Source organism: Pongo pygmaeus, chromosome 6 (assembly GCF_028885625.2).
Source record: "Pongo pygmaeus isolate AG05252 chromosome 6, NHGRI_mPonPyg2-v2.0_pri, whole genome shotgun sequence".
Taxonomy (NCBI): Eukaryota; Metazoa; Chordata; class Mammalia; order Primates; family Hominidae; genus Pongo; species Pongo pygmaeus.
In genome coordinates this window covers 4868688-4977658 of record NC_072379.2, presented here as the reverse complement: position 1 = coordinate 4977658, position 108971 = coordinate 4868688, and the positions used below count along the sequence as shown (strand labels likewise).

The 108971-nt window shown below is 51.5% G+C and overlaps 2 protein-coding genes and 1 pseudogene across 3 annotated transcripts; all 3 read left to right on the top strand.

Annotated features, from left to right (window-relative positions):
• The first annotated feature begins 21129 nt into the window (after positions 1 to 21129).
• On the top strand, positions 21130 to 106764 carry RADIL (Rap associating with DIL domain). Of its 2 annotated transcripts, none has more exons than XM_054496050.2 (15): positions 21130 to 21250; positions 26577 to 27175; positions 68432 to 68679; positions 69982 to 70614; positions 74173 to 74210; positions 84687 to 84847; positions 89892 to 90004; positions 90791 to 91028; positions 91805 to 91977; positions 101175 to 101325; positions 103143 to 103342; positions 103887 to 104229; positions 105558 to 105697; positions 106102 to 106241; positions 106388 to 106764. In XM_054496050.2, the coding sequence occupies exons 2-15, from the start codon at positions 26641 to 26643 to the stop codon at positions 106491 to 106493; spliced, it is 3219 nt and encodes a 1072-aa protein (XP_054352025.1). In that variant the 5' UTR covers positions 21130 to 21250; positions 26577 to 26640; the 3' UTR covers positions 106494 to 106764. The 2 variants fall into 2 exon arrangements, with proteins under 2 accessions (XP_054352025.1, XP_054352026.1); XM_054496051.2 differs by lacking the exon at positions 21130 to 21250 and adding an exon at positions 22304 to 22719.
• On the top strand, positions 38954 to 39327 carry LOC129041008 (large ribosomal subunit protein eL22-like; annotated as a pseudogene).
• On the top strand, positions 42719 to 47025 carry PAPOLB (poly(A) polymerase beta). The gene has a single exon (XM_054496056.1). The coding sequence runs from the start codon at positions 42940 to 42942 to the stop codon at positions 44851 to 44853; it is 1914 nt and encodes a 637-aa protein (XP_054352031.1). The 5' UTR covers positions 42719 to 42939; the 3' UTR covers positions 44854 to 47025.
• Positions 106765 to 108971: the final 2207 nt, after the last annotated feature.

Genomic DNA, 108971 nt, shown 5'->3' with positions numbered 1-108971 from the left:
ATGCCTGAGCCCCTGTTACCGGGCTCAGGAAGTGGGAGGTGGGAGCAGCTTGGGGTACTAAGGGTGCCCATGCTGGCTTCATGCACCACGGGTGCTGAGAGGGGCAGGTAGAGGTCAAAGGGTTGCGAGATGGGCACCTGTCAAATCTGCCACCAGGTACAGTGTAACCAGATGCCGAAATGCAGCCTCTGGGGACAGCATCTGTGGGATTCAGAAAGAGCCAGTGACAGTTCCGGCACCCACTTCCAATGAGCATGCTGATGTCACAGGCGTGGGATTCGGCAGGTGTGATGAGAAAGAGCTGGAAGCTGGGGCAGGCAGAGTCTCACCTGTCTGGGTCTCCTCCGGGGTGCCAGTCTCCCTTGGTGGTTTTATAGATGCTCTCTTCACCGATTCACACAGACTCCCGCCGTGGGGTAAGGATAATTTGCTGATATTACAAAGCAGGAAGCCAAAGCCCAGACAGGTTTGGTGATTTTCCCGAGGGCACCCAGCTTCTAACCAGCAGAGCAAAGCGTTGAAGCCAGGACTATCTAACACCCAAGCCTCCTGCCCTTGGCCAGACCTGGCTGCTTGCAAGGAAATGCACTGCCTCCAAATCTTTTGCCCAGGGAGGAAAGCTGACCTTAAAAAAAATTAAAGAATATTTTTTTTGGTGGGGTGCGGTGGCTCTCGCCTGTAATCCCAGCACTTTGGGAGGCCAAGGCGGGCGGATCACTTGAGGCCAGGAGTTCGAGACCAGACTGGCCAACATGGTGAAACCCCGTCTCTACCAAAAATATAAAAAATTAGCCCGGTGTGGTGGCACACGCCTGTAATCCCAGCTACTCGAGAGGCTGAGGCAGGAGAATGCTTGAACCTGGGAGGCAGAGGTTGCAATGAGCCGAGATTGCACCACTGCACTCCAGCCTGGGTGGCAGAGCGAGACTCCATGTCAAAAAAAGAAAAAAAAGAATAATTGTTTTAAAACCTCTGATGTGTAGCATTGTCAATTTCCATAGTGTAAATACTCATGCCAGGGCCAATTTTGTGCTGCCAAAGTGGCATTGCCAAGGATGAAAAACAATATATGTAATTGGTCGTCGCAAATGCTACAAGCCAGGTGCAGGCTCCTCCCGCTCCGCCACTTCCCAGCTGTAACTCTCGTGAAGCCTGGCCAGGGAAGCTAGGGATGTGAAGTTGGTGACAACAAACCCAGCCCCAAAGGGTCCCTGTGCAGGGCCAGTTGTGTCATGGAGACGCTCAGAAACGGTATTGTAGGAGTCCAGAATCTGGTGCCAGTCAGACCTGACCCAAATCCAGCTCTCCACAAACCAGTGTGCAAGACCCTTGGGCCTGTCCCTTATCCTCTCTGTGCCTCAGTTTCCTGATTTATCAAATGGAGATTATGATCCACAAGTGCTATACACACATCAGGGTTTGAGTTTTTTCTGTTTGGTTTTTAAATTTTATTTATTTATGTATTTTTTGAGATCAGTTCTCTGTCACCCAGGCTGGAGTACAGTGGCATGATCTCGGCTCACTGGAAACTCTGCCTCCTGGGTTCAAGAGATTCTCTTACCTCAGCCTCCCAAGTAGCTGGGATTACAGGCGCATACCACTACACTTGGTTAATTTTTGTGTTTTTAGTAGAGACATGATTTCATCGAGTTGGTCAGGCTGGTCTCAAACTCCTGACCTCAAGTGATCTGCCCACCTTGGCCTCCCAAGGTGCTGGGATTACAGGTGTGAGCCACCACACCCGGCCTATATCCCACTTCTTTTTTTTTTTTTTTTAGATGGTGTTTTACTCTTGTTGCCCAGGCTGGAGTGCAGTGGTGCAATCTTGGCTCACTGCAACCTCTGCCTTTTGGTTTCAAGCGATTCTCGTGCCTCAGCCTCCCAAGTAGCTGGGATTACAGGCGCCCGCCACCACACCAGGCTAATTTTTGTATTTTTAGTAGAGATGAGGTTTCACCATGTTGGCCAGGCTGGTCTCGAACTCCTGACCTCAGGTGATCCACCCACCTCGGCCTCCCAAAGTGCTGGGATTACAGGTGTGAGCCACTGTGCCCGGCCCGGAGAGCTGGTTTATATGGAAGATATAGAACAGTCAACCCTAGCAGGAAGAGCAAGGTGTGGAGAGGAGGAAGCAGGAGGAGTCTCACACTTGTTCTGCTGCTGATCTGGTGGGTGGCAGAAGAGGGGATAAGGATTGTGGGGGGGAAGCTGCTGGAGGGAGAGCCATGAGCATTTTACATTAGGAGGGTATACCATCCCGTCTCATGTTGCTCCACTGCTGGGGCGGGAGGTGAGGAGTCATTGAAGGTATCAGTGTTCTTACATCCTTAGGGCACCCTGGAGACCGACTGTTACATATTCAGGCTTTTGCAAGTTATTAGAAGACTGGTAGGGTGAAATTAACCAAGGTGTGAGTGTTTACACCATGGTGACGGGCGAATGCTACAGATCAGAGCTTCCTGTTTTTGGAGAGCTAATTTACAGGCACACCACGACCTGCACCCCATGTACACATCTCTGCACACCATCCCCCTTCTTACCAGTATAACAGATAATATGCGCACTTATGAACATGCGCACATTCACATCCCTCTTTTTGTATTTTGCTCTTCCAAAACCTCGCAAGATGAAATTACTGTTTTCTTTTTCTTTTCTTTTTTTTTTTTTTTTTGAGACATGGTCTCGCTCTGTCACCCAGGCTGGAGTGTGGTGGTGCAATCTCGGCTCACTGCAACGTCTGCCTCCCAGGGTCAAGCGATTCTCCTGCCTCAGCCTCCTGAGTAGCTGGGATTACAGGTGCCTGCCACCATGCCTGGCTAATTTTTGTATTTTTAGTAGAGACAGGGTTTCACCACGTTGGCCAGGCTGGTCTCGAACTCCTGACCTCAAGTGATCCGCCCACCTCGGCCTCCCAAAGTGCGAAGATTACAGGCGTGAGCCACATGAGGACACTGAGGTTGCTCAGACAGTTTAAGTGACGTGTCCAGGGTCATCTAGCTGGTGCAGGCAGGGCCTGGAATTCAGCTCAAGGTCCTTGGAGGTCACATGCTTCTTTCCACAACACCTGGCTGTTTTGCTCCCTGAGAGTCCAGGCAGGTAAAGGCCATTTCCCTAAGTCCTCCTAGTGACCCCGTGTCCTAGCTGCTGGATCCCTGATTTTGTCAGTTCTTCCTGAGCTTTGAGAGGTCTGAAGATACAAACACTGATGTTCTCTGCCTCTGCCTCCCATCAGGCCACCGCAGGGAACTGGCAAAGGCTGGAAGTCTCTCTGGTGGGCAAGGACACTTTGTGGTCAAAGCCTCCTGTGTGGCCTGGCAGCCTTTGCAACCTCAGCTCTGGGCAAACCCTTTGTTTTGGGGGCTTGATTGGGCAGAAAGGAGCTGCGAGCTGTGGGCCTATCTCCTATAGCGTCCATCTCTGTGCAGAGCTTTCTCCACCAGCACCCACATGATAAACAGGCATTTAGATACCTTAACTAGGCAATATTTTGTTTAAAGCATTATGAGTGTGTACATAGGTGACTGTTTTTATCCATCTGGCATTTTGGGATGAGGATTTGGGATCTACTGGACTCGGCGCAGCCATGACTGGTTATCACAGGTCTGAGCAGAGATATGTCTGCTCACATACCTTCAGTTTGTCCTGACAACTTTCTCTTTGCACATCTGGCTTCCTGATGGACTTTCAAAAGGATTTTTGCCCCTGTTGCACTGTTAAAAGGGGAGGGTGCTACATCCTGGCTGGGGCCGGCAGCCCTTACGCGTTAGGTGTTGGGTTTACCTGTGTATCATGTGACCCGCCCATTTCATCACCTGGGGTCCAGGTGGCAGAGGTCAGCCGTCTTCTGTTTACTCCTGTAGGGCAGTGTTTTCAAGCCTTTTTGTTGAAGACCCATACTAAAAAAATACATTTTCCAGGCTGGGCGAGGTGGCTCATGCCTGTAATCCCAGCACTTTGGGAGACAGAGGTGGGTGGATCATCTGAGGTCAGGCGTTCGAGACCAGCCTGGCCAACAGAGTGAAACTCCCTCCCACCATCTCTACTAAAAATACAAAAATTAGCTGGGCACAGCGGCTTATGCCTGTAATCCCAGCTACTCGGGAGGCTGAGGCAGGAGAATTGCTTAACCCAGGAAGCGGAGGCTGCAGTGAGCTGAGATCATGCTACTGCACTCCAGCCTGGGCGACAAAGCAAGACTTCGTTTCAAAAAAAAAAAAAAGAAAAATACATTTTCCACAGTGATTCCAGTTTACTGAAATGGGACTGACTTTGGTGATATGCTCTGATATTTGCTATCCTATTGTATCCTGTCCTAGCCTTTGTCTATTTTGGCTGCTATAACAAAATACCATAGACTGGGTGGATTATAAACAACAGGAATTTATTTCTCATGGTTCTGGAGGCTGAGAAGTCCAAGAACAAGGAACTGGCAAGTTCAGCGTCTGGTGAGGGCTGTTTCCTGGTTGGTAGGTGGTGTTTTCTCATTGTGTCCTCCCATGACTGATACATGGGCAAAGCAGCTCTCTCAGGCCTCCTGTGTAAGGGTACTAATCCCATTCATGAAGGTACAGCCTCCCTGACCTAATCACCTTCCAAACCCTCCCTTCCTTCCTTCCTTCCTAGCTTCCTTCTTTCCCAGCTTCCTTCCTAGCTTGCTTCCTTCCTTCCTAGCTTCCTTCCTTCCTAGCTTGCTTGCTTGCTTCCTTCCTTCCTTCCTTCCTGCCTTCCTTCCTTCCTCTGTCTCTCTTTCTTTCTTTCTTTTTTCTGAGACAGAGTCTCACTCTGTTGCCCAGGCTGGAGTGCGATGGTGTGATCTTGGCTCTGCAACCTCTGCCTCCTAGGTTCAAGTGAGTCTCCTGTCTCAGCCTCCCAAGTAGCTGGGATTACAGATGTGTACCATGGCGCCCAGCTAATTTTTGTATTTTTAATAGAGACGGGGTTTCGCCATGTTGGCCAGCTGGTCTTGAACTCCTGACCTCAAGTGATCTGCCCACCTTGGCCACCTCCTGAAGTGCTGCAATTACAGGCGGGAGCCACTGCGCCCTGCCCAAATGCCTCATTTCTTAATACCATCACCTTGGAGTTAGGTTTTCAACGTAGAATTTGGAGGGACACAAATCCCAGCACCATCCAATCTTATCCTATTCTATCCTTCCCTATCCTATCCTATCCCATCCCATCTTATGTCATTTTTTCAAATTGCTGGTCGCAACCCACCAAATTGATGTTATGACCCATGAGTGGGTCTAAATCCTAAGTTCTGAAAGCTGTTCTTAGTGGTACATTCCCAGAAAGCCATAGTTGTTGGTAATCGGTGCTTAGTGTCTATTTGCTGCAATTGGCAGGGCTCAGCATGGTGTCATACCTTGGGAGCCAGAGTGCCCCCAGGCCATGTGGGGACAGGTAAGGAGAAAGAAATTAGGAGCTTCCAAGAATCTGGTTACCCAGAACCCTGACCCCACTGGGAGGAATACAGGATCACATTTTATGGCCTCTTGTCTTCGTGTTGGCCCATGTTCGTGGGGGACCTTGAGGCTACGTGGTCCTAGAGACCCAGTGGGCAGCGTGGCCCTGAACTTAAGCCAGCATTATGTCAGGAGGGTTTAGAAGGCAAGGGAAAGAGATTAAATAGGCCGGGTGTGGTGGCTCACGCCTGTAATCCCAGCACTTTGGGAGACCAAGGCGGGTGGATCACTTGAGGCCAGGAGTTTGAGACCAGCCTTGGCCAACATGGTGAAACCCCGTCTCTACTAAAAATACAAAAATTAGCTGGGTGTGGTGGTGGGCACCTGTAATCCCAGCTACTCAGGAGGCTGAGGCAGGAGAATCACTTGAACCCGGGAGGCAGAGGTTTCAGTGAGCCGAGATCACACCACTGTACTCCAGCCTGGGTGATAGAGTGAGACTCTGTCTCAAAAAAAAGGAAAGAAAGAAAGGGATTAAATACACTGGAGAAAGGAAGGAGGGCACCCAATGTTGGAAGGGCTACTCTGCCTCCATCAGCATTTTCAAATTTCAGGCTCTGGACTTTCACCGAATGCACTGCCCACCAGTCCTGTTTACACTGCCAGGTTCCGCTAGGAGCTTTCCCACCTCTGCAGGTGCAGGCCTTGCTGCTTCTTAAGGCCTTTCTCTGGGGTGGGGGGAAACAGAAACTGTGTGATTCTTTCATATTCACTTTTATAGACCTATAACGTCTACAGTGTCTGAGAGTGGTGTCTGCGGCATGACTTTTAAAAAAAATGTCCTGCTGGTATTGGACCCTTTCTGTGTTTGTGAAATTGCTATTTTGTATTAACACAGTATTTGATAAACATTTATATTAAGAAGAATAATCCCTCTGCTGAATATTATTGTTTCCAATGGAGTAGAAAGAACTTAAATTAAAAAAAAAAAAATCAAGATGTCTCACTCTGGCCTAATTGTCTTTTTTTTTTTTTTAATGTAACACTTGCCAATTATTTTTATAAAAGTGATCTCTGTTCACTGTAGAATATGGGATAATTAAGGCCAGGTGTGGTGGCTCATGCCTGTAATCCCAGCAGTTTGGGGGTGCTGAGGAGGGGGATCACTTGAGGTATGGAGTTCCAAACCAGCCCGGTCAACATGGCGAAACCCCGTCTCTACTAAAAATACAAAAATTAGCCGGCTGTGGTGGTGGGTGCCTGTAATCCCAGCTATTCCAGAGGCTGAAGCAGAGGCTGAACCCGGGAGGCGGAGGTTGCTGTTAGCTGAGATTGGGCCACTACACTCCAGCCTGGGCGACAGAGCGAGACTCTGTCTCAAAAAAAAACAAAAAAAGAAAAGAAAAAATAAAAAGAAGGAAAGAAAATGGGATAATTATTGCTGATATAAATGGGGGTGGAGTAACACTAAAGAAAAAAACAAAATGGGGTATTTAGAAAAGACAAAGAAAATGAAAACTCCTGTATTAGCTCTCTATTACTGCATATCACAAATTATCCTAAAATAATGGCTTCAAACAGTAGTCATCTATGTCTTTTGTGGTTTTCACAGGCCAGGAATTAGAGTCTGGGGCTCAGCTAGAGGAGGTGGAAGTGGAGGCTGGAATGAGTTGAAGGCGTGTTCATGCACACATCTGTTGGTTGATGCTGGTGGCTTGCTAGGGACCCAGCTGGGAAAGTTGGCCAAACACCTGTTTTATTTTATTTATTTTTTTTGAGACAGAGTCTCGCTCTGTCACCCAAGCTGGAGTGCAGTGGCCCAATCTGGGCTCACTGCAACTTCTGCCTCCTGGGTTCAAGCAATTCTCCTGTCTCAGCCTCCCAAGTAACTGGGACTACAGGCATACACTGCCATACCCAGCTAATTTTTTGTATTTTAGTAGAGATGGAGTTTCACCGTGTTGCCCAGGCTGGTCTCGAACGCCTGAGCTCAGGCAGTCCACCCGCCTCGGCCTCCCAAAATGCTAGGATTATAGGTGTGAGCCACCACTTGGCCTATTATTTATTTTTGAGACAGGAGAGCAAGACCCTGTCTCAAAAATCAATAATAAAAATGTAGGTTTTACCATTATTCAGGTATGGTGAGACCAACAGATCACAGGTGACAATTGCCGCCAAAAACATCGTTTGTTACTCACAGATCCCAAAAGGAGGGGGCACATCACACCATGCAGGGCCATGTGGGGAAGCACAAGGCTTGGTCAGGGAGGAGTGATGGGAAAACGTGGGCAGGAGTCTTTGTCATGATTTCCCAGGACAGAGTGGGCAGGGCATGCTAAACAGGCTTAGGATTTGATAGTTGAGTAATTGAAGCAGCTTCTGGGGTGCAGAGGTTGTCCTGATGCTACAGAATGCCTGGGCTCAGTGGAGTGCGGTGGTTCACGCCTGTAATCCCAGCACTTTAGGAGACCAAGATGGGCAGATCACGAGGTCAGGAGTTTGAGACCATCCTGACCAACATGATGAACCCTGTCTCTACTAAAAATACAAACATTATCCGGACATGGTGGTGCGCACCTATTATCCCAGCTACTCTGGAGGCTGAGTCAGGAGAATTGTTTGAACCCGGGAGACAGAGGTTGCAGTGAGCTGAGATCTTGCCACTGCACTCCAGCCCGGTCGACAGAGCAAGACTGTCTCAAAAAGAAAAAAAAAAAAAAAAAAGAATGGCTGGGCTCCTGGCTAAACTCCACCCTCAAGCCTGGAACCTCAGCCCTAAGTCAAAACAGCTGACCCCGTTTCTCCATACCCCCCAACCCCCCACCAAATAATTGCCATTTTGGCCCGTCCCACCCCTATCCTGTGTCCATAAAAAGACTTCAGCTGGCTGGGCTCAGTGGCTCACGCCTGTAATCCCAGTACTTTGGGAGGCTGAGGTGGGCAGATCACCTGAGGTCAGGAGTTCGAGACTAGCATCTCCAACATGGCGAGACCTATCTTTACTAAAAATACAAAAATTAGCCAGGCATGGTGGCAGGAGCCTGTAATCCCAGCTACTCCAGAGGCTGAGGCAGGAGAATCGCTTGAACCCAGGAGCAGAGGTTGCAGTGAGCCAAGATTGGGCCACTGCACTCCAGCCTGGTGACAGAGTGAGACTCTGTCTCAAAAAAAAAAAAAAAAAAAAAAAAAAAAAAAGGCTTCAGCTGGCTGATGCAAGCGGTTGAGCGTTGGGGATACAAGTGGCAGACAGTCAGAGAGTACGTTTAAATGAGGCTAACTTCAGACAGTGCAGCTTCTGGGAAAGATCATTTTCTTCCCACACGATCCCCTTTCCAATTCCCCATTCCGCTGCGAGCCACAACCATCACCCAATAAAATCCTCCGCATACACTACCTACCCTTCAACTCGTTTAGGTGACCTGATTCTTCCTGGACGCGGAACAAGAACCTGGGTGCCGAGAGGGCAGGGGCGTAGACGCTGCTGCAGGGTCCGCACAGAGCCTGCTCCCACCAGAGACAAATGACTGGCCGGTTCCAGTGTGCGTTCCCTCTGGTTCCTGCACTTGCTAGCTTGCACGCTGCCTCTCGAGAGGAGTGGCCAGGGGCGGGCTGAGTGAAACAATCTGTTCCAGTTCCCGCCCACGAAGGGAGTCAAGGTCAGGGGAACTATCCCATCTCACTGAGATGTCCGGTACCTGGCCCTGGGGTGATTAGGATGGGGGAATATTGGCCTGGAATCTGATAGCCCAATAGAGGAGGTGGAGGGGGTGAGCTGTGATTGCTTTGTTTGCATATGAAAAGCATGCTTAAAAAGCCACTCTGTTACTATCTCTAGGAATTGGCTACTCCTGGGAGGGATAGTCCCTCCAGGATCAGAAAGGCCCCAGGTGTCCAAACAGACTTTTTATTCTATCAGAAATAATTAAAAAGGCATGCTTAATATGCTTTCACATGTGACTTCTGCTTGTGGCCTGGACTTCCCCATGTGGCCTGGACTTCCTTACAACATGGCGGCTAGGTCCTAAGGCAAGTGTCTCAAGAGAAAGAAAGAGCCAGCTGGGAGACCCTTGCCTTTTATGATCTGGCCTTGGAGGTCATGCATCATCATTCCTGCCATATTCTTTGGTCAGAGGTGTTTGAACCAGAGTGACTCCATCTTGAATACGGGCTGAGTAAATAAGGCTGAGATCTACTGGGCTGCATTCCTAGGAGGTTCAGGCATTCTAAGTCCCAGGATGAGATAGGAGGTCAGCACAAGATACGGGTCGCAAAGACCTTGCTGATAAAACAGCATGTGGTAAAGAAGCCGACCAAAACCTACCAAAACCAAGATGGCGAGGAAAGTGACCTCTGGTTGTCCTCACTGCTTACACTAATTATAATATATTAGCATGCTAAAAGACACTCCCACTGGCATCATGACAGTTTACAAATGTCATGGCAATGTCAAGACCGTATATAGTCTATAAAGGGGAGGAGCCCTTAGTTCTGGGAATTGCCCATCCCTTTCCTGGAAAACTCATGAATAATCCACCCCTTGTTCAGTATATAATCAAGAAATAACTGGGCCGGGTGCGGTGGCTCACGGGTAATCCCAGTGCTTTGGGAGGCCGAGGCAGGCACGTCACCTGAGGTCAGGAGTTCGAGGCGGGTGCATCACCTGAGGTCAGGAGTTCAAGAGCAGCCTGACCAACGTGGCGAAACCATGTCTGTACTAAAAATGCAAAAATTGGCCGGGTGTGGTGGTGCATGTCTGTAATCCCAGCTACTTGGGATGCTGAGGCATGAAAATTGCTTGAACCTGAGAGGTGGAGGTTGCAGTGAGCTGAGATTGCGCCACTGCACTCCAGCCTGAGTGACAGTGCTACACTCTGTCTCAAAAATAAATAAATAAATAAATAAAAGAAATAACCATAAAAATAGCCAACCAGCAGCCCTTGGTGATGCTCTGCCTATGGAGTAGCCATTCTTTTATTTCTTGAGTTTCTTAATAAACTTTCACTTTACTCTTTGGGCTCTCCCTGAATTCTTTCTTGCACGGGGTCCAAGAACCTTCTCTGGTGTCTGGATTGGGCCTTTCCAGTAACACTTTTGCTCAAGGCAGCTAAAAATGTCCTCCCAGGTTCAAGGGGAGGGCACGTAGACTCCATTCCCCCACACTTGATAGAGGTACATCCACTCCTCTTACAGCAAGACGAGTGCATAGGAAGGGATCTATGTATTGAGGTGGCTATCTTAGAAACCGCAATTAGTCAGCCGGGTGCGGTGGCTCACGCCTGTAATCCCAGCACTTTGGGAGGCAGAGGCGTGAGGATCATGATGTCAGGAGTTCGAGACCAGCCTGGTCAACATGGTGAAACCTCATCTCTACTAAAAATACAAAAAATTGGCCAGGCACAGTGGCTCACGCCTGTAATCCCAGCACTTTGGGAGGCCGAGGCGGGTGGATCACGAGGTCAGGAGATCGAGACCATCTTGGCTAACATGATGAAACCCCGTCTCTACTAAAAATACAGAAAATAAGCCGGGAGTGGTGGCAGGCACCTGTAGTCCCAGCTACTCGGGAGGCTGAGGCAGGAGAATGGCATGAACCCAGAAGGCGGAGCTTTCAGTGAGCCGAGATCATGCCACTGCACTCCAGCCTGGGCAGCAGAGCGAGACTCCGTCTCAAAAAAAACAAAAAAAACAAAAAAAACAAAAAATTAGCTGGATATGGTGGCACGCCCCTGTAGTTTCAGCTACTCAGGAGGCTGAGGCAGAAGAATCGCTTGAACCCAGGAGGCAGAGGTTGTAGTGAGCCAAGATCACACCACTGCACTCCAGCCTGGACAACAGAGCTAGACTTCGTCTCAAAAAAAAAAAAAGAGAAATTGCAATTAGTCATAAACTCTATCACCTAGAAATCAACACTGTTAGTATGTTCTACCTGTCCTGCTTGCACAACTTTTAATTAATTAATTTTTTCAGATTTATTTATTTATTTATTTAGAGCAGAGTCTTGCTTTATCACCCAGGCTGGAGTACAGCGATGCGATCTCGGCTCACTGCAACCTCTGTCTCCCAGGTTCAAGAGATTCTCCTGCCTCAGCCTCCCGAGTAGCTGGGACTACAGGCACCCACCACCATGCCCAGCTAATTTTTGTATTTTTAGTAGAGACGGGGTTCCACCATGTAGGCGAGGCTGGTCTTGTACTCCTGACCTCAGGTGATCTGCCCACCTTAGCCTCCCAAAGTGCTGGGATCACAGGCGTGAGCCACTGCACCCGGTCTTGATTTATTTTTTATTTTGTTCTTTTAGTTCACAAATAAAAATTGTTTGTATTTATTGCGTACAGCATGATGTTTTGAAATGTATATACACATGGTTGAATGGTCCAATAGAGCTAATGAACATTTGCATTATCTCACTTAATTATCATTTTTCATGGTGTGAACCAAAAGTGTCTGAGACAGGTCTCAATAAATTTAGAAAGCTTATTTTGCCAAGGTTAAGGATGTGCCTGTGACACAGCCTCAGGAGGTCCTGACGACATGCGCCCAAGGTGGTTGGGGTACAGCTTGGATTTATATGTTTTAGGGAGACATGAGATATCAATCAGTATGTGTAAGATGGACAGGGGTTCAATCAAGAAAGGTGGGACAACTTGAAGCAGGGGGCGCTTCCAGAACATAGCTAGATAGAGATAGATAGATAGATAGATAGATAGGTAGGTAGATAGATAGATAGATAGATGATAGATAGATAGATAGATAAATAGGTAGGTAGATAGGTAGATAGATAGATAGATGATAGGTAGGTAGGTAGGTAGATAGATAGATAGATAGATAGATAGATAGATAGATAGATAGATTGGAGACAAACAGTTGCATTCTTTTTTTTTTTTTTTGAGATGGAGTTTCGCTCTTGTTGCCCAGGCTGGAGTGCAGTGGAGCAATCTTCACTCATTGCAACCTCCGCCTCCCGGTTCAAGAGATTCTCCTGCCTCAGCCTCTCGAGTAGCTGGGATTTCAGGCATGCGCCACCACACCCAGCTAATTTTTTCTATTTTTAGTAGAGATGGGGTTTCACCATATTGGCCAGGCTGGTCTCGAACTCCAGTCCTCAAGCGATCCACCCGCCTTGGCCTCCCAAAGTGCTGGGATTACAGGCACGAGCCACCGCGCCCAGCCTCAAACAGTTATATTCTTTTGAGTCTTTGATCAGTTTTTCACTGAATACGCAATTTACATGTGAGAGTTGGGTAGAGGAATAGTCATTTATGCCTTCGATGGGCTTAGTGAATCTGCTTTTTTTTTTTTTTTTTTTTCGAGACAGAGTCTCGCTCTGTCACCCAGGCTGGAGTGCAGTGGCGCGATCTTGGCTCACTGCAGGCTCCACCTCCCGGGTTCACACCATTCTCCTGCCTCAGCCTCTAAAGTACCTGGGACTACAGGTACCCGCTGCCACGCCCAGCTAATTTTTTGTCTTTTTAGTAGAGATGGGATTTTACCGTGTTAGCCAGGTTGGTCTCGATCTCCTGACCTCGTGATCCGCCTGCCTTGGCCTCCCAAAGTGCTGGGATTACAGGAGTGAGTCACCGCGCACGGCAAGAATCTGCATTTTTATTAATACACACTAGGGTAGAGGAAGCAATCAGATATGCATTTGTCTTCAGTGGGCAGAGAGATGACTTCGAGTTCTGTCCTTTGTCCCACACCTGTGAAGACCAGCTGTCAATGTATGTTGCCGGGGGAAATTCAACAGAATTGTTTTAGGATAAAGATCTTGAGGCCCACAAGGAATTTCCTTGTGGATAAATTGTGAGGGAGGTATGTAGCTTTTTTTTTTTTTTTTTTAAATCTTTGTAGCTATCATTTAGGAATAAAATGGGAAGCAGGTTTACCTGAAACAGTTCCCAGCATGACTTTTCCCTTTGGTTTAGTGATTTTGGGGTCCAAGATTTATTTCCCTTTCACAGTGGTGAGATTGCACATCTTTTAAAAAACATCTTGGCCAGGTGCAGTGGCTTACACCTGTCATTCCAGCACTTTGAGAGGCCGAGGCAGGAGGTTCATCTGAACCCAGCAGTTCGAGTCCAGTCTGGGCAACATAGCTAGACCCCATCCCTACAAACAACAAAAAATGTTAGCTGGGTGTGGTGGTGCATGTCTGTGGTCCCAGCTACTCAGGAGCTGAGGCAGGAGGATTGCTTGAGCCTGGTGAGCTACGATTGCACCATTGCACTCCAGCCTGGGTGACAGAGTGAGATCCTAACTCTGAAAAAACAGAGTGGGCAGACATAATGATGTCCACCATACAGAGTGGAGGTGGAGTGTTTAGTTCTCTCTGGCAGATTCGATGATTTGTTCACACATCTTTCTTCCTCCTCATCCCAGACATGGCCACTTACCAGCTTGGGAAGAGCATGCTATCCTGACCCCTGGACGTTGAGTAGCCATGTGATTTGTTGCTTTTTTGTTTTGTTTTGTTTTTTGAGACAAGGTCTTGCTCTGTCGCCTGGGCTGGAGTAGAGTGATGCAATCACAGCTCACTGCAGCCTCCACCTCCCAGGCTCAACTGATCCTCCTACCTCAGCATCCTGAGTAGCTGGGACTACAGGTATGCACCACTACATCCGGCTAATTTTTGTATTTTTTGTAGAGACGGGGTTTCACCATGTGGCCTAGGTTGGTCTTGAACTCCTGAACTCAAGTAATCCATCTTCCTTGGCCTCCCAAATTGCTGGGATTACAGGCATGAACCACTGCACCCGGCCATGTGATTTGTTTTGGTTGATGAAATGTCGGTGGATCTAACATTAGCAGATGCTTTAGATAAACTCATGTGGTTTGGCTTGGCCTCTTGCATCTCTGCCATCTATCATGAGAAGACCATGCCCCTGGTAAGTGCTGCTCCCAGAATATGGAAGCACGTGGAGCAGATCTGAGCCCAAACTTTGCTAATTCAAACCCAGCTTTCTAGAGCCACAGGCAACCTGCAGGGCTTACCTGCTCTCAATGTTTTGAAATAAACTTTGAAATTTTAGAATAGTTTCAGATTTAGACCAAAGAAGATGAACCTCAAAAACTATGCCAAGGGAAAGAATCCAGACACAAAAGGTCAAATATTGTATGACTCCACTTATATGAAATATCCACAAGAGGTGTGGCCTCAGAGGCAGAAAGTGGATTGGTGGTTGCTGAGACCCAGGGGCAGGAGAGAATGGGGCGTGCCTGCCTAGCTGGTGTGGTCTCTCCTTTGAAGGTGATAACAATTTTTTTTTTTTTTTGAGACTGAGTCTTGCTCTGTTACCCAGGCTGGGGTGCAGTGGCATGATCTTGGCTCACTGCAACCTCTGCCATCTGGGTTCAAGCGATTCTCATGCCTCAGCCTCCCGAGTAGCTGGGACTACAGGTGCGTGCCATCACATCTGGCTAATTTTAAAATTTTTAGTAGAGACGGGGTTTCACTGTGTTAGCCAGGCTGGTCTCGAACTCCTGATCTCAAGTGGTCCTCCTGCCTTGGCCTCCCAAAGTGCTGGAATTACAGGCATGAGCCACAAGCACTGCTATTTATAGGTGTGGAGGGCCTGAAGAATGGAATCCAAGGATTAAATCACTTGTTCTGCCACACCCCTCTAGGGATACCAGATGTAACAATCTGGGAAGGAAAGGTTGGGATCTAATGCTCCCCGTGCACCTCCTAAAGCCTGCCTCCTCTCTCCTCTGGGCCCCGAAAAAGCCCAGTCTCTGCCCCTGGACGGCCATCCCTTGGGCACCGGAACGTTGGACCTTAACCAGATCCCTTTCCCCTGGGCTCAGGTCCTTTCCTGGAGTCAGTTCCCGGATTCTGTCACTCTCTGGTGGCCAAGCAGGACAGCTCAACACTCTATTTTTGCCCAGTGGATTTCCAAAGATACTTAACCTGACAGTTCAAAAACTGCCCAGGAGCCAGATGCCGGGATACGGAGATGAATACAGCTTTGGACTTTCCCTGGAGGGAGGGGATGAGAGTGGATGGAAATCTATTCCTTCATCTACTTATTTAACAAGTATTTATTGAGCACCTGCTAGTTGCCAAGTATAACAGTAAACAAGACACATGAAGCCCTTGCTTTCCAAAAACACAAATTCTAGTGTGTGTTAAATACATAAGCAAATACATTGACATGGTGATAAAGTCTATGAATTAAATAAAACAGGTGGTCGGGTGTGGTGGCTCACACCTGTAATCCCAGTACTTCAGGAGCCGAGATGGGAGGATCGCTTGAGGCCAGGAGTTTGAGACCAGTCTGGGCAACATAGGGAGACCCCATCTCTATGAAAAATAAAAACCAAAAAATTAGCCAGGCATGTAGTCCCAGCTACTCAGGAGGCTGAGGTGGGAGGATCACTTGAGCCTGGAAAGTCAAGGCTTCAGTGAGCTATGATCGCACTATTGCACTACAGCCTGGGCAACAGAGCAAGACCCTATCTCTCTCTCTCATGCTCGCTCTGTCTCTCTCTCTCTATATATATAAATTAAACTTAATATCTATAAATTATACATTTATAAATATACATGTCTATAAATTATACATTTATAAATATACATGTCTATAAATTATACATTTATAAATATACATGTCTATAAATTATACATTTATATATACATGTCTATAAATTATACATTTATATATACATGTCTATAAATTATACATTTATATATACATGTCTATAAATTATACATTTATAAATATACATGTCTATAAATTATACATTTATAAATATACATGTCTATAAATTATGTATTTATAAATATACATGTCTATAAATTATGTATTTATAAATATACATGTCTATAAATTATGTATTTATAAATATAAATGTCTATAAATTATGTATTTATAAATATAAATGTCTATAAATTATGTATTTATAAATATAAATGTCTATAAATTATGTATTTATAAATATAAATGTCTATAAATTATGTATTTATAAATATAAATGTCTATAAATTATGTATTTATAAATATAAATGTCTATAAATTATGTATTTATAAATATAAATGTCTATAAATTATGTATTTATAAATATGAATGTCTATAAATTATGTATTTATAAATATGAATGTCTATAAAAATTATGTATTTATAAATATGAATATATAAAAATTATGTATTTATAAATATGAATATATAAAAATTATGTATTTATAAATATGAATATATAAAAATTATGTATTTATAAATATGAATATATAAAAATTATGTATTTATAAATATGAATATATAAAAATTATGTATTTATAAATATGAATATATAAAAATTATGTATTTATAAATATGAATATATAAAAATTATGTATTTATAAATATGAATATATATAAATTATGTATTTATAAATATGAATATATATAAATTATGTATTTATAAATATGAATATATATAAATTATGTATTTATAAATATGAATATATATAAATTATGTATTTATAAATATGAATATATATAAATTATGTATTTATAAATATGAATATATATAAATTATGTATTTATAAATATAAATATATATAAATTAAATCTCTCTAGTTTATATATATATGTATAAATTAAATAGATAATAAAATCGAGAATGACTCGGGGGTGATGGTCAAGAGGTGCTCAGAAGACAGGAAGGGAGATGAGTTTCTGCTCTGGGAAGGGGCCCAGCATGAAAACACAGAGGGAAGGCTGTGGGGTCAAGGAGACCGAAAGAGGAAAGATCTTGGAGAAGGGAGATGACCTCAGAGTGCGTGAGGAAAGAAGTTCTGATGGCTGGAGATCCAAGGCCAAGGAGGAGAGCAGTTGGAGCCAGGTTTTGCAAACCTACTTTATTCTAAGTGCAAAAGGAAAAGTTATGAGAGGGTTATAGGTGGAGGAGTAATAACATCTGGTTTAGGTTTAAGGAACATAGTGTGATTGATGTGGACTTGCTTAATAAAAAGGTAACAAAAATAAAAGACTGTGGGCGCACACAAGAGGACGTGTAACCAGGTCTAGGAGACAGGAAGATCTTCCTGGATAAGAGGTATTAGTTATCCATTGCTGCATAACAAACTGCTGCCAAAACTTAGTAGCTGAGGTCAATAATAAACATTTATCAGCCAGATGTGGTGGCTCATGCCTGTAATCCCAGCACTTTGGGAGGCTGAGGTGGGTGGGTCACTTGAGGTCAGGAGTTCGAGACCAGCTCAGCCAACATGGCGAAACCCCATCTCTACTAAAAATACAAAATTAGGTGGAGGTGGTGGCAGGTGCCTGTAATCCCAGCTACTCGGGAGGCTGAGGCAGGAGAATCACTTGAACCCGGGAGGTGGATGTTACAGTGAGCTGAAATTGAACCACTGCACTCCAGCCTAGGCGACAGAGCGAGCCTCCATCTAAAAAAAAAAAAAAAATTATCATCTCATAGTCTTTGAGGGTTGGGAATTTGGGAGTAGCTTTGCTGCAGGGTGGAGGGAGCTTTTTTGGCTCAGGGTCCTTCAATGGACTCCAGCTGGGATGTCGGTCACCTAAAGTCTCCTGGGGCTGGAGGACTCACATCCACCATGGCTCACTGACATGGGTGGCGAGTTGGCCTGGCTGTTGGTGGATGCCTTAGTTTCTCACCATATGGACCCCTGTAGAGCTGCTTGAGTGCCCTCCCAACATGGCAGCTGGTTGACCTCAGAACTACTGATCTAAGAGAGAGCAAGGGCAGAAGTCACGTCTTTTATTATTGTGTTTCAGAAGTCACAATGTCATTTTGGCAATATCTTACTGGTTACACAAGTCAGCCTATTCAACATGGGCCTATACAGGAGCATGAAAACCAAGAGGTGGGAATCACCGGGGCCATCTTGGAGGTTGGCTACTACCAAAGAAACGCCTTGTCTGAGTCTCAAAGGATGAGTAGAAATTAGCGGATGGGTGCAGTGGCTCATGCCTGTAATCCTAGCACTTTGGGAGGCTAAGGTGGGCGGATCACAAGGTCAGGAGTTCGAGACCAGCCTGGTCAACATGGTGAAACCCTGTCTTTACTAAAAATAGAAAAATTAGCCAGGTGTGGTGGCAGGCGCCTATAATCCCAGCTACTCAGGAGGCTGAAGCAGGAGAATCACCTGAATCTGGGAGGTGGAGGTTGCAGTGAGTCGAGATTGTCCCACAGCACTCCAGCCTGGGTGACAGAGCAAGGTTCCGTCTCTCTCTCTATATATATATAAATAAAAAGAAGTTAGCCAGGTAATGAAGTTTGCTGTTATGATCTGAATTTTGTCCCCCTAAAATTCACGTGTTTGTTGAAGCCCCGACCCCTCATACCTCAGAATGTGACTATATTTGGAGACAGGGCCTTTAAAGAGGTGACTAAGATAAATGATTAGTGTCCTTATAAAAAGAGGAGATTGAACACACAAAGAGACAGCCGAGAGGTGCACACCCAGAAGAAAGGCCATGTTGGGGCACAGCCAGAAGGTGGCCATCTGCAAACCAAGGATAGAGGCCCTCAAAGAAGACAAACCTGCTGACAACTTCACCTTGGACTTCCAGCCTCCAGAGCTGCCAGATAAAACATTTCCGTTTTTCGAGCCACCCGATCTGGCATTTTTTAACAGCAGCTCAGGTAATCTAATACAGTTGGGAAAGGTGTTTCAAGGTCAAGGGACCAGCCTCAGGGAAGATCTCGAGGCATGAAACAGCATATTCATACCAAAAAATCAGCATTACTAGATCAAGAAGCAATCTGAAAAATTTCTCTATAAAGGGCCAGATAATATTTTAGATATTTGGGGCTGTAAAATCCTGGTTGCAGGAAAGCAGTCATAGATAATATCTAAACAAATGAGGGTAGCTGTGTTTGAATAAAACTTTATTTACAAAAACAGAAGGCAGCCCAGATCTGGCCCATGGGTTGTAGTTATCTGACCGCCTGTGGAAGAAGGATGTGGGGAGTGTGGGAGATGGGCCAGAAGCAGGGTGAGGAATATCTCAGGAGGATAACCCAGGCCTGAACCCAGGCTCTCCTTCAGCTCTGACCATTGTCTCTTCATGAGCACCTGAATGAAATATTCAAACACGTCATTCCTTTCAAGCATCCCTTCCTGGGGTAGGCGAGGAGGTTGGTGTGTATACGGAGGGTCCTGTATTCCTGGCTCAGTTCTTGTCTCTACCTCCAGCAGCCTGACCTCTCTGCGTCTCTATTTTCTCATCTGAAAAATCGGAGTATTACTGAACAAAAGGGTTCCATGCTTGCTCTGCTAGAAGCCAATCTTGGTCAGGTGCAGTGATTCATGCCTGTAATTCCAGCACTTTGGGAGACTGAGGTGGGTGGATCACCTGATGTCAGGAGTTCAAAACCAGCCTGGTCAACATGGCAAAACCCCATCTCTACTAAAAATACAAAAATTAGGTGGGCGTGGTAGTAGGCGCCTGTAACCTTAGCTACTTGGGAGGCTGAGGCAGGAGAACCGCTTGAACCTGGGAGGTGGAGGTTGCAGTGAGCCAAGATCACACCACTGCACTCCAGCTAGGGCAATAGAATGAGACTCTGTCTCCAAAAAAAAAAAAAAGCCAATATTACTGAATTAAGTTTTTGAGACAAAAGCTTTTTTTGTCCGTATTGTGAGTTGATCAATAAGGAGACAGGAGCCTGGCTCAAATCTGTCTCTCTGTGTTGACTTTGAGGCAGTATTTTTTATTAGAAAAGGTTTAGGAGGTGGACTTTAGGATTAGCAGGTGATAGGTGGAGGAAAGGGGAGGCCTGGAATGTCTCAGACATCTCTGTCTCACAAGAGTTGATGTGAGCATTAAGTGAGGTGACCTAGGTAAAGTTGCCTAGGGCCTGGCACACAGGTGGTCAATAAATGTCTGTTCCCACACTCATCAATGTCTGCTCCGACCTCCATCGCGAATATGGGGTCATGACTACGGAAATCATAACACGATAGCTGTCCACAAAAAGGTTCACTCCTGAGGCCCAGATTCTGCATATTGATATTCCGAGCCACCTGAATCTCCCAGGTCTAGCACACATTCCTCAAAGGGAAACCCCAGCCAAAGTGCCGAGGACACGAGCTGCTTTTTAAACAAGTCCCCAGGGAGGGCAGTTGGGGCCGGAGCCCCAGAGCTGACCTGGTCTTTTTTTTGCATAATTGTAAGCAGGAATGGCATGACCTGATTTGTCTTTTAAAACTCTGGGTAGGAGACAGATGGTAGGGGAGAGGAAATTCCTCCCTTGTTCCTTTTTGATGTCTTAGAAGATGTTCATTAATTGGGTGCACAGCTCTAATTGGGGGCACAGCTCTACCCTCCCCTACACCCACTCACTGGGCTACTAGAAGGTGCTGTCTCGAAATAGCCCACCCAACCGCAGGAGCCCAGAGCCCACAATCAGCTCAGGGACTTAGAACTGGCCCCACCTTTCCTCCGGGGACCCCCTCCTTAAGCTGCAGGCTGTGGGGTGGGCTGCAAGCCCCGCCTCTCCACAACCAGCCCCACCCCTTTCTTCAAAACCCCGCCTCTCCGGTGAGGCCCCGCCCCCTCGAGGCAGCATCCCCGTCCATTGGGCGGCCGGCAGGAGGCGCCAGAGCACAGCCCGCCTTTTCTAGCAGGTTGGCCCCGCCCCTCTCCTGGAGACCCCGCCTCCTCGAGGCTTTCTATCTGCCTACTGGGCTCCGAGGCCCAGCTCCAGCCCACCTCTTACCCCCCCGCCCCACCCTTTGTGGCCGCGTCCCCTTGAGGCCCCGCCCCGCCCGTTGCGCTGCCGGCAGGAGGCGCCGCGGCACGCGCGGGTCTGGGCGCCGGCCCCAGCCAACGGCGGGTGGGAGCAGCGCGGGAACGTGGCGGCGCGGCGGGTTGTGCCGGAGGTGAGTGTGGGGTGCGCGAGGAGTGACTGCGGAACCGGGGGTGGCTCGTAAGGGGCGCTGCTCGGCCGCTGCCGGGGGCCCGGGGCGCGGAGGCCGCGGGGCGCGCTCGGGGACACTCCCGGCCGCGGGTCGGGGCGCGGAGGGCAGGCTTGCCCAGTTGCCATGGGAACCGACTGGCTCTCGGGTCCCGGCCTGGACCGGGGGGCGGTACCCGGAGGCCGGCGAGCGCGGGCAAGGGCGGCCCAGCCTGCGGGGATCCGGGGGTCCGCGCTGCCGACCCCCGCGAGCGCCTAAGCCTGGCTGTCCGCGTGGGCCCCGGACCCCCAACTCCAGGGGACTCTCGGCCCTCAGTTTCCCCGGCTGTGCCCTGGAGGGGGACGTTCGTCCGGGGAGCGCAGCGGGGGAGCGGGGCGCAGGGTTCCGCGCGCTCTCCCACCTGGGCCGGCGAGACGTCCCCTGCACATACCCCGTCCCGGTTGCAGCCCGATCCCCACTCGTGCGCCAGCTCAAAGCATTGTTTCCCGGCTATTTATGTACCATTTCCAGCCCCTCGACAAATACTGCATCCAAGATAACAGATGCTGAGCCGAGCTCCTGGGGCCCCGCAGGAGGAGCCTGTTGGTGGGGTTGGCAGGGCCCTGGCGGGGCTGCGGACCAGCCTGCCTTGCCCTGTCGCCTGTCAAGTGTTTGGCTAATCTGAATTGCACAGAAGAATCTGATTGCTCGTGTCCCGCGGTTAACATGGGCCACCTCTTGTGCATTGCAGACCGGAACCAGTCTTGAAAGTCCCTTTTGCTGGGGGGCAAGTCAGTCCCCTCTCCAGCAGCTAGCAGGTCAGAATTAAATCTGATTGAATTATGTTTGCATTTGAAAGGGTGGCTCGGGCTGGGGCTGTAAAGATAGGATTCATGGAAGGAGGGGAGAGAGCTGAGTGTGTAAAGTCTGCGCTTCGTTCTCCCTCCTGCTGGAAATGATAATGGGTTCCACACTGTCCTGTTGGAGCAGAGAGGTCGCTCCACCCATGTCGTCAGCGCGGCACTGACCTCACTCCCTGTACTCGCCGCTGGGACTTGAGCTTGTTTTTCATCAGAAACTGGACCCTTCCTTGAGAACAAGAGAAAACATTCTCTAAGAGCAGCACCAGCCAGCGCCCCACACCCTCGTTGTCCGAGCCCTGCGCTTTCCCCAAGTATTTGTGTCACGGAGGAGCGAATGGTGCAGAAGAGGCCGGTCGCACTTCCAGAAAAACAGATCTGGTTACCCAGGGCGTGCTCCGCCCGGTCGGATTTTCCTGCACTCCCCTTGGCCTTTTAAAAAACGAGTCCATCCCATTCTCACAAACAGGCCAGGCTCCGCCTTCTGGGATTCGGAAGCAAGCAGCGTGTGAACAAGTGGGCACCCTCTGGTCTGGCCCAGGGAGGATGACCAAACGGAGAGAAATGCTTTCTGAAAATCCCAAAACAGATAAGGTTTGTGTGAACAGGGACTTCTGGGGGCTTAAGAAGGAGTTATTGGAAAGGAGTCAATCACATTCTCTCTGCTTACATTTTCTCCCGTTTCCTGATGCTGCTAACTCTGCCTCTGCCTTCGAATCCAGCTCCAGAAACTGTGGGAAAAGCAGGGGTGGGGGGAATGGGGGGAACAACACTTCTGAAGTTCAAGCTTCCAAGGCCCTGGGAGGGGACCTAGCAGTTATGTGTTTGTAATTTTCTATTTGTTTTTTATTAAAGAAGAATTACGTAAATGTCAGACCTTACAAAACGTATATCCACCCCTGGGCCCCAAATATCAACTCACTTTTCCATTGTATTTGGGGGCCTTTTTATAATTTTTGTCTTTTTTTTTTTGAGGCAGAGTCTCACTCTGTTGCTCAGGCTGGAGTGCGGTGGCGCGATCTCGGCTCACTGCAACCTCCGCCTCTGGGGTTCAAGCGATTCTCCTGCTTCAGCCTGCCAAGTAGCTGGGGTTACAGGCACCCGCCACCATGCCCAGCTAATTTTTGTATTTTTAGTGGAGACAGGGTTTCACCATGTTGGCCAGGCTGGTCTTGAACTCCTGACCTCAAGTGATCTGCCCGCCTCAGCCTCCCAAAGAGCTGGGATTACAGGCATGAACCACCACGCCCAGCCAATTTTTGTCTTTTTTTTTTTTTTTTTTTGAGAGAGAGTCTCGCTCTGTCACCCAGGCTGGAGTGCAGTGGCATGATCTCAGCTCACTGCAAGCGCCGCCTCCCGGGTTCATGCCATTCTCCTGCCTCAGCCTCTCAAGTAGCTGGGACTACAGGTGCCCGCTACCACGCCTGGCTAATTTTTTGTATTTTTAGTACAAACAGGGTTTCATAGTGTTAGCCAGGATGGTCTCGATCTGCTGACCTCGTGATCTGACCACCTCAGCCTCCCAAAGTGCTGGGATTACAAGCGTGAGCCGCTGTGCCCAGCCATCTTTTTTTTTTTTTAACAGAGAGGGTCTCACTCCGTTGCCCGGGCTGGAGTGCAGTGGTGCAATTATAGCTCACTGTAGCCTGGAACTCCTGCCTCAGCCTCCCGAGTAGCTGGGACTACAGGTGCACACCATGCCCAGCTAATTTTTTATTTTTATTTTCTATAGAGATTGGGATCTTGTTATGTTGCCCAGGCTAGTCTCGAACTCCTGGCCTTAAACCATTCTCCCGCCTTGGCCTTTTAAATACTTGCTTCTGCTTCATGGCTTTTCTGTGATGTGGGCTTCCTCCTGCCTGGAGGGGGCTTCCCCAGTTTTTGGTATAATATTTATATGGGCATTCAGACTTCTTCAGAGGCAGAGGTTTCCTGAGCCACAGCTGCCTGGTGGCAGAGGCTGTACCATCTACCACCTGCAGTTTGGCTTGGCACCCTGGGGAACCCGTTGGAAATGACCACTATGAAAAGGTGGTGGCTGACCCTCTGCCAGTGTGTGCTGCCTGGAGGCTTCTAAGCCAGGGTCGTCTGCAGAGGTGCTTGAGAGCGGGGTTGTGCAGCTCTCATGGATGGTTAATAAGTGCTGGCTGGAGAGGCTCTTTGAGGGGTTTTGTTCTGTGATTCCAAGTACGCACTTTGAAAACTGACCACAGGAGGCTGAGGTCAGACTCGAGGGCGATTTGAAGCCGCTGGTGTGGTGTGCACAGGCCAGGCCGCACGTTTGTGATGTGAGCACTGTCTGAAAATGCTTTTGTTGTAAATGAAACCGAGGCCTTTGATGAGTCCATGGGGGAAGCTGCGGCCGGCTCTGAGCTTCTTAGGATTTGACAAGGACACTCGTTGCACCTTCCTCAGAGGAAGAGAAACAAAGGCTTTGCTCCTTTACTCCTTTATGGCCTGGCTCGATGGAACCTCAAGGCTCCATCTGCTTATGACCTGTACTGGGATCTCCGTGACACCTGTTACAGCAAATTCACCTCTTCAGAAAGCCAGGCACAGTGAAAGTGTTTGCCGTGGTGAACTGTCAGCTGTGGGCTATAGGAACAGGAGAAGGGCCAGCCACCCACCCCACAGGGCAGACATCCGCGTTCGGAACCCAGTCTTTGGTGTGCGAAGCTGTTGGAAGTATTTCTGAAGAGTTCAAGGTCCTTGGAGAAAGCACAGCTGCTGGCTGACCTGGGCTGGTTCTGGAGGAAGCGAGTGGTGGTCTGATTTCAGGATTCATCCATGACAGCTCTGGCTGGCAGTGAGAGGCTCCAGAGACGATGACCGACGCCCCGGTGATATTAGAAAGAGGCCAGTGTCAGCTTTGGAGGCCGGGACGGTTCCACTGTTTACTTTCCTAAGGGATAGTGTGGCTCCTTTTCTTTGGAGGGCTTCCCTGGTTGCTTTCTCTGGCCCTAGGCAGCCACCGTCCTTTCCAGAAGCCTTCTGCAGTGCCCGCAGTGCGACGAGTGAGTCAAGCCTGGACAGTGTCAGTGGACTGCTGCAGAGTTTAGTACTGACCCCGGTCACGGTGGCAGGCGACCCGTGCTGTGTTCACTGGGACCCGGACCACTCTTTCCAGAGCTTTCCAGAAAATAGGCTTTCCTCCTGGCTCACTCGTCTGCCGCCTTTGTCTTTGGTGAGAACATGAGCATGGAAGTGGGGTACAGTAATGGGGAGATGTGTGTGCAGTTTTCCAGTATTTTTGTGCCTTCTGGTCCAGCCTCACCTTTTACAAATCGGAGACCTGCCTTCCTTTTTCTCTGCCCTCCTGCCCCCACAGAGGTTCTGGAGGGAGACTGAGAAACCATCTGGAACTCCTGGCCCTGGGCACACTAAGGACATTAGAAGTGTGATTTCATGACACACCAACGCGTCCCAGGCTGTTTTCCAGTTTCTCCAGGAGACTGCATCTCTGTGGCCTGGACCGCCAGGCACCCGCGGCCTGTGGTGGGCGGGACGCACGCATTCCGGCCATGCCTGCACCGGCTCGAGAGGGGCCCTTTGTGCCTGCTGTGCTTGCGAGGCCACTCAATGCTGCCATCCCGGGGAGCATCTCCTTCAAGCCAGGACGGGTCTCTTGCCCGGAGGGGTAGATTCTGAGGGTTTGCATCTGGAATGTCTGATGGTCGATTCTGTTAACGTAGCTGCGATTTGCCTGTTTTCCTGGTTCCACTGTGTTTGTGACCCATTTCCCACGTCGCAGCCTGTGGGGTAGGAGACACGGGGTTTACGGAGAGGCGAAGCTTTGCCCTCGGGCTGCCCGCTGCTCTTCTGTGGCTGTGACGGTGCTGGGGGCGGCTCCGGGTGGGGCGCGCCTTGACGCTCACTGTACACGGGCGCTACGCCCAGCACTTTCCAGAAATCCAAGCCCTGCAGCGGAGCGTGTCTTACCTAGGCGACCTCATTGTGTTTCCCAGTAATGGCTTTCCTTGAAGGGCGCTCCAGCCCGTTTAGTCCTCTCTGCCTCTGGTGGCCTTGCAGGCTCCAGCCACTTCCTCTGCTCAGGTGCTCTGGTGGCAGGTCTGCGGGGCCAGGATGCCCACGGCCTGTTATGTCCATTAGATTTTGAGATGGGGTCTTGCTCTGCTGCCCGGGCTGGAGGGCCGTGGCACGATCATAGCTCACTGCAATCTTCAACTCCTGGGCTCAAGCCATCCTCCAGCCTCAGCCTTCAGAGCAGTGGGTACAGTGCACACCACCATGCCTGGCTAATTTTTAAATTTTTGGTAGAGTTGGGGGCTTACTATGTTTCCCAGGCTGGTCTGGAACTCCCGGGCTCAAGCCGTCCTCCCACCTTGGCCTTCTAAAGAGCTGGCATGACGGGCAGGAGCCACCGCCTGTGGCCTCATTTGCTCTTGGTGCTCACGATGGTTGACACTAACCTCTCTCACTTTTTCTCCCAGGTCACGGCCTCCCCACATCCTTCGGCTGAGGCCCCCTGTCCTCATCCATGAAGCCTCGCCCACCATGTTTTATGGGACACACTTCATCATGTCCCCGCCCACCAAGAGCAAACTGAAGCAGCAGAGCCAGCTGTTGTCCAGCATGCTATCCCGGACGCTGAGCTACAAGTACCGGGACCTGGACTCCACCTTCTCCAGCCTGGGCGCCAGCGATGACCCCGCCGAGCTTTCCACCCAGCTCTCAGCCCCTGGTGTCCTGAAGGTGTTTGGGGACAGTGTCTGCACAGGAACCCACTACAAGAGCGTCCTGGCCACCGGCACCTCCAGCGCCCGTGAGCTGGTGAAGGAGGCGCTGGAGCGGTACGCCCTGGACCCCAGGCAGGCCGGCCAGTACGTGCTGTGTGACGTGGTGGGCCGAGCCGGCGATGCCGGGCAGCGGTGGCAGGCCCAGTGCTTTCGGGTGTTTGGGGACAGTGAGAAGCCCCTCTTGATCCAGGAATTATGGAAACCCCGAGAAGGTTTATCCCGGAGGTTTGAGCTGAGGAAGAGGTCGGACGTGGAGGAGCTGGCAGCCAAGGAGGTGGACACCATCACGGCAGGTGAGGAGGGCCACAGGTTCAGGAAGAGCCGTGGGCCTGAGAGCTGAGAAGGCCAGCTGGGGAAGTGGGAGAAGGAGTGGTGCAGGGGACACGTGTGGGGCGGGCTCACTCGGCGGGAGGCAGTCGGAGCCCGTGTCCTGGATGTTTGAAGGCTTCCTTTTTTGTTTTCTGAGACAGGGTCTTGCTCTGTCACCCAGGCTGGAGTGCAGCGGCGCAGCCACAGCTCTGCAGCCTCCTGGGCTCAAGTGATCCTCCCACCTCAGCCTCCTGAGTAGCTAGGACTATAGGTGCACCACCACACCCAGCTAATTTTTTACTTTTTGTAGAGACAGGAGTCTCGCTGTGATACCCAGTCTAGTCTTGACCTCCTGCCCTCAAGCGATCCTCCTACTTTGGCCTCCCAAAGAAGGTTTCCTCTTGAACTCACTGTTTTCACCTCAGCTGTCTGGGAAGTCGTAGTTTGTCTACGCGGCAGGAGGCTGGCTGATATTCCTCAGAGGCTCCTGGTATATTCTTGCAATATTTGAGGCCACATCTGTTCTTTTGTCTGATCAGATTATTGTCCAGCAGTCATCTCATTGACCACAGCAACCACGCACGCCTTGTTAAATACAGGGTCCCAGCAAGTCCCTTAGCACCTGCAACCTTGTCGGGGAGTTTTTGGGGCAATGCAGTGAAAAGACAATCAAGGAATCCGTCCCAGGCCAAAACCTACATGGCATTGCCAGATTGCAAGGTCTGCAGAGGTGACCATGGTGCTCTCGGTGTACCGCGGGTCTGTGGGTGCCGGGGTGGTGGGAGGCCTTCCTGAGGAGGGCCCGGCCACGGGCAACCGATCATTGTCCGTCCGAGGAGTGCCGAGAGCGGGGGTGGTGTTGAGCTCCTGCCGCAGGGCTTGAGAGCCCCGGGGCCTGGGGCCCACTGTGTCTGGTGATTTATTCAATTGGTGGAAAGAAGTTGATTATCTTAATAGGTATGTGTCATAAAAAAAAATTTTGGCTGGGCGCAGTGGCTCACACCTGTAATCCCAGCACTTTGGGAGGCCAACGCAGGTGGATCACCTGAGGTCAGGAGTTCGAGACCAGCCTGGCCAACATGGTGAAACCCCGTCTCTACTAAAAATACAAAAATTAGCCGGGCATGGTGGCAGGCGCCTGTAATCCCAGCTACTTGGGAGGGTCAGGCAGGAGAATCGCTTGAACCTGGGAGGCGGAGGTTGCAGTGAGCCGAGATCGTGACACTGCACTCCAGCCTGGGCAACAAGAATGAAACTCAGTCTAGAAGTAAATAAATAAAATAAAATAAATGTGGTCGGGTGTGGTGGCTCACACCCGTAATCTCAACACTTTGAGAGGCCGAGGTAGGCGGATCGCTTGAGCCTAGGAGTTTGAGAGCAGCCTGGGTAACGTAGTGAGAGACCCCATCTCTACAAAAAATACAAAAATTAGCCAGGCATGGTGGTGCATACCTGTAGTCCCAGCTCCTCAGGAGGCTGAGGTGGGAAGATGGCTTGAGCCGCAGATGCTGCAGCTAGGATTGTACCACTGCACTCCAGCCCAGGCAACAGAGTGAGACCCTGTCTCAAAAAAATAACAATAAAAAGAGTAACTTGTGGTTTCTTTAATTATGGCCCTTAAAGTCTGCTCAGACAAGCACCCCCAATTGCCTGCACCCGGGGATCCTTCCTCCTCCCAAAGGTCACTGCTTCTGGGATTTGGTTTTCATCCTGACCCTGCTGTGTCATGATCCAGTGGTCTCTTGGAAGGACCGATGATCCAATGGCAGAGATGGGGTCCCTCCCTCCTGATTCAAAAAGACCTCCCTGTGAGGCCAGGAAACCCGAAAGGGAGGAGGCGCGTGGTGGGATGTTTTCTGCACAGGAACAAAGGGTCTTCAATGTCAGACACAGAATTTTGGTCATTCTTCCACCATGCGTTGCCTCTGCCAAGCGGAGGGCAAAAAGCGAGTGGGACAGGGCCACCTTGGGGCTGCAGAGCACGGGCCAGCGTTGCTGCTGTGTGGCTGGGGATCAGCCTGGCCTGTCCTGAGGCCATTGCGTTCTGTGTCACCGGGCGAGGAGGACCCCTGGGAAGGCCCGCCTTCTTCACAGGTGATAGGTGACTGCCAGTGTAGGACTGTGGGGCCAGAGTGCATGTTGCAGGAGACAGGAGCTTGTCTGAGGCTCACATGCTTCTTTTTTTTTTTTGAGATGGAGTCTCTCTCTGTCGCCCAGGCTAGAGTGCAATGGCATGATCTCAGCTCACTGCAACCTCTGCCTCCCAGGTTCAAACGATTCTCCTGCCTCAGCCTCCTGAATAGCTGGGATTATGGCATGCACCACCATGCCTGGCTAATTTGTTGTTGTTGTTGTTGTTGTTGTTTTTTGAGACGGAGTCTCACTCTGTCGCCCAGGCTGGAGTGCAGTGACACAATCTTGGCTCACTGCAAGCTCCGCCTCCCAGGTTCACACCATTCTCCTGCCTCAGCCTCCCGAGAGTAGCTGGGACTACAGGCGCCCACCACCACGCCTGGCTAATTTTTTGTATTTTTAGTAGAGACGAGGTTTCACCGTGTTAGCCAGGATGGTCTCCATCTCCTGACCTCATGATCCGCCCGCCTCGGCCTCCCAAAGTGCTGGGATTACAGGCGTGAGCCACCGCGCCCGGCCAATTTTTGTATTTTTAGTAGAGATGGGGTTTCACCATGTTGGCCAGACCGGTCTGGAACTCCGGACCTCAGGTGATCTGCCCGCCTTGGCCTTCTAAAGTGCTGGGATTACAGATGTGAGCCACCGCACCCGGCCAAGCTCACTCACTTCTTTTGGAATCATTCCTGTTAAATTATTCATGGCAAGCAAAAGCGCCTCTGCTCACAGCGTGTCTAAGCTGGTGGCGGTTTTCGAAACCCGCCAAAGAGAGTCCATCAGGCTGCCCAGCTGTACTGACACACTCATCTGGGCTGCAGCGGGTTGTGTTACCTACCCAGAGCCGGCCCCCTGGGCCTCGGGGACTCATCCTTCCTTGCTGACCTTCTCTGGCTGTGGCCCAGGGACTCCTGTGACCCTCGGCCATGCCAAGAAGGTTCACTGAGGCGGCCGGGTGGTTTGAGATGGAGCGGCTGGTAGAGGCATGCACACATGCTTCTGTTCATTACAGAACGGTTATTGAGCCTCTGCATGGAGCCGGGGGAAGGCTAGACCCGGGGGGTCCCCATGTGGATAAGCCAGGCTCCACTGGGGATGACCCCGCACAGACCCCACTGTCGCCGGACAGCCCTGCCTCAAACGGGCCCGCGCCCAGAAGCTTTGCGCTAGAGCATGTTCGGTTGTTGTAGTGACACGTGGGTACCTGGACACAGAAATGTCCACACAGGTGCGCACGCACGCAAAGTCTCCCACTTGGGACTGTTCCCTGCATGAGACACCTGCACGGCCTTTCCGTGGGTTGCAGGTGGCCTCTGTGCGCATCCCTGGAACCCGCCTCTGATAGGTCTCTCCTGCTGGCTTGGAGGCATGGAACGGGGAGGGCGCTGAGCCTTTGTTGTGTCCTGTGTCCCCCTGAGTGAGTTTGCAGCCGGCACTAGGCGATTCCTCCCTCGCCCCTCCAAGGGGAACGACTGAGAGAGAAGGGGAGGAGGTGGGAAGCCGAGGGGTTATTCACTGTAGCAGCTTCTCCAGCAGCCGTGGGCGCCAGCGTGCCTCAGGCTGGAGTGACGTGGAAGAATCGTGGTGGGGAGGCTTTCCTAACACCCACCGTGTCCTCTCCATTACATACCTCCAGTGATGGTGAGCTCTGCGCCTTCCGGCAGCCTGCCTGTCCTGCGCCTCCCTGGGCACCGATGGGGCTGCTGTGGTGCCTGTTTGTCCTGAGAGCGGCCCTCAGTGTGGGGCATGTGTCACCGTGTCCCTTTGGGGGAAGGTGGGGGGCTGCAGTGAAACAAATCCTACTGAAGTGGGTGGTGTAGTTTCAGAAGGACGGCGGGATGGCAGGATCGCGTCTGCCCCTGCAGGGCAGGCCCAGTGAGGTCCAGCGCACACCAGGGCCCCTTCAGCTCCTGCATTCTCTCCCCAGAGGACCCAGCGTGGGGCTGTGCCTGCTCCCTGGTGAGAGAACAGTCCGATCTCACCTGGAAAAAGTGGCGAGAAAGGGAAGGGACCCCTGGCCTGTGCATGTGGTGATGTGGTGTGCACGTGTGTCCATGTGTGTGTGTCCATGTAGTGTGCATGTGTGTGCATGCTTGTGTGCCCGTGTACGTGTGTGTTAACGAGTCCAGCCCCAGGTTGCTCAACTCTGTAACACTGTTTTTCAATAATTTCCAGTTATTGCTCCTACGGTAGGTGCAGTGGCTCACGCGTGTAATCCCAGCACTTTGGGAGGCCGAGGCAGGCAGATCATTTGAAGTCAGGAGTTCGAGACCAGTCTGACCAACATGGTGAAACCCCGTCTCTACTGAAAATTCGAAAGAATTAGCCAGGCATGATGGTGCATGCCTGTAATCCCAGCTACTTGGGAGGCGGAGAATTGCTTGAATCCGGGAGGCAGAGGTTGTAGTGAGCTGAGATCGCATCACTGCACTCCAGCCTGGGTGACAGAGCGAGACTCTGACTCAAAAGAAAAACAGAGTCACGTTGGTTCTGGGTTGGGCTAACGGGTTGCGCCACTTCAGGGGAAGCATTTCGCCAGAGCCTCTCAGGCCTCTCTCCTGCCCCTCATTTCGGACTCCCCTGCGGAGTCAGGTGGGGAAGGCGTCAGCCAGGCGCATCCTGCCGGTTCACTCATCACTTAGTTCACTGCTACCCATCTGTAGGAATGCACGCAGGCACTGTGGGTTTTTGTTTTCCATAAACATAGCCTTCTCATAGCCTCCAGGTTCCCCCTGATTTCCAGAGTCACAAAACCTAGAGGGTCTCTTCCAGGAGGAGGCTGGTGCTGGAGGTGTGGCCGGGCTGGAAGTGGCTCTCACTCCCCTTTCCCAGAAGGCTGGTATTTAGGGCTGGTGCCCCGCGGAGAGGGCCTGGGTCCTGTCACGGAGATAAGACAGCAGTCACTTAGGCGCACTGGGGAGGGGCGATGGCAGGGCCATGTGGTTTTTGTCAGGGGCTGGGGAACGGTGAGGGGAGGGTTGGTTTGCCTTTGCAGGAGGGGTGAGTGTTAAACCCGCGCAGAGCCCCGGGAGGGCTGGCCTTCCTTGCTTTCTCCCTTCCTCCCGTTATATTTTAGGTTGGGGCATCTTTGCTGAGGGAGGCGTCCGTGGGTGCAGGGCGATGAGCAGTGTCCCTGGCTCTTGTGCCCCCACCCCCAAGTTGTAACAACCAAAGATGTCTGCAGACATGGCCAGCTGTTCCCTGGAGGCAGACCTGTCCTCGATTGAGAGCTGCAGTATTGGACCTGGCTGCCTGGACTCGGCCACACCAGCCCCTGCCCCCTGGGACCATGTGGCTGAGTGCCCGCCCCAGGCCCTCAGGCCCAATCCGCAGTGGCGATATTCGTTTCTCCTGGGCCACTCTTGGAGGGGCTGGGGTGCTTGGCAAGTCCAGGGTCTTAGGGATGGTGACGTGCAGAGTCTTGGCATTCATGCGTTCCTGGAGACAGGGACATCACCGTGGCTTTGGATACCCCCTTTGTAAAGAGGCACCCTAGAGAGTTTGTAAAGCCGCCGAGGTTTAGCCAGGAAGGTTCAGGCTAAACAAAGCTGGGGACACCACCCCAGCACTCACTGGGCTTTTGACTGAAAAACAGCCCATCCAATGTCTGGTATACAGTAGGTGCTTATTAAATACCTGTGGAAGGGTTGGTGCCCTGAGGAGAGGAGGCCCCTCTGTGGGTCTCAGCGCCTATGCGTCTGCAAGACTCCAGAGTGGGGTCCGTTTTCTTTGTGTGTGTGTGGGACGGTGGTGTGGGGACGGTGTGGCCGTCCAGGCGTGTGGATGTGGCTTGAGCAATGGAGGAACCTGCAGCCCTGGCCACCCAGCGGCGTGGTGGGCTGCCCTTCTGCCCCCAGCGCTGCGATGGAGCTGGCAGGCGGGTGGCAGTTCTGTGTTGTCACTGAGTGCCAGCTCTGAGTTTGCATTTGTCGTCCCACCTTGTCACTCAGGACAGGCAGCAGGACTTGGCCTCCCTGATGACAGCCAGGGGTGTTCGGGCCGCAGGGACTGTTGTGTGCACGTGGGAAGCGCTGCTGCCTTCCTCTGCCGATGGGGTGCCGTGAGTTCTGTCCTCCCTTTTCCGCAAACCTCTTTGTGGTTGTTTTCATTTGAAATATTTTTCTTCCGCTATGACTCTGACTTGAAAATAACTCTTATCTTAGCACAGTGGAGGTGAAAGGATTGCTTTTCCTCTTTTTACATGGGAATAACTCACTGCCACTTAACTGGGACTTCCCTTCCAGTGGATTCCCAATGACAGAGTCACCGTGGGAAACGTTCATTGTATGTGGTCTGGCTAAAAACAAAACAACCCTAAACCTTTTTTCACCAGCGTAAAACTAGAAAAGTTATTGAACTTTAAAGACATGTTTGAGCATTTCTAATTCAAAGAGAAAATAAAGTCAAATGGTTAGTTGCTCACAGCTGGTTTCATCCTTCAGTTTACTGCGTAGACTTTTAAAAAATCAGTAACCTTCAGTTTGATCATAGAGGCACCGTTAACAGCCCTGTTGTCCCCTGAGCTAAGTGAGTCCCGGAGGGGCAGCACCCCCTTCTGCCCTGGGGACTCGGGTGACGTTCAGCTATGTTCCATAAGGGGCCACTGACAGAGTTTAGCATTAACACCAAAAACACAGAGGGATGTTGTCACTGGTGTGAAATGTTTGAAAGACATAAAATAGTCGGGCACGGTGGCTCACGCCTGTAATCCCAGCACTTTGGGAGGCCGAGGCGGGTGGATAACCTGAGGTCAGGAGTTCCAGACCAGCCTGGCTAACATGGTGAAACCCCGTCTCTACTAAAAATACAAAAAAATTAGCCAGGCGTGGTGGTGGGCACCTGTAATCCCAGCTACTTGGGAGGCTGAGGCAGGACAATTGCTTGAACCTGGGAGGTGGAGCTTGCATGAGCTGAGATTGTGCCACTGCACTCCAGCCTGGGCAACAAAGCGAGACTCCATCTCAAAAAAACAAAACAAAACAAAACAAAAAAAATGTTAATATCTGTTGGTTCCCAACAGTGACCTATAATGTTGGTTGAAAGATGTTTGGGGATCTGTTTAAATCATATTGAATAGTGTCTCTCATGGTTTTAGAGAATATACTGACATAGAGAATGTATCTTTCTTTTGTTTTGAGGGTTTCAGTGGCAGAATTGTTTTCAGAGGTTTCAGATATATACAGACTGAGAGGTCAGTTCGCCCTGCGCCCCCTTCCCTGCCGTGCTACCCTTGCAAGACTTGGTGTCTGTCTTTGTTTTTGTTGTTATTTTTGTTGTTTGAGACAGGGACTTACTCTGTTGCCCAGGCTGGAGTGCAGTGGTGCATTCATGGCTCACTGCAGCGTCGATCTCCTGGGCCCAAGCGATCCTCCCACCTCAGCACCTCTGAGTAGCTGAGAACACAGGCACATGCCATCACACTCGACTTATTTCTTTATTTTATTTTTTTGGTAGAGATGAGGTCTCCCTGTGTTGCCCAGGATGGTCTTGAACTCCTGAGTTCAGGTGGTCCTCCTGCCTTGGCCTCCCAAAGTGCCGGGATTTCAGGTGTGAGCCACTGCACCTGGCCTGAGTGTCCATCTTTGCGAAAGAGTCAGATTCTTGAATGCCTATGATAGGTTTGAACAAGACAAGCAAGGATGGGAGGGATTGACCTTATTAGTCTTGAGACATACCTTAAAGCCATGGTGATTGAAACTATGTGGTTTTAGGGGCAGGAACAGACAAATAAAGCAATGGAACAGAAGAAAGAGTGCAGACGCAGACCAAATACCCTGTGGGAATTGGGTGGGCTATAGCATGTATCATAAATCCTGGGGAAAGAATTTTGTAAATTATGTTGGGATAACTGGCTTCAGCTATATGGGAAAAAAAAAAAAAGGAAATTGGGTCCTTCCTCTAAATGCATCAGAGACCTACATGTCAAAGGTAAAATTATATAGCCAAATGAAAGATTTCATAAAGAAGGCTTAAAAAGTGCAAACTGGTTGGGCATGGTGGCTCACGCCTGTAATCCTAGCACTTTGGGAGGCTGAAGTGAGACGATCAGTTGGGCCAGGAGTTGGAGCCCAGCCCGTGAAACATAATGAGACTCTGTCTCTACAAAAAAATATGAAAATTAGCTGTGTGTGGTGCCATAGGCCTGTAGTCCCAGCTACTCAGGGGGCTAAGGTGGGAGGATCACATGAGCCCAGAAGGTCAAGGCTGCAGTGAGCTTCGATCATGCCACTGCACTCCAGCCTGGGCAATAGGGCAAGACCTCATCTGTTTTTGTTTGTTTGTTTGTCTTTTGACATGGAGTCTTGCTCTGTCACCCAGGCTGGAGTGCAGTGGTGCAATCTCAGCTCACTGCAATCTCCACTTCCAGGGTTCAGCCCATTCTCCTGCGCCAGCCTCCTGAATAGCTGGGATCACAGACAGCCGCCATGAGGCCCGGCCAATTTTTGTATTTTTAGTAAAGACAGGGTTTCACCATGTTAGTCAGGCTGGTCTCGAACTCCTGACCTCAATTGATCTGCCTGCCTCGGCCTCCCAAAGTGCTGGGATTACAGGCATAAGCCACTGTGCCCAGCCTGTTTTTTGTTTTGTTTTGTTTTTAAAGTGCAATCTGTAAGGAAAAAAAGTAGATAGATTTGACTATATCAAAATTCAAAATTTCTGTTTGACCAAGGACACTGTATAGATAAAAGATAGGTGATATACTAGAAGAAAATGTTTGCAATATCTAAAACTGATGTGATGAATAACTAGAATAAAGTAATGCATGTCTAAAGATCAGCAAGAAAATGGCAAAACATTCACTAGAAAACATGAAGCGGTACAAGTTTGCAGCTGGAAGAAGGTGAAGCAAGTGTGGCTAACACACACGATAGGGGAGTCTAGCTTCACTAATGCCATTGCCACCCACCGCTGGCTCTGGCTGCAGCGGAAGCTGGACAAAGATTTTGGCTCTGCATCCTCTAGTACAAGGCAAAGAAGTTGTGAGGGTTGCTGATAGCTAATCCACAGGCTGCCACACATATACATATATGTTATTTAAAAAACAACGGTTCATGGCCGGGCGTGGTGGTTCACACCTGTAATCCTAGCACTTTGGGAGGCCGAGAGGGGCAGATCAGGAGGTCAGGAGATGGAGACCATCCTGGCTAACACGGTGAAACCACGTCTCTACTAAAAATATAGAAAATTAGCCGGGCATGGTGGCAGGCTCCTGTAGTCCCAGCTATTCGGGAGGCTGAGGCAGGAGAATGGCATGAACCCGGGAGGCAGAGCTTGCAGTGAGCCAAGATTGCGCCACTGCACTCCAGCCTGGGTGACAGAGCAAGACTCCATCTCAAAAAAAAAAAAAAAAAAAAAAAACTTCATTTCCCCAGGATAAGAAACCAATGATGTCAAAGTCAAGGTTATGAAAGTTAGTTTACTCTGGCCTGCAGCCATGACTGAATGCCTAATGGAAGACAACCATCTCACCAATATGGGGAACAAGTAAGTGCGGAGAAAGGGCCAAGCTTCTCTCTGCTTTGTGTGGCCGTGGGTTTCCAATCTTTTGGCAGATGCTCTGGTGGATGGATAGGATCATTTTCTTTTTTCATTGTCATTCAGTCATTGGGAACCCACTCTGGTGTATTAATGAATACCATTCCAACTTACCTTTCATATATTTGGATTCATATGTATCCTTAAGACATAAATAATATTTTGTATATGTTTAATTTACCTAAGTGAGATTGAGCTATAAAGCTCATTGTTCCTTTTGTAACTCACATTTCTTTCTTTCTTTTTCTTTCTTTCTTTCATTTAATTAATTAAATTAATTTATTTTAAACATAGAGACAGGGCCTCACTATGTTGCCAGACTGGTCTCAAACTCCTGGGCTCAAGTGATCCTCCCAACTCAGCCTCCCAAAGTGCTGGGATTACAGCCATTAGCCACCACACCTGGCCTCACATTATGTTTTTGACACCTACCCATGGTGCTCTAGTCAGCTCTTTGCTTTTGACTGATGCATAGTTTTCCATTATATACCTGTACTACATATTCATTTCCTTAAGCACAGACACTCAAATTGGGTACAGCTTCTTCCTACTAAAACGGTGACACAATGAACCTGTTGAGGGCTTGTGCAGCGTTCTCAGAGGCATTCTTCCGGGAATGGAGCTGCTGGATTACAGAGCATATGTGCATGTCATTTCCCGGTGAGCACGGCTGGACAGCGGCTTCCTCAGAAGCCTCATGTGCCTGTGTACCCCTCCACACCTTTGGGTGCTGCTTTAGTCCATTTCTTGTTGCCACAACAGAATACCTGTGGCTGGTAATATATAAGGAAAAGAGGTTTATTTATCTCACGGTTCCACAGGCTGTGAAGTTCCAGGGCATGGCCCTGGCTTCTGGTGAGGGCTTCTGTGCTGCATCATCACAGGGCAGAAAAGGTCAACGGGGAAGCAGACAGGTGCAAAGAGGGAAACCTGAGGGGTGCCTTGGCTTTATAGCAGGCTACTGTTCTTGGAAACCAATCCATTCTCGATCTGGTCTTGCCAGAACGAGAACTCATTTACTACGGTGAGCACAGTACCAGCCATTCATGCGGGATCTGTCCCCATGACCCAAACACCTCCTACTAGGCCTACCTCCAGCACTGCCCCTTTGGGATCAAATTCCAACATGAGTTTTAGTGGGGACAAACAAACTCTATCCAAACCATAGCACTGACTGTGCTGCTCTCCTCACCCCTCACTGACCCAGGATAAGTCTCCCCTGGAGACACTTTCAAATCAAAAGGCATTGCAGTGGAGTGGAGTGTTATAGGAATGCAGCCATAGAAACTCTGTAGCTGTCTTTTGTGAGCAGCTGTGAAATGAATAATTAAATGATTTCCCCAAGGTCACAATGTATAGATTTGAAATTGCCCCTCTATCTAATCAAAACTCAAGAAACAGGTTTTCTAGATATTGATTTGCCAGAGACTTGGATGAGAAATAATTTTTTGTTCTCATTTATTCATAAGTAAAATTTGGCTACTCTGTGTTAGGCATTTGACTAGGTGCTGGATATGTTGCAATAGACAAAACAAATCCATTTCATGGATTTATAAATAAATGATTTCATGGAGTCAAGAGTCTAGCGGGCAATCAAAACAAAGATGTGGCTGGGTGCAGTGGTTCATGCCTGTAATCCAAGCACTTTGGGAGGGCAAGACAGGCCAGAAGTTGAAGGCTGTAGTGAGCTATGATCACACTACTGCACTCCAGCCTGGGTAACAGAAGAGACCTTGTCTCTTAAAACACACATGCACACACACATGCACACGCACACACACAGATATAATCACTCAAAAAACATGTACAGTCATGCACTGCTTAATGATGGTGATATGTTTTGAGAAATCCATCATTAGGCAATTTGTTATTGTTGGAACATCCTAGAGTGACTTACAAAAACCTAGATGGTATAGTTTACTACACACCTAGGTTATATGGCATAGCCTATTGCTCCTAGGTTACATACCTGTACAGTATATTTCTGTATACTGAATGCTAAAGGTAATTAGAACATAACAGTGAGTATTTGTGTGTCTAAACATATCTCAACACAGAAAAGGAGTTCACTCACCTCCCTTTTTGCCTCTGCTGCTGCCATGGCTCCTGTGAAAAACCTTGTGGTGAAGGGGGGCAAAAAAAAGAAGCAGGTTCTGAAGCTCACTCTTGATTGCACTCACCTCGTAGAAGATGGAATCACAGATGCTGCCAATTTTGAGCAGTTTTTGCAAGAAAGGATCAAAGTGAATGGAAAAGCTGGGAACCTTGGTGGAGGGGTGGTGACCATCGAAAGGTGCAAGAGCAAGATCACCGTGACATCCGAGGTCCCTTTCTTAAAAAGGTATTTGAAATATCTCAACAAAAAATATTTGAAGAATATTGGCTACGCATAGTTGCTAACAGCAAAGAGAGTTACAAATTACATTACTTCCAGATTAACCAGGACGAAGAGGAGGAGGAAGACAAGGATTAAATTTCATTTATCTGAAATATTTTGTATGAGTTTTTGAATAAAACTTGGGAACCAAAAAAAAAAAAAACCACATAGAAAAGAAACAGTAAAAATACAATATTGTATTCTTGCAGGGCCATCATTGTATATATGGTCTGTTGTCCAAAATGTCATAATGTACATGACTGGAACTACAAGTTGTTTTATGTGCTATGAAAAAGAAGCACAGGTGCTCATTTAGAATGGGGGTGAGGGAAATTCACTCTGAAGAGGTGAAATGTAAGCCAGTCTCAAAGATGACAACACACCAACCAGGTAGAGAGCAGTGGGCAGTCGGTGGGGCAGGAAGAGCATTCAGAGAGAACAGCATTGTGTGAAGATCCAGGGATGAGAGAGAATGAAGCAAAGGCAGGCACTGCAAGAAGGCCATTGCAGCTGGTGCAAAGGGGAAAGTTGCAGAAGGTGCGGCTAGACAGATAGTTGGGGGAAAGATCAACCTGGCTTGTTATGTATTTTGGATTTTACACTGCATATAATGGGAAGTCATTGGAGGGATTAAAAGATGACTCTGGCTCCTAGGTAGAGAATACTTTGAAAAGGTCAGTAATAGGAGATTAATTCAGTTGTTGTAGAAGTTGAAATGAGAGTTGATGGTGGCTTGGACTAGAGTTATAAGGGAACAGGTAGAAAGCAGTAGAGGGATTTTAAGTATATTCTGGAGGTGAAATCAACAGAACTTGTAAATGAATTGAATGTTGAGGATGCAAAACAGGGAGGTGTCCAGAATGACTCCCAGGTTTCTCATATCAAGAGTTGGGTAGAAAGAGATGCCATTTCCTAAAATGGAGACTACTGAGAGAGAAGCAAACTATGGGAGGATGAGTTAGAGTTCTCTTTAAACTATGTTAAGTTAAAGACATCCAAATATAGGTGACAACCACAGGCAGTCAGATAATATGGATCTGGAGTTCAGAAGAGAGTCTGATTAAAATATGAATTAATCTGTAAGTAAGTGGTATTTAAAGCTGTGGAACTCAGCAGATTAACCAGGCAGTGAAAGTACATGCAGTGAGGAGAAATGAGGGCTTAGAATGGAAACTGGAGGAACTCCCAACATTTAGAGGTCAAGTAAAGGAGGAGGAATCAGCAAATTTGACTGAGGAGTGGCCAGACATGTGGTCAGACAACATAAAGAGTATGGTGCCGCAGAGGCCAAGATGAAGCTACCATAGGTCAAAGAAGATGGAAATCATTGGGGTCATGGATTGGGCAACATGGAGGTCACCAAAGACCTTTCTGATGGCTGTTTTTGAGCATGTAAGCCAATGTTGAAATGGATTAAAAAGAAGGTTTTTATATTTCTGGCAATATATGGGATTAATTATCCTGGAAAATCTTTCTATGTAAAGTGCCTGGAAATGTTGGATAAATATAAGAAATCAGTTTTTTGAATGCATAGCTGAGTACCCAGGAAAATAAAGGAAATCTCTAGGGGTGGAAAAAAAAGAGATACCTTGAAACCTCAGAATTTTAGCTGATTCTGAAACTAGAACCGCCCTAGAAGCATTTGCCAGTCTTGGAAACTGAGAAACTTAAGTTTAGCAGCTGTCCAAGAAGAGACAGAAAGCTCTTGGGACCTTAAAAGGTAGGGAGTTAGAATTGAGACCCCTCCAAATACAACTGGAATCCTCAAAGGGTGATGCATTGAGTGAAAAAATGGAGTAAGAAGAATCTGCTAGCTGGTGAAAGGAGATGGCAAAGGAAGTTCTCTCTCTCGACCTGGGTGGGAGAAACTAAAGACTATTCCTTAAAATTGAAAACCACATGTCCTCTCACATGTATTTGGGGTTCAAAGTTGCACCACCTAGATGTTGTGGATAATCCCTGGATAAGAAATTACACTGTATGCAATTCTATAGTGTACAAGAACATCTACTGGAAACAAAGCAAATCCTCTTTGGAAGGACACAGCCTCTACACAGGCATTCCAAGCCTCACCGGAAATGAGCTCACAATCCAAAATTACAAGACACAAGAGGTAACACCACTCTGAGTTCTTGGACAACGACAAACTATACAGTTTCTCAAGAGCATTTGGAATTAGAATAATTATAGAGTACTAAATAAGTATGTTTAACACGTTTAAAGAAATAAAAGGTAGAGTGAAAAACATGAAAGAACAGAATGCCATCTAAAAGGCAGAGAAGCTTGGAAAAGAACAAAATAGTGAAATATTAAGTATTTAAGTGGATATTTCAATGATGCTTAAACAGCAGACTAAATACAACTGAAGAGAGGACTTGGAGGTAATCTGGCATCACCCAGAAAGACACATGGCTTAAGAGACATGGAGGACAGAGTGAGAAGGTTGACAACGTGTCTAGATGAAGAGAATCAGGAGACAGGTTGGAGAACATATTCCGAGGAAGTGCCCAAGAAGCTTCTAGAGATCATAAAAAGCATGACTTCTGATTCGGGAATCAGTGTATCCTGGGTAATATTATATTTTTTATTTTTATTTTTTATTTTATTTATTTTTTTTTGAGATGGAGTTTCACTCTTGTTGCCCAGGCTGGAGTGCAATGGTGTGATCTTGGCTCACCGCAACCTCTGCCTCTCAGGTTCAAGCAATTCTCCTGCCTCAGCCTCCCGAGTAGCTGGGACTACAGGCATGCACCACCACGTCTGGCTAATTTTGTATTTTTAGTAGGGACGGGGTTTCTCCATGTTGAGGCTGGTCTCCAACTCCTGACCTCAGGTGATCTGCCCGCCTCGGCCTCCCAAAGTGCTGGGATTACAGGCGTGAGCCACCGCGCCCAGCCTGGGTAAGATTTATTAAAGAGAAATCTATGCCTGGACACACAGTGGTGGGATCACAGGGCACTAGGGACAGAGACTTTTATAGCTGCCATAAGAAAAGACAGACGAGCAGCAGTTCACCCAGCTGCAGAATTCTCAACGGGAACCAGAGGACAGTAGAATCGCGCCTTTAAAGCATGGCCAGAACACAAATGTTGACCTCGAAATGCTGCCCTAGCTAAACCAACGTCCAGCAACGGCCCAAGAAACAAGACAGAAGCTGCTTTCCACCGCGGGTTCCCACCACGAAGGGGTCTTTGGACTTCCAAAGGGTGCATGTTAGGGTGAAGAGTGCTGAGGGTGCCCCCAATAAGGATGCACATCTGAGATGTCAAGGGGCTTGGAGAGCAAAGAATTAGATGGGTAAAGTTGGGCAAATATGTAAAATAGTGGCAATAAAGGGTTGAGTTTGGCCGGTTATCAACAACGTGAACCCTCCCCACCCCCATCTAGAGCCCCCCCGCGCAGCGGTAAGAGCCCCAGCCCAGAACGCCGTGGCTCCCGTGAGCCCTCGCGCTGGCGGCGGGTGCGCAGGCGCCCGCGCGTGTACGGTAGGTTCTGGAACGCGGCCGCTGAGGGGTCTGGCGCCATGTTGGGGCTGAGGGGAAGGAGGAGAAGCTCCTGAAGCGGCGGGCGCGCAGCGGGAGCGGGAGTGGGGTCGGACCAGGGCAGCTAGAAGCCCTGCCCTTCCCGCCTCAGCGGATCATGACCCGGGCGGCGGCCGCGAAGGTCGCGGTGGTGGGGGACGTGCCCTGGCGGGGCGGGCGCTGAAAGATGATGCCGTTTCCGGTGACAACCCAAGGACCACCGCAGCCGGCGCCGCCGCCGAAGCGCTACGGCATCTCCTCGCCTATCAGCCTAGCGGTCCCCAAGGAGACGGACTGCCTTCTCACCCAGAGGCTAATAGAAACCCTCAGGCCCTTCGGGGTCTTCGAAGAGGAAGGGGAACTGCAGCGCAGGATTTTAGTTTTGGAAAAATTAAATAATCTGGTAAAGGAATGGATACGCGAAATCAGTGAAAGCAAGAGTCTTCCCCAGTCTGTAATTGAAAACGTTGGAGGAAAGATTTTTACGTTTGGCTCTTACAGATTAGGAGTACATACGAAAGGCGCAGATATTGACGCCTTGTGCGTTGCACCAAGTCATGTGGATCGAAGCGACTTTTTCACCTCATTCTATGCTAAACTGAAACTACAGGAGGAAGTAAAAGATTTAAGGGCTGTTGAGGAGGCATTTGTGCCAGTTATCAAACTGTGTTTTGATGGGATAGAGATTGATATTTTATTTGCAAGATTAGCACTACAGACTATTCCAGAAGATTTGGACCTAAGAGATGACAGTCTACTTAAAAATTTAGATATTAGATGCATAAGAAGCCTTAATGGTTGCCGGGTAACCGATGAAATTTTACATCTAGTGCCAAACATTGACAACTTCAGGTTGACTCTGAGAGCCATCAAACTGTGGGCCAAGTGCCACAATATCTATTCCAATATATTAGGTTTCCTCGGAGGTGTTTCCTGGGCCATGCTAGTAGCAAGAACTTGTCAGCTTTATCCAAATGCAGTAGCGTCAACTCTTGTACGGAAATTCTTCTTGGTATTTTCAGAATGGGAATGGCCAAACCCAGTATTACTGAAGGAGCCTGAAGAACGGAATCTTAATTTGCCTGTATGGGACCCAAGAGTAAATCCCAGTGATAGGTACCATCTTATGCCTATCATCACACCAGCATACCCACAGCAGAACTCCACGTACAACGTGTCTATTTCAACCAGGATGGTCATGATTGAGGAGTTTAAACAGGGGCTTGCTATCACACATGAGATTTTGCTAAGTAAGGCGGAGTGGTCCAAACTCTTTGAAGCTCCAAGCTTCTTTCAAAAGTACAAGCATTATATTATACTTCTGGCAAGTGCATCAACAGAAAAACAACATTTAGAATGGGTGGGCTTGGTGGAATCAAAGATCCGAATCCTGGTTGGGAGCTTGGAGAAGAATGAATTTATTACACTGGCACATGTGAATCCACAGTCATTTCCAGCACCCAAAGAAAATCCTGATAAGGAAGAATTTCGTACAATGTGGGTGATTGGGTTAGGGCTAAAAAAGCCAGAAAACTCTGAAATTCTCAGCATTGATCTCACCTATGATATCCAGTCTTTCACAGATACTGTTTATAGGCAAGCAATGAATAGTAAGATGTTTGAGATGGGTATGAAAATTACTGCAATGCATTTAAGAAGAAAGGAACTTCACCAGCTGCTGCCTCATCATGTGCTTCAGGACAAGAAAGCACACTCAACAGAAGGTAGAAGATTGACAGATTTGAACGACAGCAGCTTTGGCTTGTCTGCAGGCTGTGAAAACAGCATGTCTGTGCCTTCATCTACTAGCACTATGAAGACAGGCCCATTGATTAGCAGTTCTCAGGGTAGAAACAGTCCTGCTCTGGCTATAATGACAGCATCTGTGGCTAACATACAGGCTACTGAAATTTCCTTGCAACAGGTGAATACCAGTGAAAGTTCAGGGGTTGCATTAAACGAAAGTATTCCTCACGCTGTCTCTCAACCTGCCATTTCTCCATCACCAAAGGCCATGGTCGCCAGAGTTGTTTCTTCAACATGTCTCATAAGCCATCCAGACCTTCAGGAAACTCAGCAACAAACATATCTAATCCTATAGTTGGAGTCTAGAGGATATTCTTGCCTCATAAAGAAGAAAGGACCAAGAAAACCAAAACAGAAGAGGAGAAAATACAAAGACAAGTACAACTCCATTAGAAAAATTCAGACAGCATCTTCTCTGTTGGCCTCTCAGGGAACATCAGTATAGATCTTTCCAGTATCCCCGTTCTCCCTGCAAATCCAATTCCTGTTATCAAGAATTCAGTAAAACAGGTTGAATGGTTAAAAACAACCTCAAGGGTCCATGAACAATATCTGCCAACTCAACCTGTAGTCTTCAAATACTAAAGAAGGAGAATGAGGGGTATGGGACTAGATATGACTTGAAATAGATTGAGGCTCATTTGGTAACTTCCTTTACTGGGCCAGTCTTGATCAGAAGTCCACATTAGTATGTGACAGCTAGAGGTACTGTTATTAATGTGTCAGCAACAGTTACATTAACTATTTCAAAGGACTACTGCCCTTAAAATGAAAAAACCTTTCAGCTATATTTGTACCTGTGACTGACATCTGGACTGGATTTATGCTTGATGCATTGTTGGGAAAATTTGCAATACAAACTGGTATCAGAATTCCTTATACTGATGAGGCACTTTATATTTTTTATTAGAAAGTAGAACTAATTTTAGATTTTTCAAATTAGTGAATTTTATTTTTCCCTGAAGAGGTTTCTTCACTATTAATCTTAAAATTGGATAGCATTGTGCAGTGGTGTACTATACTTCAGAGAAGGCATAAAAGTACATCTAGCTCAGTCCCTATGAGGTAGCTGTAATCCTTTAAAATGAAATGTCAACTTTAGGGTATGTTTTTGACATCAAAACAACCGTTAGTAGGTCTTTGGTTTTGATGGCACACTGTGGAGAAAGGACACACTGGTTTTAATCTGTAGAACTGTTTTAGAGAGTAATCAGCAATCAAACATTTTCTTTGAGCTATCAAAGCTCCATATTCTCTTGTCCTCAATCATTAGTCCTAAAACAAAAAGGCTTTTTACCTCCCTCTCTTCTCTTTGCTTGTATGCACACAGTATGCTTATGTGCCATTTCACAAGAAAAAAAGAATAATATTCTCTAAACGGTGATGTGAAACTGACAATCCTGTGGCCACATGGCACAAAACCCCAAATATTGGTTACAACGAAACAGCACATTTTAGCAGAACTTTACTAAATGTAATGTCTATGAGATGTGTTTCTGATCTTGGATGACCATTTGATCGCTGCATATGAGAAGTTTTGTACATTCCACAGAATACCTCCTTATAGGAAAGTTAATTTCCAATTGCACACATAAGCAAAAAGGCATTTTCTTCCAGAATTTTAAACACATTTTTATTTTTAAACAATTTATCAAAATTCATCCTAAATTTTACATGTAGAAACATAAAAAAGTAATTTCTAGCAGGCACTTGACATCTTACTGGCTTTCTGCTCTTTTAGTCTACAAAAGATCAGCAATACTTTAAGTTAAAAAAAAAAAAGATCCCTCATAATTAAGCAGTAGAGCATCTATGATTAGGAAATGTGAGGGGCAACAGATGTGAATGAATGAAAGTTGAGTCTTTCTTAATCTAGACAGCAAACTTAACAGGCTTTCCAATTAGCCTTGCTTTAACCCCTCCTGTCCCTCCTCTAACTGCACTTTTCATGTTAAACTGCAATTACTTAAACTCCTTTCCTGTCCTTTTGCATTAATTTTCCAAAGTTGGAATATAGTCATGTCCTTTTAGGCTGTAGAGACTTTTCTTTCACCATTACCTTCTGATGTGTAGTATACAGTATTTCTTTTTCTCACATCTTTGCCCTTTCACGACAATAATAAATCGGGTGAAGTGTGCACAATATCTATATTTTGAATGGCTACGGCGTTAGGTTGAAATGGCCAGGCACAAATTTAGTCTGGTCATTTTGTTTACACATTGGGAAAAAAATTAGTTTATTAAACATTACCTGTAACTGTGTCTGTTTTACCAAGCTGGAACCTTGGGAGTTTTTATTTCCAATTTTTATTACCTGAATGTCAGACTGTTTTTTCATGTGATGTACCTAGTGAGTGGAGTTTGCTTTGTTTTATGGTATCTATACTCCTGGTATATTCAAGCACTGTTTCGAAAACAGATGACTTATTTCTCCATTAAAAATGCAATAAAAATAAATGGCAAACAAGCAAAGTGAAACTAAAATACGGGATAATAGTACGATTTAAATCTAAGATATGAATTCAGATGTACTTACACTGTTCTGAAGGAGGGTAGAGACACTGATGAACTTTTCGACCTTACTAAGTCTAGAATGTAATAATGTTTAGGGAAACATGAAAAGGTTAAAATTTCAAATAAGTAAAGGTAAAAAATGAAGTTACGCTGAATCCAGAAGAAGGCAAGAAAGAAAGGGGGAAAGCATGCAAAAAAATAGAGTAAAAAGAAAACACAATCTATGGTCATGGAAATGAAACCAAATATATCTGTCACTACAATAAATGGACCAAACTTCCTGATTAAAAAAGGCAGAGATGGTCAGATTCCATGGGAAAACCAAGTCCAACTGTATGCTGTTTTACTTAAAAGAGACACAACCAAAATAAAAGAATGGAAAAAAGGCATGCTAATGAAAAGAAGCTGGTATAATAACAACGTCATTCAAGTAGGTGTCAGAGCAAAAATAATTATTAAGGGCAAGAGGACCATGCATTAATGATAGAAGACCTACCGCATCAGGAACATTTAATGATTTAAAACTTGTCTGCACCTAATAACTCAGCCTCAACATAAAATAACAAAGATGAACAGAAATTGCTAAATGTGTCATTATCATAGAAGATTTCAAAACAGCCTTTCATTAATTGATATCAAGCAGATAAAAATAGAAGGGAAACAGTTTTTGAACACAGTCCAGTATAGTGGCTGGTGGACTTTTCGTATTAAGGACCACATAGTAAATATTTTCAGCTTTGTGAAGCCATCCGGTCTCTGTCACAGCTACTTAACTCTGCCTTTGTAGAGGGCAATCAGTCATAGACAATATGTAAACAGATGGCCAGGGCTGGATTTGTCACCCATCCCCCTCAGCCATTGTTTGCCATCAATGATCTGGTGAATGTTTATTATAGAACCTTCTACCCCACAGTTGGAAAATGCATATTCTCAAGTAAGCATTGGGCGTGCACAAAAATTAACCTTTTGCTATATCAAAAGTAATATTTAACATACTTCAAAGTATCTGATTTATAGGACATGTTCTCTGACCACAGAACAGTAAGTTAGAAATTAAGTAACAAATAGCATAAAGAAGACACAGAAAAGCTCAAGTCATGAAAGAAGAGATTGGTACAATTAAGAGATTTTGTTCATCAGATAATGAATGAACAGTGAAAAGTGAGAAACTGAAAAACAGGCCCTAAGCTGGGAGAAGATTTTGTGATAAGATAAAACTGACAAATGATTACTATCCAGAATATATTAAGGATGACAAAGGAAAAAGTCTATTTTAAAGATCAACAGGCCAGGTGCAGTAGCTCATGCCTGTAATCCCAGCACTTTGGGAGGTCGAGGCAGGTGGATTGCTTGAGGCCAGGAGTTCAAGACCAGCCTGGGCAACATGGCAAAAACCCATCACTACTAAAAATACAAAAATTAGCTGGGCGTGGTGGCACGTACCTGTAGTCCCAGTATGTACCTGTCAGTCCCAGGAGGCTGATGCAGGAGAATCTCTTGAATCCAGGAGGTGAAGGTTGCAGTGAGCTGAGATCACGCCACTGCACTCCAGCCTGGGTGATGGTGAGAGTCTGTCTAAAAAAAGAAAAAAAAGCTGGATTCAGTGGTTCATGCTTGTAAGCCCAGCATTTTGGGAGGCCGAGGTGAGCGGATCACTTGAGGCCAGGAGTTTGATTCCAGCCTGGCCAATGTGGTGAAACTCCACCTTTTGTATTTTTCTATGCTAGAAATACAAAAATTCGCTGGGCATGATCATGCACACCTCTAATCCTAGCTGCTTGGGAAGCTGAGGCATGAGAATCGCTTGAACCCAGGAGGCGGAGGTGTCAGTGAGCTGAGATCATGCCACTGCACTCCAGCCTGAGTGACAGAGCAAGACTCTTGTCTCAAAAAATGAAAACAATAAAATCCCCAACAACCCAGTTTTAAAAATGGGCCAAAGAAGCGCATAAGCATTTCACGGAAGAGGAGCTAGGAACGGCCAATAAATATGAAAAGAAGCCCAATCTCAGTAGTAACAACGAAAATGCAATATAAGACCAGAGAGGTATTTCTTTCTTTTTTTTTTTTTTTACAAAAATAAAAAAGTCTAACAGTGTGTAGGTATGGTGAGGATGAGGAGCAATGGAAACTCGAACATGGTGCCAATGAGAACATGGTACAAATTGTTTTGGCCCCTTTGGGAAGCAGCTTGGTCTTATCTAGCACAGTTGATGGGCCCACACTCTGCGTTCCAATTAGCCTCCTTGTAGGTCTTCACCCTTGTGCTGTGGGACACTGATGTACTTCATCTTACTGATCCCCTTAGTCTTTGGGGTGACCAGAGTCTGTGGGACCACAGCCATGTCCAGAATTCTACACACGTTCTGGTTTACCTCCAGTGTGCCATTTAACTACCATATTTTCTCTGGTATTTCTCGTGGTGGTAGAAAAGTCAGGAAGCATTTGAAAATGAGTATGAGAGTGTTTATGTCAACGTTTTGTAGTAGCCTAAAGTTCCAAACAATCCGCATATCCATCAATGAGGGAATGGCTGGATGGTGGCATATTCGTGCAATAAATACCATAAAGTTATGAAATTAAACCATAGCTGCCTGCGTCAGTGTTAGCTGTGTGTCATCACGTTGAGGGGGAAAGCACATTGCAGAAAAATGCACAGAGTGTGACACCATTTATATAAGGTTTCAAAATAAGCAAAGTACAGCGGTATAATTTAGGGTTCCAAAAATGTGTGGTGTAACTATAAATGAAAAAAGGCCATGTTAAACATGGAATCCAGGAAAGTGATTCCCTTTGGTAGGGTGAGAGGTGGCGACAGGCAGGAAGATGTGCTTGGGAGGGTTGATGTGATTCTGGAACTAGTCCATTCTTTTTAGGTTGGGTGGTGGATGAAATGGTGTTCGTTTTGTTATTAGTCTAAGTTACAAATGCTTTCATATGTGTGAAATATAATTAAACGACCAATACCAAAGTGGTATCTTTTTGTTTTTGTTTGTTTGTTTGTTTGTTTTGAGACGGAGTCTTGCTCTGTCGCCCAGGGTGGAGTGCAGTGGTGCCATCTGGGCTCACTCTAACCTCCGCCTCCCGGGTTCAAGTAATTCTCCTGGCTCAGCCTTCCGAGTAGCTGGGATTACAGGCGCCCGCCACCATGCCCAGCCAATTTTTGTATTTTTAGTAGAGACAGGATTTCACCATATTGGCCAGGCTGGTCTCGAACTCCTGACCTCAGGTGATCTGCCCGCCTCGGCCTCCCAAAGTGCTGGGATTACAGGCGTGAGCCACCGCGCCTGGCCCAAAGTGATAACCTCTTTATCAACAATAACAAAAACCAAACACCACCCTCCCCAGAAACAAAAGCAAACAAACAGAAAACCCCACCTAATGCCTCCTCATCAGTTTGGAATTGCATTTGGCCAGGTTAGAGTAGCTTGGGTACAATACAGGTTTATTTCACCTAACAGTTAAGTTCAGGGCTGGTAACGTGGCTTTCCTGTCACCAGGGACCAGGCTTTTGCTACTTTCCGCCCCATCATTCTAGTGCATGCCTTGTATCTTCAGGGTTACCTCAAGATGCAGGATGGTCATAGGGCCCCTGCCATCACATCTTCATTGAAGGCAGGAAGAAAGAAGGAAGACGGGGAAGGGCAAAGGTGTACCTGCAAACTGCCCACTTATGGAGCTTTCAGAGAAGTCCCAATGGCGGCATCCCCTCATCTTTCACGGACTGCACCATAGTCACGTGGCTGTGCCTACCTGCAAGGGAGACAGGAAAATGTCGCTTTTCTTAGCTGGGTACATCCCCTCACCAATAGCTTAGGGCTTATGCTATTAAGAGGAAGGAGAGAATGTCTAGTAAATGGCAATGATAGTCTTCTCTTTCACAACACACATATATTTAGAAGTTCAAAATCACTTCCAAATAACTTTCCATGTACACCTAGTGTCTTTTTTTTTTTTTTTTTTTTTGAGACAGAGTTTCGCTGCTATTGCCCAGGCTAGAGTGCAGTGGCGTGATCTCGGCTCACTGCAACCTCCGCCTCCCAGGTTCAAACGATTCTCCTGCCTCAGCCTCCCAAGTAGCTGGGATTACAGGCACCTGCCACTATGCCTGGGTAATTTTGTATTTTTAGTACAGGCGGGGTTTCTCCATGTTGGTCAGACTGGTCTTAAACTCCTGACCTCAGGTGATCTGCCCGCCTCAGCCTCCCAAAGTGCTGGGATTACAGGTGTGAGCCAACATGCCCGGCCTACCCCCAGCATCTTAAAGTCAACAGTGGCACATGGAATCTCCATCATTCTTTGAGTATTTGACTTCCTTTCTGCTTTTTAAAAGGCTCATGTGTTTAGGTGAGGCCCACCTGGATAATCTCCCTTTTGATGAACCCAAAGTGAACTGATGAGTAAACTTATTTACATATCTGCAAAAATCTCTTTTGCCATACAACGAAACATAATCATGAAATGACACCAACAGTTCCCACTCACACTCAAGGTTGGAGGGCAGGTTATGCAAAGCAAGGGTCACTGGGGGTCATCTTAGAATTCTGGCTACCACAGTCTGCCCTCTGGCCTCCAGTGATCCATAGTTACACCCACATGCAAAACGCACTCACCCCATCTCAAGGTCCCCCAGTCTCATCCTATTATAGTATCAGTTCAAGTCTAAAAATCTCATCATCTTAATCTAAATCAGGTGTGAATGGAGCTTCTGGGTATAATCCATTAAGTACCACTCTTGGGGCACTATTTCTTTCCATCTGTGGACTTGTAACACTAAAGACACAAGTATCTGCCCCAACCCTCCCAACTTACAAGGGTGGGACAGGCATAGGGTAACCGTCACTCTGGTTCAAAAGTGAGGGAAATGAGCCAGGTGCGGTGGCTCACACGTGTAATCCCAGCACTTTGGGAGGCCGAGGCGGGTGGATCACGTGAGGTCAGGAGTTCGAGACCAGCCTGGCCACCATGGTGAAACCCCATCTCTACCAAAACTACAAAAATTAGCAGGGTGTGGTGGCACATGCCTGTAATCCCAGCTACTCGGGAGGCTAAGGCAAAAGAACCACTTGAAAGACGGAGGTTACAGTGAGCCAAGATTGTGCCAGTGTACCCCAGCCTGGGCTACAAAGTGAGGCTCTGTCTTAAAAAAAAAAAAAAAAAAAAAAAGCAGCAGCAGCAGCAGAGGAGAGGGGAAATGATCACTCTTGTAATTCCAGCATTTTGGGATGCTATGGTGGGAGGATGGCTTGAGACCAGGAGTTCGAGACCAGGAGTTCAAGACCAGTCTGGGCAACATAGCAAGACCCCGTCTCTACAAAAAATAAAAAATTAGTCAGGCATGGTGGCACACACGTGTGTTCCCAGCTACTCAGGAGGCTTAGATGGGAGGATTGCTTGAACCTAGGAGTCTGAGGTTGCAGTGAGCTTTGAACATGCCACTGCACTCCATCCTGGGCAACAGAGCTAGACCCTGTTTCAATAAATACATAAATAAATAATAGGAGAAAATGGAAGGTAAAAAGGTGCCACTGGCCTGGCCCAAAGCATTTTTGAACTCTAGTGAGGCAAATTCCAGTGGAAGTTCTTTTGTTTCGTTCCAAGGCCTGGGGTTAGTCTCTCAGCTCTGCCCTCTGTCCTCTTGGTGCCACGTTCTGGGATCTTGGCTTCATCCTCTGAGTCATCTTTCCCTCTGCATGGACGGTAGCATGTTTATCAGCCACTTCCTGTCTGTAGCCACCCCCTTCATTTTTCAGTGTCTCTGTTCCCTTCAGTCTAGGCCAGCCAGTGTTTCTGCTGGTATAATTTTCTGAAGAGCCTGTGGGCCGGATGAGGATTTCATGAGAATTCACTCCATCAGACAGAAGCCACATCCATAAATGTCTCTGAGATAATCCCTTCTCTACTTTCAGCTTCTGGTGAGATGGTGGAGGGACAGTGCTCTTGAACTTCCTTGAGGTCCTCTGTTTTGACTAAGAAAAATATATGAGGAACACCCTTACTCTACTGAGTCATTTATGTGGCCAGATACCCTGACCTTTTGGTCTTCCTGGGTTTCAGCAAAGGGTTGTCCAGGCCCACACTTGGTTTTTCCTCTGTGCGTCCCATCAGAAGCCATTTCTGACGTTTGGCATCTCTTGTCATCTGGAAAGGCTGCGCATTTTCAAACTTGCCCAGTCCTGGTTCTTTTTTTGCTGAACACTTCTTTAATTTCTCTCTCTCCTGTTGCCTCTCACCATAAGCAGCAAGAAGAAACCAGGTGGCACCTTCTACCCTCTGCTTGGAAACCTCCTTGGCCATCTCTTCAGGTTCAGCATTTGCAAATTCTGCTTTCCAGCAACTGCAGGATGACATATTCAGTGAACTCCCTGCCCTCACATAACAAGAACCCGCCTTCCTCCAGTTTCCAGTAACATGCCCCTCACTTCCTTCTCAGCCTTCACTGGCAGCCTTGTGAGCATTTAGGTTTCTGCTGTTTGCAGCAATTTTGCCTTTCTCTGAGGTGATTTAGGAAAGTTCTCACTGTATTCTGAGAAAGAAGCAGTGTCTTTACTGTGCACATTTCCTAGTAGCCTGTTCAAGGGAATGTAGACTTTTCCCATCCTGCTTCTCAGAGTCCTTCTAGCCTCCACCTATTGCCTGATTACCAAAGCACCTTCATGTTTTAGGTATTTGTTACAGTAGCACCCCATTTCCTGGCTCTAAAATCTGAACTTTTCTTTTTTTTTTTTTTGAGATGGAGTTTTGCTCTTGTCACCCAGGCAATGGCATGAGCTTGGCTAACTGCAACTTCCACCTCCCACATTCAAGCGATTCTCCTGCCTCAGCCTCCTAAGTAGCTGGGATTATGGGTGTGCACCACCATGCCCGGCTACTTTTTTTTTGTATTTTTAGTAGAGATGGGGTTTCACCATGTTGGCAAGGCTGGTCTTGAACTCCTGACCTCAGATGATCCCCCCTCCTTGGCCTCCCAAAGTGCTGGGATTCCAGGTGTGAGCCACCACGCTCGGCCCTGAACTTGCTTTCTATTACTTGCAACTACAAGTGCAGCTTAAAATTATACTATTTAACTTACATTTTCCACAAGTCAGGAGTCCAGGCACGGGAGAGCTGGACCCTCTGCCCAGGTCTCACACGGCTGCACTCAAGGTATCGGCTGGGCTGCGTTCCTCTCTGGAGCTCAGGGGCCTCTTTCAGACTCACAAGGTTGTTGGCAGAGTTCAATTCCTTGTGGTTTTAGGACTGAAGTCTCTGCATCTCTCCCCTCCTCTCTCACTGGCTCACAGCCGTGGACCACTCTCAGCTCCCAGTGACTGTCAGGTTGCCCTGTGATGCCCTGGAGAACTGCCCTGGCATCACACACATCTCACACCTCAAACCTCTCTGATTTCTCTTCCGTGACCAGCTGGAGAGAACTCTGGGCTTTGAAGGAGAACACGTAATTAGGTTCGGCCCAGCAAATAATCTCCATATCTCAAAGTCAGCTGATAGACAACCTTAATTACATCTACAGAATCTCTTCTGCCATGCAGCATAATCACAGAGTGAGCCCAGGGGGCAGAGACTATGGAGCCCTCTTAGAATTCTGCCCACCATAGTGACTTTCCATGCTTTCTCTGTGCTTATATTATTCTGCAGGGGACTTCTTACACATGTATATACGTACATACAGGGTTCTTTCTGTCAAAGGTTTTTTTTTTTTTTTTTTTTTTTTTTTTTTTTTTTTTTAAAGGGATCATCTGTGTAGTGTGGGTAAAAGGAATGAAGAAAAAAATAAAAAGAAAATAATGAGGGAATCATATACTTAGTTTTCTGTATTTTTCATACCAGATCCTCTCTGGAAATTACATCGTGTGTTATACCTCCAATTCATTCATCTTAATGGTTATGGAATATTCCTTGGTGTAGACGAAACACTCTGTGTATTTGGGGACTGTTAGGAACAATTTTGCAACATACATTCCTACATATACTATATTTCACCAAAGAAGTTATCAGTAGTAAGATCACCAGTGTTAACCACCATAAAAAATACAATTAAACTAGGACATAATACTTTCTTATTACCTAGGTTTTTTATTTTTGTACTTAAGCTATGTTGTATCTAAAGATTTATTTCAACACAGATTTTGATCTGTATTCGTTTTGTGTGTAGGCAGAAAGGTATGCAGGAGTGAAATGAATTTAGAGTCTAAGTCTTTTCAAATGAGAGCCGTCCCTGTCCACACTCCCCACACAGTATCATTTTCTTTGTCCTCAAGAGGATTGGTGATGTGGCATCCCCTGCTGTCTCTAGTACGTTCTTCCACGCCACTTGCATATTCAGTCTGCAAGTTTGTTGCAGATAACAGCTGGAAGGTATGTTCATTCTTTGGATGGTCCTGAATTAACTGAAATGTTGCAGAATCTCGCCCCAGGCAACAACAACCAAGTTCTAGCCTCACCGCTGCAGCCTGGCTGACATTCCACAGAATACAGGATGCCTTCTAGTTCCAGAGATGTTAGAAGATAAACACGTGTTGTTTAGGAGTTGATGGAATTGATCCTATCAACGTTCATTCATTCATTCATTCATTCTTGCAGTAGAATGAAAACTGTGTACACTTAAAAATTTTTACTTATTTTCACCAAAGTTATATATATATGTGCACAGTTAAAGCAATACTTTCTCATTACTAATTAAAAGCAAAACAGCAGTTATCTGCCATAGCCGTTCCTTCTTCCCAGTTTTGAACTCCCCACAACCACTTTCAACTGTGAACTGTTTCGTTCTGGCTTTTAATTCCCTTTTTTTTTTTTTTTGAGACAGAGTTTCCCTCTGGTTGCCCAGGCTGGAGTGCAATGGCACGATCTTGGCTCACCACAACCTCTGCCTCCCAGGTTCAAACGATTCTCCTGCTTCAGTCGCCTAAGTGGCTGGGATTACAGGCATGTGCCACCACACCCGGCTAATTTTGTATTTTCAGTAGAAATGAGGTTTCTCCATGTTGGTCAGGCTAGTCTCAAACTCCTGACCTCAGGTGATCTGCCCGCCTTGGCCTCCCAAAGTGCTGGGATTACAGGCGTGAGCCACCACGCCCGGCCTAATTCCGTCTTTAACAAACGTGTCCTACTATGTCTTGATTTTTAAAAATTTCAGACATTTTCTAATGACTTCCTTCAATGGAAAATGAGAACTTAGGTCTTTTCACCACCCCCCCTCCAAATTTCCAATTCCTATTGCCCAATCATCTCAATATAGCCATTTTTTTTTTAGATTAATAATCAGGGTTTACATTTTTATGATGTATAGCTTTTCACAACTAAAGATGGGTCTATACAAATATTGTTTTTCCTTCCTGTCCAAGTTTTATTTTTCTTTGTAGATAATTATTGTCCTTCTTGCTTGTCTGTTCTTTTCCTTGGTACTTTTCATTATTTCCGCGTTCCCGTAACACTCTGTTAATTGTCTTCCCTCTTTTAAGATGTTCAGATATATTCGATATCTTATCAGTTTCAGCTTCTTGGAGCTATCTTCCTTGTCTCTGTTGGACTGGGGGCTTATGACATAAAGAAATGTAGTTGTTGGTTTTTTTTTTTTTAAACTTTTATTATAAGAGGTATTTTTATACCTCTTATAATATGGTAATTTTATACCATAAAATTACCTGTTTTTAGTATACAATTGAATGAATTTTTAGTAAATTTTTAGTAAATTTAGTAAATTTACAAAGTTTAGTAAATTTACACAGTCCAGTCTTAGCAATTTTTTTTTTTTGAGACGGGGTCTCACTCAGTCACCCAGTCTGGACAGTCACCCAGGCTGGAGTGCAGTGGTGTGATCTCAGCTCACTGCACCCTCCACCATCTCCCAGGTTCAAGCCGTCCTCCTGATTCAGCCTCCCGAGTTAGCTAGGACTACAGATGTGTGCCACCATGCCTGACTTATTTTTGTATTTTTGGTAGAGACAGGGTTCCACCATGTTACCCAGGCTAGTCTCGAACTCCTGAGCTCAAGCGATCCGCCTGCCTCGGCCTCCCTAAGTGCTGGGATTACAGGCGAGAGCCACCGCACCCAGCTGGCACGTTTTCATCACCAAAAGATCCTTTGTGTCTATTAGCAGTCTGCTGGTCCCACCCCCAGACCCAGGCAGCCCCTGATCAGTTTTCTGGCTCTATACATTTGCTTTTTCCAGATATTTCATATACATAGAGTCATACCTGTGTGTTTTTTGTTTTTTGATTTTTTTTTGTATGTAGCTTTTTTCACGTAGCATAATATTTTTGAGGCTCATCCATGTTGTAAGGGGTATCATCAGTATTTTGTTCCTTTTCATTGCTAAACAGTAGCCTATCGTATGGATAGATTTTGTTCATCTGTTCACCTGTTGATGGACATTTGGATTATTTCTCCCTTGTTGACTATTCTGGATAATGCTGCCGTGAACATTTGTGCATAAGCATTAGCGTGGACATGTATTTTTTACTTCTCTTGGGCATATACCTAGGAGTTGAACTTATGAGTCACAGGTAAATTCATGTGTAACATTTTAACACACCGACAAGCTGTTCTCCACAATGGCTGCACCATCTTACTTTCCAGCAATCGTGTATGAGGGGTCCAGTCTTTCTGCACTCTTGATATTGTTTACCTTTTTTGTTATTGTTGTTTGGTGAGACGGAGTCTTGCTCTATTGCCCAGTTGCAGTGCATTGGCATGATCTTGGCTCACTGTAACCTCTGCCTCCTGGGTTCAGGCAATTCTTCTGCCTCAGCCTCATGAGCAGCTGGGATTACAGGCACTTGCTACCACACCCGGGTAATTTTTGTATCTTTAGTAGAGACTGGGTTTTACCATCTTGGACAGGCTGGTCTTGAACTCCTGACCTCAAGTGATCCGCCCACCGTGGCCTCCCAAAGTGCTGGGATTACAGGTGTAAGCCACCGCGCCTGGCCTGTTTAGCTTTTTTATTATAACCATGGTAGTGGATGTGAAGTGGTGTCTTATTGTGGTTTTCCTCTGCATTTCCCAAATGACTAATGATGTTGAGCATTTTTTATTGTATTTTAATGTACTTATTGGCCATGTATATTTATTCTTTGAAGAAATGTTTATTCAAATCCTTGCCCATTAAAAAAATGTGGTTGGGGCTGGGCACGGTGGCTCATGCCTATAATCCCAGCACTTTGGGAAGCCGAGGCGGGTGGATCACCTGAGGTCAGGAGTTTTGAGGCCAGCCTGGCCAACATGGTGAAACCCCATCTCTACTAAAAATATGAAAATTAGCCAGGCATGGTGGCACACACCTGTAATCCCAGCTACTTGGGAGGCTGAGGCAGGAGAATCGCTTGAACCTGGAAGGCGGAGGTTGCAGTGAGCTGAGATGGCACCACTGCACTCCAGCCTGGGCAACAAGAGCAAGACTTTGTCTCAAAAAAATAAAAAAAGAAAAGAAAAAAAAAATGACAGATGCAGGGGAGGGAAGGGAGTTGGAATCATTTTCTAGATGGCAAGGGAAGACTCCCCCACCAAAGTTAAAACTCAAGATACTTAAAAAACAATAGGGTCGGATGCGGTGGCTCACGCCTGTAATCCCAACACTTTGGGAGGCTGAGGCGGGCGGATCACGAGGTCAGGAGATCGAGACCACACTGGACAACATGGTGAAACCCCGTCTCTCCTAAAAATATAAAAATTAGCTGGGCATGGTGGCAGGCGCCCGTAATTCCAGCTACTCAGCAGGCTGAGGCAGGAGAATCACTTGAACCAGGGAGTCAGAGGTTGCAGTAAGCCAAGATCGCACCACTGCACTCCAGCCTGGCGACAGAGCGAGACTCCGTCTCTTTAAAAAAAAAAAAAAAGAAGAAGATTGTAGCTCTGGGACAAAAGAGACAAATACGCAGTGGTGCCTGAGATGAAACAGCGCCCTCCATAGGGCTGTCACTGTTGGTGGCGTGCCCAGCGCCATGCTGGACGTGGTGAGCAGCACTGTGCTTTGCTGGTCACCGTGACCCTCTCTAAGAAAGGGCTCACAGGCTTCCCAGGGTAACTGGCTACGGCCCCTGGTTTCGGCTGGAGAAAGTTCTCGGTTACGCCACGCTACTCTCTCCTCGGCACAGCCCCAGAGAGCTCTGTCTCCATCTGTGTCTGCCTAACAAATGGCTTAAGCATTTTATCTCCTCAGTTACCCATTATCTTAATTAGGTTTTCAGTTGCGCAATTGTTGTTCCCTGAGTTAGACTCTAATTAGTGTGAGGCGGTCCAAGTTTCATCATGGAAATAATACCCTAGAGTATGTAAAAAAATAATTTCTTCCCCCTCTAAAAAAATGGAACCTCTCAATTTGCCGAAAATTTGGAAAGTAAGTGAAAGTATCAAGGAGGAGAAATCACCTGTCAGGTCACCTCCCGGAGAGAATCATTTTCAACGTTTTGGTGCTTTTCATTCTGGTGTTTTCTTACTGTATGCATTCATTTACTTCATTTATTGATCGATTAGAGATGGGGTTCTGGCGTTTTCTCAGAATATGCCTTCATTTTCTGACTTCATTTATTAGAGATGAGGTCTTGCTCTGTTACCCAGGCTGGAGCGCAGTGACACAATCATAGCTCACGGCAGCCTCCATCTCCTGGGTTCAAGTGGTACTCCTGCTTCTACCTCCTGAGTAGCTGGGACTAAGGTATGTCCCACTACATCTGGTTCATCCTTTTATTTTTGTGGGTTTGGGGTCTTGCTGTGTTGCCTAGTCTGCTCCCAAACTCCTGGCTTCAAGTGATCCTCCGGCCTCAGCCTCCCAAAGTGCTGGGATTACAGGCATGAACCACCATGCCCAGCCTACATTAGCTTTCTTTAGGTTAGGTTTCTAAAGTATTCTGTAAATATAATTTTCATATACAGGACACCTCTCGCTTCTTTCTTCCTTTTTTTTTTTTTCTACGTAGGTCAAATTCTAACACCCCTTGTTTCTTAATTTGGTCCCTTTCCTCAATCCTAGCACTCAGGGGCCATATGTGGTTAACTCCTGGGTCATGAATCCGACATGATTTGCTTCTGATCTTTAAATATATTACTGGCCAGGTGCAGTGGCTCATACCTGTAATCCCAGCACTTTGGGAGACTGAGGCGGGAGGATTGCCTGAGCACAGGAGTTTGTGGCCAGCCTGGGCAGAATAATGAGACCCAGTCTCTACAAAAAATACAAAATTAGCTGGGCGTGGTGGTGTGCACATGTAGTCCCAGCTGCTTGGGAGGCTGAGGCAGGATTGCTTGAGCCCAGTTAGGTGGAGGCTGCAGTGAGCTGTGATCGTGCCATTGCACTCCAGCCTGGGTGACAGAGCAAGACCCTGTCTGAAAAACAAAACAAAACAGCCTGAACTTTGCTTATTCACCATGTCTAGTCACCTTGCTAAATTCACTTGTTAATTGTAATAATTTTTCCATAGATTCTTTAGCATTTCCTACATACACAATCACATTGTCTGCAAAATAATGATAATTGAACTTCTTTCTTTTCTTTTCTTGTTTTTTTTAGACAGAGTCTCACTCTGTTGCCAGGCTGGAGTACAGTGGTGCGATCTCGGCTCACTGCAACCTCCGCCTCTCGGGTTCAAGCAATTCTCCTGCCTCAGCCTCCCGAGTAGCTGGGACTACAGGCGTGTGCCACCACACTCAGCTAATTTTTTGTATTTTTAGTAGTGACAGGGTTTCACCATGTTGGCCAGGATGGTCTCGATCTCTTGACTTCGTGATCTGCCCGCCTCGGCCTCCAAAGTGCTGGGATTACAGGTGTTGGCCACTGCGCCTGGCAACTTCTTTCTTTTCAATCCTGTATCTTTCCTCTATTTTTCCCTGCCTGTTGTACTGGCTAGGACCCAGTACAAAGTTGAAGAGAAGTGGTTACAGCAGGCATCCTTGTCTTGTTCGTGATGACAAGAGGAAGTTACATATACATTCTCCCTAGAATTGTTTCCCTAATGGGAGAATTGGTTCCCAAAACGAGGCTAATATGTTCCTGTCTAGCCACAGTTCCTTCGTAGGGCTTTTTTTTTTTTTTTTGAAATGGAGTCTCACTCTGTCACCCTGGCTGGAGTGCAGTGGCGTGATTTTGGCTCACTGCAACCTCTGCCTTATGAGTTCAAGCAATTCTCTTGTCTCAGCCTCCCTAGCAGCTGGGATTACAGGTACCCACCACCATGCCTGGCTAGTTTTTGTATTTTTGGTAGAGACGGGGTTTCTCCATGTTGTCCAGGCTGGTCTTGAACTCCTGACCTCAGGTGATCCAACTGCCTCGGCCTCCCAAAGGGCTGGGATTACAGGCATGAGCCACCGCGCCCAGCCTTTGTAGGGTTTCTATAATGAGAATAAAATGGAATTAGATGCAAAATGCCCAGAGTCAGGTTGGCCATGGCATAGAGAAGTGCTTACCAAATTATGCCTAAGAAGTTCTTTTTTGTACATTTGAAATGATTTTCCTTCAAGGACTGCTTGATGGTCTTACGGCTCTGTGTCCTTGGCTAGCTTAGAAAAGGGTGCTTCAGCTAAAAGAAGACTCGTTTCAGGCCCTTCTGACTTCTGTGTTTTGCAGCAGTAACTGCAGAGTTTATTTAGCAGCGTGTCCCCGGCTGTTACTAGGGGCCACTTTAAAATCATCTCTTGGCCGAGTGCGGTGGCTCACGCCTATAATCCCAGCACTTTCGCAGGCCGAGGCAGGCGGATCACGAGGTCAAGAGATCGAGACCATCCTGGCCAACATGGCGAAACCCCATCTCTACTAAAAATACAAAAAATTAGCTGGCGGGGTGGGGGGTAGTGGGCTTCTGTAATTCTAGCTACTCAGGAGGCTGAGGCACAAGAATCGCCTGAACCCGGGAGGCAGAGGTTGCAGTGAGCTGAGATGGCACCACTGCACTCCAGCCTGGGTGACAGAGCAAGACTCCTTCTCAAAAAAAAAAAAAAAAATTGTCTCTTGCCGGGCGTGGGGGTGTGCGCCTATAGGCCCAGCTATTCTGAGGCCCTGAGGCCAGAATTTCGAGGCTGCAGGGCGTTATGGTGACCACGCCTGTGAATCCACACTGCATTCCAGCCTGGGCAACATAGCAAATAAGTAAAATGGTCTCCGGTTCCCCAATAGTGGTAACGTTCCCCAGCCCAGGAGCATTTCATTATCCCCTCCGTCTCCAGTCTTAGTCACTTCATCTCCGAGGCCTGCGAGTGGGGATGGGTGACAGAAACGGTTCCAAGTTGTATATATCATTATTCCAAACCATCAACCGCGAGGGAGGGAAGAGAAAACAGGATCAAGAGGTGAAAGCTGCCGGCTGAGTTTATAGAGGAACTGAGCGACGTTCAGGAAGAGCCTGTGTTTTTCTTTCCAGGGCTGTTCAGAGTCCGTGGGAGCTGGTGACGGTCACCAGCTGCTTGTCCAGTTTCCCTGTGCACCCCCGGCACACAGAGCCCTGCCCTCTCTGCCAGCAGCGGGTCACTAGGCACTGCCTTCTCGAGGAGGGGAGGGGGGTGGCCTAGACAAAGCCGTGTGGCCGTGGCTGCATGCTGTCCCCTCGCCGCTTCCTCCAGCAGTGAGTACCTCACCTGGGAGATGAGGCTGTGCTCAGCAGCTCGGCTTGGCCCAGGCTGGGGAGGAAGGCCGCTAACAGGGCTTCAGGGACATGGAGCTCAGCACCCTTTCCCTACGGCCTCTGCTGTGAGAGTAGACAAAGGATGTTAACAATGACCGTCCCATCCCCATCTTTCCCATTGCCCCGGCGCCCTGCACTTTCTACTGCTTCCATCCCAGTGTCAAAGGCAGACATTTCATGGCCAGGCAGGCTCGTCTGCAAACCACGGTCCCTTACGAGGCCTGCACTGCTATTCCAGCCTCTGCCCTTGTCGCATCTTTTTTTTTTTTTTGGAGAGAGGGTCTTGCTCTGTTGCCCAGGCTGGAGTGCGGTGGCGTGATCATAGCTCACTGCAGCCTCGACCTCCTGGGCTCTGGTGATTCTCCCACCTCAGCCTCCCGAGTAGCTGGGACTGCAGGCACACACCACCACGCCCAGCTAATTTTTTGTATTTTTTGTAGAGTCTTTGCGATGTTGATCAGCCTGGGCTTCAACTCAAGCCCTCCTCCCGCCTCAGCCTCCCAAAGTGCTGGGATTACAGGCGTGAGCCACTGGGCCTGGCCTTGTGTTATCTTCTTAAAATGTCAGAAAGTGTACATTTTGCTTCTGAGGCTGGGACCCCGTGTATTAGCAAATGTTTGGAGCCAGGCAGGTCCCTGAGGGTTGCTGGGGGTGAAGCAGGGCTGCCCACCAAGGTCTTAGTTACCCAGACCCCGCCTTATTCCTGGGCCGGGTTGTTTTTCTGCCTCTCCACTAGAGCGGATCAACAAGGAGCGGCAGGGGAGACCCACACCCGCCAGCTTCCTCTGCAGGAACCGACAGACACTTATCCTGAGAAGGATTGAAATCAACACTAGATCAAACTGGATGCTGCCACCAAGCTCTCTCAGTGCTTGTGGGTGTCACTTTGCTCCCTGTAAGGAACTGCTGTGGACAGGGCTTTTGGGGAGGGGAAATGCCCTGGCAGTGGCTCCTCTCCCTGGCTGCTGTGTTCTAGAAAATTCCAGATGGCATTTACTAATACAGATTCCTGGGCATCCCTCAAACCTATGCAGCACCTCTGATCCCAGTGAACTCAGTCACGCCAGGGCAGGAGCATTCCCAGGGATCCTTGAAGAAGACGAGGGCGTTGGGGCCACAGCTGACCTCGGCTAAAACCAGGCGGCCCGTCTTGTCCCTCACATGGGGTCGGCAACAAAAGACATGGGCGTATTCTGGCTTGCGGCCTGGAGGTGTCTCCTTCACCCACTGCAGGGTCTGGCACTTTATTTAAGATGAAGAACTTCCCATCTAAAATTACTGTTATGAAAGGCTGCGGCCGTCCTGCCATTTTGCTTTATTAGAATTCATTTGTTTTGAAATAGTGGTTTCTTTTTGTTGTTGTTGTTTTGTTTTGTTTTGAGATGGAGTCTCGCTCTGTCGCCCAGGCTGGAGTGCAATGGTGTGATCTCGGGTCACTGCAACCTCCGCCTCCCGGGTTCAAGCGATTCTCCTGCCTCAGCCTCCCGAGTAGCTGGGACTACAGGTGTCCGCCTCCACACCTAGCTAATTTTTGTATTTTTAGTAGAAATGGGGTTTCACCATGTTGGCCAGGATGGTCTCGATTTCTTGACCTTGTGATCCACCTGCCTCAGCCTCCCAAAGTGCTGGGATTACAGGCGTGAGCCACTGCGCCCGGCCAGAAATAGTGGTTTCTTGATGATGTATTTCTCACTGAACTTATTTCGGGTTGGCGGACTCTCCCATTGGTTGCATAAGGGCCCCTGGGGTGACCCTGTTCTTGGCAAAGAGCACACCTGTATAAGACCCCCAAATCAGGCAGTCCCTAAAGTTGCAGAGCCCTGGCCTCCCCTTCCTGAGCAGTGTGCTGTCGGGTCTGAGGGCCTTGAAAACTCCATGCTGTGTGTCTAGCAATGGCGCCATGCGATGCTTCTGAAGGTGGCTGGGGTCAGTGTTGTGAGAGATGCTCTCCACGTGCCTCAGCTCCTGTCTCCCTCCACCCAAAGGCCAAGTGGGGGCGATTTCTGTCCCAGTTGAGGCAGATCCGCCCTGGGTCTGCACAGCGCTGAGACACTCAGGTGACTTAGGTGACGAAGCTGTATCAGGTCAGGCACAAACAGGGCACGATTGCAGCACTCTCTATGGGAACTTGGGAGGCCATGTCGGCCCCCAACAAGCCTGACAGCTGACCCCCCGGGAACACGAGTGCTGGGGTCCCATCTCCCGCAACCTCATCTTGGGACAGGGCCAAGTTACAAAGCCACACGTGAGCAAGAGGCCTTTCAAACTTCTGTGATTTTTACTTTAACAAAAGTGTTTATGCTGGGCGCGGTGGCTCACGCCTGTAATTCCAACACTTTGGGAGGCCGAGATGGGCAGATCACTTGAGGTCAGGAGTTCGAGACCAGCCTGTCCAAGATGGTGAAACCCTGTCTCTAATCTAAAGATACAAAAATTAGCCTAGCATGGTGGCACGCGCCTGTAATCCCAGTTACTTGGGAGGCTGAGGCAGGAAAATCACTCGCACCCAGGAGGCAGAGGTTCCAGTGAGCCGAGATTTTGCTACTGCTACTCTAGCCTGGGTGACAGAGTGAGACTCTGTCTCAAAACAAACCAACAAAAAAAAGTTTTTAAAAATAAAGTATCATCAGTTACATTTACCTGACACCTGGGTTCCCACCTCCCAGATTTGACAGGTAAAGATTTTTATCGTATTTGTTTAGAGTTTGAAAAAATGAAATAAGTCAAACATGATATAAAGTTATGATAATAGATTTATCATAAATTATATATAACATATATTCTGTTACATACTGGACACTATACTAAATCCTATGAAATTGAAGTCATTTCTTCCACCACCCCTGGGCTTCCGCCGCTACCTGTTGAGGACAGTCACCATGTGGTAAACTCACTGTGTGCATTGCCGTTTCATAAAATAGCTCTACACTGACCACACGCTTGGCCATAAAACACGTTTGTTTGAATTCTCAGCAAATTAAAAAAAACTGAAATTAGACCAAGCACACTCTCCGACCCCAGCCCAATAAAAATAGAAATCAGTACGAAGAAGATTGCTCAAAACCATACAATTACATGGAAATTAAGCAACCTACTCCTGAATGACTTTGGGGTAAAAAATAGCTTTGCATGCACATATATAGAAACCATAAGCGATGTACAGTGGTGTTTTAGGTGCTTTTAAAAAAACTGAGCCAACGCGTCATCTCGTGTGTTACGTCATGTCACGTGTTACCTGCAGCTTGCTCTTTCACCCTGTGGTCATGTACACAGCTGGCTACGGTCTTCTCTCTGCAGAGCTCTCCTCCCGTGCATGGCGACTCCCTGTGGGGGGCGATTGGGTGGGTTCTGGGCTTTTCTAACTCAAGCAGTGCTGAATGCACGTGTGCACGTGTGCACGGGTCCTGCTGGCTGTTCCACAGCAGAGGACTGAGGAGCAGAGTGGCTTGGTCAGTTGCTGTCCACACTGGCCATGCCCACAGCCGTGCCAGTATTGGCAGTGGCCGCTGCTGCTGCTTCACCTCCCCCACACCTGCACTCAGAGGGAGGCTCTGTTATGCTTGTGGCCTTGGGTGCAGGGACAGCGCCACCGCCCAGAGGAGAGGCCTCACCTCTGGCCCCTCATTGAAGGCTGGCAGCCTGGCCCTTCTGCACACATGCGGGCCTACCCAGCACCAGAAAGGAGACCCTGGGAGTGGCCCCTGCGTGTCAGCATTGGTTCCAACCTGCAGAGAGCCCAGCCCTGGGCCTCAGGAGTCTGCGGAGCGTTGCCTGGAGGAGCAGGGTACACTCAGCTGCGAGCCACTTGCCTGGGGCTGCAGCCCCAGGGGACACAGGCCTGGGACATCCTGTGCCGCATTTGTGGCCAGGTCCTCTGGGAGCCCCTGGGACTCTAGGAGGAGAAGCAACCCTTCCTGCCCCATGGCCCTGGGACTTCCAGCAGGTCACTCTGAGGTCACCTCCTGCAACCTGGCCCCGGATTTGGGAGAAAGTTGAGGGCCGGAGCATCATTTGGAGCTGTTTTTGTTCTTCTTTTGGATCTGGCCCCACAGTTGTGCAATGAGGCTGAGCTGTGGGGCTGGTAACGCTTGTGGGAGTGGCGGCTGGGACAAGGTAGGGGAACTGGGCCCCACCTGCTGGGCACCTGCTGCCCGCCAGGCTGGGCCGGGTTCTGCAGCCGGCAGGAGCACGGGCGGTGAGCAGCCCAGCCCAGCCCAGCAGCCTTGCACTGCGGCTGGGCGGCCTCCCTCATGCCCCGGCCCCCTGCGGGCTGCAGATGCACAGGCTGCCGGCTGCCTTGGGAAGGACGGCGGGGCCGCTGGCGCTGGTAAGGGTCGTCCTCGGCCAGCTGCCGCCTCCCTCCATCCGGCTTTTGTTTGGTTTTATTGGGAATGGCTGGAGGAAAGGCTGCCACAGATGGGGACGGATCTTAACCTGAAAGGCTGCGTACAGGGAACTCAGCAGAGGGCTCAGAAAAGACAACGCCGGGTCAGCTGGGGACTGGTGAGCGGTTTTCATCTATCGCAGCCGGCTGGCTTTCCCAGAGCGTGCATTTAGACAGTGTGTCTGTATTTATGAGATATTAAGTCTTCTAAGGGTTTGTGTTATCTCTGAAGTGTGCACATGTTTGTGTGCATGTATGTGTTAATGTGTGTGGGTGCATGTGTGTTGGTGTGTGTGTATGTGTGTGCATGAGTGTGTGTGCATGTGTGTTTTTGTGTGGGTGCATGTGTGTGCATGTGTGTATGCGTTTTGGTGTGGGTGCATGTGTATTTGTGGGCATGTGTATGCACACGTGTGTTTGTGTGTGTGCCTGCTTTGGCCTGGGGTATCAGAGGCAGCCTTGGGAAGGAGGCAGCCATGCTGTTGCAGGAGCAGGCCATCGGCAGCCCCATGGGCTGGGGTGACGTGGCACAGTGACACCTCCTCCTTGTAAAGTGGGGGCAGGATGATGACCAGTCCTCCGTCTCATCTCATCAGAGCACCCCCCCTAGGGGAGTTTCACCTGGTGCACAGATGGATGGGGCAGGGCTCTGGAGGCGGCGTGGTGACCCTGCAGAGGCCCAGGCTGCCGTGGGAAAACGTTTGTGGTTTGAGGCCCTGTGGGTCGTGGTGCTGGCTGGTCAGGCAGGCCGCGGTGCCACCCTGGGCTGCTGCAGGGCAGGCATGGTCCCCTCAGCCTGAGGATTTGACAGGCAGGCTGCCTGCTCTGAGACTGTCCTGCGGGTGCCACAGTGGTGCCAAGGCACTGTCTGGTTTTTCGAGGGGCGTGGCTAGAGGGCAGAGTCCTTGAGTCTCCGTCAGACCTGTTTTGACAGAACAGTAACAGGCATTAGGAGACATGGCTTAGTGGGATTTGAACTCAGGAGGACCCAGGACATGGGCACTATTAGACTTACTTATTTTTTTTGGCGGGGGATGGAGTTTCACTCTTGTCACCCAGGCTGGAGTGCAGTGGTGCAATCTCAGCTCACTGCCACCTCCGCCTCCTGGGTTTAAGCCATTCTCGTGCCTCAGCTTCCTGAGTAGCTGGGATTACAGATGCGCACCACCACGCCCAACAATTTTTGTATTTTTAGTAGAAATGGGGTTTCACCATGTTGGCCAGGCTGGTCTCGAGCTCCTGACCTCAGGTGATCCCCCCACCGCGGCCTCCCAAAGTGCTGGGATTACAGGGGTGAGCCACCGTGCCCAGCCCTGGTGCTATTAGACTTCTAACTGTTCACCTTGTGTTGCTTCTGTTCCAGGGATAAACGCCCAGGCCCGGAGGCTGCAGCGGAGTCGTGCGAAGGGAACCCCGGCCCTGGCCCTGGGGGATGCCCGGAGCTCCCCTCCACCCCGGTTGCGCCGCACAGTCAGCGAGACCAGCCTGAGCCCAGTGAACGCCCTGCCCGCTGCCGCCCAGGGCCCTGAGGAGCCCGGCCCAGACGCCATGCGGTACTCGCTGTACCAGTCCCCGCACCTGCTCCTTCTGCAGGGCTACAGCCAGCAGCACGTGAGCCTCCCCTCCTGACACCCACTGCCCGGTGCCACTGCGGGGACAGCAGGCGGGACTCAGAAGTCAAGGCCTCCTCCTGCCTTTAGCCCAGTCGGCCGAGAGCTCTGTGGCTGCAGCCCCTCTGGCTGTGCCGAGTCTGTGGAGTGGGGTGGCGGGGGCACATGTGGAGTCATCCACATTTTCCCTGTCCAGGCCACGATGGGCGGCAGTGGGGGCTCCTCACTTCCGCAGTCCCTGAGTGGGTGCCCTCAGCACCAGGCACCTTCAGGGAGAACTCCTCATGCCTTCCCAGGCTGTGTCTTCTGCCTGGCTCTGGGGAAGGGCATGGGCAGGTGGTCAGGGCCAGTCTGCTTCCTGCTCCTGGCGAGGGGGCTGCTGAGTCACCAATTGGTGGCCACATTCTCTGAGGGGGCACCGAGCAAAGGCCCATGCCACCCCCACCTGCCCAGAGCCGTTTCTTACCACTTCCATCAAAGCAGGCAGGCTGTTGCCCCGAGCAAATGCCAGGCGCAGGGCCACCTTGCCTCACCTTGCCAGACACTTGCCCTGCCAGACACCTGTTTTCCCCGCCCCCTGCTCGCCCCACCCCCGCCCTCCTGGGCAACCAGCTCCTTTGCTGCTCATTTCCATGAGCACTTTACAGCCATAGGGCTCCCGTGCCCAGGTTTTAGGTGGCATCTTCCCTCGGGGTAGTGCTCCCACACTGGGGGCGGTGTTCCCTCCCACACTGGGGGCGGTGCTCCCACACAGGCGGCGGTGCTCCCACACAGGCGGCGGTGCTCCCACACAGGCGGCAGTGCTCCCACACAGGCGGCGGTGCTCCTACACTGGGGGCGGTGCTCCCACACAGGCGGCAGTGCTCGCACACTGGGGGCGGTGCTCCCACACAGGCGGCGGTGCTCCTACACTGGGGGTGGTGCTCTCACACAGGTGGCAGTGCTCCCACACAGTTTTGGGGATGACCTGGGGGAAGTTATGTAGTCCTTGGCTCGGTCTGTAGAACCAGTGCCTGTTTCCCGGCCAGCCCTGACCTGGCCTGTCGCTGTCTCAAAGCTGGGTCTCTCCTGGGTCTCTCGTGTGCTCCTCTGGGAAACCGACCTCCTCTGGGATGGGCCCGGACATCGACGGGCAGGTTCCTGAGAGCTGCCGGGGTTCTGGTGTGGGGGTGGCCAGGGACAGGGAGAGCCCGTGGCCACAGCATCCCAGCCACCCTGCTTCAGCAACCAGTGACTAGAGATGGGCCGCTTTTCCCGTGTGCTGCTCGCATTGCGCCTGCCCTGAGCGGAGTCTCTGTTTCAGGACAGCCTGGTGTATGTGCTCAACCGGGACCGGCACACGGTGGGCCAGCGGACCCCCTCCAGCAAGCCCAGCATCAGCCTCTCGGCCCCTGACATCCTGCCTCTGCACTGCACCATCCGCCGGCAACCGCTCCCGGAAAGCGGCCAGGCCGGGGGAAGGCTGGTCCTGGAGTCCATCCCCGGGGCGCCCATCTCCGTCAACTTCTCCGAGGTGGGGCGCAGGACCGTGGTGCTGCACCACGGGGACCTGCTCTCCCTGGGGCTCTACTACCTGCTGCTATTCAAGGACCCCGCGCAGGCCCAGCCCCTGCCCGCCCGGGCCTTGGCGCGCCTCCGGGCTGTGCCACAGAGCTGCCGGCTGTGCGGGGCCGCACTCGGGGCCCAGGGAGCCTCCTCCCCTACTCAGGCCGCCCTGCCCCGGCGCCAGCAGCTGCTCCTGGAGTTTGAGCCCCACCTGGAGGACACGCTGCTGCAGAGGATCATGACGTTGATCGAGCCGGGGGGCGACGACCACAAGCTGACCCCCGCCTTCCTCCTATGCCTCTGCATCCAGCACTCGGCCACCCACTTCGAGCCGGGCACATTCGGGCAGCTCCTGCTCAAGATAGCCAGGCTGATCCGCGAGACTGTCTGGGTCAGTGTGCTGGGGTGGGCGGTCTGGGTCCTGTGCCGGTCTAGGGGAGGAGGGGGCCCGGAGCTGGCCCCGGCTGGGAGGCGGGAGCGCCTCTATCTGACTCCCACGGTGCTGTGCCGCTGAGTGCAGGGTGGCCTTTCCCTGCCTGTCGCTGCCCCCCAGCCCCACAGAAGCAGCCCCACAGAAGCTACCCCCCAGCCCCACCAGAAGCAGCCCCAGAACCCAAGGTGTCAGCTGCAGCTCTTTGCCCCTGAGGGTGGGGTTTGCGTGGGGTCCGAGGTCACCTCCTGAGCTCTGGGCTTGTACCCTCCCTGGGGTCCAGCTGGGCCCAGCACTGTCACATGCCAGGAGTGAGCTGCCTCTGAGCCTGGGCACCACGAGGCTGAGGTGACATTGATAGCTCTCACAGGCCCCTGCCCAAGAGCCCCAGAAGCCCCTGTCTGTGCTGGTGCCATGTGCTTGCTGCCAGGGGCCGGTTGAGCACACACCCACTGGAGCCATCCCTGATCCGAGTTTGGAGGTGCAGGGCCCGTCAGCTTTTGTGCATTGACAAACTTTCCTCCAGGCCAGCCTCTCTCATCCCCGGCCCTGTGGACACTGTGGCAGGAGAGCTCCTTGCTGGGGGGCTGGCCTGTGCATTGCAGAGGATCCAGCAGCATCCCTGGCGTCCACCCCTAGATGCTGGTGACCCCCTGCCGCCCGCCACACACACACACATGCACATACACCCGTGGCTGCAGGCATTGCCACCCCCGCCACACACACACATGCACATACACCCGTGGCTGCAGGCATTGCCGCCCCGCCACACACACACACGCCTGCCGCCCCGCCACACACACCCACATGCACATACACCCCCGCCACACACACACACGCCTGCCACCCCCGCCACACACACACACGCCTGCCACCCCCGCCACACACACACACACATGCACATACACCCGTGGCTGCAGGCACTGCCGCCCCGCCACACACACACATGCACATACACCCGTGGCTGCAGGCATCGCCGCCCCGCCACACACACACATGCACATACACCCGTGGCTGCAGGCATCGCCGCCCCGCCACACACACACACATGCACATACACCCGTGGCTGCAGGCATCGCCGCCCCGCCACACACACACACGCACATACACCCGCGGCTGCAGGCATCGCCGCCCCGCCACACACACACACACATGCACATACACCCGTGGCTGCAGGCATTGCCGCCCCGCCACACACACACACATGCACATACACCCGTGGCTGCAGGCATTGCCGCCCCGCCACACACACACACGCCTGCCGCCCCGCCACACACACACACATGCACATACACCCCCGCCACACACACACACGCCTGCCACCCCCGCCACACACACACACGCCTGCCACCCCCGCCACACACACACACACACACATGCACATACACCCGTGGCTGCAGGCACTGCCGCCCCGCCACACACACACATGCACATACACCCGTGGCTGCAGGCATCGCCGCCCCGCCACACACACACATGCACATACACCCGCGGCTGCAGGCATCGCCGCCCCGCCACACACACACACATGCACATACACCCGCGGCTGCAGGCATCGCCGCCCCGCCACACACACACACGCACATACACCCGCGGCTGCAGGCATCGCCGCCCCGCCACACACACACACATGCACATACACCCGTGGCTGCAGGCATCGCCGCCCCGCCACACACACACACATGCACATACACCCGTGGCTGCAGGCATCGCCGCCCCGCCACACACACACACATGCACATACACCCGTGGCTGCAGGCATTGCCGCCCCGCCACACACACACATGCACATACACCCGTGGCTGCAGGCATTGCCAGTGTCCCCAGGAATCCAGTGTGGCCGCCAGTGAGCAGGACTGCCCTGGGCCCATGAGTGCTGGAACAGGCATCACACAGTCATGGCCCCCCGCTGGGCCCCACCCCACAGTGACTTGGCTCCCAGGGACCCAAAGGACAACCCGTAGTTGTTCAAGTTCGTTCAGAGACCCTCAGACCCTCGCCAGTCTGGGCCCTGCTTATCCCCAGCAGACATGGGAAGGGGGAACCACTTGACTGTGTAGAAACCTCATCAGTTTCTCATATCGAAATCCACATTTTAAATGTCTGAGACTTTTAAAAAGTAAAAGCCAGCACAGGCTGCCCTGTCCAGAGGTCAGTGGGAGCCGTCTCTGTGCACCGTGGGTGTTGTAATCCGGGTGTCTGTGCCTCGTCCCCTCGGGTTCCTGGCGTGGGATTTGATGGGAGTACCACTGCAGCGTTCCCGTGTCCCCTCTGTGCAGTCACGGACACAGGGCCAGGTGATGTCCCTGTAGTGTGTGTCCACATCGTGGCTGCTGTGACCGAGAATTACCTGCTGGCCAGAGGTCATGGGTTTTCGCACGATCAGTGTCATTTCCCGAGTCTCCTCTGCACCAGGCACTTACTTGCAAACCAAACGCTGTTTAATTTCTTTATCACAACCACCTTGACGATGTGGATGCCACATCCCATGTCGCAGCCAGGGAAACTGAAGCCAGTGGGTCATAAGTCACTTGCTGAGGGACCCGGGTCCCAGCCTGTGTCCCAGCCACCTGGGGCTCGCTGTGTGGCTGGCCCACTCCCCGCAGCACACTAGGGCTCACCCTGCCCGTATGGTACAGGCTCTGAAACAGAGGCTCCCACATGTGAATTGCCTGGTCCAGGGATTGAGCTTATAGACATCAGACCCAGCCTGAGTCCACCTCTTCCCCCCACACCCACTGTGGGAATCCAAAGCCTCCACTGGGTGCTGTCCGGATCCCATGCAAATGTCATTTGCGCGTTTTGTTTCCTGAGAATGTGCAACTGTCGCCACTGCCCTGTCCTCATTCCTTACCAAATATACAGGCTTAGAGTCTACATGCACTCAGCCATCAAGGTTACGTTCAGCTGGATAATAACTTACTACTAAGGCAAGAATAATTCTTTTTTTTTTTTCTGAGACGGAGTCTTGCTCTGTCACCCAGGCTGTAGTGCGGTGGCGTGATCTCGTCTCACTGCAACCTCTGCCTCCCAGGTTCAAGCGATTCTCCTGACTCAGCCTCCCAAATAGCTGGGATTATAGGCATGTGCCACCACACCCGGCTAATTTTTGTATTTTTAGTAGAGATGGGGTTTCACCATGTTGTCCAGGCTGGTCTTGAACTCCTGACCTCAAGTGATCTGCCTGCCTTGGCCTCCCAAAGTGCTGGGATTCCAGGCGTGAGCCACCTTGCCCAGCCTCTACTATTTTTTAAACAGCCGGTTGTTATATAAGCTAGAGAGTTGTGAGATACTGTATTGTAGGAAACTTGTAGGTCATAGTCGGTAATGGAATGGGAAGATGTTGAAGTCACATGGAAAACGTCCTTTCCAGCACAGCTTGAATAAATAGTCAGCGTCACACAGGATGCCTGGGGCAGCATGGCTTGTTTTCCTGTCGATGGTATAATGTGTATTTGAACGTGTCCCTGTGTTAGCCTGTTTTTCTCACTTGCTTTTTCTCCCGCTTTGTCATTGTAGGAGAAAACCAAAGAACTAGCAGAGAAGCAGGCGCAACTGTGAGTATGACCCGGTTATCGTGCCCGCCTCTGGGCAGCAGGTCCCGGAGGCTCACACTTCCCGGGGGAGCCAAGTCCTGAGGGGTCTCCCCACGCCTTGGGGTCAGCTCCGGGCTTTGTCCTTCCATCCAAGCAGCGGCCTTTTTTGATTCTTTAGTCATTACCCTGGGAAGCTCTGAGTTTTGGGAAATTGCTTCAGGGCACCCTTAAAACTGGATGGGTGAGGTCTTCTTTTTTTGTTTTTGTTTTGTTTTGTTTTGTTTGCTCTATCGCCAGGCTGGCGTGCAGTGGTGCAATCTTGGCTCACTGCAACCTCCACCTCCCACGTTCAAGGGATTCTCTTGCCTCAGCTTCCCGAGTAGCTGGGACTTCAGGTGCGCACCACCATGCCTGGCTAATTTTTTTTTTTTTTTTGTACTTTTAGTAGAGATGGGGTTTCACCATGTTGGCCAGGCTGGTCTTGAACTCCTGAACTCAAGTGATCCACCTGCCTTGGCCTCCCAAAGTACTAGGATTACAGGCGTGAGCCACTGTGCCTGGCTTTTTTTTTTTTTTTTTTTTTAGAATCTTCACAATTTTATTAGTTTATTTATTTTCCACTTTTATTTTAAGTTCAGGGGTACGAGTGCAGCTTTGTTATGTAGGTAAACTTATGTCATGCGGGCTTGTTGTACAGATGATTTCATCACCCAGGTATTAAGCCTTGTACCCATTCGTTACATTTCCTGATCGTCTCCCTCCTCCCAAACTCCACCCTCTGAAAGGCCCCAGTGTCTGTTGCTTCCTTCTCTGTGTCCATGTGTTCTCATCATTTAGCTCCCACTTGTAAGTGAGAAGGTATTTGGTTTTCTGTTCCTGCGTTAGTTTGCTAAGCATAATAGCCTCTAGCTCCGTCCATGTCCCTGCAAAGGACATGATCTCGTGCTGCTTTTTTTTTTCTTTCTTTCTTTTTTTTTCTTTTTTTGAGATGGGGTTTCGCTCTTGTTGCCCAGGCTAGAGTGCAATAATGCGATCTCGGCTCACGGCAACCTCTGCCTCTCGGGTTCGAGCGATTCTCCTGCCTCAGCCTTCTGAGTAACTGGGATTACAGACATGCACCACCACGCCCAGCTAATTTTGTATTTATTTATTTATTTTTTTGAAACGGCGTCTCGCTCTGTTGCCCAGGCTAGAGTGCTATGGCGCAATGTCGACTCACTGCAAGCTCCGCCTCCTGGGTTCACACCATTCTCCTGCCTTAGCCTCCCGAGTAGCTGGGACTAGAGGCGCCCGCTACCACGGCCGGCTAATTTTTGTTTTTTTTGTATTTTTAGTAGAGACGGGGTTTCACCGTGTTAGCCAGGATGGTCTCCATCTTCTGACCTCGTGATCCACCCGCCTCGGCCTCCCAAAGTGCTGAGATTACAGGTGTGAACCACCGCGCCCGGCCGCTAATTTTGTATTTTTAGTAGCGACGGGGATTCTCCATGTTGGTCAGGCTGGTCTCGAACTCCTGACCTCATGTGATCCACCCACCTCATCCTCCCAAAGTGCTGGGATTACAAGCATGAGCCACTGTGCCCAGCTGATCTTGTGCTTTTTTATGGCTGCACGAGGCCCTCTTTTGAGCCTTCTCCCCTCTCACTCTTCCCTGATTCTGTGTTAGAACTAACCTGCTCCTTCAGGGAAAGGCACAGCTCCTGGGTTAGAGGTAGGGCAGTGCACCACCACTCTCCAATGGCTGTTTGCACAGAAAGCACTATCTCTACCCCAGACACTGCTGGGGCACTTGGGAAACCATTCGGTCGATCTGATACAGACGCGCGGCCCCTGCGGCCCACACTCCCGCTCTCGAGTGGGCCCTAGAGAGACACCTGCTGGTGGAGGGCAGTGTGTCCGCACCGGAGCTGAAGCCGCCACTTGTCTCCTCCCAGTGGCAGGAAATGACCTTCAGCCACTGCTCTCTCAGTGCAGCTGAATCCAAGACACTGTTGGGAAAAAGCACCCAGCACAGTGTCTGTGATATGGTTAAATGCATACACACACACACACACACACACACACACACACACACACATACACACACATGTATGATATTCACAGCCAAGCTATCCTGTTTAAGATACACATGTGAGATGACACTGACGAAGGCAGAGTGGAAGGTGGTGGCCATGCTAGGCAGTGAGGGAGGGGGTGCGTCTGGGGGGCTCAGGCTGAGTGGCTGGCAGCACCCCCTTAAGTCAAGCTGTGGTACACAGGTTTGTGTGATTCCCATCCGTGACTTTATTAGTCTGTTCTCACGCTGCTAATAAAGACATATCCGAGACTGGGTAATTTATAAAGGAAGCAGGTTTAATGGGCTCACAGTTCCACGTGGCTGGGAGGCCTCACAATCATGGCAGAAGGCAAAGGAGGAACAAGGGCACATCTTACATGGTGGCAGGCGAGAGAGTGTGTTCAGGGGAACCACCCTTTCTAAAACCATCAGATCTCATGAGGACTCATTCACTATCAGGAGAACAGCACGGGAAAGACCCGCCCCCGTGATTCAGTTACCACTCACCGTGTCCCTCCCACAACATGTGGGAACTGTGGGAGCTACAATTTAAGATGAGATTTGGGTTGGGACACAGCCAAACCCTGTGAGTGCCTCACCTACCAAAAATGGTCCATCCATAAAGCCTGTTATTGCCATATGTGCCTGCTGATGTCCACCCTGGGTCCATCCTTCTTTCAAAGGTAGGAGGGACAGGCATGGGACAGCTTGGGGACCACTGACTTGGAGTCCTCAGCATCCCCACTGCCTGGCCCAGGGAGAGCTGAGCTCCGAACACCTTCCACTTTCACTGGCAAACACTCGCTCCCCAGAGCCAGGTCCCGATGCCATGCACTGGGGGTGGGTCCCGGCCTCTGAGATCTGGGACTGCGTGAGGGACCCAGGCTCTGCCTCCCAGCCTGACAGGAGGAGGCTCCATAGAAGCCAGGCCCCGGACAGCATCGAAGGGTGACGGACAGCCTGACCCACGGCGAGGAGGTGGTCCAGGCCCAGGCCCCTACAGTGGCACCTGGCATCTTGTGGGCTTTCAGTGTTGAGGAGAAGTTTGCATGGGAGTTGGGAGTGGGCCCAGGAACAGGCGTGGCCTCCCTCTGGGGCTCTGCTCCAGGACATCTGGAGTTCTAGTGTTGAGGCAGGGTGTAGAGGGGATGGGAGTGTACCCAGCCCTCATCCTCCTAAGTGCTGAGGTGCAGGGAAGACTGGAACCTTCCACCCCAGCGCCTGTTTGCTGGGCAGCCTGAAGTCTGAAGTGCAGCTCTGGGTGGACCCAGCTTCCTCGTTGACGGAAAGGCCCGGGCCCTCCCTGCTGCAGCTGCGCGCTCGTGCTGTGCGTTCCGGAACCGTCATCGTTGCGCGCTCGTGCTGTGCGTTCTGGAACCATCCTCGTTAGGGCCTAAAAACAGCCGTTTCCATCCCTCATGCACGCCTGGGGGCCTTTTCCTTTTTCCTTTGTAAAATAATGAATCACTTCCAAAACACAGAACAGTACAGACTCCGTCACTCACCCGTGAACCCACGCCTGAAACTGATGTTATGATGATGATGATTTGGGATTTAATATTACTAACATTTTGTTTGCCCTGCTTGCCTCAAGTCTTTGTTTTCTGTGTTTCAAATTGTGAATGACCACTGAATTTGGCTAAATCATTTTCTGCATCTGTGATCATCATATTTTCCCCCTTTAATCTGTTAACGTGGAGTGCTACATTCCTAAGTTTTCTTTTTTTTGAGACAGGGTCTCATTCTGTCACCCAGGCTGGAGGGCATTGGTGCGACCTCAGCTTGCTGCAACCTCCACCTCCTGGGCTGAAGCGATTCCCGCTCCTCAGCCTTCAAGCAGCTGGGACTATAGGTGCGTGCCACCACACCCGGCTAATTTTTGTGTTTTTTGTAGAGATGGAATTTCACTATGTTGGCCCAGGCTGGTCTCGAACTCCTGAGCTCAAGCAGTCCTCCCACCTCAGCCTCCCAATGTGTTGGGATTACAGGCGTAAGCCACTGCACCCAGCCTTTATTTTTAATATTTTGAGGAGCCACCATACTGTTTTCTGTAAAGGTTGTACTAATTTGTATCCCCACCAACAGCGTGCAGTCCTTTCGAACACCTGTGATCTGTCATTGTTTTGATAATGGCCATTCTAACAGGAGTGAGGTGGCGTCTCGTTGTGGTTTTGATTGGCATCTCCCTGAGAATTAGTGATGTTGACTGTTGATCTTTTAATTAGGATTTTCCCATCTGAATTTATCCGTAAAATTGGTCTACATTTTTTTTTTTTTTTTGCATTGTCCTTGTCTGATTTTAGTAACAAGGTTCACAGAACATGAATTGGGGAGCTTTCTCCATTTCTTAGTTCTCTGGATCAGTTTGTATGAGGTGAGGGCTGGCCCTGAAGGTTTGCTGGAAGAACATCTGGGCCAGAGTCCTCAGGGAGGGAGACCCGTGTTGGCTGAATCCCTTTCTTTAATGAAGATTGGTTTACTTCATTTTTTATTTCTTTTTGTTCTTTTTTGAGATGGAGACTCGCCCTGTCCCCCAGGCTGGAGTGCAGTGGCACGATCTCTGCTCACTGCAACAAGCTCCGCCTCCCGGGTTCACACCATTCTCCTGCCTCAGCCTCCCGAGTAGCTGGGACTACAGGCGCTTGCCACCACCACGCCCAGCTAATTTTTTGTATTTTAAGTAGAGACGGGGTTTCACTGTGTTAGCCAGGATGGTCTTGATCTCCTGACCTCTGGTGACCTGCCCACCTCGGCCTCCCGAAGTGCTGGGATTACAGGCGTGAGCCACTGCACCCAGCCCTTTTTTTTTTTTTTTTTTTTGAGACAGTCTTGCTCTGTAGCCCACGCTGGAGCGCAGTGGTGCAATCGCATTTCACTGCAGCCTCCGCCTCCCAGGTTCCAGCGATTCTCCTGCCTCAGCCTCCTGAGTAGCTGGGATTACAGGCGCCTGCCACCATGCCCGGCTAATTTTTGTATTTTCAGTAAAGACGGGGTTTCACCATGTTGGCCAGGCTTGTCTTGAACTCCTGACCTCAAGCAATGTGCCCATCTTGGCCTCCCAAAGTGCTGGGATGACAGGCGTGAGCCACGCTCCTGGCCTGTCCTGATGATTCTTATTGGCCTAGAATCTTTCTTTCCCTGGGGTGAGTACCACATCCCCTTTCACTGGTTTACTATTCGCCTCATTAGTTTTTTCCATGCCCGTACATGGAACCAGGGAAAGTTTACGTTCACCCTTTCTGTGTCCTTTTGTTTTATGTTTTGAAAGCCATTGTTTATTCACCTGACTTATCTTTGTTAATGGGCAAGTCGAATTATTTAGGTTTATTGCCATTCCTGATGTCTCTGGCCACATTTTTACCATTTGTTTCGCACTATTTTCTGTGCATTTTGCCTTTAGTTTTTATATTTTCCTATCTGATTGGATTTTTTTTTTTTTTTTTTGAGACGGAGTCTCGCTCTGCTGCCCAGGCTGGAGTATAGTGGCTCGATCTCAGCTCACTGCAACCTCTGCCCCCCGGGTTCAAGCGATTCTTATGCCTCAGCCTCCAGAGTAGCTGGGATTACAGGCACCTGCCACCACGCCCGGCTAATTTTTGTATTTTTAGTAGAGACGGGGGTTCACCATATTGGCCAGGCTGGTCTTGAACTCCTGACCTCACATGATCCACCTGCCTCAGCCTCCCAAAGTGCTGGGATTACAGGTGTGAGCCATCGCAACTGGCTTCTGACTGGATTTTTAAAAACTCCCCTTTTCCTTCTTTATTAGTTTCAAAGTAATTCTGAAAATATTAATATCTTCATCCTTTTGTGGAACACTAGATCTTAGGATGCTTTGACCCCCATCCTCACTTCCGGGCTTTCATTTTATTACTGACATTATTCCAGCTTCAGCTTGCTTTTAACACTACTGTGTCTCAAATCATTCTTTGTTTTTACTTCATTTAATTTAATTAATTAATTATTATTTTTTGAGACAGGGTCTCACTCTGTTGCCCAGGCTGGAGTGCAGTGGTGCAGTCACAGCTCACTGCAGCCTCAACCTCCTGGGCTCAAGTGTTTCTCCTGCCTCAGCCTCCCGAGTAGCTGAGACTACAGGCATGCACCACCATGCCCTGGCTAATTTTTTGATTTTTTTTGTAGAGACACAACTCAAGTGATCCTCTCGCTTCAGCCTCCCAAAGTGCTGGGATTACAGATGTGAGCCACCACACCTGGCCCCAAGGAGCACTTTTAGCAGTTTCCTGCAACATATTCACCATTTCATTTCCCTTTTTTTTTTTTTTTTTTTTTTTCTGAGACGGAGTCTCGCTCTGTAGCCCAGGCTGGAGTACAGTGGCACAATCTCGGCTCACTGCAACCTCCACCTCCCGGGTCCTCGTTCAAGAAATTCTTTTGCCTCAGCCTCCTGAGTAGCTGGGATAACAGGAACATGCCACCACGCCCAGCTAATTTTTGTATTTTTAATAGAGACGGGGTTTCACCATGTTGGCCAGGCTGGTCTTGAACTCCTGACCTCAGGTGATCTGCCCACCTCGCCCTCCCAAAGTGCTGGGATTACAGGCGTGAGCCACTGCACCCGGCTTTTTTCTTTCTCTCTCTCTTTCCTTTTTTTCTTTCTTTCTTCCTTTCTTCCTGGGTGTGATGGCGCTGGCTGAGCTGTCTGTGGTTTGCTTTCTCACTCACGACCTCTCCAGGTGGGTGGATGTGGCTAACCCATTTTTGGGGGCACGCCGTTCCCTGGTCCTCTCCTGATGGACACGACAGGCATGCACAGTCCATGGCCGGCGGCCCACGCTCTGGTCTCTGTGCTCCTTGTGGGCCCTGCGAGTGTTTCCATCGCCTTGGTTCCCAGGAGTGGGACTCCAGTGCCTCCCTCCACCCGCAGGAGATACCCACGCCCTGACCAGCCTGCCCCAGCCAGCTGCTCTCGTTCCTCCTGCCGGGCCGTGCTGCCACTGCTGAGTGCCCTTCCCCTCTGCCCTCTTCTAAGAACTGCCCCAGCCAGCTGCGCCTGTTCCTCCTATCTGGCTGTGCTGTCCCCACCCGGGTGCCCTTCCCCTCTGCTCTCTTCTAGAACTGCCCCAGCCAGCTGCGCCTGTTCCTCCTGTCCGGCTGTGCTGTCCCCGCCCGGGTGCCCTTCCCCTCTGCTCTCTTCTAGAACTGCCCCAGCCAGCTGCGCCTGTTCCTCCTGTCCGGCTGTGCTGTCCCCGCCCGGGTGCCCTTCCCCTCTGCTCTCTTCTAGAACTGCCCCAGCCAGCTGCGCCTGTTCCTCCTGTCCGGCTGTGCTGTCCCCGCCCAGGTGCCCTTCCCCTCTGCCCTCTTCTAAGAACTGCCCCAGCCACCTGCGCCTGTTCCTTCTGTCCGGCTGTGCTGTACCCGCCCAGGTGCCCTTCCCCTCTGCCCTCTTCTAGAACTGCCCCAGCCAGCTGCTCCTGTTCCTCCTGTCCGGCTGTGCTGTCCCCGCCTGGGTGCCTTTCCCCTCTGCCCTCTTCTAGAACTGCCCCAGCCAGCTGCGCCTGTTCCTCCTGTCCGGCTGTGCTGTCCCCGCCCGGGCGCCCTTCCCCTTTGCCCTCTTCTAGAACAACCTGGGTTTTCCTTTGCCACCAGACCTGCTCCTCCGTCCACATGGCCTGGGTAGGATGGGCTGGATCTTCTTCATTCCCTGGGCCCCCTTCCCCTTTGCCCTCTTCTAGAACAACCTGGGTTTTCCTTTGCCACCAGACCTGCTCCTCCGTCCACACGGCCTGGGTAGGATGGGCTGGATCTTCTTCATTCCCTGGGCCCCCTTCCCCTTTGCCCTCTTCTAGAACAACCTGGGTTTTCCTTTGCCACCAGACCTGCTCCTCTGTCCACATGGCCTGGGTAGGATGGGCTGGATCTTCTTCATTCCCTGGGCCCTCACTCACGTGGCTCCAGGTTGGCAGGTGGGGGCGTTCAGCACCAACCTGGCCCGAGTCTGATCCCGAAACACCAGTTGCAAAGCCTGGTCACTTGTTTCCCGGGAGAAGCCTGTCTACCCTCCAGGTTCCGGTGAAATTGAGAAGGGCAGCAAATGTTGAAAACAAGATGGAATTAGTCTCTGAAGAGCCCAGCAAATCCTTCTTTAACTGCATAAAAAGCTCCTTCTGCCCATCTGCAGACATGTGTATCCTTCAAGCCAGTGTCCAGAATGGGCAAAAAGGAGCAGGACTTTGAGCTGTGCCAGACACACGAGCAGGCAGTGGACCTGCTTAGCCACCAAAAACAGGAGGGACGGTCTCAGGCCAGTTTCTTCCCTCCCTGGGTGTGTGCACGCGAGAGAGGTCAACATTGTTTGTGGACAAAAGTGAAGTGACGTCAGAGAGAGCAGTCAACACTTTGGGCACCGGGGAGAATCTGGGACGCAGCCTGGGCTTCCTCCCCCAGCCCCGCTTGGCTGCCCAGCTGAGGAAAGAACAGGGAGGAAAACAGGGCCTCAGCCCTTCCCAGATGCCCTCACAAACCGGCTGCCTTAAGGTCCTGGTGGCATTTCCTGTGGGCTTGGCACCTTTCAAAGGACCCCAGGCCGGGTCCACACACCTGGGACTGCGCACGTGATGGTCACTCTGACGGCCGTCCAGCCTTGAGCCTGGCTCTGCCCCGGGCCTGGGGTCAGGCACTGGGCTGGCACCATGCCCTGCGGCCAGCAGAGTGGCAGCTGCCTGGCTCACCCCTTAGAATCCCCCCAGTAAGGGACACAGGTGACAAGGGGTACCCGGGCCAGCCACGGGGCAGGCAGCAGGGCCGCCCTCCACACCCCAGGCAGACCCAAGTCAGATCTGCGTGATTTGATCTGTTTGCAAAAGGATCCCTTCTGCTCACTGCTCAGGGGCACACGGCTACTTGTGTCTGCCAGGTGCGATTATGGAGGCTTAGGGATGAATGCGTCCTCTGAGCTGCTAGGACGCTGGGGCGTCCCAGGCAGCCTGTCCAGTGGCTTAATGCTGAGCTGGTGCGTGGACCAGATGAGGAACCTGTGAGAAAGATGTGTGGCTGGCATTTTAAATGAGGAATTACCTGGGCACCTCAGCACAGCCTCGCCATATCCACCCCTCAGACGTTCCAAGAGGCTGGCTGAGGACACTAGAAGGCAGTGTCAAGTCACACCAGATAGACACATCCTGCAGCTGGTGCCAGAGATGCGGGAGAAACGGTTTGGGAGCTCTGAGCTTGGAAGCCAGCCTGACGGTGGAGGCTGCCGCTGAGGGAGGAGGCAGCCCTGATGATGCCGTCATCCCCTGGAAAGGGAGCACTGAGCCGGAAGGCAGCAGGCCTGGGAGGGAAGGGCGCCCTCCCACCTCTACCTGCATTGGGCTGGCAAGGGAGGGGCCTGAGTTACTTCTGCTTTTGTTACTCAGAGTAACAATGAACCCCATGGATACAGAATCAGGGCCAGACATGGTGGCTCATGCCTATAATCCCAGCACTTTAGGAGGCCAAAGCAAGAGGATTGCTTAAGGCTAGGAGTTCAAGAGCAGCCTGGGCAACATAGCAAGACCCTGTCTCTAAAAAAAAACAAAAAAAAAAAGTTTTTAAATGATTAGCCAGGGATGGCAGTGCATGCCTGTAGTCCCAGCTACTTGGGAGGCCTCCTGGATTCAAGCGATTCTCCTGCCTCAGCATTCTGAGTAGCTGGGATTACAGATGCCCACCACCATGCCCAACTAATGTTTGTATTTTTAGTAGAGATGGGGTTTCGCCATGTTGGCCAGGCTGGTCTTGAACTCCTGACCTCAGGTGATCCACCCGCCTCGGCCTTCCAAAGTGCTGAGATTATAGGCGTGAGCCACCATGCCTGGCCTCAGTTTGGGTTTCTAACGATTGCCTCTGAGTCTTCAAATCGCATGCTTTGCCTGCTACCCCGCAATTCATGGAATTTACACGTGATTTTCTGACTTCCTGCTTTAATAAAGTAGCATTTCATTTTGCCTTTGTGCACCTCCCAAAATAGCTCTATAATTGTTTACTTCCTTTGGTAATTACCTTGTTAACTTAAATAATATAATGGAACTGACATTTCTTGTTCTAAAAACCGTGGACCAGCCCCCACCCCCATGCACGCATACACGCGCACACACACATATTGGCGCACATTCTCTCAGCATTCACAGCCACTTTATGATCTCATTCCAAAAGAGAAGACATGCAAGCCATTTATTTACCAAAGTTTTTTACCAATGGCTGTGTCGCCCGGCTGTCTCCCTGCTAGGTTTGTAGGGGCCTCTGGCTGTCGGGTGTCGTAGGCAGGTGCCAGGCGGGTACACGTATTGTTAAATGTCCCCGCCCAGCAGTGTCAGGTTGACGGTTGCAGTTGTTGTCAGCGTCCCATGAAAACACGCATCCTTACGCAGAAAGAGTGGTAGATTCAGCCTCCCGAGTGTTGGGTCCCCTCGTAACTCTTAGTCTTTCTGTCTTGGTAGCCAGGAGCCCATCTCGCTGGCCAGCTGCGCCATGGCTGATCTGGTTCCAGACTTGCAGCCCATTCTTTTCTGGATGTCTAACTCCATCGAGCTCCTGTACTTTATCCAGCAGAAATGCCCACTCTACATGCAGAGCATGGAGGAGCAGCTGGACATCACAGGTACGGTTGGCGCTGCCCTCCGTTCCCGCCACCAGCACCCCAGGCAGGGGAGTGTGGCACCTCCTTGCCGTCCTCGGGACCGAGTTGTCCATGATAGCAGGGGTGGATTCATGCGGGGGCTTCCTCAGCCCCTGGGCTGCCGTGTATCAGCTGCTCGGGGACGGCCTGTGAGGCTGGTGCTGGTGGCATGGGCCAGCCTGGCACCTCCCCCCAGAGCGCCTTGGCACTCAGTCTGTCCCCATCATCCTGTGTGCTCCCTGCGGTGGCGTCCCCTTGACCGCAGCCCCACTCTTCTGCTTTCAGGAGGGCCCGGGGGGTACACAGGTCACTCAGTAGGGGAGACACAGATGCCACCGTGAACCAAATGTAAGGGGAGGTAGGGCGTCGGCCATGAGACCGCCACCCGTTCTGAGACGCACCATTATTCCAGAAGGACAGATGTTGCCAGTCATTGTTGTGAAATTGTAGATTATGTCGGTTTCACAGATTAAGATGTGGGAAATACACATTTAAGGATTTCTTTTTCTTTTTTTGAGACGGAGTCTCGCTTTGTCACCCAGGCTGGAGTGCAATGGTGCGATCTTGGCTCACTGCAAGCCCCGCCTCCCAGGTTCAAGCGATTCTTGTGGCTCAGCCTCCTGAGTACCTGGGATTACAGGAGCACGCCACCTCACCCGGCTAGTTTTTGTATTTTTGGTAGAGATGGGGTTTCACCATGTTTGCCAGGCTGGTCTCAAACTCCTGATCCATCCCGCCTCGGCCTCCCAAAGTGCTGGGATTACAGGCATGAGCCACTGTGCCTGGCCAACATTTCAGGATTTCTGAAATGCGGTAGGAAGTATTCTGAAAATACTAAGGGAGAGGGATTCCAGCAGGGCAGTCTAGGGGCTTCATGAGGAAGGTGGCATGGGGCTGGACCCGGAATCCGGGGTAGGATTTCGGCTGGTGTGTCTGCTAGGGACTGTGTGGGGCCTGGAATGCAGCCAGACGGGGCAGCAGGACTGTGCCGCTGTGCTGTGGAAGTAAGGAGCGGGCCCAGGAGACTGGGGGCCAGAGCCTCTCATGGGAGGCCTTGGTTCTGCCCCCAGGGCCTTGCTGTCCACCCACTGCCCTCACATCTGTGGGGTGGGCGGTCAGGCGGGCCCGGTGCCAGAGGGTCCTGAGTGGCCGTGGCGTGGTGGTCCGGCCTCTGGAAGACCCGGGTCAGCGAGTGGCGCGTTCAGAGCTGCCCCGGGCTGCGTCTCTGAGCTGCGATGGAGGCCCAGGCCCGGTGTGCAAGGAGAGGACAGGAGCTCCCACACGCTCAGTCTACCAGACGCTGCAGGGTCTCTGTGTGCTCAGCTGTGTCCCCGTCCCTGGGAGGGGGCTGTGGCTGTGGCTGCATCTGAGACAGCCCAGAGGACACAAGGCCAGGTGAGGTCCTGGCCACGCTGCGTTGGGGCTGCTGGGACCCTGCTGTGCCCCGCCCCCATGCCTTAGGGGCAGATTTCCTGAGAGGAGGGGCTCTCGGTGGTGAGAGGGAGGTGGGCGAGGCATCTGCACAGTGACCCTGTGGTGGGACAGGCTCCCACAGTGCGTCGGGGCCCAGTCCTCAGCCTCCGGGCAGGAGCTGGCCTGCAGAGACCAGGCTGGACTGAGGGTGCGTGGAGGAGGCTGGGCTGGCCCTGGCCATGAAGTTGCGGGGTGGGGCCCCCGCTCCTGGGGGAGGCAGAGCCGGCCGGGATCTGTCCGAGTTCCTTCCTGCCGGCCACGGTTCCTTCCCACTGTTTCCTTCTCCCCTCCTTCACGGGGAAGGGGATGTGGGGACCTGCCAGGGGCTCCCCAGTCTGGGAATCGGGGCTGCCTTGAATATGTGGGGGTAGTGTCAACCCCTCCTGGCCTTGGTGGGCATCTGGGCATCTGGCTTGTGCCCTTGCCCCCACGTGATGGGGCAGCCCCTGCCTGTCCATGGGGCCTGGGCCTAGGGTAGACCTTTCCTCTGGCTTTTTCCTGGAAAGTGATGTAAACGACTGTGGGTCCCTAAGTCTCCACGCAAGGTTCCCACCTCCAGCTGCCTGGCTGCAGGCTTCCCTGGGGCTCCTGGGCTCCCGGGACTGCAGTGCCCGTCGCCTCTCCCTGCAGACCTGACTCCGCCATCCTCCAGGGCTGGAGTTGCAGCCAGCAGGTGGCCCTGGGATGGAGGCAACTCCAGGGTTGCGGCCGGCCAAGGGTGACCCTTGCTGACCTTGCAGTGCACTTGGTCCTTCCGTGTGACAGGGGGACAGGCCAGCTTAGGAGCCCCTTTTGTTCCGGCCCCCATGGAAAGAGTCAGCTCAGGGACCTGTGACTTTTGGGCTCTGTGTTCTGGCGAGTCCCCGGCTGACTTTCCACGTGACTTCGTGGCTGCCTGGGTTTGGTGGCCGCAGGCAGCTGGGTCCCATGTGGTCCCCGTGCTGGCTGCTCTTCATGGGAAAAATTGCTCCGGGCTGATGGAGCTGCTGCCTTTGGTCTTGGGAGGAAGTTATTTTTGGTCAGGGGCCTGAGTAGTGTTTGGCCTGGCGATGGGAGTCGGGGCCCAGGGATGCCTGCAGGCTCCGGGTGTCGAGGGCCAGGCAGGCGCCAGGGAGCAGAGTGGGAAATAGCCCCTAGAAGGGGCCGGAGGGGCAGAGCCCCGTCAGCCTCCCGACCCTCTGCAGGAAATGTCTGTGGGAAGAATTCGGAGAGCAGGGCTGTCGCGTCCCGAGAGCGGGTCACGTGGCTGTTGTCATTCCCCAAACACTGTTTTGTCCAAAGCTCTGACCCAGGCCCCTCCCGCGCCGCCTCACACCATCGTGTGCGTCTCGGATTCTCTTCATGGCTGAGGCTCAGCGCCTTCTTCTTTAGGGACAGGGCCAGCTTCTTCAGGGGTCCTGGAGTTTCGGGACAGGGCAGGGGCAGCTGGCTGGTATGTCCTCTTAATGGCTTGTGGGCATCGGAAATCCTCAGAAATCCCCACCAGCCCTGGTACCACAGGGAGAGGCATCTCAGGGAGTTTAGAAATGGAGTCTCAGGGCCGGGCTCACACCTGTCCTCCCCGCACTTTGGGAGGCCAAGGCAGGCAGATCACTTGAGGTCAGGAGTTTGAGACCAGCCTGGCCAACATGGTGAAACCCCGTCTCTACTAAAAATACAAAAATTAACCAGGCGTGGTGGCATGCTCCTGTAGTCCCAGCTACTTGGGAGGTTGAGTCAGGAGAATCGCTTGAACCTGGAAAGCTGAGACTGCAGTGAGCTGGGATTGTGTCATTGCACTCCAGCCTGGGCGACAGAGTGAGACTCTGTCTTAAAAAAAAAAAAAAAAAAGAGAGAAAAAAATGGAGTCTCAGGGCTAGGTACAGGGGTGCATGCCTATAATCCCAGCACTTTGGGAGGCCAAGGCGGGTAGATTGCCTGAGCCCAGGAGTTCCAGACCAGCCTGGGCAACATAGCGAGATCCCATTTCTACCAAAAATTAAATGAAAGAAGAAATGGAGTCTCAGGCCCGTGGGGGGTGGCTGGAGGCTGCTCTGTGGTTTTGTTCAGCATAGTCCCTGCCACCTTCTCCTGTCATTCCCACGCCCCGTTTCCCTCTTCCCACCAGCGCCCCGCCCCTGCCCAGGGAGTGATGTGGGGCTGGGTTCTCAGACCTGGCAGCCTGAGGCAGCCGGGGTCAGGGCACCAGGACAGGTGGACGGGACAGAGCTCAGCCTCCTGACCCGCCTGCCGTGGCTGTGAATATCCTTGGCCGGCACTCGCTGTGGGCGCCTTCGGGCCACCTTGTGTGTCTGCACAGGCCTGGAGGCTTCTGGGCGCAGAGTTGAGGTTGGCAGAGCCCGAGAGCCCCTTACTACCCTGGACCCCGGGGTCCCTCCAGCTGCCCTGCATGGGTCCCAGATGTGACCCTGTGGCGCAGACACTGGAGGGCCTCACAGGTTCTCGGGGAGCGGGCTTGGTGGATAGGGGCCAGGCAGCCCCAAGCCCCCGAAGGAGGAGCACCAGGACCTGCAGAGCGAAAGTGACAGGGGCTTGTCCAGGGGCTTGGCACAGCATTGTCCTGGCCATGAGTGGGCCGGCCTCCGGTGCAGTCTGCCCGGCAGAGGGGCAGCTGAGGGCCTGTGCTCCTGGGAGGCCCACATTGGGGTGAGTGTTGGCCTGGCTCACCAGGCGCCGCCCACGCAGCCCTGGCTAGCGGCCTGGACAGGCAGCCCCCACGGTGCGGCCCCTCTGCCCCTCCTGGAAGAAGGCCCCACAGGAAGGAGAGGAGAGGAGCTGTGGCCGCCTACCAGGCTGCACTGGGAACACCGCCGTGGTCGGCTGCCCACAGTCCTGGGAGAGAATGAAGGCGCCCAAAGGCGGGACGCCCAGGGTCCTGGCCCCTTCCCCGGGTGCTGATGGGACCCTCAGTCACTGAGACCACCACATGTCCCCTCACTTTCTGGAAACCCCCGGGGAAGGCTCCACCCTGTCGGGAGCTTCTCACCTTCACAAGAGCCCCGACCCAGACGGCAGGAACCACTCCATGGGCAGCTCCCCCCAGCCTCAGCTCCAGCCGCCCTGGCTGACACCCGGAGGTGGGGGTGAAATAGGTGATTTGGGCTTTTTCTTCCCAAAAGACCGTTATGATTCCACAGAGTGGCGGCCACTTGGGGGCTGCTGCCAGAGTCCTGTGACCCGTGTCGCGAGTGAGAGGCAACCTATGGGGAGGCAGTTAGGACCTGCTATGTTGGGTGCAGTTGGTTGTAACAGGAAACTTATCCAGAACGTGGGAGTGAATGAGCGCTTGGGCTGGTCTGGGCGTTGAGACGCTGGGTGTCTGGACCCCTCCTGCCCCTCCCCAGCGCTCCCCTCCCCAGGTAAGGGCAGCGGCCGGTTTGCTGCGCTCGTCCCAGCCAGGGCCCAGAGTCCCTCGGCCAGTTTATCGCATCTGGACTCCAGATGGGCGCGTTGGGCGGTGCCTGCGGCAGGGAAAGAGCTGGCAGCTTGCTGAGTTGCTGCGTTCCTGAGTGCTGTGCCCGTTGTGAGCATCGGTGTGGCTGTCTCCCCGCAGGCTCGAAGGAGTCGCTGTTCTCCTGCACGCTGACGGCCAGTGAGGAGGCCATGGCGGTGCTGGAGGAGGTGGTGCTGTACGCCTTCCAGCAGTGCGTCTACTACGTCTCCAAGGTGCACGGATGGGCACTGCTTCTGCACTCAGGCAGCTCCTGGGATCAAGTGGGGGTCAAGCTTGTGCCTGTGGCTCTCCTAGGAGCCTTCTGGGGGGCTGAGGGAGGGGACCGTGACAAGCTCCACTTCAGCAGGGAGCAGTGGCTGCAGGTTCTCCACAGGCCCAGCTGCACCCCCCACACCTGCTCCTCCTTAGGTCGCACGGAAGCCCTAGAACCATCCCGGCTCCCTCTTTCCCTCGCCTTGAAACGCCCCCTTCCTGCCAGTGTTTCGAGGGTCAGGGATGAGGTGGGGGAGGCCCCAGCATGGGGTGCAAAGGATGTGGCCCTGTTGTCACCCTGGACCCACGGGTGCCAGAGGTGCTGCTGCCGGTCCCCCTGTGGCCCTGGCCAGCTTGGGGTGCATCGGGGGTGTGGTGAGCCACTTTCTGGGGAAGTGGTGGCTCTCCCGTCATTACCCATGGGTGTCTCCAGCCCCTTTGTTGGAGCCCATCCCCCCAGGTGCCACCTCTGTGCACCTTCTGAGTTCATCTGTGCCTCCGACAGGAGCAGATCCCCCCGAGCCCCCTGCACCCCACCTCTGCTCCCAGCAGCCCCGGCAGGCAGCTCCTGTGTCCCCACACCCCACACTGGACATTTGCAAAGCCATGGCCTGTCCAGCAGGAAGCTACTGAGGCCGGGTCCCTGCGAGCAATGCGTGGGTGGGGAGCTCGCTGGGTCAGGCCCCCCGTTCGGCCGCCAGCACTCCTGGAAATGCTGGTTGCTGTTCTCCTCTCGCCCCCGCCAGTCCCTGTACATCTGCCTCCCGGCACTCCTGGAGTGCCCGCCGTTCCAGACGGAGCGCCGTGAGAGCTGGTCCTCAGCCCCTGAACTGCCCGAGGAGCTGCGCCGCGTGGTGTCCGTGTACCAGGCAGCCCTGGACCTCCTGCGGCAGCTGCAGGTGCACCCCGAGGTGGCCTCGCAGATGCTCGCCTACCTCTTCTTCTTCTCCGGGACACTGCTCCTCAACCAGCTCCTCGACAGGGGTGAGGGCCTCGTGCAGGGTTGGGGGGTCGGGGGCTCAAATTCCTAGATGTGATGGCTGCTGGCGCCTCCCTCGCCAGCTCCTGGGGGCGGCTCTGCCCTTTTCGGGCTCCTGCTCCCTGAGCATCTGGTGTCCCTGAGGGGTGAGAGGCCAGAGTAGGGGGGACAGATCACCACAGTGCATCCCGTAGGAGCCAGGGTCCCATCGGGGTTTCAGAGAAGCCATGGCCAAGAGGTCTGCACGGGGCCCCTTCCCCGTGACAGGGAGGGAATGGGCTCAGGGCATCACCGGACTGTCCCAGAACTGCCCGGTGGACATGTCAGAGCCAGGATGGAACCCAGGTCTGTGCAGCCGCAGACTCTGGCCTTGGACCCTTCTTTGTGGAGCGACTTCCCCCATCACCTGGGGGGCTCAGGAGCACTGGTCACTCCCAGCCAGCGTCACTGGGGGGCATGGGGAGACCCAGGCGGGGGCAGGTCCCCGGCACATGTGTGTGGGGGTGGGAGAGGGTCCCAGCCAGGGGCTGCACTGTGGAGTCAGTGGCACTCACAGCCCACCCTGCCCTGCTACGTTCACCTCCCACTGCACCCCCGCTCCAGAGAGGGGTTCAAGGCTGGTCAGTTGCCTTGAAAACTGAGGGAAGGTCTCCTGCCTGTCATTGAGCTGTGATGTCCTCAGTGGCCCAGAGCCGGGAAGGGCAGGCTCTGGGGACAGGCCCATGTCTGTGTCCCCCCGGGAGGGCAGCTCAGGCATCACCCTCCCTCCTTCCCTCCACAGGCCCCTCCCTGAGCTGCTTCCACTGGCCCAGAGGTGTCCAGGCCTGCGCCCGCCTGCAGCAGCTCCTGGAGTGGATGCGGAGCGCCGGCTTCGGGGCGGCGGGAGAGCACTTCTTCCGGAAGCTCTCCTGCACCCTCAATCTGCTGGCCACACCCAGGGCCCAGCTCATCCAGGTAGGGGTGCGCACGGGAGGCGGCGAGTGCGGGGAGGGGCGGGGCCACATGCTGTGGGTCCTTGGCTCACAAACCAAGCCCGGGGGCCGGGACGGGGCTTCTGGGCTGGAAAGCTCAAAGCTTCTGTAGGTAATTAGCAAAGCTGCCTCCATTCCATGGCCGTGTCCACCTGCGGTAGGCAGGATAATGGCCCAAAGATGTTTGAGACCCGTGACCGTATTACCCCACATGGCAAAGAAGCCTCTGTATGTGTGAATACGATTAAGGACCTTGAGATTCGGAGATGACCTGGGTATCCGGGTGGCCCGGTCCACTCAGACGAGTCCAGAAGGGTGGGTCAGGGAGAAATGGAAGAAGAGGGGATGTAGCTCTGAGGCTGAGGAGGGGCCAGGAGCCCAGGAGTGAGGTGGCCTCTAGAAGCTGGAGTGGCCCCAGCTGATAGCCAGTCTGGAAACGGGACCCCAGCCCTACAACTGCAGGAACTGAATTCTGGCAGCAAACAGAAGAGCAGGGAGACGGATCCTCCCCCAGGGCCTTCGTCTTGCTGTCAGCTCTGTGAGACCCGGCTGAGCTGTGGAGCCACGGAGCTGTGAGAGTGTGCAGTGTGTGGCCATGACCGCCAGGCGTGTGGGCATTTGTCACAACGGCAACGGGAAACCGACATGCCCTTCCCTGCCTCCCTTGCTGCTGACCACCCCCTCCCAACACAGTCATCACAGGTAATTAATGGAAACAGACCGATGGTTTCCTCTCCTGCCTGGAAAATGCTGAACGTGCTGTAGGGTGACGGTGAGAGTGGCCACAGGGCAAATCGCTTGAACCCGGGAGGCAGAGGTTGCGGTGAGCCGAGATCACACTACTGCACTCAAGCTTGAGCGACAAAATGAGGCCCTGTCTCAAAAAAACAACAAAAAAAAGTGAAGCATTTTTATTGACTATAGAAAATTCGTAAAATGAGGCTGTCTGGATCCTACATGTGGCAGACTGAACACATGAATTTAGTTTGCTTCTCCTACGGTATCACTAAACAGAAGTAAAGCAATGCTTTTTAATGCCACAAACCCATGAGGACAAAGTCGTAGAGGAGGCAAAAGCAATGCGATTTTGGAAGGCAGAAAGCAGATGGGTGAAGAGCAACTGCCTTAGCAGATTGAAGAAAGCTGACTTGGCCAGGCATGGTGGCTCATGCCTGTCCTCCCAGTGATTTGGGAGGCTGAGGTGAGAGGATTGCTTGAGGCCATTGGTTTGAGATCAGCCTGGGCAACACAGCGAGACCCCATCTCTACAAAAAAGAAAAAAGCAATCTGACTCCTGAGAAGCAACCCAGTTTACAGGAAGCCACCAAGAGGCTCAGGAATTGGTGGCACCAGGTACCTCTGGATACCAATGTCAAGATGGCGCTAAAACAGAGGAAGAGTTGATAGACATTGTGGCAAGCACTGAGGCTTGGATGGTGCAGCTGAGCCTGCAGTTCCACTGAGGACAGCCCGCACAGCCGGAAAGAAACACAAAGTCATCTGTTGAAAGGCATGAGTGAGCTCCTGAAGGATGAGGAGAGGGTGAGCCTCCACAAAGAGCTGACCTGAAGTTCCTGTTGCTTTTCCCTGGGGACATTTGCTGTCCTGGGAGCAGGTGACAGTGTGAAGCTGAGAATCTAGGCTTTGTCCAGGCAGGGGCCACTGGTGGGGAAACAGAAACCGGAATATCACAGCACTGGCCATCTCACAGGAGAGAGGCAAGCTCAGAGACTTCAGGCATGGCCGGCTTTTCCCTAAGACACTTGCCAACATTCTGAATCTCCAGGGAGTGCGATGGAGAGAGGCTTTAAAACGGAACCAAAAGCATTGAAAAGGAGAGTGGAATCTGTGGTGGCTTCACAGCACAGAGGAGACGGAGATGAAGAGTCCAGGACCCCTTGGGAGGTAAACACCAGGCCCCCAGTGGAAACACTGGAGTGAGAGGCAGGCATGGGGCAGACGCCTGTAGTCCCAGCTACTTGGGAGGTTGAGGCAGGAGGATCATTTGAGTCCAGGAATTAAAGGCTTCAGTGAGCTATGATCACACCACTGCACTCCAGCCTGGGCAACAGAGGAAGACCCCAACTATGAAAGAAAGAAAGAAAAGAAAGAAAGGAAAGAAAGAGAAAGAGAGAAAGAAAGAGAGAAAGAGAGAAAGAAAGAAAGAACTTGGGGTGAGGATCAAGCAGAGGCCGTCTGAGCCTCACCAAAAGCTTGCCAACCCCAACTCAGCATTAAATTCATCGGCAACAATGAAGATACAAAATATCCAAACCTGTGGGGAGCAGTTAAAGCAGTCTTAAGAGGAAAAGTTATAGCCTTATATGTATATGTTAGAAAACAAGGAAGGCCGAGAATGAATAATCATGAGGCAAGAAAGAGAACGACAAATCAAACCCAAGGAAAGCAGAGGAGATGACGGATGAGAGCTAAAAATCAGTGAACTAGGAAGCAAACAGGGTTGAGATAAGCAATAAAGCCAGGAGTTGGTTCTTTGAAAAGTTGAATAAGAGGCCGGGCGTGGTGGCTCACACCTGTAATCCCAGCACTTTGGGAGGCTGAGGCAGGTGGATCATTTGAGGTCAGGAGTTTGAGACCAGCCTGGCCAATATGGCAACACCCCGTCTCTACTAAAAATACAAAAATTAGCCGGGCGTGGTGGCACATGCCTGTAATCTCAGCTACTTGGGAGGCTGAGGCAGGAGAATCCCTTGAACCTGGGAGGTGGAGGCTGCAGTGAGCCGAGATCATGCCATTGCACTCCAGCCTGGGTGATAGAGCAAAACTGCCTCAAAAATAATAATAATAAAATAAAAATAGAAAGTTGAATAAGGGAGAAAACACAATTGCTAGTATCAGAAAAAGGAGTCCATCACTCAGATTCTATATTAAAAATTAAAAGTTAGTAGTAAGAGATCATAACCAACTTTTTGCTGATAAATTTGACAATTTAGATGAAACGGACAAATAAGAAAAAGAATACTTATTGAAACTGATTCAACAGGAAGTTAAAAATCTGAATGGTCCTGCATGCTTTAGAGTAACTGAAAGGCCAGGTGCGGTAGCTCCCACCTGTAATCCCAGCACTTTGGGAGGCCCAGGCAGGAGGACCCCTTGAGACCGTGAGTTCAAGACCAGCCTGGGCAACATGGCGGAACCCCTATCTCTACAAAAAATACACACAGAAAAAGTAGCCAGGCATGGTGATGCATGCCTGTGGTCCCAGCTACTTAGAAGGCTGAGGCAGGAGGATTCCTCGAGCCCAGGAGATTGAGGTTTCAGTGAGCTATGGTTGTGCCACTGCACTCCAGCCTGGACGTCAGAAATGAGACCTTGTCTCAAATAAAAAAAAAAAAGAAATTAAATTGATTAACACTTTCCCCTGAAGAAGATTCAAGGTCCAGATGGTTTCATTGGTGAATTATTTTAAACATTAAAGAAGAAATAGGCCGGGTGCGGTGGCTCACACCTGTAATCCCAGCACTTTGGGAGGCCGAGTCGGGCGGATCACGAGGTCAGGAGATCGAGACCATCCTGGCTAACAACGTGAAACCCCATCTCTACTAAAAATACAAAAAATTAGCTGGGTGCAGTGGCGGGCGTCTGTAGTCCCAGCTACTCGGGAGGCTGAGGCAGGAGAATGGTGTGAACCCGGGAGGCGGAGCTTGCAGTGAGCCGAGATGGTGCCACTGCACTCCAGCCTGGGTGACAGAGTGAGATTCCATCTCAAAAAAAAAAAAGAGGAAATAATACTGTCAGTACCCAAATTCTTACCAGAAAGTAGAAAAAGAGGAAACCCTATCTCACTTTAAAACACCAGTAATACCTTGATGGCAAAACCCGAAAGGGGGCTGTAAGAAAAGAGAATTACACATGAAAGATGGACAACTTCATTCATCGTCAGAGAAACGCAGCCCAAACTCTCCACATTTCAGGCTGGTCCGAGTGTATTGGTGTTTAGAACTAATTCATCACAACCAGTTACAGATTTTGTGGTTTTTTCTCCACTCCCATTGCTTCACTTGACTAGCCTTAAAAAACAAAAGCAAAAACAAACCTCAGCAGTTTTTTTTTTTGTTTTTTGAGATGGAGTCTTGCTCTGTCATCCAGGCTGTATGGATTGCAGTGGTGTGATCTCAGCTCACTGCAGCCTCCACCTCCTGGGTTCAAGCAATTCTCCTGCCTCGGCCTCTTGAGTAGCTGAGGTTACAGGCATGCGCCACCACACCCAGCTAATTTTTGTATTTTTAGTAGAGACAGAGTCTCACCATGTTGACCAGGCTGGTCTACAAACTCCTGACCTCAGGTGATCCGCCCACCTCAGATTCCCAAAGTGCTGGGATTACAGGTGTGAGCCACCACGCCCGGCCTAATCTCAGCGTTTTAAACACCGAACACATGAGAATGGTTGAAAGGAAGAAGGCCAGGCACTGGTGAGCAGGTGCAGTGGTTTGAACCCTCAGGTGTTCCTGGTGAGGTTGTAAATGAGGCTCGCCACTTTGAAAAGCCGTCTGGCAGCGTCGGCCGAAGCTGACCGAGTACCTGTGCTCTGATTGAGCAATTTCCCCGATGGAGATGCTTCCGTGGGTCCCTCGCCACAGCCCGCTTAGGGATGCTTCCAGTGGTGCCACTCGTAACCGCCCCAGTCTGGGAAAAACCCAATTTCTATTTATCAACAACATGAGGGACGAATAAAGCAGTCTCTTCAGTACAGTGAAATATGGCAGAGCAACGTGACTGAGCAAACTCGTTCCGGGGAGCCACGGACACACCTGAACTGTCGGCTGGGCACTTTGGGAGGCCGAGGCAGGAGGATCACTTGAGCCCAGGAGTTCCAGACCAGCCTGGGTAACACAGTAAGACCACCCCAACATCATCTTTCCAAACATAAATTTTTTTTTAATTAGCCAGGCATGGTGATGTGTGTTCCCAACTACTCAGGAGGCTGAGGCAGGAGAATTGCTTAAGCACAGGAGGTCTGCAGTGAGCTGTGATCGTGCCACTGCACTCCAGCCTGGGTGACAGAGTAAGACCCTGTCATAAAATTAAATAATAAAATAAATAAGGCTGGGCGTGGTGGCTGACGCCTGTAATCCCAGCACTTTGGGAGGCCAAGGTGGGTGGATCACCTGAGGTCAGGAGTTCGAGACCAGCCTGGCCACCACAGTGAAACCCCATCTCTACTAAAAATAGAAAAACTAGCCAGGCATGGTGTAAAAATACAAAAATTAGGCAGCTATTCAGGAGGCTGGGACACATGAATTACTGGAAACCAGGAGATGGAGCTTGCAGTGAGCCGAGATCATGCCACTGCACTCCAGCCTGGGCGACAGAGCGAGACCCCGTCTCTAAATAAATCAATTAAATTAAATAAATAAATAAAATAAGATATAAAATACTCCTGAAAGCGCAGGTTGAGCTGAAGGAGTCGAGTTCAAGGAGCGTGTCTGCAGGGCTGGAAGTGGGGTGGGACCTGCTATGGTGCCTGGGCGGGCCTGGGGGCTCCTGAGCAGCCGCGGCCCACGTTCTGGTTCTTGTTTTGGGGGCTGGGCACACAGGCGTGTTCCTCGAGGGAAATTCGTTGGCTTGTGCGTGTCAGATGTGTGGTTTTCTGTGTGCACGGAAAGGAGGCAGCAACGACACTCAGGATCTCCGCCTCCCCCCGCTCAGCCGGGCGGGGATATTTCTAGAACGTTGAAAACAGGAGTTCTCCTGGCTGGGGAAACTAGGCCGAGCTGATGGCAGGAATCTCATGCTGGAAAGCGGGCCCCGGCCTCTCGCCCAGCTTGGCAGCCAGGCCCGAGTGCCCCTGCGGGAGATGGGCAGGCCCGAGGCGGCAGTGACAGCCCGAGGAGGCGGGGGACAGCGCTGGGGTCTTCCAGAAGCGGCCGGGCCACCCCACGCTGAGGCCGGGCAGCGCCCGCCCTGCGCCCCGCGTCCTGAGCAGAGCGTCTAAAGGAGACGCAGAGGGGCAGTGGCGTTGGAACGGGGGGCAGTGGCGTTGGAAGGAGACGCGGAGGGGCAGTGGCGTTGGAAGGAGAGACCAGGGCCGCGGGCTGCTTCTTGTAAAGGGCCAAGCTGTGAGGACTTCGGGCTTTGCGGCCCCTTTTGTCTCTGTCCCATCTCCTTCTTTGTTTTGTTTTTCTCAAACCCTTTAAAAACGTGAAAACCATTTCTAGCTTGGGGGCCCTATAAAAATAGGCCTCGCTGGCCCTAGTTTGATGACCCCTGAAACAGACAATTCAGGGAGAAGCTTAGTGAAAAAGTCCCTTATAGCCTCATAAAAATAAGAGAAGATATAGTATCCATAAAATAATAATAAGATTGTATCCATGAGAAAACAAGAGGAGTCTTGGAAAATAAAACTGTGGAAGCAGAAATAAAAAGCTGTGCAGAGGGCGGGAAGAAAAGCCCTCCACCAAGAGAGGAGGGTGAGGAGTGGGGAGAGAGAGGGGGTGGAGGGATGCGAGGGTAGGGAAGGGAGTAAGAAGGGGGGAAAAGAGACAGGGAGAGAGAGAAGGACGGGGGGAGAGAGGAAGAGGGGAAGGACAGGAGGAGAAGGGAGGGGGAGAGGGAGGAGGCACGGGAGAGAGATGGAGGGAGGGGAGAGAGATGGAGAGGGAGGAGGGAGGGGAGGGAGGGGAGGGAGGGAGAGAGAAGGAGAGGGAGGAGGGAGGGGAGGGAGGGGAGAGAGATGGAGAGGGAGGAGGGAGGGGAGGGAGGGAGAGAGATGGAGAGGGAGGAGGGAGGGGAGGGAGGGAGAGAGATGGAGAGGGAGGAGGGAGGGGAGGGAGGGAGAGAGAGAAGGAGAGGGAGGAGGGAGGGGAGGGAGGGAGAGAGAGAAGGGGAGGGAGGAAGGTGGGGAGAGAGACAGAGGGAGAGGAGAGGGAGAGAGACAGAGGGAGAGGAGAGGGAGGAGGGAGGGGAGAGAGAGAAGGGAGGGACAGGGAGAAGAAGAGGGAGGAGGGAGGGGAGAGAGAGACAGAGGGAGGGGGAGAGAGAGAGGCAGGAGGGAGGGGAGAGAGACGGAGGGAGAGAGAGAAGGGGAGGGAGGAAGGAGGAGAGAGAGACGGGGGGGCGGGAGGGAGGGAGAGGAGACGAAGGAAGAAGGGGAGAGAGACAGGGAGGGGGAGAAGGAGGAGGGAGGGGGAGAAGGAGGAGGGAGGGGGAGAAGGAGGAGGGAGGGGGAGAAGGAGGAGGGAGGGGGAGAAGGAGGAGGGAGGGGGAGAAGGAGAAGGAGGAGGGAGGGGGAGAAGGAGAGGGAGGAGGGAGGGGAGAGAGACAGAGGGAGGGGGAGAGGGAGGAGGGAGGGGAGAGAGAGACAGAGAGAGGAGGACAGGGAGGAGGGAGGGGACACGGAGAGAGAGAAGGAGAGGGAGGAGGGAGAGGAGACAGACAGAAGGAGGGGGGAGAAGGAGAGGGAGGAAGGAGGAGAGAGTTCTGTTCCCTTGAAGCTGATCTCTTGGCCCCGACTTCTGGCCCCGTCTGACACCAACCCCGGACCAAGCACAGAAGTGAGAGTAGAGAAGGTTCTAGGAACTCACAATCAAACAGAACCACCTCCGGGCAAACCAGGCTTTCTTGAAGTGTGTGTAAGGGGGTGAGGGTGGTGGGGGCCGGTGGTGTTGGAGGAGGACGTTCTGTGCCCTCGCCCCTCCTGCACGATGCCCGAGACACTGATTGTCCTTCAGCGTGGACATCTGATAGCCACAGCCCAGGCCCCTGGATATGGGCAGAAAAACACATGGGAGAGAAACAGCGAGGAAGCAAAGGTGAGAACAGAGGGGGACCCACCAGCGAGGCCAACATCCAAACAGTAGGAGTCCAGAAAGAGCCAGCAGAGGGGCAGAAGGTACGGGGAAGGCCGGCGCAGGCAGTTTCCAGAGCCACGCATCGGGGTGGAGGAGCTGCTGCCAAGAGTGGGCTTGCACCAAAACTCAGCATCCCAGGACTTCAGGACGATGGGTGCCGAGAACCCACAGGCTTCCAGACAAGAATCAGTACAAGGCGGATCCTGAAGATTTGCACTCAGGTTGCTTTTGGATGAGCAGCACAGGAGTCACGGGACAAAACAGTATCTGCAGAATCTGAACGGTGACGCCCTCCGGCCTGGAGTTCTGTGCCAGCCAGATGACCAGTCCAGGGTGGAGGTGAAGACAGTTCCAGCAGGCAGGGCAGCAGTTTTCCTGCAATGAGCCCCTTTTGGGAAGCTACTAGAAGATCTATTCCGTAGAAACAGGACAAACCAGAGAGCCGAAGAAATGAATTCCAGAAAATAAAAACCAGCTGGGAGCTGGGGAAAGGAACCCCAGAAGGACAATGATGGAGGTCCCAGCGGGCCGCAGAGGCTGTTTAATTTTATTGGAGGAATCCACCCTTCCTTACCGTGTAGACTTTTTGTCTTGCCTAAAACGTTTTCCCGTGCCAGGCGCAGTGGCTCATACCTGCAATCCCAACACTTTGGGAGGCTGAGACAGGAGGATCACTTGAGGCCAGGAATTTGAGACCAGCCGTGGAGTTTGAGACCAACATAGTGAGACCCCCACCACCTCTACAAAAAAAAAAAAAAAAAAAAAACACTAATGAGCTGGACATAATGGTGCAAGCCTGTGGTCCCAGCTACTCAGGAGGCTGAGGTGGGAGGATCGCTTGATCCTGGGAGGTCGAGGCTGTGGTGAGCTATGATTGAGCCACTGCACCCCAACCTGCGTGACAGCATGAGACTCTGTCTCAAAAAACAAACAAACAAATGCTTTCCCTGCCTCCTGTCACCTAAATGATGAATGTCCCTGCCTTCCAGGCAGGGTTTTAGCCGACTTGATTGACTTCTTTCACACCGTTGGAGGCAGGAATCTGATTTCACTGTTCATTTCCCAGTAGTGGTTTCTCTGGTTGGCGGCCGCCGTGTGAGGCGGGCCCTTGCTTGAGACGGGGGTGGGTTCCCTGGGCAGGGGGTTCCCGATGGCATCAGCCGGCCTCTCCCTGGAGCAGCTGCCCTAGGAAGTGCCAGGGGTGAACTGCTGCTGTGACACCGTCCCCCTCACAGATGGCCCCTGGTGGGAGTGAGGACCACAGGTCCCCTCAGCTGGCTACCCCCAGGCCACCTGTGGAGGCCGTCCCTCCTTGGACTGGGGTCTGCACCCAGAAGCCCGTGACCATGAGCTCCTCCTTGTCACCCAGATGAGCTGGACAGCCCTGCGGGCCGCGTTCCCCGCCCTGAGCCCAGCACAGCTGCACCGGCTGCTGACTCACTACCAGCTGGCCTCGGCCATGGGCCCCATGAGCGCCTGGGAGCCAGGGGCCCAGGACAGCCCCGAGGCCTTCAGGTCAGGTAAGCCCTGCCCCAGGGCAGGAGAGGGCTGGGGACTTGGTGGGAGACTCGCCCCGAGGCTGGAGGCAGCATGCTCTCATCCCATCTGAAGTGTAGTGTGGGGGACCTCTCTCCTGGGGACCTCCGTGGAGGAGCCTCCACCCAGAGGACCCCCCACCCTGTCCCCAACCTGGGGATCCGGGGACCTCGACGGGGGAGTCAAGGAGCTGAGAGTCCATGCCCAAGTTGCAAACTCCAGGCTCAGGTCCAAGGCCCCCTCGTTTCCTCATGCAGCCGGAGGATGGGGCCTCCCCTGTTGTGTGGCTACCCAGGAAGGGAGCAACGGCGGTACACGGCCGTGGGGAAGCATCCCTGAGCCATGTATGTGCACACGCATGCACCTGCATCCATACGGGGGGGTCTGTGTGCATATATATGCGTACATGCATACATAGGGGTGTGTTTTGTTTTACTGTATTGTATTGTATTTTTTGAGACAGAGTCTTGCTCTGTCATCCAGGCTGGAGTGCAGTGGTGCAATCTCAGCTCACTGCAACCTCCACCTCCCAGGTTCAAGCGATTCTCTTACCTCAGCCTCCCTAGTAGCTGGGATTACAGGTGCCCGCCACCACGCCCAGTTAATTTTTGTATTTTTAGTAGAGACGGGTTTCACCATCTTGGCCAGGCTGGTCTCGAACTCCTGACCTAGGTGATTCGCCCACCTCGGCCTCCCAAAGTGCTGGGATTACAGACATGAGCCACGGTGCCTGGCCAAGGGTGCATTTTATTGATTGATTGATTGACTGAGAGTCTTGCTCTGTCACCAGGCTGGAGTGCAGTGGTGCGATCTTGGCTCACTGCAACCTCCACCTCCTGGGTTCAAGCGATTCTCCTGCCTCAGTCTCCCAAGTAGTTGGGATTACAGGTGCGTGCCACCATGCCTGGCTAATTTTTGTATTTTTGGTAGAGACGGGGTTTCACCATGTTGGCCAGGCTGCCCTCGAATTCCTGACCTCAGGCGATCTGCCTGCTTCAGCCTCCCAAAGTGCTGGGATTCCAGGCGTGAGCCACCGTCCCTGGCCAGGGGTGCATTTTAATGTGTAGATTATACACACATCTCCATTCACATTACGTATAACACCTCAACAAAACACAGTACGGGATGGCGGGAGGCGCAGAGGCGACGGGGCCTTGGATGCCCTCCCGCAGCCCCAAGTCACTGTGGAGAACATCTCTGAACAGGACGCCTGGCTCCACCTGACACCTTCTAAGTCCTCCCTCCACATTGATTCATATCTGTGGCCTGAATTCTGTGCTGGGAGCTAGGAGCTCAGTATGCACGCACTCTTCTGCCGCCTGAAAGGAGCTCGTGTTCCTGGGGACAGAGACCAGCCCGCACAGGCCGTTTGGGTCCCGTGATTCCTGCAGGGAGGCAGTCGGCTCCGGCCCTGGGAGCACCTGGGAAGAGCTTGCGTCCAGCTCAGCGGGGCTGGGGGAGCTCCAGTTACCCGGAGACACCATCAGAGACTAGCAGGGCAGAGACAGGCCCAGTGCAGAGCGGCTCAGTGGGGCTAGAGGGTTCCTGGCTACAAGGCCTTGTTCTCAGTCCTGAGCTGCTCGGACGTCATACTGGGTGGTCAGCCGGGGATTCAGAAGGGATGAGTCCTAGGGTGTGGGGCCAGTTACTGTGGCCAGGATCCCAGCCTCCTGTGTCCACAGGGCAGGGGACTCAGAGCTCAATCTGCTGGCCCCTGGGTTCCCACACCGTTGGGCGGGGTAGCCTGGCGAGGGAGGCAGCTTCTCCTGTGGCCATCACGGGCATCCTCTCTCCCCCGCAGAGGATGTCCTGGAGTCCTACGAAAACCCCCCACCCATCGTCCTGCCCAGCGAGGGCTTCCAGGTGAACTTGGAAGCCGACTGCCTGGACGACAGCATCTACCAGCACCTGCTCTACGTCCGTCACTTTCTGTGGGGCCTGCGGAGCAGAGCCAGCCCCGGCAGCCCTGGCAGTGGGGCTCCCCAGCCAGTGTGCCCCGAGGTACCCGGGGAGGGGGCCCCCACCCAGCGTGCTCTGAGGTGCCCGGGGAGGGAGCCCAGCCAGCGTGCCCTGAGGTGCCCGGGGAGGGGGCCCAGCCAGCGTGCCCCGAGGTGCCCGGGGAGGAGGCCCAGCCAGCGTGCCCCGAGGTGCCTGGGGAGGGGGCCCCCCAGCCAGTGTGCCCCAAGGTGCCTGGGGAGGAGCCCCCCCAGCCAGCGTGCCCCGAGGTGCCCGGGGAGGGGGCCCAGTCAGTGTGCCCCGAGGTGCCCGGGGAGGACAGGAGAAGGACTGGAAGCTGGGCTGGGGACAGCAGGCGTTAGCTCCGGGAACCCCGGGAGTCCTGGCCCACTGCAGGCCGTGCTTCCGGATGTCGGGGAAGCCCCTTTGCCTCTTGCGCGTCTCAGGCTGCACAGGCTGCAGGAGTCCTTTTCTGACCTCTGCCCCGCAGCCTGGCGGCCCTTCTGCCTGCAGGCTGCCCAGTTGCCCAAGTGCTGTGCCCAGCTGGCCACCCCTCCTCTGCCTGAGCTGTTACCCTTCCTCTCCCCAGGGTATGCACCACACGGTCCCTGACCGTCACCCGGAGGCCCCAAGCTGCCCCCTGGCTCCCAGGGACCCTGGCCTAGCAGCCCGGGAAGCCGCCCCAGAGCGCACTCTTGCCTTGAGGGGGGCTCCCTGGGCACAGGCACCCCCTGGAAGGCAACCCGGCCGTGGGGGCTCCCAGACTGGCCCCCCGCACACGGACTCGTCCTGCTTGCTCACGCCTCCCAGCACTCCACTTGGTCCTGAGCCTGGGGACCCCGACTGGCCAGAGTCCGGCGGCCCCTGTGGAAAAGCGCTCCCAGAGAGGCAGAGGAACGGACCCAGCGCCCTCCGGGGTGCAGCTCCGGAAGGTGAGGCCTGCCTGGTGCTCAGGCGGGAACCCACCCCAGACCCCACACAGCACCTTGATGGCCGGTCCCCTGGGATCATTCCACCCTTGGGGTCCTGGGTTTCGTTACCAGCCCCACAGACACCTGCAACCTGAGACGGGGCCAGATGAAGAGGACTCGGGGCAGCTCAGCCCCCCAGCAGCTGGGCTACACGGTCGCTCAGTCGCTGACACGTCTTGGACAGATACTCACTGTGATCTGGGAGGGAGTCAGTCTAGAAAGTGGCTCAGAGTCACTCCTGCACCGGGCAGAGGAAGGGATGGCTGAGCCAGTGGAGAGGATGTGTTGAGGGGGGAACCCAGGGGTCTTCAGGGAGGAGGTGGAGCTGGAGCCCTCTGGGGCAGGGCCTGTGTGTGCCTGTGTGCTTGTGCATGTGGATAGGTGTGCTCACAGGTGCGTGGGTGTGCTGGTGCGTGTGTGCATGTATGCGTGGATGTGCTTGTGTGGGCATCTCTGCATGAGTGTGTCTGCATGGTGTACATTGTGTGTGCATCTGTGTGCATGGGTGTGTGTGCATGGGTATGTGTGCATGGGTGTAACTGCACGTGTGCATGGCTGTGAGCATATGTGTGCATGAGTATGTGTGCACAGCTGGGCTAGGGTGGGGAGGGCATTGAGGGTGAGGCAGCACCAGCCGGCCCTGGCCTCGTCTGAGGGGCTTGGGTGTGCCCTGCAGGAGCGAAGTGTCCTGGGTGTGTGTGCAGAGTCAGAGTGTCCCCTGTGGTTTGGGGCCACCTGGCCGAGCTGGGTCCCAGGCAGGCCACCTGCTCAGGTGCACAGCTCATCTCTGACCCAAGTGCCCCCACGGCAGGATCGCCATTATGGAGAGGGCACCAGATGGTGGCCCTCAGGGCAGGTGCTTGGGCTGGGCTGGGCTAGGGCCTGGGGCCTCGGTCTGGTCAGCGGTGGGAACCCTCAGGGTGCACATGGTCACATCTGGGTGTGGAGGGAGGAGGAGAAAGGGCAGAGCTTGCTGAGGAGGCGGCACAGAACTGCGTGGGGCCCTGGAGCCGGAAAACAGCCGCCCCCAGAGGGGGCGAGTGTCCTGGGACTGCCAGGGGCAGGGACTGAGGTGCTCCTTCAGGGAACATGGAGGTGTCACCCACAGGCAGACCCCGACCCTAATGTCTGGGTTGCCGGTCACATTCTGCCTGAACAGTGTCTCCTGGGAGCCACAGGAGGCCGGCCCGTCCCTGACCCCCTACAGAGGCAGCCAGGCCAGGACATCCCATTCCTCGTCCTGATTCCTGGCGCTTCACTCCACCCCACCTTTCCTGGCCCCCACCCAGGAGACTCTGCAGCCCTTGTGGACGAGTCCCCTCCAGCCCCGTCCAGCCGCAGCTCCAGCACCGAGGACTTCTGCTACGTCTTCATGGTGGAGCTGGAACGAGGCCCCTCCGGGCTGGGGATGGGCCTGATCGACGGGATGGTGAGTGGCCCAGGACCCCTGTCCCACCCCCATGCAGGCTGCCTGGCCCCTCCTGTTCATGCAAGCCTGGCAGCAGCTTGTGTGGCCACGTGGCTACAGGAAGGCCTTCGGGGAGGAGAGTGGGGTTGGCCCCTGCAACTGGGACGGAGGACCCAGCCTGTCCAACGGCCACGCCCCCTGGGCCTGCTGTCTCTTGCCTCTGTCCTCAAGCCTTTGGGGTCTGTCCTGGGCCTGTGGGGACGGTGGTGTCTACTGCTTTTCTGGAGGGACACATGAAACCATGAGTGGGCCTGGCTGGATGCCAGGCGGAGGCCTGTAGGTGCCAAGGGAGGGGCTGCAGTGGTCCTCGCTGGGGACAGCGAGAGTCGGGCCTGCGCAGCTCTGAGGCCTCTGCTTGTCCCCAGCACACGCGCCTGGGCACCCCTGGGCTCTACATCCAGACTCTGCTCCCGGGCAGCCCCGCAGCGGCCGACGGGCGCCTGTCGCTGGGGGACCGTATCCTGGAGGTGAACGGCAGCAGCCTCCTGGGCCTCGGCTACCTGAGGTACCCCCACTGCATGCACGCCCGACCCCTCCTCCCAGACGCCCTGCTCAGGGGAGGGGACCTGGGGTAAAGGAGAGGCCCGGCTGCACCCTGTGGGGCTCCCCTGCTGCCCTGCTGCCCACTCCCACGTCTGGCATGGATTTCAGAGCCGTGGACCTGATCCGTCACGGCGGGAAGAAGATGCGGTTCCTGGTCGCCAAGTCTGACGTGGAAACAGCCAAGAAGATCCATTTCCGCACGCCCCCTCTCTAGGGGGACTGCGAGGACACCCCCACAGGCCCGGCACCCGGTCCCACCTGGTGACACTAGGCTTCCTCCCACCTTCGTCCCTGTTTTGTAACTGACCAAGTCGGGTCCCGGGTGGGGAGCCTCACCTTGGGGACACGCCTGTTGATAACATGCATCTCGGTGTAGATTCTATTTATACGGCAGATGACGTGAAGTTGTGATGTTTGTTACAGAGCTTTTATGTTTAAAGACTTTAATGGAGAAGTACGGTTCAATAAACTATTTTTCCCATTCTTAGATGGTGCCCTGCTGGGGTCTCATCTCGGGCAGCAGGCGTGGGCCGCTTGGAGGGGCTGCAGGGGCTCCCCATGTCCTCCGCCTGCCACCGGGCACGGGAGAGTGCGGTGACAGCTGTCATCAGGGGATCATCTGAACTGACTCTCCCTGCCCCTGCCCTGCCCTGCCCAGACACAGGGCACTGCAGGAAGCAGCTCCAGCAGCCCCTCCCAGCTGAAGCAGGGACCAGACCTGGCAGAGGATGCTGGACTTCTGATCCCGCCGCTCAGCACAGGCCCCAGAGAAAGGTCTAGACACCCAGGGGTTGGAAAGTGGACGGACCTGATGGCCTCTGAGGCGCCCAGCCCACCCTGGGCCCTGCCTCCTCTCCCAGGACTCTTGCTCCCTCCCGAGTTCGTCTCCCCTACTAAAGCCACCAGCGTGGCCCTGATACCAGGCTGGCAGCCCCAGGCCCTTAATCCTCACCAGCATCCCCCTGGCCACCGGCCCTAACCCCGGCAGGAGGCCGGAGTCCCTCTCCACCAGCTAGCTGATCGTGCGCAGGACCAGGGCAGGGCCCTGCCGGCATCGCGGTGACAGCGCGGGTCGCTGGGCATCTTCAGCAGGGTCAGCAGCTCCATGGACTGGGTGCGGGCGGCTTCCGCGCCCTCCTCGCTGTGGTGGAACTGGTGGCCCAGGGTCATCTTTGATAGCAACAGAGAAACCCTGGAGAAGAGGGTCCCGGCCAGTCAGTTGCAGATGCGCCCCTCACGGGGACAGAGGTCTGCGCGGGGTCCCCAAATCGGTGTCCTGGGTCCGTCCCAGGCCCTGGGCCTCGTGCAGCTCCACGCTGCCCCCTGGTGTGCGCTACGGCGAGGTGCAGCGCGTCCGCCCCGCGCCTTCTGCCGACCCGCAGTTATGTGTGCGGCTCCGCATTGCGCCTGGCTCCAAACGGCGACCACTGCCAGGTTCCCAAAATACTGGATTTAAAAAAAAAAAAAAATATATATATATATATATATATATAAAATGTGTTGGTATATATATTTAAGATATATGTAAAATATATGAATATATTATATAAACAATTATATATGAATATATTATATATTCATATATGTAATATATTCATATATTTTATAAATATATTTTTATATTTTGTTACATAAAATATAAATATTTATTCAATTTTTTTTTATGAGACAGAGTCTCGCTCTGTGACCCAGGCTGGAGTGCAGTGGCACGATCTCAGCTCACTGCAACCTCCGCCTCCCAGGTTCAAGCAATTCTCCTGACTCAGTCTCCTGAGTAGCTGGGATTACAGGCGCCCGCCACCACGCTTGGCTAATTTAGTACTTTTAGTAGAGACAGGGTTTCACCATGTTGACCAGGCTGATTTCAAACTGACATCAAGATCTGCCCGCCTTGACCTCCCAAAGTGCTGGGATTACAGGCATGGGATTACCGTGCCTGGCCTTGTTCTCTTTCTTTTCCTAGAATTCCCACAACGTGTATGTCAGCACTGCTGAGAATGTCTCACAGCTCTGGACGATCTGCATTTCTGGACCTGGTGCAGATCCCAGGATCCTGGACTCTGATTTGATGCCTTACGGTGGAAGGGGGTTGAGTATATTTTTTATGTGGAAGGGGTGTGGACTGTAGTGGCCAGAGAAAAGACAGTGGCAAGGTATTTCCAAAGGTGGCCACGAACAGTTCCTCCCACAAAGAGAAGGGGGCTTATCTCTTCTTCCCTGCAATATTCTCCAGCCTTCTGACTTGCTCCAAACAACAGGATGCAGCATAAGTGATATTCTGGGACCTTCCAAGCCAGACTCAAGGGCCTTTGGTTTCTATTTTCATGCTCCTGGAACTCAGCACCCATGGAAAGAAGCTCTTGGCATCAACCCAAGGAAGGGACGCCCCGTGGAGTCAGGGAGGCCCAGCCAGCTGAGGTACAGGACTCGTGAGGGCCACCACTGTGGCTGTTCTGGCTTTGCTGAGCATCCAGGCGAATGCAGTCCTACCAGTGATCCCAGGGACACCACGTGGAACAGAACGACTTCCCAGCCAGGCCCCAGACAATCTACAACACTGTGAAAGGTAACACTTCTTATGGGTGTTTTGTTTTTTGCTTGTTTTTTTGATGGAGTTTCACTCTTGTCACTCAGGTTGAAGTGCAATGGTGCAATACGGCTCACTGCAACCTCCGCCTCCCAGGTTCAAGTG

What these genes read in the sequence shown, in the direction of transcription:
- PAPOLB (XM_054496056.1), top strand. Translation starts at nt 42,940, where the DNA reads ATGATGCCGTTTCCGGTGACAACCCAAGGACCACCGCAGCCGGCGCCG.
- RADIL (XM_054496050.2), top strand. Translation starts at nt 26,641, where the DNA reads ATGTTTTATGGGACACACTTCATCATGTCCCCGCCCACCAAGAGCAAA. An exon ending in GGAGCAGCTGGACATCACAG is followed by an intron (nt 84,848 to 89,891) that starts GTACGGTTGGCG and finishes GTCTCCCCGCAG; the next exon opens with GCTCGAAGGAGTCGCTGTTC. An exon ending in GCGTCTACTACGTCTCCAAG is followed by an intron (nt 90,005 to 90,790) that starts GTGCACGGATGG and finishes CGCCCCCGCCAG; the next exon opens with TCCCTGTACATCTGCCTCCC.